The sequence below is a fragment of the Hoplias malabaricus genome, chromosome 9, assembly GCF_029633855.1.
Source record: "Hoplias malabaricus isolate fHopMal1 chromosome 9, fHopMal1.hap1, whole genome shotgun sequence".
Classification (NCBI taxonomy): Eukaryota; Metazoa; Chordata; class Actinopteri; order Characiformes; family Erythrinidae; genus Hoplias; species Hoplias malabaricus.
The window spans coordinates 22,670,928-22,802,767 of NC_089808.1; the positions used below are offsets into that span (position 1 = coordinate 22,670,928).

General features: G+C 40.3%; 8 protein-coding genes across 11 annotated transcripts; 4 read left to right on the top strand and 4 right to left on the bottom strand.

Annotated features, from left to right (window-relative positions):
* Nucleotides 1-1,018: 1,018 nt before the first annotated feature.
* Nucleotides 1,019-5,138, bottom strand: extl2 (exostosin-like glycosyltransferase 2). Its single transcript, XM_066682179.1, has 5 exons — nucleotides 5,019-5,138; nucleotides 3,558-3,985; nucleotides 2,852-2,922; nucleotides 2,587-2,702; nucleotides 1,019-2,390 (listed from the first exon to the last, which is right to left on the bottom strand). The coding sequence occupies exons 1-5, from the start codon at nucleotides 5,021-5,023 to the stop codon at nucleotides 2,012-2,014; spliced, it is 999 nt and encodes a 332-aa protein (XP_066538276.1). The 5' UTR covers nucleotides 5,024-5,138; the 3' UTR covers nucleotides 1,019-2,011.
* Nucleotides 5,139-6,123: 985 nt separating this feature from the next.
* On the top strand, nucleotides 6,124-11,147 carry zgc:110366 (uncharacterized protein LOC550476 homolog). 4 transcript variants are annotated; one of them, XR_010804256.1, is made up of 8 exons: nucleotides 6,134-6,479; nucleotides 7,032-7,280; nucleotides 8,180-8,281; nucleotides 8,631-8,722; nucleotides 8,817-8,999; nucleotides 9,247-9,306; nucleotides 9,426-9,978; nucleotides 10,681-10,728. XR_010804256.1 is itself a non-coding variant. In XM_066682182.1 (8 exons), exons 1-7 carry the CDS (start codon nucleotides 6,419-6,421, stop codon nucleotides 9,973-9,975), a joined length of 843 nt encoding a protein of 280 aa, XP_066538279.1. In that variant the 5' UTR covers nucleotides 6,139-6,418; the 3' UTR covers nucleotides 9,976-9,978; nucleotides 10,681-11,146. The 4 variants fall into 4 exon arrangements, 2 of the variants coding, with proteins under 2 accessions (XP_066538278.1, XP_066538279.1); XM_066682182.1 differs by having other exon boundaries at nucleotides 6,139-6,479; nucleotides 9,880-9,978; nucleotides 10,681-11,146; XR_010804257.1 differs by lacking the exon at nucleotides 8,180-8,281 and having other exon boundaries at nucleotides 6,124-6,479.
* A 67-nt stretch (nucleotides 11,148-11,214) lies between these two features.
* rc3h1b (ring finger and CCCH-type domains 1b) lies at nucleotides 11,215-28,626 on the bottom strand. The gene is made up of 19 exons (XM_066682178.1): nucleotides 28,503-28,626; nucleotides 25,737-26,183; nucleotides 23,968-24,088; nucleotides 23,601-23,840; nucleotides 23,163-23,338; nucleotides 22,865-23,065; nucleotides 22,637-22,769; nucleotides 21,680-21,911; nucleotides 20,697-20,948; nucleotides 20,030-20,229; nucleotides 19,387-19,826; nucleotides 18,727-18,885; nucleotides 18,315-18,470; nucleotides 18,007-18,226; nucleotides 17,640-17,730; nucleotides 17,440-17,536; nucleotides 17,028-17,192; nucleotides 15,814-15,914; nucleotides 11,215-15,680 (listed from the first exon to the last, which is right to left on the bottom strand). The coding sequence occupies exons 2-19, from the start codon at nucleotides 25,965-25,967 to the stop codon at nucleotides 15,518-15,520; spliced, it is 3,378 nt and encodes a 1,125-aa protein (XP_066538275.1). The 5' UTR covers nucleotides 25,968-26,183; nucleotides 28,503-28,626; the 3' UTR covers nucleotides 11,215-15,517.
* Nucleotides 28,627-29,315: 689 nt separating this feature from the next.
* si:ch211-13f8.1 (uncharacterized protein KIAA1614) lies at nucleotides 29,316-45,740 on the top strand. The gene is made up of 11 exons (XM_066680242.1): nucleotides 29,316-29,399; nucleotides 30,893-31,874; nucleotides 33,415-33,487; nucleotides 36,352-36,492; nucleotides 39,463-39,528; nucleotides 40,178-41,397; nucleotides 41,788-41,968; nucleotides 42,096-42,315; nucleotides 42,438-42,559; nucleotides 43,670-43,842; nucleotides 44,538-45,740. The coding sequence occupies exons 1-11, from the start codon at nucleotides 29,316-29,318 to the stop codon at nucleotides 44,729-44,731; spliced, it is 3,456 nt and encodes a 1,151-aa protein (XP_066536339.1). The 3' UTR covers nucleotides 44,732-45,740.
* Nucleotides 45,741-47,349: 1,609 nt separating this feature from the next.
* Nucleotides 47,350-54,821, top strand: colgalt2a (collagen beta(1-O)galactosyltransferase 2a). Its single transcript, XM_066681841.1, has 11 exons — nucleotides 47,350-47,429; nucleotides 48,083-48,200; nucleotides 48,363-48,497; nucleotides 48,635-48,839; nucleotides 49,460-49,579; nucleotides 50,365-50,438; nucleotides 51,935-52,041; nucleotides 52,134-52,266; nucleotides 52,400-52,527; nucleotides 52,982-53,188; nucleotides 54,234-54,821. Exons 1-11 carry the CDS (start codon nucleotides 47,353-47,355, stop codon nucleotides 54,475-54,477), a joined length of 1,548 nt encoding a protein of 515 aa, XP_066537938.1. The 5' UTR covers nucleotides 47,350-47,352; the 3' UTR covers nucleotides 54,478-54,821.
* A 2,054-nt stretch (nucleotides 54,822-56,875) lies between these two features.
* On the bottom strand, nucleotides 56,876-63,287 carry zgc:153115 (uncharacterized protein LOC768186 homolog). The gene is made up of 2 exons (XM_066682112.1): nucleotides 61,973-63,287; nucleotides 56,876-59,622 (listed from the first exon to the last, which is right to left on the bottom strand). Exons 1-2 carry the CDS (start codon nucleotides 62,508-62,510, stop codon nucleotides 59,390-59,392), a joined length of 771 nt encoding a protein of 256 aa, XP_066538209.1. The 5' UTR covers nucleotides 62,511-63,287; the 3' UTR covers nucleotides 56,876-59,389.
* Nucleotides 63,288-66,489: 3,202 nt separating this feature from the next.
* On the top strand, nucleotides 66,490-104,884 carry LOC136706650 (uncharacterized). Its single transcript, XM_066680243.1, has 62 exons — nucleotides 66,490-66,605; nucleotides 66,888-66,938; nucleotides 67,194-67,351; nucleotides 67,511-67,581; nucleotides 68,127-68,292; nucleotides 68,513-68,650; nucleotides 68,743-68,920; nucleotides 70,220-70,359; nucleotides 70,697-70,800; nucleotides 71,213-71,378; nucleotides 71,723-71,908; nucleotides 72,493-72,645; nucleotides 72,758-72,902; nucleotides 73,426-73,584; nucleotides 73,669-73,787; nucleotides 73,895-74,104; nucleotides 74,258-74,413; nucleotides 75,154-75,338; nucleotides 75,850-76,032; nucleotides 76,243-76,334; nucleotides 76,739-76,908; nucleotides 77,437-77,590; nucleotides 77,722-77,801; nucleotides 78,007-78,187; nucleotides 78,906-79,061; nucleotides 79,141-79,274; nucleotides 80,198-80,356; nucleotides 80,686-80,869; nucleotides 81,358-81,569; nucleotides 81,885-82,073; nucleotides 82,535-82,677; nucleotides 82,839-82,998; nucleotides 83,279-83,362; nucleotides 83,436-83,561; nucleotides 83,695-83,811; nucleotides 84,154-84,374; nucleotides 84,611-84,804; nucleotides 85,209-85,436; nucleotides 85,749-85,900; nucleotides 88,131-88,234; nucleotides 89,146-89,227; nucleotides 89,312-89,449; nucleotides 90,292-90,433; nucleotides 92,024-92,169; nucleotides 92,440-92,586; nucleotides 92,658-92,771; nucleotides 93,025-93,156; nucleotides 94,119-94,277; nucleotides 94,516-94,680; nucleotides 95,438-95,600; nucleotides 95,854-96,035; nucleotides 96,637-96,729; nucleotides 97,144-97,348; nucleotides 97,640-97,827; nucleotides 99,409-99,506; nucleotides 100,616-100,800; nucleotides 100,945-101,147; nucleotides 101,229-101,388; nucleotides 102,078-102,187; nucleotides 102,907-103,026; nucleotides 103,664-103,811; nucleotides 104,500-104,884. The coding sequence occupies exons 1-62, from the start codon at nucleotides 66,545-66,547 to the stop codon at nucleotides 104,502-104,504; spliced, it is 9,054 nt and encodes a 3,017-aa protein (XP_066536340.1). The 5' UTR covers nucleotides 66,490-66,544; the 3' UTR covers nucleotides 104,505-104,884.
* A 3,557-nt stretch (nucleotides 104,885-108,441) lies between these two features.
* asip2b (agouti signaling protein, nonagouti homolog (mouse) 2b) lies at nucleotides 108,442-114,226 on the bottom strand. Its single transcript, XM_066681869.1, has 3 exons — nucleotides 113,978-114,226; nucleotides 110,637-110,713; nucleotides 108,442-109,906 (listed from the first exon to the last, which is right to left on the bottom strand). The coding sequence occupies exons 1-3, from the start codon at nucleotides 114,201-114,203 to the stop codon at nucleotides 109,730-109,732; spliced, it is 480 nt and encodes a 159-aa protein (XP_066537966.1). The 5' UTR covers nucleotides 114,204-114,226; the 3' UTR covers nucleotides 108,442-109,729.
* Between the last annotated feature and the right edge of the window lie 17,614 nt (nucleotides 114,227-131,840).

Here is a 131,840-nt window from a genome sequence, read left to right on the forward strand (position 1 = left end):
AGTCCTATCACTTTCATTACAAGGTGCCATAAAGGTGAAAACAGAATAATGGAATAAAGAGTCATTTTCCCACGTTTTGAGGAGCAGAAATGGAAAACTAGAGAACTGGAAAAACAAAGGAAATCACATTCTTTCTTACTATTAATTTTCTATATTTGTTTTTAGCCTCAAACGATCAGGAAATTGAACTGATAAACGTTACACGGACACCCTGCTGTATCACAAAAATATTCTCAATGAATAAACACTACATCGATCCTGAGAACACAGAGAGACACAATAGCCCACAAAAAATTGATTCCTAGGTGTGCTAAATGATGTCCTCTATGTGTAATTACAGGAACAGCTAAAATATTTAATATAGCTATTGGTCTCAATATATATCTCATATATATTGGTCCCAGATGGGTATCAGCAGGTTTTGTCCATTGGTTAAATGTTGGCCACACATATGTATACCCTCCAGATGGGTCCAGGACGATTTAAACTTGAGGCAAACATATTGAGCTGTAAAGTGCTGCAGAGTTAGTAGCAGTTTAGAAAGAAGCCGGAGTTGATTTCACACATCACAAAGGATAATACATTAATAATTTGTAAAAAATAATTTTCCACAGGCTGTTGGTGAATATGTTGAAGCCACATCCAGAACCAACAGGCCTTTAAAACTGAAACTATAGGCTCCATCTGCTGGAACCAAATTAGAAGCACAACCCTCTTATAATCACAACGTAATAAACACAAAGTACTGCAAATATTACTCGCATTACAGATCCCAGTCACTCACACTGAACCAGTCATTCTCACATTCACCGTTATGGACAATTGCACACAGCCAGAGATGACATAACAATGTCATGCAATTAGCCATAATGTGGCGTGCGTTCTTTACATGAGTCGTTTAGGCACAATGAAGTACGATGTAATAAAACCTTTTAATAAATAAAACCATTTAATACCTTTAATATATATTACACATATTTAATATAATGAATATTCATATAGCTTTTAGTAGTGTGTTCTAACTTTTCAATAGTGTGTTCTTGATAAACACTATTTTTTTTTTTTTTCCCCATTGTTTCATCATATCGCCAAGCATATTGTTGTCATGAAAATACCCTAAAATTTAGAGAATTTTTTTAGGGCCATATAGCCCACCATTTCTCCAGACCCACTGCCACCCTAAACTGGATAAGCGCTTACAGACAATGAATGAATGGATCAACACAACACTGAAAACATGGCCAAAACCAAAGTGACAGTCAGAAATGCCATGACTGCTAATTTATTTCATCTTGACAAGATAAAAATAATAAAAATGAATGATTATAGAAAACACTGTCTGTAATACTAAATAAAAAATATTTTAAATCACAAAAGGAATCCTCTGTCTTTAGCAGAGCTACTAGAGCTGTAGGATTAGTTATATTTTCTGGAACTTATTGTCTGAAAAAGTTTGATATAATTGTAGCATGCATTGCACAGTCTGGCACTTCACATTCAGTGTTCAGAATTAACCAAAGATTTTGGTCTTCTTGTTATTAAAACCAGACCTTCATTTAATAAATACAATTGTAATTTAAATCATTATTGCAACATCGACCTGAAAAAGATCACAATTGTTTTCCCCCAAATCGATCAGATCAGCCCTAAAGTCTACATTAATAAAGCATCCAATCTCTAGGTTGAAGAAGCTTTGAAGCAACTCCACTAAGAGCAGAGCAGTCTGTCCAGACTGGACCAGCTAGTGGGTTTACACTCGGTTTACACTCGGTTTACACTCGGTTTACCAGGAAGGAACCAATCCAATTTAATATCTTTAATACGGACTTTCTCAAAGGTACTGAATAGATAGAACAGTTCCACTGCTCCACAGGGGGTTTATACTCCTCAAGCCCTGGGCATGGTGACTATAGGCTCCTGTATCTCTTTGGAGATTATAAAAGCTGTGGGAGCAACTTAAAGAAGCTGAATTCCCTCATTATAAACAGTGGATGTATATTATGTGTGGACATCAGCTCCTGCTCTTGTGGTTGGCGTAGCTGGGGAAGCCGAACTGTGAGATCATGATGTTGGAGTAAAGGAGGGGCATTCTTCCGTAGATCTGCACCAGTCTGTTGAGGCAGTGTGACCGCTGGAGCAGGTGCTGGGCACGGTGCCACATGCCCACGTACCCGCTGCCAGCCTCTTTCTCCAGGTTTCTCAGGTCCACAGGCTTCACAAAGACCCCAGCCGATCGCTCCCTCAGCTCCTTCGCCACCAGGAAGTTCATGGCGATGTCGTCGCAGTTCTGCGTCTCGTCCAGAAGGGCGTACACCTCAGACGGCTGCTTCTGGAACAGTTCCAGGAAGCGGCGGTGGAAAAAGGCGGCACCCACCAACACCATGGAGTACCTGCAGAAACGAGGATATTTTCAACCGATCCTCTATCGTTTACTGTGCCCAAAGTCAGGGGTGATGGTGAGCGAAACCAGAGGGGCAGTGAGAGTCAGATGCCTTGACCCTAGGGAGCTCACTTTCTGTTCTATTCTGATGTGTGAAAAGTGTATTCAGACTAAAACCCTTTTCAGAATCATATTCTGTTTCCTACCTGTCGCCACCCCCCATGTCAGGATCCTGGAGCTCGAAGCTGCCATAGCTGTACACACCTGAGGCTGTGGTCACATGTTTCCTGGGCACAAAACCCACAATCTGTTCAGGGAATTGCTGCAAGGCCAACAGGGGGAAAGAGAGATAAAAATAATAAGAATCTGTCTTGGAATCTACTGCAACAGAAGTTGTGAATACAGACCTTGTTCACGAAGGACATTAGACTCAGTGTATGGAGATATTCAGTGTCCACCACCATGCTTTACCTTCCAAACGGAGAAAGCAAAGCTGATATCAGGGACACTCAGAAGTAGGTCATCATCCAGCATCAGCACAGCTGCACAAAAAAAATCATGTGTCAGACATAAATTATATGGACAAATGTTTGTTGAAACTCATCACACATGATTTCTGAACAAACATAAAAAACACTATTTTTCAACCGAATCGACCCAACGGCTCCACAACAGAGAGACCAGAAAAAAAACAGAGAACAGAACAGGACAACTGGCTAAAATATTGGTGACGTTCATTCTTATGTAAACAAGCACGGCCAGTGAAAACAATGGCTGATATTGAGGCCATCAAAAATAGCTGAGGAAATGTCCATATATTGTACAATAAATCAATAAAATAAATATCGTGATAGGCCTAGTTCCACTGCTTCACCATCTGACTAGAATTAGCTAGCAAGAGCCGTTTGATCATGGCAAAATAGAGAGAGAGAAAAACAAATACACAACAATGCAAACCCCATAGGTTCAGATCTACAGAGACATGGAGAAATGTGCTATGCTCAGATGCAACATCCTTCACCACAAGCATGACATACACCTAAAGAACCGTATGACTCAATGTCCAACATGTTTGACCCCCATGCTGAGGGGTCTGTAAGGCTTCATACTGCCATGCTACGTTTATGAAACACTTATCTAGATATGTTTTTAGAAATCCACCTTCCTCAACACACACCATCAGTCTCTATCTCGGGGAAAGGCTGCAGTCGGTTTCTCATCCGGTTCACGCTCTGTTCCTTGAAAACCACCGGGACAGGGTGAGGGCCAAAGGAGTCCCACAGCTTTATTGGTGGAGGCTCAGCGATGTTGTTCCACACGATAATGACCTGATGGAGGTGAGGAACGGCCTGGTAGTGGTTCAGCAGCTTCAGGAGCAGGTCAGTGCGGTTGAACGTCTGCATGATGAGAGTGAAAGAGTGGTCTCGAGGGGGCTGGAAGGACCTTGAGCCATTGTCTTGGCGACGGAAGACCCCCAGAACACCATCTTCAGGAGAGGGGAGTAAAGATGTCAAAGATGCACCAACCACCACCAGCAGCAACAACGGGATGAGGATGAGGTGAACTCTCCGAGGCCTGAGAGGCCTGCAGCTGTGGAGATGAAGCCTGAGAATATGAGAGATCTTTAATGTATTACTGGGGAAACATATTTAATAATAGACACCCTGTATACTTTAAAGGAACATTAGGTAAGATTTGGTATTTTTGCTCCTGGGCTCCACTTACAGTTGCAGCCTGTACCTGTAATCAGGAGGGGTCAGGGGGTAGTGGTTCCCTACCCTCTTATTAAAAAGTTACATAGTTCAGTTTCTGCAGTGCTGAGCCCAGAATATCAATGACAGAGGCTTTATTTTCCCCATTACAGGTTAGTGAAGCATCACAATTATTTTGAAGCTGTCATTTTAAGGTAAAAATACTACCTATTGTTGCTTTAAGGTGTATTCTGCTCAATTGTACAAACAACTACAATAGTCTTCAATAAAATTAATGAAATGAAAAAAAAAAAAAAGACATTCCGGACTCTCACAGAGCTTAACATCACCATGCTCAATGCCAACTGTTGGCCAGAGAGTCATAAAAGAACCACAAGTAAATGTAACTGAACAAATGACTCGTTACACATGAAAAATCAGTATCCGTTTTGTAATCACTACACAACTCTTGAGTCTTTAATATGCAAATATGAGGGCACCCTTGGTCAAAAGACATGTTGGGAATATATAGAGACGTTACCATAGCATTTCAATGCACAATTCCTGTTTATCTGCTAGGTTTTAAATTCTACATTTAAAAAAGGTGGCATGTCTTTAACACTATCCCAGTGTGTTCAACAGAGCCAACAAACAGTGTGTCTGCACCTAAAGGGGCAGCAGTGAGCAGAACGTATTTAGGCCACTCAAAACATTTATCCAGACACGAAGAGTTTAAACGTCTGCACACAACTGTAGAACCGGGTTTAGAGACACTAAAACTTAATGCATAATATTCATTGTATTTAAAACTAACATTAAGCCATGCTTTCAGAAAAAAAAACAATACACATAGGACGCTGAAAAAGTTTTAAAACCTTATATAAAAATAATACAAGTCTCAAATACTGAAGAATGCGTGCGTTTAAACTCTGTATTTGCTTCCTTACCTCATTTTCACCTTGTAAAAAGTGCCATGATCCAAACACCACTTCTTTAAGGTGGTAGTAAGTTTGGGAAATAGTGCGCATGCGCCTAAACGCGCCACAGCTCAACGGCGAGAGCTACCACTCTGTAATGTGTTTTTAGTTTTTCAGACGCAAGAGGGCGCTCCTGCCACAGTCTACAACTCTATAACTTTACGGAGCTCAGATGGACTGTGTCCAGATTGCGCACGTAATACCACTACTAACTATTATTGAGAATGTAGCCTTTAGTATGTATACCAGAAAATCCACAATGCGTACTTGGAACCAGCCCATTTTTGAGAATAATTATGATGGACACTAACTTTTCATGTCAAAAGTCTTTTCATGTCTTTTCATGTTCGATTGGTGTTGAAAATGATTAACAGGGTGATGCACTCTCATTGCACTTTAACCCCTGCCCACTGTAACTTTCAGCTCCTTGGTGTTTTGGATGTTGTGATGTTTTATTACTGAAATGCTCCCAACTCAGAAAATAAATGACAATATTCCCAACAGGGCAGCACGGTGGTTGTGGGTTCAACTCCCGCTCCAGGTGACTATTCTCCCTGTGTCTGCATTGGTTTGCTCCTGTTTCTTATCACAGTCCAAAAACACACATTGGTAGATGGATTGGCTGCTCAACAGTGTTTATAGGTGTGTATGTGTTGCCCTGTGAAGGACTGGCGCCCCCTCCAGGGAGTGTTCCTGCTTTGCGCCCAGTGATTCTGGGTAGACTCCGGACCCACCGCGACCTGGAACTGGATAAGGGTTACAGACAATGAATGAATATCCTCAACAGGACTTTATGGTAGCAACTCTTTCAGCCATCATAGTGGTCTCCCGCACCTAATCACTTATCAAGGATGACTTACATAAGACACATGAATACAAACAAGACACAAAACTAATATTGTAGTAGAAATATTACAGCTTAAAAGAATAATAGGTATTATCACCTAAACATTACAACTTCAGAAACGGTTTCACTGACCACTGGGAGAACAGGGACTCTGTCCGTAGCTCCTCTGGACTCAGCACTGCAGATATTGTCGCTATGCAACTTCTGGAAGTGAGTAGATCTCGTTGTTCTTGTTGGCAAGACACCAACTGTTGTGTCCTTGTTACTCATCCAGGTACCATCCTTGTTGGTTGAAGGTGAAGTCAACCAAGAACATTTTTGTTACGCCCGACCCAACCCAGTGTTCGTGTGAAAATAGTCCCCTTTATGATAGTGCTCCCTTTAGTTTGGGATTAAAGGTCGATTTGGGACACACCCAAACTTTGGTTTGGTTTGGAGGACAGCTCGACGTGCTCTTTCTTCACTCCGAGTAGGAGGCGAAAAGAAGTCTTTGTAATTAACACAGGACTGGGATTCTGTCTCCATGCAGCAGTGTCCTGTTATTGCGCTCTCTAATGGCCTTAATATTCCAGTTCTGGGGTTAGGTGAGTAACACAGCAGTTACTGTGGGTTATTTAATTGAATATAAAATCTTTTAAAGCGGACTAATATGTGATATACGCATATAATAACCTATGTGTGATGTATATTGTGCTATTACGTCAGTAGAAAGCTTAAATTCTAATTATTTCGATTGTTTAGAGGACGATGCAGTGGCGGTTTTATGAACTTTTCCGTTACACCTTAAATGGGGCAGTAGTTATTACGTTGAGGCACCTAACTCCTGCTGGAACTGCGGCACCATTTAAGGTGGATCCGAAAATTCCAACCAGAAGGCAAGTTCAGCCTTATATTGTGTTTGGTTCTCGGTATTAGTTTGACTTGTGAGAGGGGTTATTCTAAGCAGGGCTTTTCGGTTAACCGGATAAATTAAACCCAAAGTTGAGATTGTCCAGTAGAGATAACCCTCAGCCCCTTTCCTATTATTCATTATCATTCATTATCATTCATAAACACATCCAATTCCTCCTCCAAGACAACAGTAAGCACTTACACCGAAACTACAACTCCTTTTTACCCGTTTCTTTTACTTCCAGGGACGTCACACAATGGTGGATACTCCCATGAGGCCGTGGTGTATGCTCTTCGGGAGTGTGGTGTCAGGCACATTGACACAGCGAAGAGATACGGCTGTGAGGAGGCTTTGTCCAGTTCAATACAGGAAAGCGGACTGCCCCGTGAGGACCTGTGGATCACCACTAAGCTATGGCCGGGGGACTATGGTCACCAGAGAGCCAAGGAGGCCTGTCGGGCATCTGCGTCCAGACTCAAAGTGGAGTATTTAGGTGTGTGTTCGGATTTTCTATTTAATTCAGAATCAGAAATACTTTTTTGATCCCAGAGGGAAATTACAGTTGCAGCCATTTATGTAAAAAAAATAGCACTCTTATAAAATAAAACATTCATTGTCTGTAACCGCTTATCCAATTCAGAGTCGTGGTGGGTCCGGAGCCTACCCGGAATCATTGGGTGCAAAGCAGGAACACACCTTGGAGGGGGTGCCAGTCCTTCACAGGGCGACACACACCTTCACACACACATTCACACCTATGGACACTTTTTTGAGTTGCCAATCTACCTACCTATGTGTGTTTTTGGACCGTAGGAGGAAACCAGATCACCTGGACGAAACCCACGCGGACACGGAGAACACACCAAACTCTTCACAATAATTTAAAACAAAAAAGAGAAATGTTCAATATTTGCAATATGTACACATAGAAATTCTTTCGAATACAGTAAAATGGCTGTGGCTGTGATAGTAAATATGGAATAAAATGTATGAAGCAGTTCATAATATTTCAAAAAATTAAATGCATCATTATTATTAATTCACAGGAACAGTATAATTTGGTATTGAGTATTGCATGGATGAACCATAATGTCACACATTGAGGAAGGAGTTATAGAGTTTGAAGGCCACAAGTAGGAATGACCTCCTATGGCGCTCTGTGGTACATTTCTGTGGACTGAGTCTTGCACTGATTGTGCTCCTGTGTTTCATCACTGTGTCGTAGAGTGGGTGGGAGCCATTTATTTTTCTGTAACCACTTCATCCTAATAAGACTGGTGGTGGCTACAGAGTCTATCTGGAATCACTGGGCTCAAGGCAAGAACACAATTTTGACAGGTCTCACACACACATCCAGGAATTTATAACCTGTTAAGTGCCTTTTCCTCCCAGATCTGTATCTAATGCACTGGCCTGACAGCATGATCCCAGGCCGTTCCAACAGAGAAGTCAGAGCAGAGACGTGGCGAGCACTGGAGGAAATGTATGATGAAGGTGAAACTGTACTCAGACTTCTTTCGAAAGAATAATTACATTCAAGTAGTTTTTCTTCCTTCTGAACAATTATCGTGGGCACTAAACCTTTCTAGAGGTCCACCAACAAGAGTTCAACTCCAGACCTGATCTTACCCACTTGATCCACCTGTGTATCAAATCAGGATTGGATTCTAACTCTGTAGGAGGGTAGACTTCAAGGAGGAACGTTGTTAACCCAAGGTGTAGAGTGTCAGTGAAGTAACTTATTATATTTCAGTTCATTACACCGTGAACCATCTTGCAGGAACTTGATTTAACATGCGTTATTTTGTAAGTGAAACATTCACTGCCCTTTCAAACATTGCAGGATTATGTCGTGCCATTGGTGTGAGCAACTTCCTCATCCCACACCTCGAGGAGCTGAAAGAAGACTGTGGAACTGTACCTCATGTTAATCAGGTGGGATTTTTCCAACATATTACATTTCAATCAAGCTGCCATCCTGTCCACACAGGATTTCCATCAGGAAATCAGCTGCTGTTCCCCTTTTCAGGTAGAGTTCCACCCGTTCCAGCAGCCGTGGGAGCTGGTAGAGTATTGTCGAAGGGAGGGCATAGCTTTTGAAGGCTTCTGCCCTCTTGCCAAGGGCCAAGCCCTTATACATCCCCTCATCCAGGAACTGGCAAAGAAGTACAAGCACAGTGCCGCTCAGATCTGTGTCCGCTGGAGCATTCAGGTACAACAGTAATGGAGGGCATGGGGTCTAGTAAGACTTGCACAGATCAAAGCTATAAATCTAATGAAAGTTGAGTTAACTTTTCTCCTGCTATTTTCTCAGTAGAATTGTCAGTAATGGAAATTAGAGAGGCTCTTATTGAGACATGATCAATAATATCCTTCCAAGCCAATAAGACGACTAGGATCTCTTGGTTCCTGTGGAAATAACCCATAACCCATCACCTCCATCTCATTTGCCTTTACAGAATGGGGTCATCACAATCCCAAAGTCCACCAAGCCACAGAGGATTTTTGAAAACTGCCAAGTAAGTTTTGAACTCCTCCAAAGGATTTGGAGACATCCACTTCTGGAGGATCCAGATTTCAATTCTACTCAAGATTGTCCACTCACGTATTTTACTTTATCTTTAAAATACATTTTCAGAATCATAGTGATGCTGCACTGATCTATAACAGGAAGAATAGAGCCTCTGTTGTTGCTACTCCAGGCTCAGCACAACAGAAAAATGCATTATGCTACTTTTGGAGGAGGGGTAGGAAACAATTGTTGCAACTCTGTCTCTACAACTGTAGGGGGAGCCCAGGAGCAAAAATTTCAAATCTTACCTAATGTTGCTTTAAATGTTATGAGTACTACTCATGGTTCTTACAAATTGGGTTGAAGTCGTCTGTTCTAGTCATTAATATGCAAACATGGCTAAGAGTAACAAAGTTTTTGCTGCTGGTGTTTACAAATTAATTGAACGTAGAGATGACGTTCCTCATGGAATTCAGCCTACAGTGTGTCCACGGTTATTAGAATCCAGGACAGGAGATTTAGAGCTCAGTCGTGCACCATTTTTGGATCTGTTTTCTGAGCCTGCCTCTGCAATGCACAGGTGTTTGGATTCCATCTGGAAGACAAAGATATGGCAGCTCTGAGAGCATTGCATGATGGGAGGCATGTGAGCTGGGACCCAACACGTGTGGAGTGACTGGTGTGTGTACTGTCCTTTGGTTGACTATTAATGGATGACAAAATCAAAATGAACACATTACACATCAGTTTATTAATTGATGTGCAAATTTTTTTTTGTATTGTTTTAGTTTTTTAAATAGGTTAAATGAATAAATAAATGAGCAAAGTTGAGATACAAGGTTTTGTTGAAAGGACAATATGATTTTACTGTCATAGCACAACACTACAACCAATAATTGGAATCCATCTTTGGGGGTGAACACTAGTGATTTGCGGCAGTGAAAACACACTGCTCAATGGTACTTCAGCCTTGATTTTTGAAGGCGGATTAAGCACTGTTCCTTCACTCCACTGGCTGACTTTTTCAAGGAATCGTAATAAGTTTGAGCATGGTGTTGTCCCAAGTCTGCCACTGTATCCTTTAGGCCATGGCTGTCCCCAAACACTGGCTACAATAAGTTCATGAAAAAATAGCATTCTTCCCTGCAAATATTGCTTTCCTTTTAATTTTCAAAGTAATTCTACCAGAGCTCTGTTGGGCTACAATCAAAGCAGTGAACTGCAGATTACACTCACTGAAAAAATGTTTCACCATTTCTGTACCTGTCACAGACTCTGATCTGAAAACATTTAATGACTTGAATTTAATTCTGGTGGATAGAAACCTGTCTAAATACTTGTGATTGCCCTATAGTTAGGAGCTATGTTCTTTCCTCTACAGGTTTTTGACTTCATGTTGTCAGAAGAAGACATGGACAGCATTGGACGACTACACACTAACAAAAAGCTTGTTCACCTTAGTTTTCCTCTGTGGAAAAGATAACTGGAGTTAATATTTAAAATATATACACCATATTTCAGATCATAATCATGGATGTGAATGGGCATTAGGTTTGATAAAATCAAAGACTGTGAACCAGAAATCTCTCATTCTTTACCCAACAACTTTAATTTTCCCCCTCAATTAAAACAGATGTTTCTTTATTAGAAACAACAGTCAGGCTGACTAAAGTTTGTCTGGTGCCTGTCGATCAGTGTTGCTCCATTATTTATCAAGAAGAAGAATCTCATACTTGAGCTATTTAAAACACTGATGTTCAGATTAGTTTTATACGTATTGTTGATTTGTGCACTTTAATGCTGTTAGGGCATAATGTTTGTTAGGGCTGGATAATTCAATACCAACATGTACTGCAATATAAAATGTTTCAATAAAGTTTGATATTTAAACACTTTCATTATTTCAACATACATTATAAATTCACTGCAGGACACTGTCACATCATAAAGTTAGTGTGTGTATTATGATGAATTCCAGAATAAATCCACACTGATACAAGTGTCAATATTTAATCCATCCTTCTCACTTAGAATCACTGTTGTACACAAGTTAAATTTTTCTTTAATATCACAGGGTTGTTTTTTCTTATTCCTCATCTTCCAACCTCCAGTTTCACCTCTCAAACAAACGAAAAAGCAGATTGTATTATACAAAAAATGCAAACCAATTTTCACACAGTGAATTGTTTTACAAAGTCATAAAATGGCGTAATAATGGCTACATCCACATTGGAGTAAGATGGTTCTAAACATTCCTTAATGGAGTATAATCTATATTTATATATAAAACTTTCCTTGTTGAAATCAAGCCTGTACCTTAATTTAAGAGAGTTTACAAGACGACTCGGAAGTAATCATAAAAAAAGCCATTACATTTTTTCTTTCCCAAAAAAGTTAGGAATAAAAAGAAAACAAAATGTATATAGAGACACAGCCATAACAGTGTTAAGGTTCAAAATGAGTTAATTCGCCTTTCATTTAAATGAATGCTACAGGTCCGCTCAAAACAGACACAATCCAGAGAGAAATGAATATCATCCATTAGGAACAGACCCATTCTCAAAGAAAATCACATTTCACTGTGACTTCTCTGCTGGGCAGAAAAGAGAAGAACACATGCACAAAGCTTTTTTTTTCTTTTTAAAGATGTAAATGAGTCTTAGGCCTTTTTTATTTCCTTTTTTTCTTTCTCTTTTTTTTTGTGGATAAGTGGATACATGTGGATGGTCGACATGATTTCATTTGAAGAACGACACAAAAAATTCCAAGCAAGAGTTAACAGTGAGAACACTGATCATAAAGGAAGGTAAAGGGGGGGGAGGAAAAAAAAAAGGGGGGGGCACCCAAAGTGCCAAATCGCTGACAAATATTAAATACATAAAGCACATTCCCATATAATCCAGGGGTTAAAATAAAATATGTATCTTAGCAATGCAGTGGGTGGGGGGGACAAAAAAAAAGACGAGAGCTACATGCAAAAATATGAAAGGGGGAAAAATAATAAATTAAAAAAACCCTAAACGCTGTCATACTGTGGCATGCTATTGGACAGTTTTAACCGCTCTTTAAAGCTGCAATTAACATTGCAAAAAGGTTAACGCTCCTCATGCTGATCATGTCACTTGAACAGCAGCCAAGCCAAACCAAATGCTAATGGCATCTGGAGCGGGCTTAAAAAGTGAGCTCCAGTTTAAATTTGGCAATCATTCATTTGCTAAAGACTTGAGCCTGACTGCACTAAGAAATATACTGTGCACGTCAGGAGCGGCCATGCAGGTTAGAGCCATAAACGCTAGCACATTTTATTTTCTTTTTACAGGAGCCTGAATAAAGCTTAGATTCAATACCGTTACTCCCACCTGACCAAATCCAAGACCCAAGTGTGGTCGTCCAATGCATTCCTGCAGAGGTTATTCTAAAAGAAATCTATCTTACTTCTATGTCCATACGTTTTTAAACACCAGCCAACATTTCTTCCTAAATCAAGCATTGTAATTCAGAGTTTGCCCCCACTTTTGATGCAGGAAAAATCTAATGGGAATACTTTAGAATAGATACTGTGAAGATATGATTACAGCCATTTAAAGTTACTGCGGTCAGGAACTGACGTTGCATGTTTAATGATCACAAATGCAACCCACCCACCGTAAACATACTCCACAGATCAGGGGCATTACATCCCTTTAACTGGCATTAGGCATGACGATCACAGGCTCATGTACAACTGCTCCAAAGTGTATCAATCAACTGGCAATGATTTTGTTTTTTGTGGAGATTGCACAAGCAGGGCACAGTTGTGTCTAAGGGTGCACCTTAAAGTGGCTGACCTGACTCAATGTATAGAGGCGTCTGCAAAATCTGGACAGTGTATAAGCATAAACAAACCAAAAAAAAATAAAAATAAATAAATGGACCCATTCCAGAGGGGTATGAAGCAATGAGCTAACTAATAAGCTTTGTATTTGCAGCCAAATTGACCTATAAAGTTGTTAATAAAACATACTTGGATGGAGATATAGTTTTAGAACCATGTAGATGTAATGGATGTAATTATGCACTATTCACTACAGCAAAGCTGGTGATAAGGTGTAGCTATAAACTTTAGCCAAGATACTGTTTCTAAGGACATTAAATGAACAATCACTCAATGCGTTTCTATCGTGTAACGTGACCACCAGGTCCAAAGGAGTCTGCAAAATCTATATCAAGCGTCCAAATTTCAAAAGGGAAGTAATAATTCCGTATGGAGAACATGGCAACAGCGAGGAAGTGCTTGTCAAGTGTGGCGACTAGAACATCACTATGCCCTCCAAACCTCGCTACAAAGGTCACTCGTCTCTGCTTGTCTACATAAGCTCGAATCCAATCTTGACGATTGCTTCAAAAAGGCTGCATGCTCTTCCCGAGCAAGGTCATTATAAAAAAACAAAAGAAGAAAACAAAAAGAGCATGACTACAAGTCATCACAGTAGAAATCAATTACACCACAACAGCTACAGCACAAAAACAAAAGTCTAAAAGTTTACACGTTAAGAGGTTGCACCCAAAATTGGAGCTTAATATCATAGTCGGTCTCAAGAGACTAGAACAAAATCTCACACGTGAAGAATGTCATCACTATAGGAAGACTTCAGAGCTTGTCCGCTTCTTGATCTTTCCGTTTTTTTGTTTTATTTCCTGGGGCATCCTTCTCTAATTTTTGTTTATTTTGTTTGTTTAAATAGTCAGTGAATATATTATGTGCAAAAACACACATTAGGTCAAAGCGAGGTGATACAGGCATAAGCTGAATAAATGTCTCCATGGAGAGTCGATTCAAAAACAAATCAAGTGAGGTTACAAAGGGTTATTGTACAAGCCTAATCGAGTTTCGATGCCGCTGATTAGGTGATCTTGTTTAATCTAAACAACACCTGTCTGCATGACCTTATTGTAAAGCTCTGGGTGTTTGCTCCAGTGTATCTGAATTTCTTAAACAACCGAGGCCTGCTTTTGTTGAAACGACGACATCTACTAGGGTTTATTTTATTTCTGTGCAGCGACTAACTCGAATAAGCAAACGTGATCGGGGAACCCAAATAAGCAACTTCACAGAAGTTAGGGAGAATTGACGAGAGTTTTCCGAATAGGCTGCGGTCACGTGAAACGGAAGCAGCGCTTTGAGGGAAAAAATAAAAACATTTCATCCTGAACAACAGAACTCCAACCCTGAGGAACACAAGGATCTGAAGGGTCATCCTTTCTCTAATAAAAATGCACACACTCATAGAAAACACGGAAAAAAGTGCTGTTTTTTTTCCTTTAAACATTTGTATGCACTCTATAAAACAGAGTGCGTTATACATGTTACCACTGACCTTGAACAGTTCTATAGCCAAACCATAAATTAAATGAAATCTTACAATTGATTGCTTATCTTTAACCCCAGTGTTCCCACAGGAGCTGGAGCTCAAAGCTTGTTTCACGTTGACCCACTGCCACGGCTGCACTGTACCTTGTGGGGAAACCTGTAGTAAATGGTCCATACAAAATGGATTGATAAAAGTCTCTCCATGCTACTTTGTGCCCAATCAGTCAGATCATATTCAAGGCTGCACAGATTTGGTTTTTTTGGGTTTAAGCGTTTTAACACAGGCCAACTGCATAGGGTTCCTCATGCAACAAGTAGATCACAACGTCTGTCCACAGCAATCGCCCATCCAGAGAAAAAGAGCCTAGATGCTACAGAATCGGCTTTGTTCTCTTTTCCTATGCTCATCTTTTGTTTATCATTATTTTGGTATTTTGTATTTTAATGTTAAAATTTCTATATGTATATTTATGCCATGGGAATAGAGAGTGGCGAAATAAGCGTAATCAGATGCCCTGGTTTCCAGGCAATGAAGTCATTTTTAAAAACGAAAAGTTCATTCACAGAACAAAAAGAAAAGAAATTCATATCACGGCAGATACTGCTCATTTTTCTAGATAAAACAAAGAGAAGTTTGTGTTTGTGCATGCATGTAATAGCATGCAGGTGTTTGTATGCATGTGGTCATGTGAGAGTGTGTGTGTGTGTGTGTGTGTGTGTGTCTCGTGTCTTCTAGCCACAAATTTAAAGAGTCCCTGATCTCAGGTCTCTTCAAATTAAATCACTAGCTCTTTCCAAAGCTGATTGATAGCAGTTACTAATTCCCAGGTACAGGTGTGTGTGTGTGTGTGTGTGTGTTCGCACTCTCTTAAGAGCAAGAATGAACAACACCGTTCTTCTGAAGCTCAGATCCACCTGCTGCTTGGTCTCCAGAGCAAAGACTGAGTGACGATGTTTTATTGGCCAAAGACAGCATCGAGCCCCCCACACTGCTGACCGGTATTATGCTGCTCGATCCATTTGAGACATCACTGGAGAAAGATGAAAGACTCAGAAACATCACAAAATTCATTTCAGTAATAGAATAAGGAGACTATTTAAAAAATATAAACTAATAAATAATAATAATAATAAATAAAAATTGAGTAAGATTACCCCACACACCCCAGAGCTAAGGAGAGTTCCTCCAGTTGGGCTTTATGGTCAGACTGCCCATTTTCAGTGACTTTCAACTTGTACTGGACTTCATGCGCCACTTGGTTCTCCTGTAACACACACCAAATTTCAGGCTTCAAAGCTGGCAAACCTGAACAAATGCTAATTATTCATGGAACAGCCAATCACAGAATCCAAAGGTCAAACCACTATAAATAATGGAGGATTTGTGTTGCAGTTAGGGCTGGATGATAAGGCCAAAATTTATATCATGATATATTTCTAAATTTCAGGCGATACAATATAAATCATATATCGATATATACAACATAAAAGGTTTTGTCAATATTAATATTTTTAAACTAACATTAAAATCGAGTGCAATGAACTGATGGCTGTGCCCTGTAATGAACATCAGTCAGTGACAGTAAATAATAATGTAAATAATGCATACGAGAATATTAAAAATGTGTTTAAAAATCATATTGTTACTGAAACATTTATATTGTGATACATAGCGATATTGAATTATTGTCCAGCTGTAGTTGTTGTATATATTTAATGTTGATTTAAGTCGGTCAGAAAAGAGAAAGAACAAACAACACAAGTTAAAGTGTTTAGCGTAGTTAATTTGTATAACAGTATTTATATAAATGTTGTATAGACTAACATCAGTGTGCAATGCTGTTTGCTGTTCTATTATATGGTATTAAATGTAGTAGCACCCTAACAACAGAAAAATTGAATAAAGAATAAAAGAACAAAGTCTGACTCAGGCCCTGTCCACACAGATTCAGATCATTTTAAAAACTGAGATTTTCCTCCCGCTTTTTATTGAAAATATCCCTGTCAAGAAAAACACAAAAACAATTGCATTATCATGCCAGTGCAGTAGGGGGCCACAGTAATTCTTAAAGAGACACCAATATGCCAGGAAGCATGAGAGAAACACAGGTTTAATCTCAAGTCACTCCACATTCTCCATAGTGAACTATATTCATGAAATTACTGAATGTAGATCATTATATCTATAACACAACACCATGTTTATATGTGGGAATTTGAAATCTAGTGCTATCTGCGTGTATGCATGGTAGTTTGTCAATATCAGGACCCATGTGTATGGGGCCAGTACTCCAGGGCCAAGCTATAGAACCACTGTCTCTATCAATTAGAGAAATAATCAATAGCTGTGATTCTAGAGATAACCCTGACCCACTCACCATAGCGATTTCACGAGTCCTCTTTCCGATCTCACGCTCAACGTGGTGGAGCTCCAGGCTCAGTTGTTCGCTGGACACAGGAGCGGCAGGAGCCCATTTAGCAGCAGTAGGCTGGGCAGCCAGAGCACTGGCTTCTCTCTGCAGCAGCATGGAGTTACTAGCAGCCTGCACACACATTCAGTGTTTATAGAAAACGTTAGAGAAGCTGCAGGCATCGTTATATTATATTATGTCTGTAATTGGATATCGGATTTTTCAAGTAGAAATCTGCCCAAGCCATTACATTAACTGATGTACAATAAATATGCTACCAAATATCACTCTTATACATATGCACATAGTGGAAAAAAAATCTGAGGCACGCTGAAGTGTACTATGCTGTGTGTTTTTGAAGTCAAGGGCACATACACACCTCCATGCCACGGATCTGTGTTTGCTGAGTGATCTGTTGGTTCACATGCTGGAGCTCAATCTTCAGCTGTTCTCTGTCAGTAGTGGATACAGGCAGACTGTTTTGACACACACACACACACACACACACACTGAAAAAACAGGGAAAACAAAAACAACCAGGGCTATATACAGTTGGTAAAAAGCATATGTTTATCCTACCGCTCACTGAAGTGACCTGGAGAGGCCATGCTCTGGTGCTGAGGGTAAGACACATTGCCCCAGGCTCCGTGGTTCCCGTAGGAGTACTCAGCTAGGGAGAGGAAGAAAGACATTTAGGCTCAAATAGCAAAAAAAATTTACTCACTTAAAATTCAGATACTGTCATCACTTAGGAAGTGTAAGCAGTTTTACATAAATAAATGTATCATAAACCATGAATATTATCAGATTACTTTAATACACACTTAATACATAAATGGCACTGGAGTTACTATTTACAATGTAGTGTTTCAGACAAACACTGAAGTGGAGGTGATTCTTAAAATTCTCTTTTAACCCTTAAGAAAAGTGTCACTGCTCCACTGACCTGCCATAGTCATGTGCTTGGAGCCCGAAGCCTGCGAGGAGGCCATGGCCTGCACGGGGCCGGTGGTCTGGTAGCCCGTTTTGGAGGTGCGGGAGATGGCCCCGAACGGGGACACTGTGGGCAGGGGGCCGAATGGGATGATAGGATCGTCGTCTTTGGCTTCTGCAGAACGGCGCTGAGCATCCAGAGGTGGTTCACGAAGACTCTTTCCCTCCATATTCTACCAGAAGCAGAGAAAATGGTTATTATTATTTATGTCAACGGGGAAGACAGAGAAGGTCGATAGAAGGGGGGGGGGGGCGGCTTACCATCATTTCCACAGCTCCAGCTGATATGGCATCTTTAGGTTTTGGGTCTTTAGAGCTGATGTATATAGTTCCAATAGTTTCACAGTTCCATGGGGAGAACTGCCCGGCATAGTCCGGTTCACGACTACCAAAGGCTTTGGAGCCATCCTCCATGTACTGCAGAACAAAAATGTATGGTTAAAACATTACAGTAGGTAAAAATAAGCCCTATGGGAGCTGGAAAAATTAAAAGAGGTTCTAGTTTGCAACTGATTACACTATAATTAATATCCAGCTGAGAGACACCAAAGTTATTCTTTGCTTAATAGTGATTTTTATCCAAATTTCTGTGCCATGAAAAGTGTGTGTATAGATAGAGAGAGAGAGAGAGAGAGAGAGAGTGAGAGTGTGAGTGTGTTAAGCCCAAGCGTACCTCCTGAGGGTAGTCGCTGGGGAATGCGTGAGAGGAAAGGGTAGGCGAGGCAGCAAAGGGTGGAGGAGAGATAACTTTCCTCTCCTCCAGCTGGTTTAGCAACTCCTTACGCCTGCGGTGGAGGTAGTCCAGGCTGGGCTGGGAGCGGCTGTATGGATCCTAGAGCAGAAGGAGCAAACCACAAACAGGACGTTAGAGACGACACATTTCATACCGGCTCAACAACATTTATCTGAAGTGGGTGGGGTACAGAAAGCAATATATATGCAATGTATTCCCAATTGGAGTTTTCATAATCCAAATGAGGCTTGACAGATATTTGAATGTGGTACATGTGGACATTTAACCCTTAGGAGGTACAGAGGCTGAGTAAGCACATTGATTAGTGAAGGTGTGGATTCGATATTTTCGATTCATATCCCAAGTGCCTATGAGAACAGAGGCTTTATGACTTAACTTATAAACAATATGGCATAAATGTTAGAGGTTTGTAAAATGTTTTAATTTAGTCGTAACAGTGTGGGCATGCCTTGTTGAATGGAGCTGTGTTATTAAGTATATTTAAATAAATAAATAAATAAATAAATAAATAAATAAATAAAACATAATTAAAAAACACGCCAATTCTCTTTACCAAATTAAAGAACCCCTGCAACTCACTCTGACGTGGGACCTCATCTGAGTAGGATGAGGTGCCGGAGGGTAATAGCCCTCAGATGGATATCTCTCCCGCGCTGGCTCCGGGTGGTAGAGGGAGGCAGTCGCTCCGGCGGTGGGGGGAGGCAGGGAGGCAGGAGGGACATCCAAGGGCACAGGACTCATTCGGACCAGCTCGTCTCTGGGAGGAGCAAAGGACTGGGGAGGTGGTGGTCGGGCATAGGGGCTGGGCCGGTGGTTGTCGTAGTGAGAGGGAGGAGGATATGGGTGGGGGCTGACAGCTGAGAAAGGCGGGCCAGCATGGGGACCAGGATACTGGCGTTCAGGGCCGTAGCCAGGGTAAGGGTCCTGATATGGGGCCACACCAGACTCCCCTGGGGTCGGAGGGTTACGTATGTAACGTGGTGGGACGTACTGGGGGGTTTGGTAGGGGTAAGGGTTTCCTGGAAAAGAAAAGACAGAAAAGAAAGAATATCAAGAGCTAGTTTGAATGTCATTTTAATAATTAAATAACCGATAAATTATATATAAAATGAGAAATAACCCCCCCCCCCCCCACACACACACACACCACTTCCAATAATACATTAACAACTGACATGTCCCAAGACTTAGCATCTGTTCTGACATGAGTGTGTGTATTCACCAGCAGTATATGCATCATACTGCGATCCTGAGGGTGCTCTAGTGTCAGTATAGAAAAGCTCTTGTTGCTGGGGGTACATGGGAGGTGCTCCGCGTGGAACCCCTGTGATCTGCTTGGGGAGGGACAGGTGCTGCTGCTGGTTCTCAGCTCGGGGGTGGGCTACAGCATGATGAGGCAGGGACAGGCCAGATTTATCCAACCTGTGGAAAAGAGAGTGAAACTGAGACATGAGTCAATGAGGGACAGCCCGAGTTTAACTCGCTCATAAATGACGTTAATGAAAAAACTAGTAAAAAAAAATAAAATATATAATATATATATATATATATATATATATATATATATATATATATATATATATATATATATATATAAAATAAAGCACTAAATGAGGCTTTTGCAAACTTAACACACATTATTTTAGATTTGAGTTTCTTTGCTGTGTTACAACAGAAATAGTGCACAGAAGCTTGATGTGCCTAATAATTACAGCACATTAGCCCTTTCAAAATTAAATAAAACCTATTCAACATAGCCTAGTAGATACATTTACATCCATATTATTATGGGTTATTGCTGCATAAAGTGTAAGCGACCTTCTGAATTGTAGGGCTTTCATAATGAGATGAACAGATGAAGTGTGTAGGGAAGAAGCGAATAGTCTTACGTGTCAGGTGGAGAACCAGGAGCACTCAGGCTGCTGGACTCCATTTTGGACTTGCGTATGAGCTCATAAGGGGATGGTTCTGGTCCGCGGCCCAGAAGTTTCGGCACTGGGGTTCCTGGGCAGGCAGGCACGATGCCGTTGGTGAGAGGTGAGGGCTTACGAGTCACCCCCTCCAAAGGGACCCCTTCATCAGACAGTAAACCAGGAGCACATGGTAGTCTTGGAGCCAGGCGCTTATTTATCTTACGGTATCTGCAGAAAATGCACATGACATTAAATCCCCCAGTGCTTCCCACTACTTCTTTCATTTATTCATAGTCTGTAAGCGCGTATCAAGTTCAGGGTCATGGTGGGTCCGAAGTCCACCCGGAATCATTGGGTGCAAAGCAGGAACACACCCTGGAGGGGGCACCACTCCTTCACAGGGCGACACACACTCACACATTCACTTGATTCGCCAGTCCACCTACCAATGTGTGTTTTTGGACCGTGGGAGAAAACCGGAGCACCCAGAGGACACCCATGCGGACACAAAGAGAACACACCACACTCCTCACAGACAGTCTTGAACTCAGGACCTCGGGTCCCTGGAATGGTCCCTTTGTGACTGCGACACTACCTGCTGTGCCACCGTGCGGCCCCACTACTTTTTATTAATTTCAGTAAGGATTTTTTAATTATTAAAATAAATGAAAGCAGCTATTCAGCAACTTCAGCATCTGTTTAAAGGGGACCCTGTCTAAACCGCCACATTCAGAGTGACCGATTTCAGCACCCGTTCCTTTAAATGATAATGATCCGCTTACTGTTCACCCCGACCCGAACACACAGCATTGAGGAGCAAGGGAGCTAAAGCTCTGGTTTTTAGCAGTTTTCTCCTGGTTGTATTTTTTCCCCTCGATATGTGCCATTTAAACACACATGACTAATTTTGTACATGTACATTTGCATAACAACCCAAAAGTGAGAGTAAACACACTAACTTCTCCAGCTCTTCCTGTGAGTGGGCGAAGGTGCAGCTGGCCCCTCGGGGGCAGCCCCCTTTCTGTTTCATATCACGGCACATGTAGGTCTTGTACTTGCTGTGCTGGGGAGGCTGCTGCTGGTCGGCTCCTTTCTTGCTGTGGTTCTGGATGAAGTCCACCAAGCCGAGCACCACCGTCTTTACTGCCACCAGCCCCTTCTCCAGCTGCTCCCACGTGGGAGGGGGGGCGTCTGTGAATGGAGGATAAACAGAACAAACTCTCTTTAGGGCTCACTACAGTGCATGCCAGCAAGTCTGTTAAAATCTTGTGATTTTTCACAGCCAGTATGGCAGCTTCACCTGGGTGCACAAGCACTACAAGAGAGAGTGATGACGAATAGCGATGGAAAGTTTGACTCTTTTTCCTGAAGCGATTCTTTCAAACCGTTCAGTTAAAAGAATTGGACATCCAGTTCTATGAATTGAATTTGGGTTTTTTTCCCCCCTTATTTGAATAATAATAGTAATTTAAATGCAATATATCACTGTAGTACACTAATATATAGAATCTAACCTTGTTTGTTTTTGGAATTTACATTGATGTTATCAACAATTCCTAAATTACAAGAATGTTTTAATGCAGCACCATAAGCTGCAAAATGAGCCTGAGGCGTAATTATGTACATTTTTGAACTGTGACTCTGGTTGGTTGTGAAAATTCTAAGTTCTGCGTTTTTCCAAAACCATTGATATCAATAATTTGCATGGTTGTTTATCTCATACAGAGTATTTAATTTGCTAGAGATGGGATTCGTCCTCAAACAGACATGTAGCTTCACCAATTCTAAAAGATGGCTAGATGTTTCTGTTGTTTTCATACATAATTTTACAACTGTTTGAGAGTCAATGGGGGACAGTAGACCAGTTCTACCACATTGATTGTTACCTCTCAAAATCCTGCATTTAAAAACAGTACCTGGACTGGGGTCAATGTTGGCCAGCAGCTCTAAGTGAGGTCTAAGCCGGTTCAGATTGGCAGGATCGCCCGTTCTCTGCAGTGCTATCGTCAACTCCTGCACACTCTGAGCAAATGACGCAGGAGTCTGCAACTGAAAATTTCAACAGCACGCATGAGAAAATCTGTATACCACAGATGTAATAAACACAGATATTAAATTGGCAGACCAGAAATACTAGAACAGACCTTGTCTATGATGGACTGCATGTGGGATTTGTGGGACTGGTCTCCATAAAGAAGGGAGGACCACTGGTCTGGGGCAATGCGCAAGCCTCCTTCCATGGCGATCTGGACGATCTGAGAGTCATGCTCCCTCCGTAGAGCCTCATATGTGCGGAACTCTTCTTTCAGTTGCATCAGTGAAGAGTCCTCATCTCGTTTAGTCACCTGCACATAGTTTAAAAATAAACAAAAATGCATTTGCATTTCTAGAGCGATCAATGACCAATCTAAATAGTGACCCACAGATGGAAAGCACACTGACCTTAAAGCAAGAGGCACGGTAAAGTAGCTGAACCACATGTCCTATACTGGTTTTGGAGGCCTGGGGGAACCTGGGCTCCAGGCGCTGTACCACAAAAAGCACCAGAACCTTCCTGGACAGAGCAGATCCATCCTCCAGAGCCAGCAGCACCAGCTTCAGAGCCTCCTCCTGCATGGCTGCAGATAAACAAGAGGCAACATCAGTCAGCAGAAAAGGGGAAAAAGGCAACCCCCTTAGGACAACTCACAGATGTAAACGTGTTCCTTATATAGCTGTGGGAAGGATTGCTTTCATATTTGATTGTTTCCTATGTGCTCACAGACATCTACTGCAAAGGTTGACCATATATAATGAATTTAAATAACTGTAACATCAAAATACAGGCTTATCCTTTCCTAACGTTCATTGTCTTTCAATATACTGAGATCAGGGTCTTACCAGGGCCTAGGAACTGGCAGCCTCTGGCCCTAACAGCAGCCCACAGGTTGGAAGAGAGCTGCTGGGGGTTCTGGTGCTGAAGGATGAGCTCTGTGACCGTTCGTTCTCCCAGAGAGCGAGCCGCCCGCATGGCCCTGACCCGGCCTTCCTCCTCCACCAGCTGACAGTGCACCAGAGTCACCAGCTTCCTCTGCATGGGGCGACTGAGCATGCTCTGTGCTGCGTTACTCAGGCCCACACCTGCACGTAGAAACATAATTAAGGAATATGATTATCAAGTAACACAACAAGCCTGAACACAAAGGTTATTGCTTGAACTTAAAAACGCTTACATATTTCCATGTAGAATTAAGAATAAATCAGTTACCTCTGGCACTGCTGAGGGGTTTGAGGTAAAGGGCCAGCTCCTCCACACACTGCCGAGCCTCATCGTAATGCTTGGTGTCCTCGGGACTTGTAATCAATGCCACAGGCTGCAGTTTGGGCACCTGAGAGAGAGGACATACATGTACAGAATGATCCAATATGACTCTTGCACAGAACTGTGTGATGTGAATCTGACCAAAGCAGATTTTAGCAGGTTCAGTATATGCTAAATATGACAACAAGCTAACTTGAGATCTTAAATGAGATTATAGATGACACAGTGATAAAGGTGACAGGAGTGAGACACATTTTCAGATATTAAAGCAAGGTCTTAATTCCAGATGTGGAATTCTAATATAGTCTAGCTAGTCACCTTTTATGTCGAACACAAACTGGCTGAATAGAAATCTAATCATTATACATGTAATGTGCATATTAACACTAAACATTTGTGTGTTCACAACTCTATTAAAAGTACCAAAGTGATGTTTTAGCTTAAGACGCATTAAGAAAAATACACAGCAGAAATATACATTGCTGTAAATATTAAAAAAACATGCATCTTCCCTGGTCTTTTGTATAGGAAATCAAATGGCTATATTTGTATTGCAGTTGTGTTTCATGGTTCCTATCACCACCAGTAAACTGGTCATTAGCTGAATCTCAATGATCTAGAATATAGAGTATGGAGAGATTCTATTTAAAGCCTTCAATTACACTGCGATATGGGAATAATGATTTATTTCCAGAATTGTTTTTTTTGTGCTCCAAAATTCCTGATTAAACTCACACAGGGCTTGGCAATTAACTAACCAGTTTAATCACGTCAGCAGGGAAAACCCTAGCTGATGAACTGCCTTGGCTCTTTCTTACTCAACAGGAACAACCCTGGCTCAGAAGAATATGGTGAATTTGAACAAGGGATGTTAACTTTGAATACTGTTATTTGTTGAATACTGTTACTGTTATGTGTCTTAAGCTAGAGTCCTGCTTGAGTGATGATTAAACAGGAGCACTGATCATATCCATTGACATTTTACTTTTTTGTGTTTCCTAAGATTGATCTGATCAGTGTGGGAAAAGTAGTATGGAACATCATTGACCCAATGGATATCCCTCAACCCAATCAGATTTAGATAGACTAGACAGATTTTGACAGATTTTAGACAGATTTTGTCAGCAGCTACTCTCAAGAGTCCCACCTCAGAAAATGCCAGTGAGAAAGCTAACTAGCATTTGAAAAGTTCTTTTTGTGTATGTTGTGGACTGGTGAAATTTCGCATGACACATGTTCACCTTGTTTGATTTATTTGTAGCCAACCCCAGCCACGTTAACATTAGCTAATGCTAACAGTGTTTGGAAGATTGGTCATACTCTTATCTACATTCACCACTACAGTTTTCATAGTCACGCCTTAGTGAGCTTCTCTTTACCTCAGTAAACCAAGAATTCACACAAATTCAGAGTCCTACTCCTGCTACAAAATAAAAGCTTTAAAAAAAAAACAAAAAAAAAAAACAAAGCCTGTTGATGTCTGTTTTTTCTGCTTTTGAATCTGTTAAAAGTATTGGTTAGGAGTCAAATCTGTCATAGTGATTTAAAAGCCAAAAAGAAAAAAAAAAATCATAGGGTCATGGAGTGTTTTAATATTTGAAATCAATATCCCAACTGGTAACGCTAGCTTATCCAGTCCCAGATGAGTGAGATAGTTTTGATATTTTCATACAAGCTGGCAAGCAGAAAAATCAGTAATATGTTTTCCAACTAACCTGACCCCCCACCAGCTGCAGCAGGGCTGAATTGACGGGCAGCTGTTCGATGTCCGTGTTGATGGCCGTCTGGTCGAAGGGGCAGGCCTTCCGGTGCAGCTTGTTGAGGCACATCTTGCAAACGGTGTGGCCACACCCCAGACTGATGGGCCGACGCACCGTTTCCTCGAATGTCTGGGTGCATATCGGACACAGTAAGAACTCCGTCCATTGTGGAGCTTGTACAGGCATCGTCGCTAAGTTGGTCTACATGAAACTTGAGCGAGTGTTCCTTAAAAGTGTGAGGGTATGTGTGTGTGACTGCAGGCAAGTCATTAAAAAAAAAAAAAAAAAAAAATACTGAAAAACTGGAAGATTCCACTGGAATCAAAAAATCTTCTGAACACAGGAGTTCTTAAATAATTTCACATGTCCCGGGTGCTCATCACATAGTGTGAAACCTGAAACCTGGAAGGAGAAAACAAGAAGCACAGTTAAACAAGCAGATGATGACCAGCAGCAGCATCATTTCTGTAAAATATCTGTTCAAATCCTGTTTTGGCAAAACCTTCACAGTGAAGTCAAGCACTCTAGAAATGCACAAATATAGGAACTGTGGATCTATACCTATAGTCCACATTTTTAATGCATGAATGTGCCAATGCTGACACGTTTACTTTCATAAAAATGTGATGGATGACGTAGATGGATGTAGGGCTGTTTGTTTTGTTCTCATAAGGACATAAAAAGGTCCATGCCACGTGGTGGAAATTGGCGTGAAAAATTGCTAGTGGAAGTTCATTCTCCACTGCAAGACTAGCACAAGGAGTGTGTCATAAAGGAATAGGAATACTGTCTCATATTTGCATACTCTGACAAAGCTACACATTTCATTACGAAGATATGTCATTTCAACTTAAGAAGAGCTGAACCTGATCATTTCTTTAGAAAGACTTTTATATAGCATTACTCTAAATGTTAGATTTAAACATATAAAGGTTATAATGTAATAAGGTTATAATATTGCAAACGTTCTGCTTTGGTGAAGTCCCCTACATTACAATAGAGGTCTACAATATCAGTTATCATTCAAATCAATATGGGCAAAATAATACATGTCAGATGATGACGTATACTAAACAATTCTCTTTCAAACATTACTAGCCTTACTAGGCTAGAAAACATTTTCTGAGAATTGTGAAATAACAAACTTTGGGAATGTCAAAATAATGACTTGCCAGGGAACAATTCCCTAAAGTGTACACTGAATTTTGAAAATAACTTATTGGCTTGCACCAAGCTACATTTCAAGCAATTACACAGCATTGGATTTAAAATGTTGATATAAAATCATGCTCAGCCCTCTTTACCACCTTACACCAACTATTAAGATGATGAGCACACACCACTACCAAAAAACACACCACTACCAAAAAAAACTACCTGGCAAAACTTAAGACTTAACTCATCTCTATGATTCAAAATAAACTAATTTGCAACTGGAACAAACAAGCCCAGCAAAACTAAAGTCACTTCGTGTGAGGCTGACAAGTCAATAAGTTATTTTCAAAATTCTATTCATGCATTTGTGCTTTATTCCTAATATATTTATGTTTTCCCCCAAATATTTTGCATTATTTTGACATGCAAATAGCTGAATTCATCATTTTAGGATAATACCTTCATTGTTTTCAAAATCAGTGTCATTAGTTTGCTGTAGTAGGTCAAACTTTTGGGAAGCAAGATATTATTTACAGCTGGAAAGTCCAATTTTAGAGTAAATAAGGGCAGATTTGGATAGAAACGTGTATTCCTGGTTTGAAATAAGCCAACATGGGGACAAAGGACTGGCAGTTGTTGCTGCCTAAACAAGAACATCGTTAAAACCAGCTGCAGAAACACTAACAGAAAAGGGCTGTTGAAATACAAATCCCATACGTACATGAGAACATTGTTCCGTTTTTTCTAACATTTGGAAGTGTCTAATCTTGACACTAAATACTGGACAATTCTGTTGTTTAGCAAGCTTATGTGCAAGGCTATATTATCTAATGCTAGGCTGAGATAGCAAGAGCTTATTGACGTTACACCCATATTAACTTCTACATTTCCAAACATTTTATTTGAGTAGAAATACTATTTATAGATATAATATGAGGCATAACTTTTAAGACACAGACTCAGCTAACCATTGATATAATTATACGAACAAGCCATATAAGCCGGTCTGGGAGCTAACATTGTTCGTCGATTTTTAAAAATGCTACAAACAGGTGTAAATAAATAATGCCAACTATGTTTATGCGTTTGTTTTAAATTAAACAGTTACAACTGAAAATTAAAGTCCTTACAAATCCGGCACAAATACATAAGATATCAAAATGCCACTACGAAACTGGAGTTAGCTGCTTCTTCGATTTTTTCTTTCCACCTTAAATGGTTCGGCTGTTACATTCGGCGCCTCAGAAGCCCTAACGTTAATGCAGACATTTAAGGTGGACGGGAAAGATTCGAAGACGAAGCTAACTCCAGCTTCGTCATTTTCTTGTGTTGTTAGTTAGCAGAAAATGAAGCTACAAACAAAGCCTAAAACACATCTAGAAGCCGAGTTTGATACCAACTATTGCATTCAGTTTAAAAAAATGAAGCCAAACTGGAGATTTACTTGCATAATTTTGAAAGTAACGTTAAATTAAAGGAGCTTTTATCGCGTTAGCAGCCCGTCCACACCCAGAGACATTGTACATATAGAGCTACTTGAGACAAAGCTACAATATGAGCACGTACTCATCCTTTAAAAACTGGTGGACCTCTTCATCTTTTCTTTAGAAAACGAAAACGACGCGTTATCTCTTCGGTCGCCATCATCTTCATCACCGTAGTGAAGTGGAGCAGGTTACCGAAGTTGTTGTTCTTCTTCAAGAGTTTCTGTTTCTCTCTCTCTCTCTGTTTCTCTCTCTCTCTCTCTCTCTCTCTCCCCCTCTCTCTCTCTCTCTCTCTCTCTCTCTCTCCACACACACACTTCTTACTACTTGAAATATAAATAGTTGAGTATCTACCATCTATCTATCTATCTATATATATATATATATACTTATTACGCGGTATCAGCTTATTTTCTTGATTATTGACCATTTACTACAATCACTGATTTACTGTCTCCAAATAAACGTTTCTCCAAGTGTTGACTTAATGTACAGAGGTGTCACTGTACTTTCCTGAAATTATGATTTACTTTATTAATATAGTATTTTAATGTAATAACTTTTCTTTTTGTAATAATATTATTAATAAAAGTAATTAAAATATTTAATTCTCTCAAAACATTATTTAATAATAACGTACAAGGATTTCTTATTCACCACCCAAATAATGCCTGATAAAATGACCTATGTGTGTAGGAGAATAGGAAGTGGCTTTGAAATAAGAAGGTACTGATTTTAATGTTATAATGTATACCATAGCTTTGGAATGCGTTTATGTGTATTACACCATCTTATGCAATCAATGCTACAGTTGGCATCAGAGGAATTAAAGTACGCATTTATTTTTCATTTCTGTCTAATCCGTCTGATTTCTGCAGGGATTAACAGACCCATCATGAATATTGAGCAAGCAGCCTGTAGGTTACATGGAGACCCAGCTGCAGGTTCCTACCGACCAGCTGAGTGGAGGAATGCCACAGTAAATATTTGCAAACAAGAAGGCTTGGAAAGAGAAGTGTACATATATGATCATAGGAGCTGCCTAAGAGTGGCCTGCTCACTTGTACTGCCCCTGCTGACCAGTAGCCAAAGTGCCTTAAATGTGACCACACACACACACACACACGCGTCTGACACAGTTCTGGGATATTGGGATACTGAAATTTAGCCTGAATTAATACTCAACTGCAATAATGCCTCAAGTAAAATTAATTTCCCCAAAAATCAACTTCAATAGAAGTACTGAGTAACAATAGAAATGTAAATGTAGTGGCACTGTCCATGCTGTGTCAATCAGAATAAGACCTAAAATGCCACTACATTCTTCTCTTTTTGGTTCTTAGGCCGACGCATTATCTAGTCTACTCAACACGCTTGGAGGAGAACACTCAATGCTCAAGTCCTTTATGTTGGAATTTATGGCAACAGTCACTGATAAAAAAAAATGGGCAGACAATTCATTTATTCATTCATTCTTTTTCTGTGACTGCTTCATCTAGTTCAGTGTCATGGTGGGTCCAGAGCCTACACAACCACTGAGAGCAAGACAGAGACAGGGCTCCAGTCCATCCCAGTTATTATTGCTTATTGTGTACTTTTTTTTGTTAAGTTGTGCAATTGTTTACTCAACATAGTACCATCCAGTCTTTAACATGTCTGATCACACAGCAAAAATCAAATAATCTTTCTATTTTTGACCTGCTCCACCCCTTCATACTGGAAGCCTATCCCTGCATAGAGAGGCGGAACGAAACGTGTGCTTTAAGCCATTTGCTGCAGAAAGTTTAAGCGCAGCAATGAGAGAACACACCACAGAGAAATCAGTGGACCCGATGAGGTAAATTACTTTTCTCATTTAATTTTCAAAAATGCTATGTACATTTGTGCTGAGGTTGTGAGTTTATATATATATCTGCATATTATGTACGCCTTTTTTATGTATGTGTTGGTGTTTCATGTGTACTGTTCACCCCAGAGCCCAGATTTCAGCATCAATTAATGTTTTTGGAATATCTTTGATTATGACGAAAGTGCTGAGACTAAAATTTAGAACTGTGGAAAAGTATATGAAAAACAGACAATATTCAATTTTCTTTATTATCTTTTGGCTAAAAATATATATCTTATGTATACCATCCAGTTTAACCAGAAATTAGTCTTTTTGCATTGTACTGTATATAGATATAGTAGAAAACCTATATATTATTGTTCTCATTCCACTTATATTTCAACTATTCTGACAATTCTTCTGTTTAGAAATCAAATTTCCCATGTCAAAACCTCCATGAATTATCATGATTACTGTTAACAATAACAGTATGAATCCACATTTGTACATACAAGGGCTGATTACAGCAGGCCATGTGTGAGAAGATTCTAGCAAATTTTAATCCACTTCACAGGAATGGAAAGGATCATCTAAAGCTGACCCCATTAATCTTTTTTTCTGGGCCTTTTTATTTTCTTTTGTAGCATCTCCTACTGCTGATGCTAATGGAAGGTGAGAGACCAGGATTACAAGAGTCCACTGGTATAGCGTTACAAACCAGTCTGGAGACCACTTCTACTGCTGTTACACAGGAATTGTTGTCAACAGTGGTCAAGTCTGGCTCCACAAGCCCTTCACATTCATCTTGTTCCCCCAGTAGTTCTCCACCTCTTTCGGGCTCAGCCGTCTCAGCCTTGCAGTCCAAATTCAGGGAAATATCACAGAAGCGATGTAAGGAGAAGGATAAGCCTGATCAGTTGCTTGAAGCTACTTTTGGACAATCTGTGCAGGAGCTAGAAGATGACCAGTCATCTCCAAGCCAAATGCTGTCAACAGACTGGAAGAAGAAGTCCAGCAGCAGTGATGAAGAAGGACCTGAGCCTTGCCTGAAGGACATCAGTGACATACAGAATAAAAAGAGCACAGCATCTGGCCTAGCAAGCCTTCCTCGTGGACTTGGAGAAGGATCTAGTCTGGAAAATATTTCCACAGGTCCTGGAGTTGATACCTCTGTTTTGACTAAACCGACTTCTTCTCCCAGGCACTGGGCACCTCCTAAAGGCTTCTGGAGAGTGGCACGACCTGAGACTCTACTCTTAAATGGAGAAACCCCTCCTTTACCAGTGAGTCCTTCACCAAAGAAAGTACCCTCCTCCAGTGAAGAGGACTTCCACAGGAAACGAAAGCTCAAGCTTGAACGAGTGGCGGCTCGCAAGGAGCTGCAAAGATCGGACAGCTTGGAAAGCACCTTCCGCAGATGCTTCCAAAAAGAAGCCACTCCAGAAGATCCTCTGTGTAACCTCCAAAGGGCAGACAGCTGGGAGTCCCTATGTTCCCGAGGAAGCTCAAGGATGGAGAGAGCTGTGGTAGACGAAAAATACACAGACAAGTGCAAAGCAAAGACCAAGGAGGTGACTGGTATGCAAGCCGAAGGACAATATCAGCCTCCAGAGCTGACTTACAGAGGTGAGAAAAACGTTGTTATACAGTGGTTACTTTGAAATTTAAAGTACTGCTTTGAAAAGGTGTCCAAAGACCAAAACTCAGAGAGGTATTGCATGAAATGAAAATACATATGCTGCTTGAGACAGGTTAAGTGTAATGACACAGGGTAAATTTTACAAACAAAACCAACAGAGGCTTTAGTATGATCATAATGACATGATACTTGTAATAATTTTTGACGTATTTTTGGCCTCACTCACCTGTGGGTCCTGTAGCAGTTGGTCAGAGCCTGGGAGCATTTATGAGCTCTGAGAGCAGATGGGCTGCTTCTCTCCATGATTACAGATGTGGGGGTTGGGAGCAAGCAGAGTATGGTCAGATAATAATGTTTTAATACCACATGAATGAAAGCTGAGGCTGAAATCTGCCGCCTGGCTTCTCAGGACCGTTGTATAACTGCAAAAACAACTCTGCTGCTTTGGCAGGCCACAGTGCAGGAGGATGACAAATTCACTGAAATGATATCACTCCCAATGTACTATATAGGAGGGCCAATTCCACTTTGCTTGAATATAAAAACATTCATTCATTCATTCATTATCTGTAACTGCTTATCCAATTCAGGGTCGCGGTGGGTCCAGAGCCTACCTGGAATCATTGGGCGCAAGGCGGGAATACACCCTGGAGGGGGTGCCAGTCCTTCACAGGGCAACACACACACACACACACACACACACACACACACTGACACTTTTGAGTCGCCAATCCACCTATCAACGTGTGTTTTTGGACTGTGGGAGGAAACCGGAGCACCCGGAGGAAACCCTCGTGGACACGGGAAGAACACACCAACTCCTCACAGACAGTCACCCGGAGCAGGAATCGAACCCACAATGTCCAGGTCCCTGGAGCTGTGTGACTGCGACACTATCCGCCACCCAATATAAAAACAAATATATATAATTAATTTTTTTTTTTTTTGCAGATTAATGGTATTTGCAGATTAGCATGCTAGCAAGCTCTTCTGCCTCAGGCTACTGTTTGCACTAGCATAGTAAATAGCTAACTTGTTGGGCACTTTGACTTGAGTAATGTTAGCAGGAATTTGAAAAACTGTAATGTAAAGAAGATTTTTGTTAATATGAATTATATGGTTCAATGTTGACATTTCCTTCTGTCAAAAAAGCCCATTTTTTTAACTAGATTTCCATGAATGTTATTTAATTCCAGTCAATCTGCAGAGCATATCACAGCCCATTGTATTGTGACCATGTATAGCTAGCTAGCCCCAAATTGTTTAGCTGTTTTGTATTAACAAATAGCCAGCGAAATTCTCACTTGAGGGCCAAAAACAGTTGTGGAATGTGAAATCACCCTGTGGACAAATTCTTTCCAGATTCTGACCAAGCATACTGTAGGTATATAACGTTTTCATATTCTAAAGTAGGAAGTTAGTGACAGTTAGCTGTAGAATAATGCAACTGAAAAATAGACTGCAGGAAATTATGCTGTAAGAAATGACTGTCAAATGATTGGATATCTTTTGTTTTTTCCCCTGAAGGTTTACCTCCAACTTATCAAGACACTGACTGGGACAAAGCAATCATCACCTATGGCCCTGAGCTCACTGTTAGGTGAGAGATTTTATTTCCATCTAAACCCTGCAAAATTATCTAAGGCCCCACCACTAAGTTACTGGACTTCCAAAGTCTATTATTATTATTATGCCAAAGTTTATTACACATTTTTCATTTACAATCTTTAACAGAAACTGTCTGGGCTGGTTCTTTTGGTCCTTTGGGAAATTCTAACTAGCGTTACCAACGATAACTGGATAATTGTTGATCATTTTGTTTCGTCAAGCCTTTTTGTTGTAACTTATTTGCATAAAGTAGAAATCTGGACATGATTTGTTGTTTGAAGCCATGTCACCCTGTTGCTTTCTTGTTGCTACAAATCGCCTGCTCTCATAGGAGCTGACTGGTCATCTGTTGCTTTGTTGGGTAAGGTTTTCTTTACAGCTTCACGTCCTATCAGACCCATACTTTTAAGTTGTTTCTCTTACAGTAGATGGATGGACACAAACACCTGAGGATTATTTCCGATCTGAAGGGAGAGTTGAGCTTGATTTTCTTCTCTCTTGATTGCTGGAGAGGTCTTGCTTGGCTATTAGGAGACCCATTTTGTTTTGGGATTATATCTAATTTCTTCAAAATATCTCCTGAGATATGAAAGACTTATTTGACAGTTTTGGCTGTAAGCTAAAATGCTATGGAATCAGATTTGTGCCAAAAAGAATCGCACAAAAAAATGTATCTCAAACGTAAAACACATATTCACATGTATTGGAATGCACAAATTTAAAACAACAAAAATAATAATAATAATTTAAAATCACAAATGTGTAAAAAAAAAAAAAAGATTTGCATTTGTAAATCAAATGTCATGAATGTGTGAATCAGTACCTTCTCAAACGGCTTAAAATGTGCAAGAGCAAACCTTTTTAAGGTTCCAAATGTGACAGTGGGAGTTGAGTTGAATGAGGTGGAAAAAAATCCACACATTCGCCTTCTCTTCTTTTTTTTGCAGTTACATTTAAGACTGTTTTGATGACCAATAGGAAAGCTTTAGCTGGACCAATCAGATCGCGAGATTTGTTTAACCAGTCAGAACACTGATTTGTTGGCGTCAACCATAGTGCTTTTCCACCAAAAGAACTCTGGTTCTTGAACCGGTTCTGTTCCTGATTCTTGGGACCTTGGTTCTTTTTTGGCTGCGTTTCTACACGTTTAGAGGGGGACGCTGTGGCCAAGTTCAGAGGCGTCCTGTTGAACATTGCAGTAACGTAACCAAGAGCTCAGAGTTTCAAATACAGCGTTATCGCCCAGTGGAGCTTGACAGGGTCATTTACAACGTTTCATATAAATAAATAATAGGACAAAATCAGGAACACGCCCCGTTTTTATGTGTGTCTGGTGCAGTTAGGCGCGATGCCATGCGCGTTGGTCAGAGCCGCGGATCTCGGTTACGTTTCTCCGCTGTCCGTAGAAAAGCAGCAGTTCACTGGAAAGAACCAAGGTTCCAAGAATCAGGAACAGAACCGGTTCAAGAACCGGAGTTCATTTTGTGGAAAAGCGCTATGGCTGACAGCAACAAATCAGTGTTCTGATTTGTTAAACAAACCTCACGATCTGATTGGTCCAGCTAAAGCTTTCCTATTGGTCCATCAATTGGCCGTCAAAACAGGGTCTTAAATCCGCTTTTTGATCCTTTTTTGACTTAGTGCGTGCTCTGAGTTTTGTACGCCTGATCCCTGAGTTTTGCAAGCAGTTTTGACACAAAGCTCTCGCGTGGGCGGGACTTCTCAAGCGTGTTTTCCCATTGGCTAATGGGTTTTTGAGTGACAACTCAGTGCCCAAGGCATTTTGGACTGCGCATGCGTACACGTCGTTGTAATTCTCTTTGTACTTTACTGTTTTAAAACGATGAGCGTTTAATTGTTTATTTGTAAAATATTATTTATGAGTGTTTGAGCTTCTGTCCAGAAACCTATCGTGTGCTAACATAGTGGCTCACCCTTTTCCATAATCGCTTTTAGATGGTTTAAATGCGTAAATGTTCGTATCCGAATACACACGCTTGCTGCACAACGTTCAGGGCACTGAGTTGTCATTCAAACACTCACAAAATGGGAGGGCACCCCTAAGAAAACCCGCCCACGCGAGAGCTTTGTGCCAAAACTGCTGCAAAACTCAGGGATCAGGCGCACAAAACTGAGAGAGCACGTGCAGAAAACTAAGAGAGGGTGCGCAGAACTTAGAGTTCACGCACAAAAGTCATGGAGCAAAAACGTCTGAGCAGGATGGCAAGTTATAAGTTTTACAAATTTTAGATCAATTTTTGTGTGCGATTCTTTTATGGAATTTTGATTCCATAAAATGCAATATGGATCTACAATTTGAAGAACTACTATATTAAGGGTGTTAGTGTACCGATTTGATGATAGTTTAATGCAGCAGTAGCTTGGTGTCTGTTTGATTTCTAAATATTTGTATTCTTTCAGAAATAATCAGAAAGGTCTATGAAGTCTATTTGATCATTTCTTCTTTTCATCTTTATACTTTTGCCAACCAAACACGACCAAATCTTAATTTCATACTGCATACTGTACACACATACACTGTATGTGTCAGTGCCATGTTAGAGATGAACTGTTGACAGAATCCACACATATGACACATTTCCCATCACCTTCAGATTAAGCTCATTCACTGCGTCCAGTACATGGCTCTGGAAGAGATTATATAAAGCTGCTTTATGTGCTGCGCACTGTGGCCGTGGACTTATGTGAGCTGATGATGTGTAAAGCTTTGTACTCAGAGCCATGGCTGAATCCAGGTATAGTTATATGTTCATATAGAGGGCTGCATGTTTGGCTAGAGAGTAATTCTCAAGGTATTGCTAATAACAAATTTCCCTTCTCTCTTGTGACCTGCAGATCTGCGTTGATCCCAGCCGAACTGACCCTCAGCCCCCGACATGAGCAAGCCAAACGACTGCTGGAAAGGGCCCGCTCCAAGGCTCGCTCTCAAAACCCAGAGACTGACCATTCTCCTCGAGCAGTGGAACGAGAAGACCTGTAAGTGACCTCAGACTCTAGTCTATTTTTGCCTTACTTGCCTACGCTATGCTCGTACTGGAAGTGGGCATAATAGTTATAACTTGCCTATAACCCTTTCAGAAAAATAGTTATGCTAATAATTATATGGTAAAATTAATGTCAACATTAATTGTTTACAAATGGCATAAATAGCGCTATATTGCTGGTCACTTACTATAATTGCTAATCTAAAATATATATTTATTACTGGTATAATACATATAAATTAGAAAAAAGAAAAGAATGCCTCAGAGCCTCAGAGTAAAAACAGGACATATCTAACTATTTTTAATCTACTGTGCTATATCACTTACACTAAAAATACAAAAGTATATGGACTATGCTCATCAAGCATTTCTTCTAAAGTCAAGGGTATTAAATCAAGCGAGATTGTCCCTGTTTGATGCAGCCTCTACTCCTCTGCAAAGGTATTAGACTAAATGTGAGATGCTGAATAATTAGTTCTGGATCACAAACACCACTCTAACCCTCCACAACACTTCCAAAAGTATTATATTCAGCTCCATCAGCCCAAAGAAAACAGTCCAGTGCTTGGGTCCTTTATATCCTTCTTGCTAAAGTGGAAATTGAACATGGTCATTTTAAGCTTATGAGCAGCGAGTCCAGAATGTCCCACTCCATTGGTAGTATTTTTTATGAAGATTATACAAGCAGTGTGTTCACAGTTTAACTTTTGGATATACCCTGTTTTTCTAACTGGGTTTGACCTAAAACTATTGAAAATAAATCCAAGTCCCAATCTAAGTGCCTTGTCACCCATTCATTTGTGTTAAGTTGTGGGAGCAATATGATATATTTTCCCACCAAAGTAGCAAATAATATTAAATAAATACATTATTTAGACTTTCCAATTATTCTAGAAACTCACCAGATCAATATCCAAATTGATTTGTAGTCCCTGAATGTAGTCTATGCTCCATAGAGTGGGTCACCTACAGTGGGGCAGCCATGTTCAACATAAGTTTAGTACAGAATCTCTGATACATGTAGGCCACTGGGTTTTTCATTTGAAGAACATTCATCAGATATCATGACAGAATGACTAATAAAGTGCACTCTTACAAATCAGTTTCCTCAACCCTGAGAATGATGAATGATTTAACATTAGCTATGTTGGGATTGGGATATGCTTTTCTGACATATCTTACATCTCTAATTAGTTTGTTAAGTTAATATGTTAAATTGAAAAAAATATATATTTTTGGAAGTATTCAAATATACATTTTAAACTATTTTTGACTAAAGTACGATATTAATTCAATTTATACTTGTACCTATCATGATTTCAATTTGAGAGCAAATAATCATTTGGCCCTTAGGACAGCGACAAGCAACATGGAAGCTTCCCTTTGACCAAACTCTGGTCAAGTTCTTCAAATCCTTATGTAATGATTAAGAACAGTCCCAAAATCAGAAACTGGATTGTGGCAATGGCCTGTGAATATTCCTCTGGCATTCTCATTTCAGTCCGTGTCGCAGGTTATATAATGCCGTTTATGGAGTGTGGTGATTATTTGGGATGTCTGTTTTGTGTTATAAATCCCGCTCTTGTTATGAACACAAAACAGAGCACATACACATGCCAAATTAATCCAAAGCCTTTGCGGTTTTATCTGTGGGCACTGTTAATCCAGTTAACACTGACTAACACACTGATGTCCTGTTTAATAACAGGCCAAATTTTCATATTAAACCAAAGCGAATGGGGAAACTTGTGTAACAGATTTTAGGCTTATAAAACTAGCAGGGAAAACAAGTAATTTCATCCACTTACATTGAATACATAACTGGGTATTATTTGACTCTGTACTCACTTTGATGATGGGAATAATTTTCATGAAATTAATATTTTGATTTATATTTCTCCCTGAGGTCTTTTTTCAAATGGAGAGGAATTAGTGCCAAATTGAAAATCAGCCACTACAGAGAATAATCGTGAAATGCATTGCTCTTCCATAGCAACATGCAGAATACATGCAAACATGAAAAGCAAAACCACTATTGCGCTGTTTTCACATCATTTGAACACTTTACTGAAAAACCAATACTTGAGGGTTTGCATTTTGAAAACAAAATGCTGAACAGGCATCATAGTTTAATACAATTAAAAATATAATGAACAAAAAACTGTATTTCTTTCCACCATGAGGTATTTCAAACATTCATTTCTTCATTCATTCATTTATTCTCTCTAACATCATTATCCAGTATAGGGTCAAGGTGGGTCCGGACCCTACCCGGAATCACTGGGTACAAGGCTGGTGCCTGGACAAGAAAACACAGGGCACCATACACTCACATTCACGCATATGTTCACATCTATGAAGATGTTAAAATAGCCAGTCCACCTACCAACGTGTTTTTAGACTCTTGGAAGAAACCCACGCAGACACAGAGAGCACATCATACCTGTCACAGACAGTGAGTCAGGGTTTGAAAACACAATCCCAGGACCTTTAAGCTGTGTGACTGCAACACTATCTGTTGCACCGCTGTGCCACCCTAACTTCAAACATAAATAACTCAGATTGTTTTTAAATACTGACATGCAGAAAATATGCAGAAAATGAAAGGACACAACGTACATGCAGTGCAGTATTCACTGTCCAACCTGAATCGTTTGAGTATCACGTTTGCTTTTCATTTTCACCCGTTTCCTGCATGTTGTTTTGGAAAAACAATGCATTTAATAATTTTCCGCTGTAGGCTTGGTTGTTCAGTTTGGTACTAGTTCTTCTCCATATTTGTATGATATTTATTGTGGTTTTATATACAAAATCAGTCATAGTTCATTTTTACCATTCTCCAAACTCTCTTTGTCCCCTAGAATCCAACAGGCTGTTTTTCTTACTATGTCTTTAAGACTTGATTTTTGTAAATGAGCTCTTTTCTGATTGGCTGTCTTGTATTGTGCCTCATTCAAAATAGAGAACAGCAGCAGCAGCTCTATGGTTTCATTACTGAAAGAGTCACTCTAAAACTACATCATGCAAGGTAAAAGTCTGTATACGTCATTCTCTGTTACAAACTGCAAATTAAAAATATGGAATACCTTATACAAGCTTCAAAAGCTTATACGCTTAGATACACCTGCAATTCCATAGGGGCACTAACAAAAATTAGCATTATCACAGAGATTTTTAGTTATATTTAAGACCAAAACAAAAAGGCCTAGCTGTAATATTCATGCTTTGTCTCTGATGCTCTGTTAGCAAAAATGCTATACTGGTGGGGTCTTATTTTTTATGTCCTATTGGGTCCATTTTTTGTGTTTTTTATATATTCACATGGCAACCAATTTTATAAACCAACCATGGCAAACAATTTTAGCTAAGTTATTCCAATAAGCATTAGTTGTTATGAAGGCTGCCCTTGGTCAGTTTTGCTGTCATCTGCAGAATGTTGGACTTCTGATGATTTTTGGAATAAATCTTCATAAATGTGTAACACATTTCATGAAATGATTATGTAGGGATTTTATGAACTGTGGCCTTAAATGGTAAATTTGTTAAAATAGTAAAAAGTGAAATGTAGAAATTATTATATTTAATATTTGTGATAATATTTCTCCATTTTCATGCAGATACATGCTAACTTCAGTGCATTATTTGGTGTCATAACTCTCTCTTTCCTCACTTTGCAGGGAATTGATACCTATCCATGATTCACCACCACCACACAGGACCATCACTTTAGCCACTCAAGACCAGTTAGTGCCCCCTCCTGTCCAGCTGCTGGAGGTCCGAGGCAGGAACAGCGAGCGTGGCATACCCTCTCGAAGGCATGGACAGTCTCCAACTCGTGTTCGCTTTGAGGATGAATCAGAGAAGGAAGCAGAGCGACGTTACCTGGATCGAGTCCGTGAGCGTGGGCCTGTGGTGGCTGAGCGATCCCAGCCCAACCAGCAACCAAAAGCCGAACCCATTCTTACCATCTCCCAGGTGAGCAAGGGTTCTGGATCAAGCTGGGGTAGTGTAGGTATTCCAGTAGCCATTCTGACCGACGAGGGAGAAGGTACCTCTCTGGAAACTGTGGTGCTCAAGGAAGACCTCAGGAAATGTGAGGCTTGTGGGAGCATCCTGGCACCTGTCCATGCCAAAGAATCTTCCTCCATGTCTAGTGCCGCAGAGGCACAGGGAAAGTCGTCTCCTCGATGGGTTACTCCTGGTCATTCCAGTCGCCAGATAATTCGTCCAGCCCTCTTAGGAGAAGTTATGTTGACCGGTGGTTGTAACCTGCCTGAGAGTGTTGAGGTTACGGCGGTGGGTGGAGCTGGCGAGAGGGTGTCAGCTTTTGGCAAGCTTCGAAGGAGGAGTCGGAAAGGGGAAAGCCGAGTTGAGACGAGTTACGGTCCTTATGCCCGAGGTCAGGAGCTGTTGGCTCAGCGACGGAATTCCAGAACCCGTTCCAGTATGGAGGAAGTAACTGGCTTTCACTCCAAACAAACAGAAACACCTACACGAGGGGTCACTTTCGCAATCGACAGCTTACCTGGAGGAGATCCTTCTCAGACCCAAACTTCTAGAAATGTCAGAGACTTCCCAGGCCCTCAGCTACCGATCAAGTCTGCTTTGAAGTCCACATGCAAGACCAAGCCAACAGGGCAACGTGTCGTAAAACTTCTGCCTTCAGTCCAGTACCGCTTGATCCATCTGGACAAACAAATAGAGGGTGGTTCCCACCACCAAGACCTTGCACCTGAGGAGCATCTCAGTGTGTCTCTCGGCACATCCTCACAGGCTTCGCAAGCCTCCCCAGGACTGACTCCTTGTATCAGGCCATCTTCTCTCAGGTACTCATCACCTGTGCTAACTCCTGAGCTCCAGGCTCTGGCTATATGGGACCCTGTAGACCCAACTGAGGGTAAGCTTATTTATTAGGAGTAAACTTAGTTCATTTCAGTGTAAACACCTCTGAATACAAATCACTTTTTTACTTAGCTTTGTACTCACTCACATTTAGGCGAGTGGAGAATTTCCACAAGGGGGCAACATAAACACTCAAGGGGTTTGACTCAAGCCTTGCATGAATGGCACTCTGGTTCTTGGACAAGTACAGGAAAGATCCATACCCTGATATTATTATAGTTTGGCAGCACAGATCATATTTCATATTTCTTATGCTCAAGACCTAAAATATTTTCTTGAACTAATTGTTCAAGAATGTAATGTATTATGTTTAAGAACAGTTATTATGCAAGCTGTATTTGTACATACCTGACAGAGCTGTGTTAACCCACTCTTGGTTCATTAGCCCATTTGTCAAGTGACGATGTCTGCAGGGATTCCCCCTGTGCTTCAGCTCATCCCCCAGAATGTCGGCCAGTAGTTCGAGGGATGGGAATGTCGAAGGCAGAGGATCTCAGGTCCGAGCTTCTCAGAGCAGAGCACCGTAAAGCAGAGTTGCAATGGGATGAAAACCTAGCTGGATCACGGTAAGTGTAGTGCCTTCTAAGGTAATGTAGGAAAGATAATGTAACTCCATGGTAGACATGCCATGCAAGCAGCATTTTGGGAAGTTCCTGCAGGTATCAACCCATTAACGGACAGATTTATGTGCAGAAGAGGAGCAGAGCGAGAAGGCAAGCCCAAACTTTCCCTTCGTCGTTTCTTCTCAGCCATGGGTCTGAACAGCATGGGGAAGCTGGTCAAGGGCAATCGGTCTAGCAGCATGGAGCAGCTGTCTTCCCCAGCGCCCAAGCACAACTCTGCTTCTCCCAGCCCCACTCACATAGGCCAGCACCCACTGCAGAGGACCCCCTCTCTACAATCCCTACACACTGTGAGTATGGCTATAATGCAGTAAACATACATTTAGCCTTCATATTCTCATCTCTTTTTTGCTAACAAGACTATGTGGTGTATGTTATATAGTTGACCTGCACTGACTTTTATTTCCACCAGGAGTCTCCTCTTGCTCAGCTGCGCAAAGCTTCTTCTGTTCAGAGCCTGCAGTCACCAAAAAGGAAATTTGAGCGCTCAACTATTCTGGGAGAACTTCCCTTGCCTCTTAGCCTGGGACCTAGGTGCGTGGAACATCATTCATGTTGGAAGCTTAGCTCTGATCCACAAACACCACTCCCAAATGTATTGGATGGTGCTCCAGTTCTTCAGAGAACACTGTTCCACCTGAAAATATACATAATATACAATAATCGCTGCCATGAATGGATAAAAAAATGTGACATTTTAGGCCAAAATTCTGTGGGGCCTTATTGGGAGGCACAGTGTTCTAGGTATAGGTCCTATCACCAGAAGCTTGGTTTGATCCCTGGGAGTTCTAGAGAGCAAAGCTGGCCTCTCCCCCCATGAGTGTGAAAGATCTGGGCAGTTTGCCTTCTCCTCCAACATGTTTTGTTCAATGATGTTGTGCTAGCGGCAGTTTGTAAAGAAGCAGTAGACTGGCCTCACGAGTGTTTGGAGAAGACTCACTTCACCGACAGGTGGAGCTAGAGACTTATAATTAGAAACTTATAATTGGGGAGAAAACCTGGAAATATACAAACAAAAAAACAAACAAAAAATCTTAAGTCATCTGGTTTCTTTCACCACTACTGTGAACATTTTGGAATCTGTTTTTCACACTCCAAATGATCTTGTTGGCACTGTTACGTCTGAGTTATGCCATTTCCTCAGTATAATTTCCCTTTAAGATGGAAGACTGCATATGAACCACTTGCAGACAATAAAAAGCAGATCACATCTAAACATGTGAATTAGTGCTGGGCGATATGAGCACAAATCAGTATCAGGATTAATTGCAGTTTTGTTCCTCAGTGTTTACATTTGACTTTTTTGTTCAGTGTCGTCTTAATTATAGTCAAAATACAATACGTCCAAACCACAGATGCTGTGTTTTTGTTTGGTACGAGTGGCTCAAGTCTCTCGGTCGGCCTCAGCGTTTAGGTTCTCCTCCATGTGGCAAATAGTGGCATGTGACTACAGCTTGGTAGAGTGGTTTTAAAGGGACAGTACACGAACACACAGTGGTGACATAACATAATAAAAATAATCTATGTAATTGATGTAGACAAGATTATGTTGATTAGAAATGCTGAATGTTTATTTCAATTAGTTTTCGATTAATTTCCCAGCCCTAATGTGAAGTATGCATAACTGGGCTTTTGTTTCTGCAGAGAGCTTCAGGTTGAAGGGGGAATGGAGCCGATAGATGGCTCTCGAGGCGTGGGTCCACTGGGGCGGCTTGTCCAGGCTTTTCCTGATGGAACTCTGCTACTGGAGCTCACCAGACCAGTTAATGGACCTTTCGGCTTTGTCATTTCCAGAGGCAAAGGTCGACCAGACTCAGGTAACGGAAGACAGTGGCAATTATTTTGCCCAACATAAATGGTTTGCCCAACCATTAGACATTTCAGATATGATCAAAAATCATTGTAGGTCAATTAAAGGAATACAATCTGTTGGACTCCACCTACAGTTGCTGAGTGTAATTTATTTTTACTGCAATGTCATGAAATCAAGGTGGATTGGATAGAGGGGGTACGTGGTTTCTTACCCTCCTCCATGTTAGCGCAGTTTCTGCAGTGCTGAGCCCTGAGTATCAATAAGAGAGGTTCTGTTCTCCCTATAAAAGTTCAATGGTGAATCATAAAGATGTTGAAGCTGTTATAGGTAAAATACTACCTAGTGATGCTTTATAGACATTAAAAAAAATGTATATCAAAATATTCCAGTCGTTCAGATAGGTTTGTACAAATGTCATAAAGAAACCCTATGTCTTTTAAATTAACTAATGTGCGTTGTACTGTTTCATTGTTATGTTTTGGTGAGATTTATTTCACTTGTTTTTAAGATTTGTTATTTATTTATGTATATATTAAAGAGGAATTACACAGATTTAGCAGAGTTTCTGTGTAATTGAGTTGCTGAGTTATAAACAACTGTGTTCACAATGGTTTAGATGAGTCCAAAACAGTTTGGATGCAGTTTAGGTGTCTGTGCTGATGTAATGGATCAGATGGAATTGTTCGTCTCACTCTGCAGGGATTTATGTGGAGCAGGTTGGAGGAAGTCCCACAGACAATGTGTACACTGGGCTGTTGGGTGTTGGGGATGAGATCCTAGAAGTTAACGGAGAGCCGGTGTCCGGTCTGAACCTGGACCAGGTCACCCGTCTGATGACCCGCGAGAGCACAGCTACAATTCGGATCCTACCGCACCGCTGGGTCCAGCACTAAAGAGATTACTCACAGCACAGGTTTTAATGCCCTTGGTCAAATGAGATGTTTTGTTGATTTTCTGTGTGATATCGTTTACTAGATATTTCTACATTTTACGTTTAATGTATTGGAGGAGAAATAAACACAAGCATAATATATAAAATGTTCCACAACCTTTATACAGCTCTTTTTTTTTTTTGTAATAATAATAATAATAATAATAATAATAATAATATTGGTGCTACAGTGTGGTGTATTCTCCCTGTGTCTGTGGATTTCATCCAGGCTCTCTGCTTTTCTCCCACAGTGCAAACACACATTTGTAGGTGGATTGGCTACACAGGTATGAGTGTGTGAGTGCCCAATGACTCCAGGTAGGGTCCAGACGCACCATGACCCTGAATAGGATCAAATGGTTATTATAGGTGAAAAAATGAATTAAAATTACTTTTATAGCACACTTTCATACTGTAGCTTCACAAGAACTTAAAACAGCAATAAATATCAAACATAATTAATCTAAAATATTTTCATTCATTGTCTATAAGCACTTATCCAGTTCAGGGTCGCAGTGGATTCTTTTTGAGTCGCCAATCTGCCTACCAACTTGAGTTTTTGAATTGTGGGATGAAACAGGAGCACCCAGAGGAAACCCACATGGACACAGGGAGAACACAAATCTAAAATATAAATGAACTAAATGTCAACGTATGAAAATAATATTAGTAATCAATATTATAAATAACAAAGAAAAATTCATAAACACTAAACCATTAATTATATTTAATAAAGGCTGTGTTAGAATGTAAATCTGCACTGAAGAGGGCACAAATATGTAGGAACAACACACGTCATTTGACCAGGGGTGTTCAGGATTTTGCACCCCACTGTACATGATGTAAACACAACTGAGTGCACAATGCATTCAGAGGCTGTGCATATCTCTGCTGTTTTATGTTATACCTCAGCAATGGCATTCTTCCTTAAGTCCAGTATGAAGAAGGCAAATGTGAAGGCTGTAATGGATCATGTAATGTTTACAAGATGTTTCTGAATAAAGTAAAAACACAATGTGAATAAAGTTGTATGCTGCTGCATGTTTGCTTCATATTTCATGATAATAGTTTCAGTGAATTACCAAATATTTAAAAAATAATCATGGGTTTCATGTGCTACTGTATATTTATGTATTTTGGTATTTTATGGGTAACAAGTTAGATTTTAACTTTTTAACAATTTTTACCAGCACACAAGGTCTGTTATGGTGTAGTATTGCTCACGGTATGTGAATATACCATAACAATACATAACTACAATTCATTTCTTTCTCTTAATATTTTTATTAGAATTTCACAACCTTTTATTGTAACTTTATTGTTCTTTTGTAGATAGATAGATATAAAAAGATAAATTGTAATACTATTTTAGGAAGTGTAATGGTCATATGCACAGACAGCTTGTGTTGTGCTTGTGGTCACTACCATGGATCCAGACTGTTCCCTCAGACCTTTCAGCACTTCAGCCCTGCAAACTGACTGACACATTCTTTCTCTCAGTGCTGGGGAGCAGGGTAACACTTCTTTGGCCATGCTGCCTTTGGTTTTGTTTGCAGTGTTAATAACAAGGTTTGGACTTTTGGATTCTCTTGTGGATCTGGAACCAATTCATCCAGAGTCTGCTCTGCTCAAGCCCAAATTGATGATTGCGATTTTGGCTCGAAATTCAGAACACAGTCTTCCTTTTTACCTTGGGTGTATCGAAAGGCTGGACTATCCCAAGAACAGAATCGCTATCTGGTAATAAATGCTTACGTGTTTAATTACTCTGATCAGTCCTAATGTTAGGAGTGTTATGCATTTATTTTTGTGCTTATTTACTTTGAACAATGTTAATTACCTCATTATTTTAAAGGTTGATAGCCTAGTTATAAATAATTTAAATAATTATTTAACAAAAACTCATATTCATTTTGTTTGAAACAATTTATACAGGACTAAATATTCCCTATCAACTCCAAATTCTAGATTTATAGAATATATTTATTATCAAATTATTTACAAATTTTAAATTATCATTCTTCTCATTTTAACTAAAACAGTTTATTCAAGGATTATTTATGGAGCAATAGCTGTGTAACTTGTCTTTCATTATGCAGTTAAGTTAACCAAACATATTCTCTGTTCAAATGAACATAACCATTACAGTATTAATGTCACTGAAATAAAATCATTATTTACACTAGTCGTGTTTATTGGTACGTATTCCCCAATGATAAATTGTGGTTTGGTTTTTTTCTTTCTAAAAAAGGGGCTAACATTAAACAAAGTACTAACATAAAAGGCTTTAGCATTTTTGAAACTCATAAAATTTTGACACAGCTCTGTTTGAGAGGAGTTTCCTAATCTGCACCTGAGTCTGAAATATTCAGCTCTAGAAAAGTACACATTGCTGTGTTGTAAAGAGGGAAAGGGAGGAATCACAGCATAGTGAAAGAATGTGGAGAGAGAGAGAGAGAGATGCATGAAGCTGCATCTTTAAAATGTATACTATGAAACAAATCTGGTCATTTTGATTATGATTAAATTCAGGGCTTTTATTGCAGGGCTGCTACAGATCACAACTTGGACAACACCACTGCCATGCTACGGGAGTGGGTGTCCAGGGTTGAGGGTCTGTACCACTCGGTACGATTCAGGACCTCAGAGGACGAGAGGAGGTATTGTTCCAGCCTGTCTCAGCTCTTGATTCCTTTGGTTTTTCTTTTCTTTTTTTTAAATGGCCATGTGCGGAATGATTAGAGATTCCCTAAAAGTGCTTAATGGGATTTAGGCCTGATGTTATGTTTTCACTTTAATCCTTTTCTTTAAAAAGTCTTGAGCACTTTTGGCAGTATCTTTAGCATCACTAGCATTTAGCATTCAAGATCCCATCCATAAAATTAATCTCTCCTTTCTCATGCTGAACTCATTCAGCACCATATTAACACACTACCTCCACCATGCTTTACAGATAGCATTGTGCTAGCAGTGTGGTGGTCTTAAACAGTGGTGGTCTTAAACCCTAAGGATCCAAATATTTGAGCCATTACATACACAACACCACACTTATGAGAACATCATAACAACATAAGAGTGGATAGATGAATCTATTACAAAAATCATTGGTGGTTAAAAATGTAAACACTAAAATGTATGTAGAGGAGAAGCCTTTTAGGACTTGCAAAACTAACTCTGCACCTTCCTAAATCACAGGGAGGTGCATTGGTCTACTTGTGCTACCATAGATTTAGCCCCCACCCTGGACTCCAAGGAATTCTGGGGGGCTGGATCTGCATTCAAGCAATACTTTTCATTCCCTCTTTCCATGTAGCTTCTATGTGGATGAGCTTGGTCCCAAACACTGGCCTGACTCTAGGTTCATGCATGTGATGAAACTGAGGCAGGCTGCCCTCCGATCAGCCCGAGCCCAGTGGGCCGACTACATCCTGGTGAGACATTGTTTCTTCAAGCTCATTCGGTTCATACTCCCTATGTATTCTGTATCTTTTTTTTTAGGTTAACGTGAAGCTGTTTTATACCAGAAATGAGGTGGATTGGTGTCAATATTCTTGGCTCAGTGTTTTTGTAGCTCATTAATCTGGTCTCTTCAGTTTGCAGACAGTGATATCTTGCTGACAAATCCAAAAGTGCTAACCCAGCTGATGGCGGAGAATCACACCCTGGTGGCCCCCATGCTGGAGTCCAGAACTCTCTATTCCAACTTCTGGTGTGGCATGACCACACAGGTATGAGAAATATGAAGATGCTCTTTGGCCTTTTAGTCACTGATTTTGTACGTAGTAGGAGATGTATATGTTCTCCTCCAACACTTTTAAGCAGCACTGGGTCTAGCACAAACATTAGCATACCCTTCTTTCTTCAGGGATATTATAAAAGAACAGAAGAGTACATTCCCATTCGGAACTGGAAGCGCTATGGGTGCCACGCCGTTCCTATGATTCACTCTACCATGCTGCTGGACCTGCGACGGAGCTCCAGCAAAGCCCTGGCCTTCTACCCTGTCCACTACAACTACCCCTGGGCCCTGGATGACATCATGGTCTTCTCCTTCTCAGCACAACAGTCAGGTGAGCTTGCGGGGTATAAAGCAACCTTGCAGTCGACTGTAGAGCTTAATCCCTTTGAAATGTTGATATGGGGTATTTGTTTAATATCAGAGCACACAGGCTACACTGACTCAGCATAGCATTTGTTTTGTATTTGGTTTGTTATTTACTGTGAAGATCTAAGGATTTTTTTGTATACTTTTTTACATTTACTCTTTATATGCATCACTAACTTTGCATTTTAAATTTGCATCACAATCACTGAATGTTTAAAACGGTTACACTTCAAAAATATAATATTTTAACAAAATGTTTTTTCAGTGATTTTTTGTATCGTCAAGAAAATCATTGTTATGAAAATACCCTAAAATATTGTGATTTTATTTTACGGCCATATCGTCCACACCTATCATCCACCTAATACCACTTCCTGAAGTCACAAATTTTATATTAAAGTTTATATGACAGCCGTCAAAATTCTCACAGCAAGGCTGCAACATGTAAACTTTCCTAGAAGATTAAGTGCTGTTACTAAAGCAAAGTGGTAGAATTTCTCCACTGAAGCCAAGAAGACATGTTGTATAAACAGGTGTCAGCAAACATCCAGACATTTTCATTGACCTTTGGTTGTTGTTCTGCAGGTGTGCAGATGTTTGTGAGTAATAGAGAGCACTTTGGTTACCTGCCTGTTCCTCTGAAGGTGCAGCAGACTCTAAAGGAGGAGGTGGAGAGCTTCACCCACACACTCACAGAGGCCATGAGTGAGTATCTTTCCGCTCTTCGGATTACAGCTAGTAGAGAGGGCTGTATTTACTTAGCACTGAACCTTTAGAACCCTTAGGGAAATCTGGTCAAATGCACTGAAGTGTTGAGACTTAAAGGTAAAGTGTACGTGTAAAATAGTTTGTCTTCAACTCTTGGCTATTTTTAAGTAGTCAAAATCAATCATACTCTATTCTTACCTGGAGAAAATGTGTAGCCTCCCACTTATGACCACTTCACACTTATACATACAATGTTTTATGGGATCCTACTGGATGTTCAACCACTTCATCCTGATCAGGATTGCAGATTACATTGGAGCAATGTAGGAACACACACTGCACAGTCCCTGTCACTCACACCCTCACACCTGTGGACAATTTCATACACTCACCCAGTCAGTCACACACTCACGACCCTGGAGCTCTGGGGCACTACCTGCCCCACTCTGCTGCCCCACTTTTGGATGTGTTCTTAACTAAACATTAAGCTTCTTGTATCATTTAAAACTCTTGAATACTGCCTCACCCTAAAATAGTCCCCACATCAAGTTTATTTAAAAATGGTCAGATATGTGTCCATATTTTTATCTATTCAAAAGCTCCTTTCTGTACACCAACACACACACACACACACACACACTATAACATACTCTTTCCTTCCCCCACTCAGACTGGGGTCCATAAATGCTGCTTCCAGAACAGCCCCATCGCTATTGTTATTGCGGTGAAATAAATAATGTACTGTATATGAATATGGCTAATTAATACTGTATCCTCTCTAGTTGATTTCCCCCTGGAGCCTTCACGTTATCTGTACATCCCCCCAAAAAAGAAAGACAGAATGGGACTTGATGAGGTGTGTATGCTATATCTTTGTGTTCATATTTCAGTAATACCACACAAGAGGGAGTGATGTCACTGAATATCAGTGTGCCCATGATCCGATCTTAGAAGGGTAACCTCAGCCGTGTTGATATTCAGTAACAGCACCTCCTCAAAGTGTGATACTCCTTTCATTAAACAGCTCTAAAGCACTTTTTATTAGGGAACAGTAATAAACCTCAACAAATTATCAGTTTTTTCTTTATTTAGTAATTTATGTGGCTCCACCCACAAAAATTGCAGCTAGACTCCGGCTAAGCAACGTGTGAACATTTTCCTGTGCACTAGCATGCTACTTTTGTAGGTCTACGTTGACACAGGCAGCTGCTTTATGTCATGTATATTTATCTGTATAAAAATTTTAAACCAGCGTGATTCCACAGACTACTGCTCTATTAGAGGCACTCTTTAACACCTACTCTTATTTCATATTGCTTATTGAATGGTAAATAAGACAGATCTTTAAAGAAACGATACGTAAGATTTGCCGATGGGGTACCCTGGCAATTGCAAAGTATAATTCACTTTTACAGCACTGTCCTGAAATCAAGGGGGAGAGGGAGGGTGGGCATTTGTGCTTTCCTGCCGACTCCCCAACTGTTACATAGTGCAGTTTCCTACAGTGCTGAACCTGGAGTAGCAATAACAGAGGCTCTATTCTCCCTAGCATAGGTCAGTGACGTATCAGAAATTATTTTAAAGCTGTAATTTTAAGGTAAACATATTACATATTATTACTTTAAAGCTGAATGATTCATGATACAGTGATGTTAAACTCTGCACCAGCACTCAGGGAATTACTCTTGTCCAGTCAAATGACTTGGTTGGAACTACTATTGCATATTAATAATTTTAACTTTACGTGCTGAAAAAAATATTTTACTCTTTCAAGGCGGCTGGCAAAAAATAAAGTAGCGGAATTAATATAATTTTCATATTCCATGTATTTCACTTCAAATTAGGTTTTTTACCACAGCTTCGTTACAGCAGTGACTTAAATTTCATATTTCTGACTAATTTGATAATTTACATTTCCTGACTAATTATTTTCTAATTAATTAACTATTTGTAACCATTTTTATAACTATATTTTTACATTTACTATCATATTACAATAATTTATGATAATGTATTCGCAATAACAGAATAGCAATGTAAAACCAGCCACTGCATTATTCCCAACTGTAACTTAGACAGTTCAAAACCCTTGGAGGAGAACACTATATTATTTCTGTTACCTCAGCTGGCAGGTTCTTGCATAGACTAGCATTGTGCTGAATAATGGGATAGGACGAGGGACTTGGGTACCTTCTTGGTTGGATGGATGGCTATAGTATGGCACTTAGGAAAAGGCAAATGCTAAGAGCCCGCAAGTGTCACTTTAACCAAACGAATATAATCTCTGCATTACGTTGCTCTACTGGTATTATGAATATTCATATATATTCTGTGTTACTCTCTATTTGTCAGATCTACTTGATAAACCTAAAGCGACGTGAGGACCGTAGAGACAGAATGCTGCGGATGTTGGAGGTCTTGGGTGTTGAAGTCACACTCTCAGATGCTGTGGATGGCAAGTACGATACTGTAACTCAGTGAAATATAAGCACATCTAATAATAGAGTTAGCCTTATTTTTCAGTCTCCCTCTTTCTCTCCCTCTCTCTCAGAGCTCTGAACTCCTCTCAGCTCCAGGCTTTAGGTATTGAGATGTTGCCTGGCTACAAAGACCCCTACTCCAGACGTGTGCTGACCAAAGGAGAGGTCGGCTGCTTCCTCAGCCATTACAACATTTGGACACAGGTGTTTTTCTGCACTTGCTATCCTAGCAATGGAAGGTGCTAGAATTGTACACATAATTACAAGGTTTTCTACTCTAGCATTGTGCTTTCCCTTTCCCCGTTCCTAAGACTGACCTGTGAAGTGTCGCCCTCAGGTGGTGAAACAGCAGCAGCAGCAGGTTCTGGTTCTGGAAGATGACATCCGCTTTGAATTGAACTTTAAAAGCCGCCTGAACAAAATCATGGAGGACGTAAAGCATGCGCAGCTCAGCTGGGACTTGATGTTAGTTCATTTATTCATTTATTCATTTATTCATTTAGGATTAGGGCATAACAGGCATCCATTGGAAAAGACATGACAAAGACTACAAAAGAGGATCAAGTGCTTTGTGTGTTCATTAAAAAATGTTATACTTAATTTATATTTTATAGTTTAAATACTCCTGGGCTGTTCCATAAAGCAAGGTTTATGTGTTGGCTAGATAACTTAAGCCCATAGCTTAAGGCTGTCCCTTTTCCTCTTGTACACGTCTATGCTAATTAGCAAACAGAGGTGAACTAGCTATAGCTGAGGGAAAGTGCATTTCCTATTGAAGTAGCTAACAAAGAGTAAAAACATGCAAAGTGGGAACATATTTGGGAATTTAGCTGAAGAAAGTTTTACAATGATTATGAAATATATTGTTTATTCATATTTTACACCTAATATGTTCACACCCTTTCTCATTCCTTGTCAGATACGTGGGTCGTAAACGTTTGCAGGTGAAGACTCCTGAAGGCTGGGTAAACGGGGTAAAGAACCTGGTAAACCCTGATTACTCCTACTGGACTCTGGGCTACGCTCTCTCACTGCAGGGTGCCAAAAAACTGCTGGACGCTCAGCCTCTGAGCAAAATGCTGCCCGTAGATGAATTCCTGCCTGTTATGTTCAACAAGCACCCACAGTATGTCCTTGTTTGAATTATCAGAGTAAAAGTGAGTTGACTTGTGAGCCTTTTAGCCCTAACAAAAAAAACAAACAAAAAATAAAAAAAACAAAATCAAGTGTCTCAGCTGGCCTCCTGCATGTTTATAAAATGCAAATTTCCTACTATTCTTTTAAAGAAGTGGTTTTTTTTTTTTTTTGGGACCAGGTGTTATTTATAATCAATGGTCAATTACTGAATGCTGAATGTAGAGTAACTTAATTTTACTGATTACTCTGTAATCAATGCAGATGAGCCCATACTGAATACATGGCAGAGACTGAGAATCATTGTGTTTTTGGGATGAGTTGGAGCCAAGGCTTTACTAAAGCTCTACAAGCTGAATGCAATCAAATTCTCAGAGCAATGTTCCAACACGTACAGCACAGACTTCCCAGAGAACTAGAGGCTGTTAGACTCTTAGGTAGTAGTCATAGTCTCAGAAGAAACATTAGATGAACTGGTGGCTACAAACTTTTGAACTTAGGCTTTACTGTAGGAAATGCTTTGAATAAAATGTCTCATATTTCACTGTCCCACCCAGAATAGTGACGGTATGAGGCTCCTGTTTGTTTATAAAAAAATTCCTGTCTGACTCACCTTTAGACAAGTTTGTTTATACACAGTAGACTGTTGTCTCCTTGACTCCCTCTCTGAAACTCCTTCTGCTTCCTGAAGGTCCAAGTAATGCCACACACATTCAGTGATGTTGAGGTTTTGGCTCTGGTGGCAGCTCATCTAATGTTTTGAGAAACACCAACCACTTCTTTGTTGGATTTGTTGATGTGATTCTTTTGTGTCCATTTCCTTTTCTCATTAGCAGCTTTTTGACAGCTCCACATCAAAACCAGACCTCTCTTAAAGCTTTAAGTACTGCTTATCTAATGGTGATACAGTTGTTAAAACAGAACAAGCAGTGTAAGTGGATATCGGGGCAACATTATACGCTTTAAAGTGGATAATGAATAAGGAGGCTGGATGTCAATGGCTTGCCTAACTCTGTGCTCTATTTATGGATTTACAGGGAAGAGTACATGGTTCATTTTCAGCAGAGGAACTTGAAGGCATTCTCGGTGGAGCCCCTCCTCCTCTACCCCACCCACTACACTGGAGAACCTGGCTACATCAGCGACACAGAGACATCCACCATCTGGAATGACGAGAGCAAAGCTACTGATTGGGACCGTCGGCACGCCTATAAGAACCATCACCGTGGTGATGCAGCTCCAACACCCACCTATGAAACTGGCCACAGAGATGAACTCTGATAATCAAACATTAGTTATATTAAGTGATACTGATTTTTATGTTAGTTCTCTTATTGTGAGAAGACAACACACTGGCTCTGAGAGGATGTGGAGTGGTCAAGGCGCCTGTACTCGGGAAAGGAAATGGACACAAAAGAACATTTGAAAAACAAACAAGGTCTAAGAGCTCATCACCTAATCTGTGTGCGATTATTTTGATCAGGAAAATTAGAGCTGAAATTGATGTGTAGAGATTTGATTTCTTTGAAAAACTAAAATCAGCTTGACAAGAATGAAAGCTGAAATCAGTATATTTCAAACACATTCGAAATGGGTATGTCTTTTGCCTTCTCTGATACTGAAATATGAACAAATTAAATAAAATGTAATTATAGAATATGAACGAATGAGGTGTAGAGTACATTAGATTCTCCTATATATTCTAAGGGGCTTTAAGTTTACATTTCTTGTAGCATTCTCTTGAAGATACATAAGAGAAAAAAAGAAAATACAAAAAAAAAAAACCCCAAACAGTCGTAATATTTTTATTTATTATTTAAAAAGCACTGGCAGTATTTGGTGGTCTGAGGCAAACAATGAACCCAAGTTTTAGTTTCTTACCTCAAAATAAGCTATGGAAAAAATAAAAACTTAAATCACACACCAATAATAGCATAATAAATTAAATCAGCAGAATAATAAAATGAATTAAACAAATACGATAGTATGCTTACACATTGGTGCTGCGCATGAAGAATGGAGGTTTTCAGCATTCAGTTAGACACCTGAGGAAATGCATCAAAGCTAGAGTTCCAACCCAATCCTTTTACTACAATATTAAGAGAGGGCTGTATCAAACAGGGACCTGGTGGGTGTTTCCACAGCAGGATTTTGCAGTTTAGCTGGATAACTTACGAGCAAAAATCAAGCCTGTCCTGTAGAACCACCGAGAGACATTCCTACTAGGCAGTTTTGAACTTCTGGTTTATTCAATCTGGCTATGCTGAGCACTACTACTCTGAGACACACCCCTCTGGCCACACTCTTGACAGACATTGTCTTAGTGTGATAACTGGCCTGCACGAGAAGTTTACATTGAGAATATGCATATTAAATTTAGTGTATAAAAGAAATCAAAGTTTTAGTTTGAACAAGGCCAAGACTGAATTGACACCAAGCAAAAAGGCAGCTTTTGAGGTCAACATTCACTCTCCACGTACATTTCACCCTGGTTTGATGTACAGACATAAAAGCCCTTGAATGACACAGCATTTAAAAAAACCACTCGCCACAAAATTAAGAAACCCCCTACACTAGCTGCCCTTGCTAGCATTACAGCTAAGCCATGTCACTCCTGTGGACTTCATCCTAAACTATCTAGAAGGGCACTGTTGTGTACTTTACAGGCCACTAATTTATCAAAGGGGACACTTCACTTAGAAATGCTAACAATGGCTAGTGCCCATTTAAATTCCAGAATGCTAGTTAGCATTTCTCTATGAGGTGACCCCTTTCCATCCAAGTACAAACACACAAAATAAAACATACAAATAAAGAAATCTCAGGAATTGAAAGCTTACACACAAGAAAGGGGGGGGGGTTTACGATACATCCATCTGTTTTCCGTGATGACATTTAGTGGCGAAGTGTCCATGTCTCTCGTTTGGACGTAGGCGGTACATCAAAATGCAAAGTTTGATTCCACAGCAAAAAGGAGGCTTTGTAAAAGTGGGACACGATTGACGCGGCAGTATAGCGACCATGACTCGTCCGGAAAACAGATACATGTCCGTGGCAGTGGGCACACAGTTGCCCCATTGATGGCTTAGCACGTTTGCCAAGAGCAGTACAAGAGATCCAAAGACGAGTCCGAGCAAAAGGTCTGACCCATTACTGAAAAGAACAAGTTAATGAGGCTGAAAAGAAACCCACACGGCTTCTGGATGGGTTATTTGCTTGGTTTACAAGACACCTACTGAGGGAAAAAAAAAATCTTCTGCTACTGTAAACAGAATATATGGTCAATCATTTGATTTTTTGTAGAAGCTACTGCCCTTAAGATAACTGCCAGCAGCTACCTTTATAGCAGAGCTGATATTGCATGATATGAAGTGTGAGTTCAAGTCAGAATGGATATTATCATGTCAGTATTATATAAAATAAACCACCAAAAAAATTATATTTTTTCGCTTGGACACAGAGAGGAAGACACTGGAGAAAAGTAGACCATGCCCAAGTAGGACGGATCTACCAGGAATGGAGGCCTGTTTAGAAGGCAAAGCTTCTGTACCTGGATTTAGCTGACAAATTGAGAGATATATATATATATATATATATATATATATATATATATATATATATATATATATATATATATATATATATATATATATATATATATATATATAAATCAACCATCCTCAAGTCCATTTTTTTTGTCCTCTCTCATACTTGTCCAAGCACTTAGAAATAAGGTACATAACTGAGGCTAAAGCACTGGGTTTATTGTGACAGGTCTTCCAATTTCCACAGTGTTCCTTTTTTTGTAGAAGCACATAATATACAGTGTTGCCCATCACACTAGCAGACAAATACCATCATCATCAACACCTACAAGAAAAGTGCAATATTGCATATGTGTATAATCTTTAGTTGAGGAAGAACAAAATATGCCTCGAGGGCAAATGTCACCTGTAGAAAAATGTACAACGGTAAACAATGGTGCAAACGAAGTTAAGGCTTTTTCTGAGATTCCTGATGTGTTGTATTGTTCGCTGAGTTAAGACGTGAGAGGTCCGCTTGTGGGACAGTTTAGAGAGAGGCGGCTTACCCTTCTCTCTGCTACGCGCACACACACACACACACACACACACACAAACTTGAGATTTGCATACACACAAACAAGCAAGCAGCACTAATCTAGACTTTAGAGCAAATACAGTACTGGGAAAGTCAGACCACTTTTACCAATCCAAAAAGAAAAAAGAAAATAAAATTAAGCACAAGTTTCAGGAAATCTTTCTGAGGGAAGGACAGACATAAAAGTAGCTGCCAAGAAATTGCTGGCATTCTAAAAAAAATAAATAAATAAACAAAACCCAAGAGGCCTGGGTGCATAGTACCCAGACCTCAACATCATTCAATGTGTTTGAGCTGGTGAGAACATACTTCCAAGACTGAACTTGGGAGGTATGGAAAATACATCCCTTTTAGTCCTGGCACTTTAATGTCCTCTTCTGTACATGAAGTCTGCTTTAGAAAAGTGGCCTCTGACTTTTGCAGAGTACTGTATTCATTCTTTATCCCCTAATATATGCTCTATAACTTAACAGGCATCACTTAAGATAATTCATATAATATCTCTACTGTAGAAGCATCAAGTGTGTGTATGTGTATATGAGAGAGACATACACGCTTACACACACAGCCCCAATCCATTTGTAACACTACCAGTCATATCTAAATGTGAAAAAATTTAAAGTATAAATAAAAATGAAACTGCTTTATATGAAAAATCAATATGCAAATGACCTAAAAACAAACACCCAAAACAACAAAAGAACACTTTGAATCAATTCCATTTCTATGGAACTTCAGTGTCAACCCTAGTGGGATTACATATATATATGCATATATAAAAGGCCTGTATAAGTAATTGTACATAAAAACAATAACTTATTCCAATATTAAAGATGGCAAAAAGCACAAAATATGCTTCCCCACAATTTGCAGGTTAATTTTGACCCGAGTAAAGCATTTCACTTTTTTCTTTATGCTAGCAGACCCAAACATATTACAAAGTGAGAGAAAGTACATGACTAGGCTTTTTAAAGCTCAGCTGCTTATTTAAATGTAAACCATGAGAATCTGAAAGCTGACGCCAGTTCAGTGTAATCTTTAAGACTGTTACATGTATTACCCGACAATGAAATCTTACACAACTGAAACTGAGCACCAGTGAATGCCTGCTCATGTCAAACCCGTTTCCAGACGTTTGGGACGTGACAGGCGTAGTGGATAAGTACAGAGATCGTGTGGTGTGCAAGATGTCCGCTTAAGACCCGGAATGATGAAGAAAAGTAGAACAGTGTCCATTCAACAGTGGCCTAACATCATAAATAAATCATAAATAAAAAAAAGGGCAAATTTCAAACATGGCTGGTAAGTGATGAGACTAAGCAAGACGCTGTAGAGAAACAGAAGGACGTGAAGGTGAGGACTGTGCGGCCATTTGCTTCACGGCTTCAATAGAGGAGCTTGTTGTGCTTTCAGTGGAAGGGGCCGCGGCCACTGCTTTTTCCTCTGAACGCAACACAGATTGCAGCCATTGAGGCATCACGCGTTCATCATGCTTGAGTTTCTACAGTCTGCAGACACAAGGAGGAATGTGTTGAGGCAGATGGTCGTTGCTGTTGTTGTTTGAAAGGAAAATCATCATGATTTGGGAGGATTCATAGAAGACAAGGCAAATAGCTTCTTTCAAAGCCTTTCAGTCAATGAGATTGAACACTAAAGTGTCAGATCATACAGGGGTACTACACAAAGCAGTGTTTCTCAAATTAGCCAGCTAACTTAAATATTCCAGCACAAATATTGAAGAACAAGTGTGTTGGAGAAGGACTTAATTTATCTGGCTTACTGATACATCATGAGGTTCATTTGATTTGAGCTCACGATATCTGGCTAAGAAATCCAGCTTTGTGAAAACCCTCCCAGGGTTTACGTAAGCCGCATAACTAACGCCCAAATTGGGCAACACCCTTATCTTTCCTTTTATTGTACAAGTGATCCGAGATATTCTGATTTGACCTCCCAAAAATGGTGTTACTGAAAGACAAAGTGGTCTGAACTGAGGGCCAGTAGGAAAGCCGGAGGAGATGAGAAGTGGACTGATGGCGCCAGATCACCAAGACTCTGAGATGACTGATGGCCCTCAGGCTTGGACGGACCCCGGGCCTGAGCCCTTGCGGCTGATCATGGAAGGGTGGAAGTCAGGGTGACGTCGAGCGTGTTTGATCAGATGGTCACTGCGCATAAAACGCTTGTCGCAGAGTGGACACTGGAAGCGTTTCTCTCCTGTGTGTGTGCGCAAGTGACGAGCCAGTTCATCGGAGCGAGCAAATTTTTTCTCACAGCCAACCCAAGTGCAGGAAAACGGCCTCTCACCTGCAACACAGAAAAGATGAAAATTATTGGCCAAATGCAGTTAATGTAAATAAGCTTATAACACTCCCATTTGTTTGAAATGCATATCTATATTAAATATATTTATTTTTATTTTCTGATTCCACTGGTTCCTATTAGCACCACTGAAAATTATGAATTTTTTGCATTTATCCACTTGGAATGACTGTTTAGCCCTAAAAGACTGATTTATGTAGAAATAGTAGTTTATACTTTTAAATCATACAATTAAAATAATAATCATCACAAAAACCTATGCAGTCAATTTGAGCAGTGTTAAAATTACTGAATTACTTTTTTTTTTTTACAAAATAACTGAGCATATTTTAATAAAATAAACATCAAATTTCTTGTCTAAAATAAGTTTTAAACGGATCTTAAAAGTGCAAGGAGAACATTTTGTTCCAAAGAAGCACCACCCAAAGGCCGAGTCTAAGTTTTATGCAAATTTGACTCCAGTCACAAACTCGGTCCTCCCTCACTCCTCCTGCTCTTTGTTCATTAATGTCTTTGTTCTGGAGCCACGCTTTGGAGTCTTACCCCATTTTTCTGCTCACAACAATTTTATAATGGCTAAAAATGTGCCCATATTTTACAAACAGTGTTTTTATTTCAGCGGGAAGGGAAAGAGTGAGCAAGAAGAACCCATGGCAACGGAGCAGACAAACAGCCGTTACCCCGAAGTTAGCCAACGCTAGCAAACTCTCCCATGCTGTGTTCCAAATCGCATCCTACTCCCTACATAGATCACAAAATAACGACTTATACGACCAAACACCGCAGTGTGTGTCCAGGATAAACATCTCCTGGATTCAGTTATAGCGCTCCATTATACATGTAATACACCATAACGCCAAACATCGCATTTCTGTAAGCTACATCAGGGAGCTACGTGTAGGGAAGAAGGGTGCCATTCAGTGCGCACCCCGCAAAAATGAACCTTTGTTAATTTATCTCAGTAAAAGAAATACGTCCCTACGTATCAATCACTGCAGGTAAAGACGTAGTAAAACATTGAGGAATAAAAATTTATCAGTTAAAATAAGACAACATTTCAACAACAAAGATTAAACAACCACTAACTTATTAGACTATTAACATTACGCTTGATGTATTTAAAATATTAAAATGTTAACGGGTTTAAAATCTTTTCTTCCTATTTAAGGAAATGTAAAAAGACTCACGACTGTCCTGCTGAACAAAAGAACATAAAGTATTAACAAAAATTACAAATACATTAAAACCTGATATTAATGCTTCCTAATTGCGAAAATGGCTGGATGGTCACCATTAGAGACCTTTATATTCTTATTGGACATGGACTACTTTCATAGATCATCTTAAAGTGTGTGTCATTTTGTAATAATGTTACGCCCCATACACCACTGTGCTGTTAAATAAGACTATTTATTCAACGCATTAACATCAACAAAACCTGGCGGTTTTGCTTCCTAATTTGGAAATGACTTAATGGAGACTCTACAGACATCCGCTCCCTATAGGATGGGTTTCCTATGCGAATGCTGGGCCCCTTTGTGTTCTTTGTGTCATCTATCACACTTCATTCAACTTCACAACAAAAAAGCGCCTGTGTGCTGGCTCAGGTGTGTTCGGCTGTATCCCAAATGCCCCTTTACTCCCTACATAGTGCGTAAAGTGGGTAATTAAACTGTCTTCGTACACACATTGCACCAAATGCTAGATATAAGTCTTGAAACTTGTCTTTACCTCAAATTACCTTTCCGCCAGACATATGATGCCATATGTGTTTGTAGGTGGTATTATTCTATGTCCCTATAAGTATAGTGCACTACATAGTCACTAGGAAGCCATTTGAGATAAAGACTACGAGTAAGAAGAACACAAAGTAAAAATACTGACCACAGAAAAATTTTAATTGCTTCTGTGGGTTATTTGTCTTCGAGCCGGGGCTGAATAGAAACAACGAATCTCACGCGTTTTCACTACACATTAGTGACATTTTAATAGTGACTAAACTAAAGTTTGTTGGATTTCTAGCGCCACTAAGAGGAGGGTAACAATCTCCATCCTTTTGTACTTGGAACTAGGGGTAAAGACAAACCCCTACCGTTAAATATATCCATAACGGAGTATGATTACCTGTATATATATATATATATATGTCCTTATATCCATCCTTCAAAGAAAAAGGACAGAACGGACTACTGGACACCAAGAACCGACACCTTTAATGGTTTATATGGGAAGGGTATAATAAGCACACCAAAACACCTAAAACCATCTTAAAAAGTAACTAGGACAGCAGCCATCCTAACTGTGACTTAAAGCCAAATTCATAACCCGTGTTCACCTGTGTGGGTCCTGATGTGCGCCTTCAGGTGCGAGGATTTGCCGTAGACCCGGTCGCAGCCAACGAAGGTGCAAGGGTGGCGCTTGGTGGGCGAACGGGGGGTCGCCGTCGCAAAGCCTGGCCCTCCCCCTCCTCCTCTACCGCACATGTACTGCATATGCATGTGCACCGGCGTGGCAGCGGGGGTGTTGTCCGGGGTACTGGGGTCCGAGAAGGTGCTGTAGCCGCTCTCTCCACCGCACGACAGCGACGACGAGTTACTGCTCTCCGAGTGTGCGGAGGCGGGCCGCGGCTTGCGGCGGAGATCCGCGGCGGCCCCTGGGCCTTGGAGGCCGAGCGCCTCGCCCACTTCGCGATCCTCGCTCGACCCCGCATCCGCTTCGCCTTCCCCTTCCACGAGGCCCGGGGGAATGAGGCCTTGCGAGGCCGCGGGGGGAAGAGCCACCGCAACTGGCTTTGGCCTGTGGAGCACCGGGCCGTTGGAGATAGACATCAGGCACTCAGCCGCCAGATAATCCGAGTACGCCAGCATCGACATGGTGCTATAGAGGGGGGGTTGTGTCTGCCTTCCTTCTGTGCCTTTAAAGCGTCTACAACACGTTGTTTTGTGCCGTTCAACCCTTGATGTATCTTCCCAGTCTTCTTCAGATCTGTTTTAACGTGTTTTCGAAAGTCTTCAGGCAAAATATATCCTATAAATGAATCTTATAAATGAAGATTGTGAGATCGTGCCCTCAGCCTCTCAACGTGGTTATCCTCCTCCCACACCTCCCTCTACTGCGGTTGTTTTTCTCCTCTTTACGTCCTCAAGTTCTAACCTTTAGACCAACCAGCGAGGATCAGATCACACGTTAAACCTTTCGTTTTTTGGTGATGTAGTGATACTTTATATTTCTTTATTTCTAAGCCCTTAACAACTAGTTCACGTTGTTTTCCACCATAGTACTTCTCGTATTCGTCGTGAATAGTCAATAAGCCTGTAAATAAACGTCTCCTGAACAGTTTAAAAAAAAAAGTCTGATTTGAAACGTTTCAAACCAACATAAAACGTTAAAAACGGTCGGTATTGTGCTCCCAGCCCCTCAACGTGGTGTCCTACATTGCCCCTCGTTTCTCCAGTGTCTGCTTCTCTTCTAAAACGATACAAGGGGTAGGTTTACTCCTCGGGTTTATCGTATAATGTTTAAATACGCTCCGGGAGCGGTAAATGAACAAAACGAACCGTAAAAGACGTTAAAAAACACTAACGCGGTGGATATTGTGCTCCGAACCCTTAGCGCGATGTCCCACTTGCTCCTCGGTTCTTCATTGTGTCTGCGTGAAAGCCGGTGAAAACCACGCCCCCACCACTAATTTCCTTTCCTACCCGTTTTTATGAAAACGTCCCGCCCACTCATGCTTCCTACATTCTGATTGGCTGAAAGCTACACTCTGATTGGTCCAAAGTTTATATTCTTTAGTGCATCACCAATCCTAGCGCAGGATGTGCCGGAAAACGGGTGTGTTATAAAAAAAAATGACGCCAACGCCACGCAGCGGATGACGTCAAGGGCGACGTGGGCGTGTACCGAAACGGCAGCATTGTGAAAGTAAATACTTTTTTTTTTAATTATTTATTTATTTCTCAATTTGCCTTATAATGTCCCACGTTACGTCTTGTTTAATATAGAATAGTTGTTTTTTAATATTCTAAATCAATGGAAACATAATAAATAAACGTTTTATTCCTCCATTCAAACTCTTCAGTCAATGTAGCCTCATTGTTCATGTTGCTGTTACTATATCCTTATATACATTATGTATTATACGATCTATAGCTTGTTTAATCTAAACGGAAATGTGTGACACATAATGGAACACTCTAGAGAAGCTGTACACAAGTTCGCCATATTCAACGCCTAGTGTTGGCTAGTGGGGTATGATAGAAAAGCACCTCAAGTTTTCAGGAGCCTTGGAACTACACTCTTTGGAGAGACTGAACTCTGTTTAATAATTCTGATATGAGTTTAGGTCGTGTTTCTGATCCAGTGCTAATTAAAAATGTCAGCCAATTACCTCTATCATGCTTATTTGTATGTTAAGCAATATTTTGGATTCAAAAGGGGCTGTATAAATGAAGATCATCAGTGATATTATAAATATTTTAATATATTTATAACATGTACACTCTCAGAAAAAAGGTATAGTACGGGTACTTTATTGGTAACTAAAGCACCCGTAAACCAGAGCACCTGGAGGAAACCCACGCAGACACAGGGAGAACACACCAAACGCCTCACATACAGTCACCCGGAGGAAACCCACGTGGACACAGGGAGAACACACCACACTCCTCACAGACAGTCACCCGGAGGAAACACACACAGACACAGGGAGAACACATCACACTCCTCACAGACAGTCACCCAGAGGAAACCCACGCAGACACAGGGAGAACACACCAAACGCCTCACATGCAGTCACCCGGAGGAAACACACACAGACACAGGGAGAACACACCACACTCCTCACAGACAGTCACCCGGAGGAAACCCACGCAGACACAGGGAGAACACACCAAACGCCTCACAGAAAGTCACCCGGAGAGGGAATCAAACCCACAACCTCCAGGTCCTTGGAACTGTGTGACTGCGACGCTGCCTGCTGCGCCACCAATATTAGTCCTGGAGATGAAATGGGGTGTATGAAATAAGCACAACTTTAAAATCTACAATTATAATAGATATGTACTTTTATGTTCCCCAATTAAAAGTACTGTATATGTACACTTGAGAGTACAGCCACAATGAGTTTTTCTCACAGTGTATCATATAAATATATAATAATATTGCTATTATTACTGGTATTAGTAATATTAGTACCCTCTACTATATTGTTGATTTTTCCATACCTGAATATCTGACTATTCTATATTAATCTATGTTAAAAATATATCACACACACACACACACAAAAACCCAGACAGGACATATTTTCCATTGCTTTGTTGGGCCCTGAATAACCGCCCATATGTGGTGGGAGCAAGTGAAGGGGGAGGGGTTTTTGGCTGGTGTCCCACTCCCACCCATAAAGTTTAGGGTGGGATCACATGGTCTATGGGTGGCATTGGACAGGACATCCGGCTCTGGCCTCCTCAGGTCTTCTGCATGTTTAATCCCAAACTCATTCCCACACAGTAACTGCCTGCAGTGTTTGGATTGTGGATATTTGTGGCCTGCATGCACCGTTCATTTTCAGTGCTTCCTCATCAATCTCAGAAAAAAAGGGAGAGAAAATGTCCCACTGTCCATAAAAGATGTCACCAACTGCCCTATGCCCCTCCTCCACAGGGCATATCATTCAAGAAGGCAAAGAAATTCAATACTTAGCTAACATTAAAATGACCTCTTTGTGTTTATATCCATTGTCTATGTTCAGCTCCACTGACCACAAAATAGTACTTTGTAGTTCTAGAATTACAGAGGATAGTGCATTTGTTGCTCTGCATACTTTGTTTACCCCCTTCTCCCTGTACTTTATTGGTCAGGACCACTAAGGACAGGTATGATTTGGGTGGTGTATCGTTGTCTGAGCTGCAGAAACACTGTCGTGTTGGTGCTGTGTTAGTGTGTGTTGGGACAAGGGTTCTGTGCAATCGGTGGGCCTTGATTTTTTTCATGCGTTCATATACGTATTTCTATGAATTTCCACGTATCCTTTAGCAAACATGCGTTGACCAGTAATGGACATGCTGAAATTATTTCGAAAAACATACTGAGACCTCCATTAAAACGCTTTCTGTTGAGAACCAGTAGGTGGCGCCTCAGGATTGAGTTTTTCCACAAATATTGTCATTCTGTTCATTTAGACATTATGTTTTTGATGATATCATTCTTACTAAAAAAAGCATACACATATTGTATAATCTCCATAGAAAAGCATGTAATGAAACGGGAATCTCTGAAGCAGTTGCCCATGAGCCCAAGATCACAATCCTCAACCAAGCCCCCTCCGTCCGTCCGTCAACAACATATTTTAAACGTAAATGGACGTCCAAAATCCATCTTAATAAGTCAGTTAAGTGGTGACTAATTAATAACGTCGATGGACGTCCAAAATACGTTTTTAAAAAGTCAGTTATTTCGAGACCAATGGGCGTCCAAAATACATATTTTCAACGTCTGCGTTTGGACATCTTTTCAACTGTCATTTTCAATCTTAAGAAGACGTTGGTTACACGGCAGTCATTACATTTCACCGTTGAATAAACGGCTAAATATTTACTGGGTGACCTCTCATTAAAGTTCAAGTGGTTGAATCCCATCAAATCCTCATAGCAAGGTTCCAACACGGAGTCTAAAACCTTCCCAGGAGAGTAGAGAATGTTACTGGTGTCTGCCTTGAGCTTTGAGCTGTAGTCGACTTGGTGTTTGGATTTCAAGGCCTCCAGCTGAGGAGGACTCTCCTCATTGGTTTCTGACTCTTTAGTGGTTTACATAGGCTCAGCTCAGTCTGGTCACTCACTAACACTCGCTCAGTCCAGGGATGTTCAGAGGATTGCTTTGACACTTCTTCCTGAAGACGACAACGGCCATGAGTCCTCGGCTGCTCCGAGATTATCTCTGCATTATGCTTCTGCTTAGCACCTCCAGCTGTAAGTGTGTGTGTGTGTGTGTGTGTGTGTGTATGAATAGTATACTTAGTGTTATAACCATTTAGCATATGTAGAATATGAGCACTACAAATGGAGTGGAGTAAACTAGACTATTTACAAGATTTACGAGATTTCTTTAAAAAATTAGACACTAAAAAATGAAAAAAAACAAAACAACAACAATATTTTATTTATTGAAACTTACGTTTCTGCTTTTTTTTCCCTTATACTGAAAAATTCATAAATGTTATTTATATTTATTTCATGATTCTTTGCTGCTAGGCAAGTGCCATAAAATGCAGCAGGATGAAATCTGCAAATCCACCTGCTCTGGTGAGAATTTCTTTTTTTTTTTTAAACAAGCATTATAAAACATTAGCACTGTTCAGCAAACACAAACAATATACAGTGTATTTTTAATAATTGTGTGTGTGTATATTTACCTGAAAATGTCTCAGATTCATTTCTTAATAGAAAACAAAACCTAATTATTACATCTTCCTCATAAACAAGTGGCTGATTAAAGTTATTCAGTGAAACAACGATTCCACAGAAACAACAATAAACCTCGTCTTTTTTTGAGTATAGCATCATTAAATGTGCTGAAGGGACAGAGACACACGTACAGATACAGCACCACCATCAGCAGCTCTCTGAAAGGACCCTCACCAGCAGTCAGCCAGCTGGCCTTCGACTGCGTGGTTGACATAGACGTCTTGCCAGAGTGTCCAGACATGGTCATAAAGGTACAGCTGCGTTTTAGAATCTGTCCTGATTTATTTGCTATGTTTTCTGTAGAATATGAATGTATTTTTAAAATGAAAATTCCAGTTTCGCGTAACCTCACACAGTTGCTTATATGTCTTTGTTGAAGTGAAGTATGTTGCTTATCTTTTATGTTGCAGATCAGAAATCCACAGATTAAGCAAAGCTCGTTGAAAAAGGACAATTCTGTGCTACGTTTGAAAAGCATAAGGTAGATGAAGTGACGTGCTTTTCAGACATTCTTTCTTTTCTAATGCTCACCATATTTAATATGATTGAAGTTGCCTGACTGTGTTTTTGAAAACAAGAACCTTTTAAGCATTAAATTTGACTAATTTGACAGCAGAGGCTACATCCTCTATTTCATTTGATGAAACTTGTCGGATTTACATTCAGGGCAGAAAGAGCTGGAAATAAAATTATTTGTAGTGCGAGTGTGGGTTGCTTTTATTAAAAACGAAACCGTGTTATTGATACAAAGACCCACTCCATTGAATGCTCATAGCTCTCTCATGTGGATAACCTTCAGACTGCTAAACACGAGTGAGTGAGTTACAAAAAAACATTTTAGCCACGGTACAAAGGGTACAGCCATGATTTTACAGAGTAACTGCTTGTTAAAATACACTACAGATTAGCACACAATTTTCAGTGTACTTCATTCAAGACAATGTGTTAGTTTGTGTATGCTGACATAGTTCCATCTCTTGTGGGTTGAGAGGTTGTGGGCACATCTGGTGTTTTGCTTTTTGTCAGAGAGGCGCTGGAGAAGACCCCCTTGAGGTTCCAGCTTCAGGGGGGAAAGGTCACGGCTCTGTGTCCGCAGGAAGCCGAGCAGGTGTGGACGCTCAACATCAAGAGAGCCTTACTGAGCATGCTCCAGACATCCCACTCTGGACGAGCCAGGGAAAAAGTGAGAGAGGTGAGAAATGTCTCAACAAGTTTTTCTACTCTCTCTCTCTCTCTCTCTCTCTCTCTCAAACACACACACACACACACACACACACACACACACATACAGGACCTTTGTAGTTGCATTTTGCATGTAATAAAATGTCCCACATTTTCAAAAGGAGACCCACACTCTCTGTTTCTACATCTATGCTCTTACTACACATGATGATTCTCAAACATCTCTGTAGACTGATGTGTATGGGACCTGTATCAGCTCTTATGAGCAGAATGGACCTTCAGTGGTGAAGACACGGCATCTCCAGCAGTGCCTCAGAGACAGAGTCAATGATTTTTGGTGGCAGTCTGTCCCACAGAAAGAAGACATGGTAAGGTGCTCAGTGTAGACCAGCTTAAGCCTTTTGATAAACATCTTTATCTGAGTTTGGCGTCATATGTATTTGTCGTATCCTATTATCAGACAGTAAACGTCAGCCTCAGATGCACTCAGCTCTTCGGCACAGCTGTGATGGACAAAGTGAATTGCACAGAGTCTGTGGTAATAGTGCCTTTGTCTGGGTCTCTGGATGTGGCCCAAACCGTCACCGTGTCCACTCTGACTCTACTGAGAACTCTACAGGGGATAAAAGTACGCTCAGGTAAAGATTTCAGACTAGTATTGGGATTATTTCATACACATCTTTTTCTCCTGTTTGGAACTTCAGCACATTCATAGCTTGGTGAATGTACACATTACCCCATTCCGATTTCACACAGTCCCACAGGGAAGACTTTTATTTTGTTATGAAGTTATGAAGCTAATCTAAATCAAACATGTCTTGGCTGACTTATTTTGTAAGTGCAAATCTGTGGTACCAATGCAGACTGATTTGCAGGATCCATGTACAGGATTTATTTACAACAGGGAACAGGAATCAATAACACAGCTCAGAAAATCAGGGCTAGAGCAAAAGGAACAGAAGCTAAAATTAGCAAAGAATTCAAAGTAGAAAAAAGGATCCAAAAATGTAATCAAAATGACAGATAAAATCAAACTGAGAAAGACAGACCAATCTTAGGGACACACGGACAAAAAGGCCTCTTTTCCACTGCAGGGCTAAATGGTTACCATATCCACATTGCATCATTTCGCACTGGATACTGTTTCTCAGCAGTTAACAAAATATCCTAAATGTTGAACCGGTCAGTGAATCCTTACATAAATAAAGGAACAGTACATAATATTTCTACCTTAAAATTACAGCTTCAAAATAATTGTGTTACTCCGCTGAGCTGTAATAGAGAGAACAGAGCCTTTGTTGTTGCTACTCTGGCCTCATCACTGCAGAAACTGCACTCTGAAACTTTTGGAGGAGGGTAGGAATTGATGTGAAGTACAACAGCCCCCTCTGGTGGAGTAGACCATGAATATAAGTGAGTATGCATCCTTGTGGTGAAAGTCTTAATTATGAGTGAGTGAGTATATGAGTTACAAGCCGGTTCCATGAAGGGTTTTGCACTCAGATATCACCATAGCAACAATATTTCACGAAGAGCAGAGTGAGAGGGCTTTGGAGGGAAGATGATGAGGGAGAACAGGAGAAATGTGGATGGACCTCTGGTGGACAGGTAGGGAGTTGCATGCCACTTCTGCCCTGTGAAAGTTTTTGAATCAGTTTTCAATCGGTTTTTTGAATCGGTTGCCTCTTATATAAAGGTGAAGATTAACTTTTTCTACTGCTTACACGAGAAAGATACCACCACAAACATATATAAATACTCATGAAAGCAACAAAAATTATATATAATATATATATATATAATTAATTTTATATTATATATAAAATATATAAAATTATATATATTATATATAATATATATTATAATATATATATATATATATATATATATATATACTGCCAGAGGCAGGAAATAAGAGACACCTTCATTTTTATTAGGGTTTCATGAGGAAGGTTGCTTGACTGATCTGAGATTTAAGGTGGAAGCTTCACGCTCAATACGAGATGGATCTCAGTCAGTTCAAGAGATCTCCAGCACTGTCCGGAGGCTGTGTGCTCACTCCGCTGACCAGCAACAGGTCAGAATTTCATCACTTTAAATATATCTGATATTCCAACTGTGTCTTGAAATGCATTAAAATTGGTGATTCAGCGATAAAAGATGCATTAGCGTTCTTCATAAATGGTAATATTCTAGAAACACGATTAACGTTAAATGAAGTTAATGGAATCGGGGTTTTTAAACTACATCTTTTAGTCCATGAATTCTGAATCCTACCAAACATTAGAATCACTTTGAATTGTGTTGATGTGAAATTTGATAATGCAATACTTTTCCAGTTGAAATTTATTGTTGAAACTGAAACGTTATCTGAACTGAACTGTTCTGGTTCTCTGTTCATCTCTGTTCTCCAGCAGTCGGACCTCTTCCTGAGTCTCGCTGTCCAGCTGAGAGCGCTGACACTTCAGCAGCTGAAAGACGTCTGGCAGGAGGTCTCTTTTAAGTGCCGTAATGACTGGTCAGTTCTCAACTACTCCACTTATTGACCCTCATTTTTTAATGTTCTAGATTAAACGTGGACATTGACACCCCATGTCATCCCCAAGAAGGTAACAAATGTTAAAGTGTTTTTACTTTCAAATTACAGCTTCAAAATCAGTTTGGCCATATTTCACTGTCCTGTAATTGGGAGAACAGAGGCTCAGCCATTGCTACGCTGGGCTCAGCAAGTCAGAAACCACACTATGTAACTTCTGAAAATGGGTTGTACTAACCACTGAGAATTTCTCAGGTGGAGTGGGGGGAATCCTGATTAGAACAGTCTTGATAGGATTGTTTTCCTCTGGGTGTTTTAATATTTTACTTTTTACCCAAAATATAACAATGAAAGAGAATTACTACAAGCCATGTGCATTTTACTGTAATTACAGGCAGCCTCTAATGGAGGCGCTACCTTCCTGCGGCTCTGAGGCCTGCGTCCACTTCAGCACAAACCTTATCCTCAATAATGAGGCTGATCAGAACCTCATCACTTCCTTCCTCAGCTCCATCACTTTCACTCCTCATCCCACAGCATCCATGATCAGCAACATCAGTGTAAGTTGCATTGATCCTGAAGTTCATATGAATCATAGCATTTGTATATACAAAATTTGGAAGACACTCTTATCGCAAGTGACTTTCAGCATTAATAATCAGGTTTTAGAAGTTGGCACATATGTAGAGTCTTGTCCAAGTACTCATATCGGTTTAGGATGGTACTCTTGCCTGCCAGAGTGTGGAATGTGGAAGAGAGTGATGTTACCCGATATGCTAACCAACATAAAACATTATAAATACAGAATGTGTAGGAAGTGTTTTCAAAGATATTTATTTAATTATCTAGAAGTGGCTACACCATGCCACCTTTGTTTAGCCTTTTCTTGGTATTTTTCCCTCAGGTTCTGTTGAAGCTGCCTCAGGTTCGTTTGAAGACGATGTTAGCGTTGTCCTCACTTGTCCACCATCTCTGTCAAAGAGAACAGACTCCCTGCAGCCAGATTAATGAAATCCAGCAGTTTGTGGATGTTCTGAAGGAGAACCTAGCACTGGGCTGTGGAGAGCAGGGAAGCATCCAAATCACAGAGGTGCAATTCTAGATATTTCAAATTTCAAGTTAAATTCAGTTTCTCAGCCTTGATCCATGTTCACAACCTGTGGAGCTAATTTAGGGACAAATGTTTTGTTCATGTGAAAAAAATGTCTGAAACTGAAGTGGTTCTGTTAAATTAGATGGGGCCAGATTGGCAATGTAATCAGTCGTCTATTGTGGCCCAGTTTGCAAATGACTAACTCGCAAATTGTAAACCATTGAAAAAAATCTCAAAAGTCTAGATATAACCCATTCAATATAATTTTGTAATAGATTCAGATCAGGTTAATATTTTTGGGCTCATACACAGTTACAATTATTTTCCTCCTTTTTGGATCCAGGCCTAGATGATACTCATTATTGAGGAGAAATATAAGGCCTTTTATTTTAAACCTTTTATTTAACTCTTGTATAAATTATTTGATTTTATTTTTGTAGCATATTAGCATTAGAGTGATAGTGATTTTATCTTATGGATTTCACATATTTGTTCACTTTTTATGGTATAGAGAGCTAAATGGAAGTTAGTGCCATAGCAGCAAATGGGCTAAACTTGATGTTCCTTTTCACTTCATACAGCTCCTCTATGTTCTGAAAGCAGTGGAGAACATAGGCCTAGCTGCTGTAGCGCTAATCCCTCAACTGGCCGACTGTATCCAAAACCACTCAGCTCCAGTGGAGCTGCGACTAGCTGCAGTACATGCCTTCAGACGCATCCCATGCCACAGTCAAGTACGTGTAAACACAGGTTATAGTTGTCAATGCTGAATTAATGATAAGTATACATGTTTTTTGAGTAGGGGGTAAGGCCAAATATACAGAATTACTGTTTGTGTTTCTTTAGAGAGAAGTCCTGGTCTTGCTTTATCGGCAGCCTCACGAAGATGTGGAGGTCAGAATCGCTGCATATCTGCAGCTTATGAATTGTCCAGGTCAAGAGGTGTTCAGGATTATAAGGGACACCTTAAAGAATGAGACATCTTCCCAAGGTAAGAGACGTTAGCATCAAAGAAGTAGATGCATGTTTCTTATTTCAGAAGTATCATGAGCCAATAGTTGATTAGCCACCACATGGTCATTGTTAGTTTGATGCTCTTTGATATATCCGTATTTTGCTCCTGCATGATCTGCAGAAGGTGACAAAACTGTGGCATTTAAGTTCACACAAAAGAGGACTACAGTTGTGAATTTCATCATAATTACTTACAGCATGTGAACAGCTAGATTTTAGCCTGTGTTACTACCGATGGGTGGAAAAGTCAAACTGCATTTATAATGAGAAGCATTAATTATTTACAAATGATTTTTGTTATCAATTATAAAAAAATTGGACAACCCTAAATGTTATTAGTTATTAACTGATATTATTTGTTGTAATATAATTTTAATGAGCCTTCAATTAGCTTTTTACATCTTGGAAACATGCATTAGACCACAGTTGATATTTTACTTTTACTAAATTGTTTGATCCAGATCAGAATGGTATAAATTTCTATGTAATTTTTCCAACAGTCGGGTCCTTTGTCTGGAGCCACCTCTTTAACATCCAAAAGAGTGAGGACCCCCTGAAGAAAGACCTAGCAGAAGCATTGCCACATGACATCATCAGTAAAGATTTTGAGACTGAAACTTGGAAGTATTCCTCGTACATGGACTATACAATGGACGCTGGTATATTCTGATTCTTTTTTGTTTCTTTAGATGTAAATGACCATGAATTTTTGTTTTACCTTTAACACTCTACTTCTTTTCAAGGACAAGCCATTGCCAACATTGAAGGAGCCTTGGTTTTCTCACCCAAGTCTTTTCTGCCAAGGTCTGCCATGACCAATGTTACAGTTCACATCATGGGCAGATCATTTAATCTTCTAGAGGTGGCAAAATTATTATTTTCTCTATTTAAAAAAAAAACATGGTGCATTTGTATCCCAAAAGGTGATATTGTGAACTGCTACACACTCATTGGGTTGTTGTGTTCCAGTTTGCATTCAGGATGGAAAATTCAGAGCCTTTTCTCTGGAAAATGTTTGAAGGTGTGTCTCCTACTGAACAATCTGGTGGTCAAAAGGAATCTGCATCACATGGGAAGAAACGGAATAAGAGAAGTGAGGAGAAGTGGACAGATCAGAAGGAAAAAGTGGTCCAGAATGAGGACTGCAAGTCCTCCATCTTAAGTCCCATTAAAGCAAAGGTTATGGTCCAACAGTGTTGCCCGATTTGGAGTGGCTCCACCATTTTAAGTGGATAATAAAAAAAATCTGGCAATCCTAGGGTCCAGTGTATGTTGAATTTTTTCTGGATATTGCTGTACATGGCATAAGCAATGACCATGTTTTTGCTTTAGTTTACAGGACAGAGGGAGAAAGACAGTGATCTCCAATGCTGGATTAATATTAAGATGTTTGGCACTGACCTTACTTTCATGACTTGCAATGAGCTTCTTGGCCAGCTGAGGGAGCTATCACTTAGTGTGGCTGGATTCACTGTGAAGCTGTTGCAGGTGAGAGAGAACTTGTGCAACTGACTGAAAACATTTTATTGTGATAATGCTGGATTAAGCAGTAAATGTTCTCCTCCAAGCGTGTTGAGCTGATGTAAAATTTTAACACTTAGTGTTCTCCTCCAAGTGTGTTGAGCTGATATAACATGTTTAAAAGTTAGTGTTCTGCAAATATTTTTGCATTTACTGATGTAACATGATTAACAGTTGGTTTTCTCCTCCAAGCGTGTTGAGCTGATGTAACATTATTAACACTTAGTGTTCTCCTCCAAGCGTGTTGAGCTGATTTAACATGATTAACATTTTGAAAATAAACAATATGCTATATATCCAGTCACACCCAGACACCTCACTGGTGGCAATCATAGTTGAGACTGGAACACAAAGCTTGAATAATATCCATAGAAAAGCATTTCCATTTGAATGAGATGCTCTGTAATCACTATGCTCAAGGCCAAGTGTGAGATAGAGGGATAAAAAAGCACCTCAGCTTACTTTAGAGTGATGGAGCTCCTTCCAATAAACTAAAAACAGAGTACTCCATGGCTAGATGCAGTCAAATCCTCACACTACTGTTCTAACATCTGTAAAGCCTTCCAAAAAATGCTGAGGCTCTCACTGCAGAAAAAAGGAAAAACACTGGATAAGTTGGTGTTTACTAAATGTTGGGACATATAGGATATGCACGAAAACGTTCGCTGATTTCAGACCATGTATTTATAATCTCCTCTGAATCTTAGGGTCAGGAGGTGAAGGTGAACCACAGATCCATTGTGCTGGCCGAAGAACTGGTGTTACCTTCACTTTCAGGGCTGCCCATTAAACTAGGCATCAACATGTCCACTTTCTACTCTCTTTGGCTGAAGGGTAGTGCCAGCTTTAAAGACTGGTCTCAGTTCTCCTTGGCGGGTTACATCAAACCAAAGTAAGCACTGTTTGAATGCAAATTCTACAGACATGTTGCCGCTTTTTCACTTTCTCAGTGATTGTAAAATACTGGTGAACCATGGCCACACTGATGCTCATTTATCCATGCATTCATTCATAGTCTATAAATGATTTATTCTGATCAGTTTTGTGGTGAGTCTTGAGCCTACCCAGAATCAGTGTACGCAAGACAGGAACACACCTGGGGCATTGGGCACTCACACAGTCACTCACTCTCACTAGATACCATTGAGACATACATAATGTGTCAATTTTTCAATGTCTGCATCGTGATGGCCAGTTTCTTTCACTTGTTTTTCCTTGTCCCTACCACCAGTGCATTTGTTGGCCTCTTTGCCATTTTATAACATGTTTACAAGATAGGGTTCTCCTAATATTTTTAACTGATGTAACATTATTACCACTTAGTATTCTCCTCCAAGTGTGTTGAGCTGATATAACATGTTTACAAGTTTCTTTCACTTGTTTTTACTTGTCCCCACCTCCAGTGCATTTGTTGGCCTCTGGGCCAGAATGGGAGTGGATGGAGCGTTCGGTCGAGTGGGACTGGAGTGGGTCACTCAGGTCAGAACCTCCACTAGCTTGGATGGAGGTTTGTACATGCACAATGGGCAAAGTCTAAAGATGGTCCTCAACACACCTGAAGATGTTATGGACATTGTGTCCTTCAGGTTATTATTTTTATTCATATAGCGCCCCTTCATTATTAAATTTTTTTTGGGTCAGCGAAAAAAATAAATGTTTAACACAAAATTACACAAAATCCTCAACAAACTAAATATGAAATATTTGTTTATAATTATTCATGTATATTTTCACTTCTTATTTTGCCACTTACACATGGACATGACAAACTAAACATAATACAGATATTGACTCAGTTCCAGGGTGTATCGAGTGAGTGGAGAGAGCAGAGAGGAGCTCACAGTCCCAAGGACCCTCAAAGAGAAGACCACCTGCACCCCTAAAACATGTAAAGTGTTAAAGCATTATATACTGTAAATTATAATCTTTTTTTATATCACATCTAATAATCCTCATTATAAGGATTGTCGTGTAAATATTACAAGATTATTCAGACTGTTGACATGCCTTAAATCAGGTTTAATTTCACTGCTAGAAAATTTGACATTTCATGAAATATTGCTGATAATTTTACATTTTTCAAAAAATAAAGTGGATAATTTTGCTTTTTTAAAAGAATGAATGCAATCACTTAAAACAGGTAAACTATTTTATGAATAGACTAAATATTTATAAATAATTGTAATATTCTTATAACAATCTTTTTTAATGGGAATTATTACATGAATTGATTTAAGAAGATAATAAGATGTCATTTCTCGCAGCGTATATTTTCTCTGTTTTCTGCCTCAGGGTCCAAGCTGTTTGGCTGGCAGTTGTGCTCTGATGTGTCATATCCCGTGGCTCTGATGGGGAGAGGTTTCCCTCCAGCCGGGCCAGTGGTGTTCACTCTCAGGTTCCAAAAACTGGACAGGGGCCTTCAGAAGTACCTCCTAGAGGCAGCGTACGCTTTTATTTCTCAGGTCAGCACTGTTCACTCAAATACGCCATGTTTCTATGTCTATTTTGTAAGTGAGAAACTAAATTGTTTAAAAACCTCTAACAATTTTGATGTCACATGTTTGCTTTCAATTGGCAAGAGTACTATATTAAAAATAGTCTATTGGATATTGGGATTTTTGTCCAATTTCAATATAATTTTTCACTAATTTTCGCAAATATTTTTTCTTTCTATTTTCTCCCAATATAAGAGTCACCAATTCCCTCTTTTAGCAATGACTCCCCCAAACACGCACAATGCCATCGACATGAGGCCAACTACAGTTTCTTTTCAAACAACTGCTAACACAGCATCACTTGAGCTCAACACACTCACAGGAGAACACTAACTGCTGAGATCTGCTGTGCCATGCATGTGCTGGCTAGCACTGTGCTTGTGATGAGGGGAAAGGGAGGGCAATTCCCTTTTAAACATGAAATCTTCTATTGTACTTAATTGTAAACACACCCACATTCTTCTGTAACTTCTGGCTATGTTTTGAATTCCTCAGAAACACTCCTGGTTGCCACTGGAGGCCAACCTACTCGTTTTCCTTGGGACGCCTCAGTCCACTGTCCCTCGAGACATAACCCTGGACTTCAGCCTCAGTCCTCGGAAGCTGGTTCTAAAAATGACCCACCCTCTGAAAAGCTTCCTCATTCAAGGTTCTTAATGTGGTTAAAGTGGTCCACACAGTCGTAACTGAATCAGAAATATTGTGCATGTCCCAGACACACTGTCGAATACATGGTGTGCCTGAGTGATGTTCTTCATCATTTGTATTTCTTTTCCACAGGGCAGCTTGAGGACCTGATTGGCCATTGGTTAGGAAAAGCAGAGTTAATAATAGATGATAGATACCATTATTACCTCAAGGTAAAGCTAATTATTATTCCAAACCAAATCCTCTAAATTATATTGTAGACATCTGTCCCCACAACCTCACTGTTGGTTTTTACCCCCCAATACAATGCCACTACACTTGGCATTGAGCCTGGTGACCTTCGCCTCATGTGCAGCTGCTCCAGAGCATTCACTGAATGAAACATATAACATGCTCCTATTTTCTTCTGTGTTTCAGGGACTGATAGAGACTCTGACTCTTCCCTCAGAGAAGAGAACACACTACCAGCTGGATGCCAGAATGACCGAAGATGAACGTCCGGTCGTCCTCGCTGTGAATGTAACCCAGGGCTTAAGCAGGAAGATCAGCATTTCCGCTCGACTGAAAAACGTCTTCAGTAAAGACGCCTCCTTTTCAGGCAAGAGCTTCAGTAGTTTACACGTTTCACACAGTAGTGTTATGTACAATAGCTTGGGCAAAACCTCTAACACTGTTCATTCATTCATTCATTCATTCATTTAATTCATTTTCTGCAACTAGTTACATAGTGTGTTAGAAAAATGTTTGCTTTTCTAGTTGGGTGAAAGCAAGGCCTACTTATTCCCCTTAAAGGCAATGTAGATGATTCTGGAGAACAGCAAAACAAACTCCCACTCCAGTTTGATTTCATACAGAAGCTGCACATCTTTTAAGGTGGAACGGTAGGTTTGAGTAAAAAGCCACCGTGCTGCCAGTAATACATCTGAAACAGTAGAAATATGTCAGTGTTACCAACCTATTGAGCAGGCATAGAGCAACATCCCCATCTCTTTTTAAACTTTTTAACGTTCTGAAGGGTTTGATTAGTGTTTAGTTCAACTATGTTACAAGTTGGGTAGTTTATCCAAGTCCGGGAGTCCTAGAGAGCACAACTGGCCTTATTCTCTCACATCATCTCTCTAACACGGTGCTAGCTAACTTCGGCATCTGTAAGCTAATGTGACAGATCTGGACAAACTTTTCTCTGCTGATGGTACTGTGTTAGTAACAGTTTGAAAAGAAGCTGTGGTGGGAAGGAGGATGGCCAATAAATCAAAAAAGCCTAATATGTGAGTATTCATACTTTTCCTTACAACTTTATGTGCCTTCCTCCACAGTGCAGCTGGAGCGGAGGCAAGATGAAGGCCGGAGGCAGCACTCTGTGGATGCGGGGCTTCTCTTGCCCAATTTACTGACCACCAGGGTCCTGGGTCTGGTGGAACACAATGGACCAGAGTGGAGCTCAGCACTTAGGGTCAGATACAGTGTACCAGGTAAGAAATCCGATCTAACAGCACGGCTAATCCACCTGAATGGAGAGAAGTCTATTAACTTCCCTCTCATTGTCTTCAGATAACTCCCACACCACACACGAGTGTCACATGTCTCAAAACCTGAGAGACGAGGTGGAACTAGAGGAGAACCTCTACAGCTTAAGAGCTGAACATGAGCTCCAATGCTCACACATCACCTTCATTAACCACAAGGTAATGCTATATCAACTTTAACAGAGGTGAGTAGTAACAAGGTAGAGTTACTCGACATCCAAGCTTTACTGGCCCTTATCTTTCTTTGTGGGTAGTATGCCCCCCCCCCCACCTTCCCCATTAACTTAACACAATGCTGGTATGAGAGGGCATAACAAATCAGTTATCTGATGTGGCAGTAATGCTCTCCTCCAAGCCTGTTGAAGTGTAAAGTGGATGGCTATGTGTCTTGGCGGTATATTGTGTTGGCCTAAACTCTACCAGCTTGATGGCATTGTGTGTTAGATTTAGACAGATTATTTTAACTTACAATTTTACACTAACTCAGTAAGGTAAATAGCCTGCGCTAGGCAATTAAAGCTTCATATAGGGACCAGCTCACCCTCTTCCTACCAGCAACCACAACATGTCCTGTAGAACTCCCCCTTTGTCTGTGTTTCGATTAATTAAGCCCATGACACATCCATAAGGCTCAACACTGAGGTCTGGCAGACCCAAACCCTTCCAAGTTTGCTTTTTAGACCTATCATGCTTTTATCTGTAGATCCACAGTGGTCTCCCTGGTGACTAAGGCTGTGGCAAGCCCCACTGGTACAGTTAAGCATGCTCAGTGCCTCAGTTGCTACGTGGACTCTACATTCTGCATCTCAAAATATATACACACACCACACCTGCATTCTGTCTATAACTGTAGATTCCCACTGGCCTCCTTGGTGACTGAGGCTGTTTCTAGCCCCACTGGCACCGTTTATGCATACTCATGCAGACTTTACACACTACATCAACTCCCTGCACAATCAACAACCATAAATATACTGTGAATATTATTTCCCCAAATCAACGACCTTTGATTGAGTTACACATATTCACACCTGTATGGTTTATTGACTGTAACTTAATCTAAATGTAATTCACAATTTCAGATACAGCTCCGACATGAAAGGAGTCCGGCTCATGTCCAGTCTTCCCTTGACCTGAGCTACGGCAAGCACTGGAACCAAGGCAGCAACAAACAAAGAGTCCTTCTGAGCCAGAGTCTCAGGAACCAGTCTGGAGGGAGTCTCACAAGCTATGCCTTAGAGGTGCTGATTGTTTACATCTATCAAATCAAGATCTGGCCTAGTTCTGCCTCAGGTGGTGTTGTAAACTGAGTGACTACAGATGAGATGTACAAATATAATCCAATACACATCTGCATTGTCTCTATTGACAGATTGATCTGGGCTCAATTAGGGATTTTAAACAGATACTTTATTCCATAAAGATCAGCTGGGCAGATCTCTTAAAGATTACATTCCTGAACAATCCTCTGATAAAACCAAACCTGGTTAAATAGAGAATAAATATATGGAGGTTTAAAGGAATGAACACCAATTTATTGCTAAACAATGGTTCTCTCTTCATTCTGCAGTTCAGTCTTCGAATCCCAGAGAAAGGACTGAACTACAGGACTCAGCTCCTTCACTCCCACCAGAAAAGACGGAAATCTGAAAGCAGCACCCACTTGAAGGTCAATTATAATGACCAGATTCCCCTGGTGGCTGGCCTGCACTGGAAAGACATGTCTGCAAAAACGTCATTGCGGAAATGGGAAGGTACAGATCAATCCTATGAAAAGCAGCACACTTCTATGAAATGAGAATATTGGTATACAGAGGACCACATTGGTTGTGCACATATACTGCATATCCAGAGATTTGTAAGCACTCTGTATAAGCCTGAAATTAAATGGGACACACTGGAGAAGCTGCACAAGAACCTTGAGGTCACCTTGCCTAGTGTCAAATGTTGGCAAAATGATTAACACACTTGAGCTTGATGGCCACTAGAACTAGAGTGATGGAGCACCATCTAATACCTTTGGGATGAGCTGGACTGGAGTTTGTGATCCAGAACTAATCATCCAACATCAGTAGCTTGCATCATTAACATTCCTGTGGCTGATAGAAATGTTCCAATTCAGCAGGAAGAGGGACAAACTTTCAGAGGTTTCAGAGGAAGTGTTAAATGAAGGAGTGTTGACATAGTTTTGGCCAAGTAGTTGCATCGTGTTCATATTCTTTTTTTTCTTCTCTTTCTACAGGGTCCTTCAGCATGGACACACCTTGGGTGTACATCAACATAGCTCATAAACTGACCCAACCTCAGCATGGCACCACCCAGTTTACGTCTGAGATAACTACACGCAAGTGGGTCTCCATTCGCAACTTAATTCTGGAGGGTCTCTACAGAGAGAGGAACAGAGACAGGGAGGGCCACTTACACATTTTCACACCTACAGTCACATATCTGAAGGTATGTGGTGTCATCTGATCAAAACTAGCCCAAAGCAAATCACATCCAGTGAATTGTGTCTAATGACAAACATTTTCTGAAGTATTCCCAAGTTCTTGTGGTTATATTTGTTGCAAAAACCTAGCAATTTTTAATGCAGTGCAATGAGAAATGTTCTTAAACTCCTGATGCATTTGATCCATACAAAAAAAAAGTGAGCCTTCACCCATGCTTTGGTCCTCAGAATGGATCTTGTTCTGGATGTTCCTTGTGCCTAAGCAGGATTAACCCAATTATTAGAGGACATTTACTTTTATCTGTGATGTTTTTCTCCAGGTTGGAGGCTGGAGTTTGCTGGGAAAGCGCAAGGTTAATGCTTCATGTTCCATCACCACAGCTTGGATGCCAGCCCTGAGAGGAGAGATCTCACTGAGCAATGGAAAACAACTAAAAACTCTGGACATGAGCAGCAACTATGGCAAAAAGGACCTCAAAATCAGTGCCAGTCTCAACACCCTGGAGAAGGTAGAAGAAAGACCACAATTCTATAATAAAATGAATAAGGAACACTGTCCTTAGATTTATTTACAGATTTGAACATTTTAATCTTAAATATTTGAAATCAGCTTTTAAGACAAATAAACATTTGGAATTTTCTGACACATTTCTAAATTTAATCCACAATTATTTTTATTTGTTATAGGTTAGTCAGTTGAAAGTAAACTTAGTTGTGGGCAAAAAGTCAGACCTGTGCTTAAGTTTTCAGACACTTTATGTTTTGCATTTTTATATGTGAAATAATTTGTGATTATAACTCACTCACTCACACACTCACATTTTACAACATGCTCCACATGTAGTCTTATTCAGTGCTTCCCATCAAAAGCCATGTGTTCTTGTTTTCCATTGTGTGGAACTCATTAAACAAACAAAACCTTGAACATCGTCAAATTGTACATAACTCAAAATGCCATTTGCGGTCCCAGAAGCTGAAAAAGAGTCTGGTGGTGATGAGCTTGACTCTGTCAGAGGCAAACAGTCCTTATCTAGAGCTGGAGATTGGGGGAAGGGTAGAAGAGATAAGGAAGGACAAGGGTTTGTATCAAAAGCGATGGATCCTCCACTTCAGGTCAGTACTGAGAACTTTACAGGTTTCTTTACAGGTCTAGATATGAGTGTGCAGGGTTTTTACTGTGGTTTTACTCAATACTAATATTTAATGGAAACATGATTTTAATTCGGTTGAACACACACAATTTAGAGCTGTTTGCATTTTTTTCTTTTCATCAGGCAACCATTTCAATTCCTCCCTGAGAGTTTACTCCTACAGGAGACATTCACTATTGACCAGAATAAGAAAGTATACACGCTTGAGTCCAAGGCACTTCTTCAGGAAAACAGAAAAGCTCTTCACCTACTGACCCTGGGTTACTCACCCCAGCGCCCTTATGTGAGTTCACACAAAGCATTTGTTTTAGATTATGTCCTGTAGATTGTTGTTACTATAGCAGTTTATGAGGACGTTGTGGTCAAATACTTTCTGCCGGTTGTCCTGGACTGAGCAATAAATTCAATCATTTCTTAGACTGTCTTAATTTAAAATGCACATGGTTTTCATGTACAGTGTACCTGAAACGGATCAAGTGGAGAAGAAGATGAGATGAGATGGCATGAGTAGTCAAGTACTCATATTGTTGAGTAATTAACTAATAGTATGGGTTTGTTTACAGTTTTGTTCCTCCTTGATCCATTCCTTCAATTTGGAGAATGTCCCACAAGACTCTGAGATTTGCTTCAGCGTCCACAGCAATCAGGTAAGTGCAAGAAAGGACCAGACCTGTTGGAAATTCCTAGAATTGTATGGAATGGGCTGATCTGTTTTTGCAGACGGTGCAGTATCTGCAGGGGAAGATGCTGACTGCTAAGAAGGAGAAGGTAGTGGTTCTTGGATACGTCCAACTTCATGGTCAACAGGATGTTACAATCAAAGTCAACCTCTCTCAGTTGATTCAGGTACATCAATGAATATCTATTAATATATACACTGATCAGCCATCACATTACCACTGCTCTGTGGTGGCATCATGACCATTGGAGAACAGGGTGAAAGAAAGCAATTTTGGGTGTGTTTTGTCTTTCATTTCAGCTGAAGCTTCCCTCCATCATAAGCCTGGATCTCAACTTGTTGAGGAAACACAAACAAAGCGTGGAGTTTGAGTACACTGTAAATGGAAAAGTTGCTGTGGATCATAAGGACTACAATGTAAAGCTTAATTAATTATCTTTGTGTTACAAATGCCAATATTTTTGGGATTAGTGATGCATTGAAATGAAAGTCCTTGGTTTAAAAAGGAAACAGAAATTGAAGACAGTGATTTAAATCCCTATTTCTCATTTTCATTTTAGTTAAATACAGATCCCATCATTTTCGGTCTGTTCAGTCTGATGGTCAGTTTTTTCAGTTTTGTCTATTAGTGTATTTACTATTTGTGGCTATCTGTTGACCGTTTTGCTCAAACTGACTTCAGTGTATCACTAAGGACATTGCAAACATGATAAATGTAAGTAAACATGATAAATACATATGAATTAATTCTACTTTTAGGCATATGTAAGAGTAGAGAGATCTCCTTTTGGGAACATCAGCAGTTTTGTACATTTATGGTCCGGTGGTGAGAAGATTGCTTCAGTAGACGTCTCTTTGGCCAACACTGTACAGAGGGACATTCATGCCTTCAACTTTGATGCAAGTTTTCAGCAGCATTTATGTCCATTGGTCACTGCAGATGGACAGATTCGTCTCAGTGTGAATTCGTCCACTGATAGGTAACCTGTTGACATTATGATTTTAGAGATAATTCACAGCTCCAATTCAAATAAAATTAAAGCTCATACTGCACTGAATAGTGATATATGGGCAAAACATTCATTGCAAAACAGTAATCAACACAGTCATGGCAGCCATTTTGAATCCATTTGGGTGTAGTAATATTTGGCATATGAAAACTTGTATATCAGTTTATACCTCGCCTTTCTCTTCTTTCTCCTCTCTCTTCTCTCAGTTTCACAATGCTGTGTTCACTGAGGAGCAGTGAGGAGGTGTTTCAGACTCAGCTGAGTGGAGGTTTACTGCAGTACCCTGGACTCCAGCTGTGGCTTTCAGGAGATCTGACCATCTCACTAACCAGCTACTCCTCCCTCCCTCATTCCTCCAGCCTGGCAGGACTTCTTAATTGGTCAGAAGCTCTCACTGAGGGTAGGCTGCCATGTAAAGCAATACACAAAATACATGACAAATCAAACAGATGCACTTGTTGTAGCTTATACAAAAAGTGGTCTGTTATTGTCTAGCTGGGGAAAAAAACACAGGCTTCCTGAGAAAAAATATTGCCTTGATAGAAGCATTTCTCTCTGAAATCCTAACAGAATATATTAAATTGCCATCTGAGGCCTCAAAGTTACCCATACTCATCAAAGCTTTCTGGCCTTGCCTTACAAAGACAGATTTCTCCATATTTCCTAAATCTATAGTATTGATGTTTTGGCGCAATACAGAGAGAGTTTAACTTTCTATTCCCAGTTCAGTGAGGCCCATGGTACATTCAATATATCCGAGTATTGTTTTGAGTGTTCTGAGTACAGTCCTTGTGCTGTTCTCAGGGCAGTTGATAGTGACAGCGGATAATGCTGAGTATGGCATGAGATTGAGACACAGCCAAGAGGATGCTACCTGTGGAGAGAGGATACACGGATGTGAAAGTGCCTGGATGTGTGTCCTGGCTCAGGAGGACACACTCTGCATAAACATCAGCAGCAGCTTCATGCACAATCAACACAGTGGCCTCCAAGCCCAGCTCCATCACTCCTTCCCCTGGTTGCTATCTGCAGGTAAACTCATATTGCTTTAGACTGAGAGACTAAACATTTATGGATCACAAACACCACTCCAACTCATCCCAGAGTTATTGGACGGAGCTTCATGATTTCAGAGACCACACAGGATACTCGTTGCCCAATGCAGGTCGGCTTTATACTCATCGAGCCGACCCGTGATCTGAATTCACTCATCAGACATATGGACATATAGTATACTTTACATACAACACCCTTCCTCACTAACGTTTACGTGGCTGAATGCAAATCAGATTCTCACAGGAATGTTCCAGCATCTAGTACATATTTCTACTTCTGTTTTGGCAGGTCTCCCTTTCAGCAACAGTGCAGAAGTGTATGTGAACCACAGTGAAAATGGGCATTTGACAGAGGTGGGACTTCACACTGGACTCAAAGAGTTAAAGCTCATGCTGCAGAGAGGAGGGGACAACTCTCCTGAAAACACTGGACACTTCCTTGTCAGTACACCTTTAACCCTTCACCTACATGCATTGAATAATATGTCGTTTTTATTTGGATTTCTTCCAGTTTGAGTTTCCTGACACAGTGCAATAGCAGTCAAAAGTTTAGGTACACATGCAGTCATATCCTAAGGTTTGGACACATGAATTTAAAAATTAATTCATCTTCTATAACTGCTTCATCCCAATCAGGGTCACGGTTGGATTCTGGAGCCTATCTGGAATCACAGGGCACGAGGCAGGCTCACAGTGGACATGTGCCAGTCCATTGCAGGGCTTCACACACTCACCCAGTCACTCCCATACTCGCACCTCTGGACAATTTCACACAGCCAATCCACCTTGCAGCATGTGTATTTAGACTGAGTGAAGAAAGCAGGGCACCTGCAGGAAACCCACATACACACACACACACACACACACACACACACACACAAGAAAAACACACCCAACTCCCCATAGACAGTGACCTGAGGTGTGGAACCAAGGACACTGGGACCCTATAGCTGTGTGGCAAACCCTGCCCTGAAAAATTACGTATTTAATAAACCATACTTACACTAGTACAAAAAACAACTACTTTTAGACCCCACCTTTCCAGACCTGGCTGTGTTCTAAATTGAAATCTGCCACAACAATTCCTTCTTGAAGAATAAGAATAAGTAAACATCATTTCAGTGGTCCGGTGAGGTCGGCCTGGACACTCTCGCCCTCGCTGGGTCGATGGGCTTGTTGTTGGAGGGAAATGCCTTCAATTCCTCGCTCCTCTCCTACGAGGAACACAAACTAATGGGACGAAAGGCTTGTTTTAACAGGTGAACATGATGGGGGGGTTGAACATGGACCACCTGCTGGGTTTCTGCTTCACACAGGCTCTGAATCAGTCACTGCGGGTGTGGGGGGCTTTTCTCTGGTGATGATTGTTTTTGTATAGTAGACTTTACAAAAGTTTGGTATATTTTGGTTATATTTTGTGCTGCTTCTTATGTAACAATAAAATGAATAATGTAGATGTATATAGATGTTAACCGTGCACTTTACTTGTCTGATAGATATATATATATTTTATATATCTTTATATATTTTTTTCTTCTCATATTCTATATTTATATGCATGTTGCACTGTGGAAGGAGTTTCTTTAATCTCATTGTACACATGTATAATTACAACAAAAAAGGCATACATTCATTCATTCATGTTATAAACTTTACAAAGTGTTTTAGTCCTATTTTTTTATATTCACTGTTTTCTAGGGATTCATTAACAGTTATTTTATAATCAATAAATATTTACATTAATTTATTAGTGAATTGATTGACCTTGGCCTCATTTACTGCTAAAATTCTGGGTGGTAATTTAACCTTTTATTATTATATTCACGGGGCGGCATGGTGGTGCAGCAGGTAGTGTCGCAGTCCCACAGCTCCAGGGACCTGGAGGTTGTGGGTTTGATTCCCGCTCCGGGTGACTGTGAGGAGTGTGGTATGTTCTCCCTGTGTCTGTGTGGGTTTCCTCCGGGTGCTCTGGTTTCCTCCCACAATCCAAAAAACACACGTTGGTAGGTGGATTGGTGACTCAAAAAGTGTGTGTATGTGTGAGTGTGTGTGTTGCCCTGTGAAGGACTGGTGCCCCCTCCAGGGTGTATTCCCGCCTTGCGCCCAATGATTCCAGGTAGGCTCTGGACCCACCGCAACCCTGAACTGGATAAGCACTTACAGATAATGGATGGATGAATGGATATTATATTCACTGTTTTCTAGGGATTAATGAGCAGTTATTTAGTAATCAGTAAATATTTATGTTATATTATTGGTGCACTGGGAGGGCCTTTTTAAACTGCTGCTAATGCTACTTCAGTGTACAGCTCAACACGAGAGAACACAAAATATGCAGTTCTGGAGATCTATTAAGAAAACAAATTTTTTGGCTAGTGTTACAACAAGTGATTGGGCAAAGTGTTGTCATACCCACCAAAAGAAAGCTAAAGTACACTCTCTTAGCTTCAAAATCTTTGTGTGCTAATAGCTAGCCAGTGCATTTGCTCAGTGTCTTGAGGATTGACTAGACGTTTAGCACTTAGCAGCTAAACACAAACCCTGTGTTAGGATCATGTTATAGTACCATACTTACACCAGCTTGGTAGTATTTAGTGACTAATTTAAAACTTGTGAATGGAAATGGATGTTAACAAAGCTGTATTCACCCATTTTTTTGTACACTGGGCAGGTGAAGTTATGGGCCAACTTAACAGATTCTGTTCGTACTGGTCAAGAGAAGCCAGAGGCATGGTCCTTATCACTGGAGATCCACGGCCACCATGTTACTTCTAGGTTCAGTGCATACTTATTCACTAATAATGACCTGTTTATGCTGCCACAGACCCATCCCTTCAGACTCAGAGAAACTCAAAAGTGGGACTTGCCCAGCAAGGGGAAACTCCAACCTGGAGGAACTGGGTGGTCTTGGCCACAAATGCAATGCTGACAATTCAGGGGTTCTCTCTGGATTGTTTAAGTTCAGAAACTCAGTGTCGTTTAAGGTGGAAAAAAAACAATTGTTGTTTGTGACTGAAGTTTACCTCTGTAAGTTATTGATCATCGTTTGAATTACCACAGAAACTCATTTGTAAGTTGTTTAGTTTTGTAGCACGCAGTTATCTGACTTTAAAATTTAGAGTCACTTCCACCTTAAGTAATCTTAAAGTAATCTAAGTCAATATTACCCAACCAATGGATCAGAAATAGAGCAACATCCTCATTGTGGTTTGCACTTTGCAGTTGTCTAAACACCTCTAGATGCTGTTTTTCTACTGAAAGCAGAGAAAGAGAAAGTCTGGCGTACTGGACGTAGTTTTTTCAGCCATTTACGGACACGGACGGGCTTCATAAAAATGTTGGACAGTTTTCCAGACTGGAGAGCAGCAAATGATGAGGAAACATCCTCAAATAAGTAAATTAATTTGTGTACTACCTCAGGTGAGTTAGTGGTTGTATCTTGGGACTGCACAGTCAGGTTTCACAGGGCATGGCCAGACTGCCCTGTTCTGGCCAGAGGTTCCCCATTTTGAGTTTCTGAGTTTCTGGAGTTTGTGGGAGTCCAGTGAGCTGGGTTTTTGATCAGATCTGACGTATACCAATGTGACAGTGCAAAGTATTTTTTTTGTGCTTATATACTTGCATACAAACTTGGATGAATCTTCCAGTGCTAATTGGAATTCAAATAATTGTTCTCTTACTCTTAGCACTGGGCTAACGCTGAAGGTTTCCCACAACCTCTCTTCTTTACAATCCTACGTGCCATTTGTATTTCAGTCCAAGTCTCAGGTATGAAAAAAACAAACTTTGCAGCCATTCAGTTTGACTTTGTTGATGTCAGTTCACTCATTTAAAGCATTTGACTCCATACAGATGGACCATTTGTCATCCTCAGTCCAGGCAACTACAGAGTTACTGATGGACAGTAACCTGGCATCTTTTAAAGGGCAGGTGACCCGCACAAAACTTGGATTCAAGCAGATATTAGACCTCTACCACTCCTTACCACAGGTAAGACAATATAATAGTCTTTCCTTTAGTGTTTCCACAGCCTTAGTGATTTTTTTTAAAATGTCATTATAAAGGTTAAAGCAGCTAACAATTAACTGATAAATAACAATAGGCAGCTTAACACACTAGGAGGAGAACACTTTAACATCAGCTTTCAGGTGCCTTAATTGGCTAGTATAGTTTGAGATTTCTGACAAATAAGATTATTATTATTTTTTTATATTATTATGATTATGTTGTCATAATGAACTTGTTAATGCACTTTAACGCACATGGGATTTAAATTGTGTTTGTTTGTTTGTTTATTTATTTTTTTAAACATGAATGAATCAATTTACCAAATCTGGCCACAATTTCCTCCCATAATTCACATTTTTACAGAGCCTAGTGATGTATTACTGGGTTTATTTAGCCATGTAAAAACAGCACAACAAGAGATTCTAATGTAAACATGATCAAAACTCCACCAAGATATTATAATAAAGTAAAAGGTTTCCTCTCACCCGTTTGTAATGCATATCACAATACATCCATTTCTAAAAATACAAGGAAGTACTAGCATTTGAACTTTATTATTGTGATTACATTTTTAATTTATAGACACTATTCATGTAAATATTATTACACTGAGTTGATTTTAGATTGTTTCGATTTTTTTACATGTAAATATCCATTATTATAAAAATTTCAGACTTAATGCAATTAATCCCAATTAATTACAGCAAATTGTGCGATTAATTAGGTTTTTTATTATCTATTGACAGCAGTATATTAAACACGTGTGTTGCCCATATTTTGCTCCACAGTTATACATACATTTTCCCTGTGATTTGTGTGTACAGCTGGAATCAGTTCCCAGCAATATTTTAATAAGGACAATGTATGCTGAACACAATGGTTCACATCTTCTGACACATCTCACACAGTGGATTCATCAAGACGCAGAAATCGCAGGATCACAACAACGGGTATCAGGACTGATAGGTACTGTACATATTACCCCTGTGTGGATTGGGTTACTTTTACCGGGCTTAGGCAGTGATAACTACTTTGCCATTCTAACAGCCACCAGTGGTTTTTAACACCAGAATGCTGGAGCTAATCACACCTACATTAGTATTTATAGTGTGCAACATATATATGTTATGTGCTTTAGGCGGATAAACTTGTGTGTACATCCTGTATGTTACAATTAACCTTTCTGGACTCTGTCAGACCACAGAGCCAGGTTTCAGACATCAGATAAAACAGCATTATGAAAAAGAGCCTTATGTGAAATTGATGTGACCTTAGGGATGGACGATACGGGCAAAATTTATATCACAATATATTTCTAAATTTTGGTTGATACGATATGATTGCGATATCAATATGAACAGCATAAAACCCTCTGAAAAACTTCCAGGAACAAACAAGCAACATGACATCACCATCAAACATAAACCTGTTGACTTTGTCAATATTCATATTTTTTAACTCAATTTTAAATTGCGTGTGCTAGGCTGACGGCAGTGCCCTGTAATGTATGTCAGTCAGTGACAATTGTTGTGAATAATGTGTATTTAAATATTGAAAATGTGTTTAAAAAACCATATCATTGTTATTGAAACTTTTTATATTGGGATATATATTGATATTGAATTATTGTGTAGCCCTATGAGCTCATATTGCAAAGTGTGTGACATTTCTTTGAATTCGTTGCTGGTCTACATTTACAATTAAATTTATGGCATTTTGGCAGAAGGTTTTATCCAGAGCGACTTAGGTTACTGGTAGTACAGGTTTATTTAATGCAGTGTTAGGAGTCTTGCCCATGGCGTAGCACAAGTCTCTAACATGGGAGCCAATGGTGTTACCACTGTACCATACCAACCACAAGCTAAACAAGCTTGGTCTAAGCTTGTTTATGCTGGTTGCCCCTTGTCTGGTGCTGGTTTAGCTGGTCACCCTGGGGTCTCATACTATTTGGCCAAGATACCACCAGTATCCAAAATACAACATTTGCAGTTTTCAACCTAATTGCGAAAGTATTAATGTACTCCACCATACACTATTCCAGACAGGCCAGTATTTAGTCAATATCAGTATTACTCCAGTATGAATAATTTGTCAGACCTTAACTATTAATAGCATTAATATTTTGAAGTATGGGCGGTACGGTGGCACAGCGGGTAGTGTCGCAGTCACACAGCTCCAGGCACCTGGAGGTTGTGGGTTCGATTCCTGCTCCGGGTGACTGTCTGTGAGGAGTTGGTGTGTTCTCCCTGTGTCTGTGTGGGTTTCCTCAGGGTGCTCCGGTTTCCTCCCACAGTCCCAAAAACACACGTTGCAGGTGGATTGGTGACTCAAAAGTGTGCGTAGTTCTGAGTGTGTGAGTGAATGTGAGTGTGTGTATTCCCCTGTGAAGGACTGGCGCCCCCTCCAGGGTGTATTCCCGCCTTGCGCCCAATGATTCCAGGTAGGCTCTGGACCCACCGCGACCCTGAATTGGATAAGCGGCTACAGATAATGAATGACGGAATGAATGAATTTTGAAGTATATTTAAATGTGTTAACTACTCTAACGCCTCCCAGATAAGTCGGGCTCTCAGGTCTTTGGATGGGGGCTAGAGATGCGGTTAGAGAAAGAAGCTCATCACAAACGAGCTAATGTGCTGCTTGACTGGACGGTGAATGGACAACAAGAGCAAAACCAGAGCAGGAAAGGAAACCGGTCAGAGGTAAGTTCTTCTTTTCATTTATTCATTCGTGTTCTGTAAGTGCATCCACACGTACCTGAGCAACACACACTATCACACAACCACCACTTCAGTGCCACTGCTACCCGCCATGAGGTGGTTTTGTAGGGTCCTGAGCATTGAAGAACAGGGTCAAAATGGGGCTAGCAAAGTGCATAGCAATTCTAGAGCTACAAAAATGGATTCTATGGTCAGTGGAGCTGATAGAATGGACAATGTAGAGTGTGTGTGTGTTTGTGTGTGTTTATGCAGATCAGAGCTACAGGATCTTGGACCTCTGAGGGCAAAAAAACTGAAGCCATTCTGGATGTCCAACAACCTTTCACACCCACTCTGTCCCACCTACACCTACACACACTCTCACACAGCCTCCAGCATGGACACGACAGTAACAATCAGGTATACACACGCTAATGCACACACACACACGCATTTCCAGCTACATTTTTCAACTCTTAATTTTTCTCTAGCTCATTTTCTCTTGGGATCATGGAACCCCTGTGAATGTATCTGTGACTGTGAGTAAGCACTGGACCTCTGAGTCCAGCAGGGGGCAGGCCTGCATCTACGTCTCACCCGGACAGGTGCAGTAAATGCAGATGTTTCTTTTTATTGTAGTAGAATGTATGAAGTGTAACAAATGAGAGGGAGAATGCTTGAATGTTCAATTATAAATATACGTCACACAAACAAATGCTTTAAAACTTATTAGTTATTATAAATCCCACTTGTCTATGGATCCATGCTTTTGTTAAGACAGCTTAAACATCTAGACTGACACCTGGATTTGATCGAACCCCTTCATTGTTCAGGACCGCTATGAACTGTGAATTGCAGATGCAGAGGATGCTGTCTCTAGTGGACGCTCGAGGCTGTGTCTCTGTGGCAGAAGAAGGGAAATCTTCCTACACGCAAAGTGCTGAACTCAAGTGGAGTGACAAGAAAATAGCGCAGAGCGTGAAATACCAGGTGATCTTCTAATATATTACAGTGACATGTGTGAGTATGGTGTCAGAACCAAAGGACCCTGTGTCACTTCAGCCTCTAACTTTTAAGAGGTTACTGTCACTGATGGTTGAATTGAAAAAGTATTAGATGCAGGCTACTTCAGGTTAATAAAGAGAATAAGCTTCAAAATGTATTCGAGTTCAGTGTCACGGTGGGTCCAGAGCCTACCCGGAATTACTGGGCGCAAGGTGGGAACACACCCTGGAGGGGACACCAGTCCTTCACAGGGAGAACACACCACACTCCTCACAGACAGTCACCCGGAGGAAACCCACGCAGAAACAGGGAGAACACACCACACTCCTCACAGACAGTCACCCGGAGGAAACCTACGCAGACACAGGGAGAACACACCACACTCCTCACAGACAGTCACTCGGAGGAAACCCATGCAGACACAGAGAGAACACACCACACTCATCACAGACAGTCACCCGGAGGAAACACATGCTGACACAGAGAGAACACACCACACTCCTCACAGACAGTCACCCGGAGCGGGACTCGAACACACAACCTCCATGTCCCTGGAGCTGTGTAATTGCAACACTACCTGCTGTACCACCGTGCCATGCTCTGGTCTCTAGACGAAAACGGTCAACCTGATTTGTTTCTGTGTCAGTTGTGTGCCAAAAACTTTATCGGCACAGAACAAGAACACCAATTTGTCACCTGCCATTGGCTTTTGATATATTTCCGGGTGGCTCACACTATGAAATTAAACTGGTTTCAGCAAACGTTGAGACATTTTTCCTAATGAAAACAAATTAAATTAAGATGTAAATTTCTCTTTATCTGTCTCTCTCTGATTTGATAAGATCTAATTTAATAATATATATATATATATATATATATATTATATACATCAGATACCTCAGTGACCCATCTCAAGCGTTTGTGTGTGTTTGTGCTGTTTTAAACAGAAAGGATCCAGAGGAATCCACAGTGTCCAGATAGAGGCAAGGGTCCAGAATGTCTCCCCAGGCCCCTGCACCTCTCACAGCCTGTTGGCTCAAATACAGACAAACCTCAAGGATTTTCTAGAGCACCACATACTCCTGGGGACGTGTCCCCCTCAGCCAGTGAGTAGACATCATACCTTCACACATAGGGAACCACTGTTGCACCCTTGACCCTCAGTGTGTTAGGCCAGTTTGTGTAATGTTGCTTAAGACTAGGAATGGTCAAACCTAATTAGATATAATCTCTGAGGCAACCTAATAAACTGCACCTGGTTTACAGCAAGATCATGAGTTGAGAACAGCTTATATGCCATGTCTGTCATGGTCAGTGCAATAGTAATTACAGTGTTCCTCCCAGGCTCTGTCATGGTCCGGCAGTCACCGTGTGACCTCGGGGAAGGATGTTCTGTACAGTCGGATGGGCCTTTCAGTGACCGGTCAGCCCCTGCAGCACAGTACTTTCATCCTGGCCCTCAGGAACACCAGCAGCAGCCAGCGCAGCAACTACTCCCTGCTTACTGAGGTCCACACAGTCTGACATCACTTTTTCAGTTATGGTTTTTTCTCTATGGTCCGGCTCTACACGACTCGACACAGTTCGGCTCTCTTAAAACTTGTCGCTTTTCCACTGGCAGGTCTCCACCACAAAATGAGTAGGTGGCGTTGTGAAACCCAGTCTCTAACAGGAATTACTGGCTTTGAGAACCACAACAACGACTGTGGTAAATTTAGGCGCTGTTTACTCATCATGTATTCGCGGGTAGTTGTTGTTTTTTGGACACCTCAAGGTAAAGTAATGAGTTGCCACTGTGAGTCCGATAAAAATAAACATGAAAGCTGCTGTAACTTAAGAGATTTACTTAAGAGAGTTTGTGCTGGATTTGAATGAGCTCTGTATTTCATGGTGATAGACACATCTCTCTGGCCAATCAGCGCTCTGCAGGGTTTACACTTCACCATTTAGTACGTACTCTGCTCGGTTAGATCCCGGAATGAGCTGGGACTGAAAACTTACCCAGTTCCAGGACCAGATTTAGCCATTGGAAAAAAAGAGCCATGCCGAGTCGTGTAGGTTCCTTCCAGTGGAAAAGCACCATTAGCGATCTCCTCCAAGTGTGTTGAGCTGTCCAGTGACACTCTATGTGCAGTAGTTGGCTTCACATTTCTCAAAGGGCAATATATCCTGAATATATCTACATTTTCTGTGCTAGGTACTTCACGTACGACCTTCTGAGGTCCAGTTCAAGCCTTGTGCTTTTTGTGTGTACTGTGTGTTGCAGTGGAAAGTTGGGAACTGGAGCATTGAACTGGGAAGCAGTGGCCACTCCTCAGCCAGGAGCACAGCAGTTCAGTTTCAGGCCAAACTGGACCGCACTGAGCTCTTCTGGATGAATGCTGCGCTCGGCAAACGCTGTTTACACACCGCTGTTGGATACGACGGTGGTCAGTTAGCACAGGAATAAATAGCCCTTGTTATAGTCTTGTGTGTTGTTGATGGACAGTTTCTAAGCCGTATCTGACAGAATGGCATTATTCTTAACTGGTGTAAATTGCTAGTATTGAATAAAGTCTTCTTTGTAATTCTAAAATGTAGCATGTCCAGACCTGGATATTTTTACAGCTGTGGATCTTTTTGAATAATTTGAACACATTTGACAAACACATTAAAAGATCCCTCATTTCACGCCTCTTTAAGACTCAACAGATGACCTCACAATGACAGTCTGCTTGGAGAGCCGCCAATGGCTGACCCTCAAGGCCCAGAGAGGAGGAAGTGGCATTGAGAATGAGACCCTCACTCTCGTCTCCATGGGAATAGCCAATCACAGCTTAATCGTACAAGCCAAGGGCTGTGAGGAATGCTTGTTGGCAACAGAGGTGAGGTGAAAAATGAATAACATGTCTAAATCAATTTTGAAAAATTAATAAATAAATAAAAAACCTTGATCATTTTGATGACTTTCAGAATCATGCTCTGTGGCCTGATAGGCATTATACTCACACAGCTTTCCATAATAAGAATATTATGTCAGCTGTGAAACATGGTGGTGGTAGTGCAGCGATATGGGAATGTCTTTCTGCTTGAGTCTGGGCAAATTTGAATTTGAATTTTACAGAACCATCAATTCTGGTCTCTACAAGAAGATCCTACAGGAGAGTGTCTGGTCATCAGTCCATGATCCGAAGGTCAAGAACAATTGAGTTCTACAGCAAGACAAAGATCTGTAGCACATTAGGATAGAGCGACCTAGTCAGTGTCCTGACTTGAACCCAAATGAGATGCTGTGGCAGGGCCTCATACAGACTTGAAATGAATCCCATTATCACTGAATTTAAGCAATTCTGCAAAGTAGCGTACGTATGTCTGGCCCAAATCTCCAGTTCTCTAATGGCTCAAATTTGGTCTTGAATGTCTGGTTACCATAAATCCGCTACAAATCCAACTTAATGTATCATTTTCCCATTTCTGACTTCACAGGCACGGCTCCAGCAGCTGGGCGCCCACGTAAAGAGGAAACTTCTGGACAGGGTTCAGAAAGTACACCATCTTGTGCAGGAGCTCAGGAGACAGGTCATATAATTAATAATTAAAATTGGAGTTGTGATTGTACAATATTTTCCCTGTGCCTGGATGGGTTTCCTCCTACAGTCTGTAAGTTGGGTTGACAGGTGATGCAAAACTCTCCACAGTGTTTGAGTGACTGGGTGAGTAGGTTGGAGTGTATGAGTGAATGGGTGAGTGTGCGACACCCAGTGATTGACTGGCACCCTGTTCAGGGTGTGCCCCAGCCTTGCAACCAGTGAATCTGGGGAAAGGGCCCAATGTGACCCTCACCATCCCCTTCATTAGAATCACCTTGTACTCCCACTTACTGTCCACTCAGATCAGTGAAACATGTAATTTGGCATGGTATGAGCACATTTTACTTACATATATATGTGTACAAGTGTAAGACTGACCTAGTGCCTTCACCTCGCTGTCCAGGCTGGAGGGAGCGTGGCGCTACAGGAGTTGAGTAACTGGTCACTGCGACTGACCCAAATAGCTGAAAAACTGCTGCTACAGAGGGTGACTGTCCCATGGAGCATCTGGATTAGTGGAACCCTTCGCCACACACTGACACAAAGTCTTCCACAAACACTGGACTTCATACACCACATGTCTCAGCTCATTCAGCAGGAGCTCAGGAGTAAGTACTACCCCTAGATTTAGACACTCATAACCCAAATCCTGTCCTGAGGGCTGAAGTCTATTGTTGGCCATTTCTGTGCTTAAATACCTTCATCTAGGTCTTGTAGGTTTGACTACTTTTTTTTTACACAGTGATAGACACGTGCTATCAGTGACTACACTCAGAAATGTATCATTTTGCTGCAGCCACGAGAAACAAGACACAACCTAAAGAGTGGATCATCTGTAAGAGTATAATTATGTTATAATTATAATTATATAATGTTATAATTAATTAATTGACCCACAGAGCCACTAGCCACTCTGGCTGAAGCTTACCAGGACGTGACCGGAGAGCGTCTTGATGTGGCGTGGCGACAGGGGCTGGAGCTATGGACAAGAGATCTGGAGGAGCTGCTGCCTGTCATTTTGCACAGTCACCAGCTGAGGGCCCCATCCCTGACTGCTTTCCACTTCATCATCGCTACACTGGATCTGGTCAGCTAGAGGCTTTGTCTAGGCCTGTCACAGTTATTTTATACTCACAATTATATTCCACTGCAATTTTTTCATACGCATCTGGAGACACCTTGGTTTTACAGACCTTAGAGAGGAATAGTTTATGCTGTAAATCCCACCTCTTCTCTACAAATGACTGGAATTTGTTCTTGCGTTCATTAAGACACATCAAAATAACAAGTTTTAAAGTTTGACTTAGCACACACAGTAGTGAGAGACTTATTTTTTTTAGTTTTCTTAGTATCTCCTTTAGAGGGCAGCGGTGAGTAATGTTTTTTTTTATTTGAGGTTTTGTAATAACACCTTTAGAAGGCAGCGTTGATGTTTTTCTGTTATCAGTTGGAACTTATAAATGTCAACTCCCATGCAACAATCTGCAAATCCAGTCCCTTCAGTAATAATAATAATGTTTCATTTATATAGTGCCGTTCTCAAAACTAAAATACTTTACAATTGTACTAAAAAACCACAACCCTAAACATGATTTAGAGCAATGGTAACACTAGTGGTACATGACGCAGCAGGAGGTGGTATGCCAAATGACCTCAAAAAATGTACTACTTAATTAAGGAATTTATTCATAACTGAAAATCAAAGTTTTTATGTTTTGTTTACATAATTATGCCCCAATTAAATTAATTTGTGTTGTAGAAAAATACAGTGTGCTAGACTTTCAGTGCAAGAGATACTCTCAGAAGAGCTGGGTCTTCAAGGATTTCTTGAATGCGGAGAGGGTTTCTGTTGCTCTGCTAGTGCTTGGAAGCTCGTTACATCAGCGTGGTACCAGAGATGAGAATAGCCTTGACTGTTATTTCTAGTCTCTCTATAATTTTTAGTAATTAGTTTAAAAAAAATTTAAACATGCACATTTTAATTAAATAAAAAGCAACAATAACATGCAAAAATCCAAGCAAGGTTTTGCCCTAGGCCCCTGGAACAGAGGAAGAACCAGGGGCCACATGTTTCTGTTGTAAAAATTATAGGTGGTACTTGGAGGTTTTGGTTTGATAACGGGACTTGGTCTAAAAAGTTTGAGAACCACTGACTTTTCCAGAAAACGAATGAAGGAATGAATGTTTCACTGAAATCAGCAACACAGAAGTAAGCTGAAGTTCCAAAGCAGGACACCATTAATTGTCTGCTCCATGTGCTCAAACTAAGCCTACCAGTGTGACTACGTAAATATAAAAAACGCAGGGAGGACTGTGTATTTAGCAGAGCTAGCATTACAGTGAGTGACAGAGGACCAACAGATCCTCTCTCTACAAACAACAAACAACTTCTCAAGGAAACTCCTTAAAGGAACATGAACCCATTTCCCTAGCAATCTACACAAAGCTGTTATATCCAGTATTATCAGAGTACATTTTCACAAAGTGGTGGGGACAGTATCAGATTTCAGAAAGTGGTTTTGTTCCCAGCTTTATGGGAATTATGCCTATGCTCAAATGTCATTAATGTGACTGGCTTAGATTGAGCTGAAGTACAGTTATACTTTCCTTTGAGCTGTCCAATTAATTAATACTTTAAATAGCCCTATGGTGCCATGTTCTTCTGCAGGTCAGTCAGCAGACAGTACACTGGGCCGAGGCCAGGCTGGCCACCGGGTTAGTGGGACTCAGGAGGCAGCTGACCCACGTGTACAAGTTCTCCAAAAGGTGAGTGGCAAATCTACGTGAGTGGCAAACTGGGCTTGTATAAGTTCTGGAATAGTCTGACCTGCTAGGTTTGAGTGGAGCAGTTTGTAAAACTGTAGAATCAGAATACCCCAGAATTGATGAAGTTCCTGTAATTTATTCTGGATCACAAACAACACCCCAATTTACCAAACACCTCCATCGCGCCACAGCTATACAGCCCAGGTCTAGGGCCTAAAAACACCCCTCTGGTTTTCAAATTGATCCCTCTTCCTCAAGACGTTCCAAAAGTGCATTTAAAAGAAAATGGACCTAAGGGCTTAGGGCAAGAATTGGGACGGGACCTGCGTTCCAATCTTAAAGCTGGAGTCTGTAACTTTTTAAAATGTTTTAAATGCTCTTTACATTCATTCATTGTCAGCTACCACTCATCCAGTTCAGGAACACACGCCCTGGAGGGGGCGCCAGTCCTTCACTGGGCAATACTCTTTACAATAAAAGTAAAATAAATGCACTGATGACATAAATAAATAACAGTCCAATCATTTAATTTGTACCTAATTAAATGAATGGATGATTTACCTGTCTGTCCAGAGCAGATCTGATCAGTCAGAACTCATAGAGACAAATACATCCCCCTCCGGAAAAAAAATAGAAATAAATGGAAAATTTGATGTGAAAATAGCATTATGTTTGTTTCTTTTTGATGCCTTCTGTTTAATACGCTCTGTTCCAAATAGCACTACATAGTGTACTTTACAGATTGAAATAGACAGGGATGCAAATTGTTTAATTATCGGCAATGCAATACACCTTTTTTATTTTATGACATACATTGTGCACTACATAGAGTGACATTTGTGATTCAGCCCTAGTGTTGGAGGTTTAAAGAGAGACCCAAACACACTGTGCCATGCCTGTGGTTTAGGAGAGTGGCTTTAGAAAGAGGGAGAAAGTAGGGGGAGGGACTTTTCCACTGGTTCCAACAAAATCACCTACTCCAGCTTTAACTCTAATGTCAGTCTGTAAAATGGCAGCATAAAAAAACAGCAAACTGAACGGTATACACACTTCTGACAACACTATGTATTATGAGCCGTGGTCGGGTATTTGTCTGTGTGCCTCCACAGTACTGAGGAAGTGAAGCTGAGGCTTCCTCTTCCTCAAAACCCCTGGCCCAAAGGCTCTCTCTCTGGAGTGGTGGAGACTCTGCTGGAAGAGTTCCTGCTGAAGCCGCTAATGACCATGAATTCAGCCAGCCTCTCGGCCGAGCTCTACAGACTCAAGAGGAGGCTGATGGACAGTCCTTTCAACCGTGAGTCGCTGGACTTCTAACTGATCACTTGGATGTGCTATTGTCCTTCGTACTGTGGTGGAAAATCCTCATCTGGATGCCACAGCAGTAAGAGTGGGAGGTATTATATGGACACTGTTCTTTCTGATCCCCCACTCCATTTAGATCAAGCGTTTGTGGTAGCAGATGCCTTTGCCGTATCTTTTGATGGACACCTGTTGGAACTGCCAGCTTCTTGCGATCTGTTCTTGGCAGAGGACTTCGCCACAAACACCTTCACGGTCAGTTTAAAGTCAATCAAACCAAAACAGCGCTCTCTAGTGGTCCAGCTGAGAAACACCACTGTTACAATCCATCCTAATGCACAGGTACGTGTGCAGGTTATCCACTACTCTCTATATGCTAATAAATAAATTACACTCGTTGGTCACTTATGCCTATGTTATCAGGTGGATGTCGACTGCCGCAACATACACCCTCCCTTCACTAACCGTGAGGTAACTATAATGAAGGAGCTGAATCTCCTTACAGTGTCCAATAGAAGAGGACTATTGGTGTCATGTGACCCCTATCTGCAGTGCAGTGTAACCCTGGATGGTTGGCTTCATGGTAAGATGTTCTTTTTTATGTCTTTTTCTAGCCTTTACATTAGGATCCTTGTATCTAAATTCATTTTATCAGCTGAAGTCTATTTTATCAGCTCCACTGACCACACAGGAACACTTTTTAGTTCTACAATTACATACTATAGGCCATCTGTTTCTCTGCATACTTTCTTAGCTCCCTTTCCCCTTGTTCCTCAGTGCTCAGGATCTCCACAGAGCAGGTGTTATTTGGGTGGTGGGTCATACTCAGCTCTGGATGTCTTTCGGATGGTGGAGTCCGGCAGTGACAATCGAGCAGCACTGCTGTGTCTGATCCACTCACACCAGCGCAACACACATTAACACACCACCACTCAGCACTGCAGAGCTGAGAATGACCTCATCACTCTAATCTTACCTGCCCTGTGGAGGTCCTGTAAGGGTCCTGACCATCAAAGAACAAGGTGAAATGGGGATGAGAATGTATGCAGAGAAACAGTTGGACTACAGTTTGTAATTGTAGAACTGCAACATGCTCCTGTGTGGTCAGCGCATCTGAGAAAAGTAGATAAGGAGTGTAGATACAAGGTAGGTGTTCCTAATCTAGTGAGCGTTCAGTGTATACAGTGAAGAAAATGAAAGACACAGGTGTTGTTTGCCTTTGTTAGCCCATCAAAACCATATTGGCTCATTCTGTTTTCTTGGTACCATCAGGAAGGGTCAGTGGACTTCTTGGAACCAATGACAACGAGGCAGGCAATGAGTATCCTTTGCTGGATGGGTCCCAGGCCCAAAGCTTGGACGAATTTACTCAGGACTGGCAGGTAGGGGCTCCAACAGCACACAGATGTTAAGCACATGAGACTGAAGTGCAGCAAGAACCCAGGTCCAGATGGCATTCCACTTCCGCTATGTGATGTTTACAAGAGGCGATAATAAGCCAGGAATCATGTAACTATTGATGAAGCAGTCGCTCTAAGTCCACTGTTCCGTCTTCTACCTTGTTTATTCTAATTCAACAGAACTGATTAAAGACGTATCATGCAGAGACCCAATTTCTATTTCTTTTTGTTGTTTATTTTTGGTCTTTGAAACAGAAAAACACAAGGAATTTAGTAAAGTTGGATTTCTCAGCATCATGTACCATTTAAGCTATGAGTGGGTGTCTGACAAGAATGTCTTTTAGCTCTGCTCCTTTTGGACAGGTTTATCATTAAACTTAAAGCATCATTAGGCAGTATTTTAACCTTTAAATTACAGCTTCAAAATCACTGTGATATTCCACTAACGTGTAATAGTGAGACTAGAGCATCTGTCGTTGATGCTCTGAGCTTAGCATTGAAGAAATTGCACTATGTAACTTTTGGAGGTGGGTAGGAAAGCAGAGCAGCGTTCCAGTATGGAGTCTAAACTCTTCCCAGCAGAGTACACAATGGTACTGCGACAAAGAGGGACAAGTGGGAATGCCCTTCAGTTCTAGGTAATTATGCATCTAGGCAGTCCTGTGTAAATTTTGCGTGTGTGTGTGTGTGTGTTGCTGTAGGCCAATTCCAGCTGCAGCAGTAACACACCTGAAAGCTGCCTGAAAAAGAGCTCATGGGATCCACCCTGCAAACTCCTCTTCTCCTCCAGCAATTCTCCCCTCAGCTCCTGCTTCAGAGTGGTATCTATCAGCATCTCTTGTTAACTCATCTTACATGTGTATTCTTTAGATCCAGCTTCCAGATCTTGGTAGATCTCCCCCAATAACACAGTGCTACACATTTGGGAGATCATTAGACTTCAACATGCTTGCAGGAGAACACTAACCACTCAGTACTGTAATACTAACTAACAGCTCAACACTTTTGCTGGAGAACACTAACCGCCCACTACTATGATTTTACTAACAACTCAACACTTTTTTTAAAATTGATTTTCAAAAAGTACATGTACAACAAACTCAGAACAAATTGTCATGCCTGTTAAACAAACCTCCAACCCTCCCACAAAAAAAATCTACTACTACTACTACTAATAATTATAATACAATAATAATGATAATAATATTAATACTAGCTAATAGTAATCATAAATGCATATACATATAGATATATACACACACAGCTCAGCTCATTTGAAGGAGGACACTAGCCACACAATTCTGTTGTTAACTCACGTTGGTTAGCATCATGCTTAGTGATGGGCAGAGGAAAGTCCATCCTCCATTGAGAGTGTGAGGCTAAGTCGGTCTGTTTTGGACTTCCAGCCTTGGAAAGCAGTGACATCACTCCTAATGACTGCCTTTCACTTATCCACAGATAGACCCGGACCAGTTCCTTGCACTGTGTGAAAGGAGCCATTGTGACTCTGTAGATGTCTCCAGAACATCTCTGTGCAGACTGGCTTCAGCGTATGTCAATCTCTGCCATAGAAACTACGTACCTCTGGAGTTACCCATACAGTGTGGTCAGTATCTGAAAGCAGTGTCCACTTTATTATAAACCCATACATAGAATTTTCGCTGGTCACTGCTTGAACTCTACTGAACACATACTTCTGCTATACAGGTTTACGATTACATTAACATCACAGTCAACATCATGTCAAGTTTCTTACAACCGAACAACCATTTTTGGTGCCATATAGAACCCTTTTCTAAAAGGTGCTAAATAAAACCATCTATAACATATTCCCTATCAATCTAAAGTGTTCTTCAGAGTGTTCAGGGTTCTATATAAAACCATTTTTTATTAAAGAACCCTCATTTTTAAGTGTGTAGGGGTAGGACATCCCATTTTCTTGCTGAAAAAAGGGGTATGGTGAATTGAAGATTTTTCAAAGAAACACTACAAATGGTAAATCATTGACACAATCGCAGTACAAGCGATCAAATGAACCCAAAAAAATATTAATAATTTCTCTTGTAAAAACTATGGTAACCACTGAAATGTGTAATTTAATATAGTTTAAATGTATTATAGCATTTTTTTTTTCATAACAAGCAAAAAACATAGTCGTATGTTGATATCTTGAGAGTTAGCTAGTAAATTTCCATTTCTACATGTGATATTTTATATCTGTAAACAATGTTTTCCAATGTGAGTAACTGGGCTGTATTTACCAAAATAATTGTGTTTTTCTTTTTCCTTTCCAGCATAAAGGTCCAGTAACATGCTTGCTATAGCTGACCAAGATGTTTCCATTGACCCATTGAGTTATTTTGATTCTTCCTAATTTACAAATATAAGTGGTTCATGGGTTTTTTTTTTTGTTTTGTTTTTTTTGTTATTTTAAGTAAACGCACACAGTACAAAAACAAGTGAACAAGAAAGTGAACTGCCTTCCTCCCTTCTGTATTGTATTGCTTCTGTTGGAGCCAAACTAATATCTTTAGATTTTTACCACATTAGAAAATTGCAGCTGTTTACATTGTGTCAAAATGTCACTATGAATGCTCCAGTGAAAATGTGCCAGGGACAAGACCTATAAGGCACCTATTGACTTGGCTGTATCAGAGATTCTTTCACATCCTGAGATCTAGAAGGTTGGAAATAATAAAAAAAAAAAAGCCATTTGTTTAAATCTGCTGCTTGGTTTTCTTCTTCTGTACAGTTATGTTTGGAGAGGCAAGGTTTTGTTCCAGCTGCAAAAATATACAGTATTTAAGCCTCTTATATAATGCCTGAGGTTAACATAGTTTTCCAAACTGGATGTCCAAAAGATTTCGTACCCGAGAGGGCTGTGCTACATGTAAACGAAGGTGACCTTGCTTTTAACCACCACTAAATCACTTTCAATTCTTTGCCCAGGTCATTTAAAGTTCTCATACATATAAATGAAACCATTTGGCATTCTGTGGCGCTCGCTCAAAGCCAGTCAAAACCCCAGGGCATGAAACCAGTCGAGTGAACAAGAATTATGATGTAGTTTGATGATAAATAATGGCCTTTAGTGTGGTGACATTTGGTCTCATGGAACGAGAAATGTTTTCAGGATTATTATTAAGGTCTGGCATCTTCTCATCCTTAGTTAGTAAACTGAAAAAAACTGGGGAAGTGCAGGTCGAAAAACCACCTCAAACTGGCAGAATGTTTTGAAGAAGTCCGTATTAGAGCCAAGTCCACAATTACCTGTTTGTTTCTGTGGTCTGCCCTCTAGTGGAAGGCTCCAGTTACAAGTATAGCACATAGGCAGTTATGTGAACAGTTATATTCACGATGCAGATGGTTGTCTACATTAACGACCAAACAGCAAGTATATTTCTGCCCTAAAATTAACATTAATTGAGCAGAGATGCTCAATTGGATTGAGATCTGAGGAATTTGGGAGTCAAATCTATACCTTCAGCTCTTTGTGCTGTTCCTCAAACCATTCCTGAACAGTGTTTGTAGTGCGGCATGGAGCACTATCCTGTGGAAGAAGCCCACTGCCATTAAAGTATATTGATGCCTTGAAGGAGTGTACTTAGTCTGCACTAAGGTTTATGGAGGTTGTACTTGATCAAGTAGCACCCACAGGAATGGCAGGACTCAAAGTTTCCAAACAGACCACCACCCAGAGCATCAGTTTGATTCCACTGGCTTGCCTTCTACCCAGAGTGCATTCTGGTGCCATCTCTACCTCAGTTCAATGTTGCAGCACACAAACCTGGCCATGCACATAATAGGAAAAAAACATGATTCAATAGACCAGGCCACCTGCTTGGTCTAGTTCCATTTAGGTGGTGGACAGGGGTCAGCATGGGCATTCTAAACATTCTCCAGGTATGCAGCTCCTTATGAAACAACCTGTCATGCACTGTGTTCTGACCCCTCTCTATCAGAGCCGGTATTGACTTTGTCAGCAGTCTGTGCTACAATAGCTCTCTAGCGGGATTAGTCCAGGCAAGATTGTGCATTTCTGAGCCTTGGGCACCTATGACCCTGTCTCGGGTTTGGACCACGGATAGGTACTAATCAATGCATACCAAGAGGTTCTGGAGAGTGACAGACCTAGTCATTCAACCATTACAATATGGCTTTTTTTCAGAGTAACTCAGATCTGTTCTATGCATTTCAATCATCAGTGTTTTAATTTAATGTTATGTATGAACAGTGAAGTGATTGGACGATTTAAAAAAATTAAATAAACAAACAAAACTTTGGTTTGGTTAGGCCCAAAATGATATCTGTTCATGGGACCCAAAGTCCCTGGTGGCACCCCTGTCTATACCCCATGCTTCCCCCTTTATAGAGACTGCATTCCTTTTTTCCACCATTTCTCAACATGGAATCTTGTTTCTGGGATGGGAAAGACATCTGTGCTTTACTGGAGCTGGTGTTCCTGCTACAAGCCAGACATCACACTCTGTAAAAAGCAAAATCCAGGGCAAGAGAATTAGCACAGTTAAGCTTTGATCAAAGTCCAAAAGCATGTCATGTATAAAACGGCCCCATACTGTGTCCAAATGTGTTCATGGCAAAATTGGGAAGGCCACTGGAGATTATCCTGTTGCCTTCAGAACATGAACATTACTCAATCATTTTCAGCAATAGATTTTATGCTTCTTGTCATATAAGACATTCATTATATTCCTGAAGTTACAGAACATTCGTACATAACGATCCACATGAAAGATGATCTGAGACAGGAATTTTCAGGTGTGGTCAAACACAGAAATGACCTCTTCTGATGAGGTGGATCTTATTACCTTGGTCATACGCAAATCATCTACTTGGTCAATGTGGAATACGGAAAAACTGAATCAAAAACAATTCATCAAGACTGCAAACAATGTTTGGGAGGGGCACATAGCTGTGTTCCCAGAATTCTATGAAATCAATTGTTTGTTAACACACAATTAACCTCCTGTTGCTTTTGAGGTCAAGTGGCATAACAAATTCTATTATTTAATTACCATTATCCATGATTTTTAGGCTTTAACACAGCTTTTTTTGATTTTGAACATCTAAATCTAAGTCTAAAAAAACTGTTACTTCTGTGGTTTTCTACATTAAATCAGACCCAACAGAGAATAATGAGAATCTGCATGGTTCTGTGAATATCATTTTACTTCGCAGCTACTTCTCCCAGAGCTGGGGAACATAAGACCCTGGGAACATAAGGCCCTGGAGAATACACATGTAGAACTGGGGATCATACGACCCTTTGTCATGTTCCCATAATGTGCCATATCAATCTGGGAAATATGGAAGCTTGGGAACATAGGAATGACTCCTAGTTAACTTTACTCACTTCTGCTACTGAACAATCTTTAGTGCCATCATAAATTTGTATCATTATTAACATGACCATCATTTTAGCTTGACTAAATCCCCTATAACCTGTTATTTGAAATTTCAGTCATAAACTTATCACTGGTTTCAAGTCATTTGCTTTGTGGCAAATATATTATACAAAAGCCAAAAAAACAAAACAAAGAAAATTATTTGCAGCACACTGAAAAACTAATGCCTCAATAGAGATAAAACAAATTCAAGTTTCAACATTTAAATTCTACTTTTGTAAAAGCTATATACATATATATGGTCACTTTAGATAAGAGAATGTCTTAAAATGTAAGAAATTTCATTACAAATAAGGCTACATGAGCCTATGTAGCATCATTGTCTGAGTATGTAAGTATGCAGTTTGTATATAGTGCAGATGCTAGCTTCAGTTACTAGCTACTAGCATTGTAGCTCCAGTGCAAGTAGGTTTTATACAAAAAAAAAAAAAACATGACTAAATGTTATATTTTTGCTTAGTCGTTTCTTAAAAATAGCAATATGCTGTTGCCTTTTATTTAATCATGTGATAAGTTTCCATCCACCTTTTTCCCTTACTGCTGCGCTAATGGTTATTTTCAAAACAGGTTTTATTTTGCCTCAGTGCAGGTGTCTATTTGTTATGCCCATGTCCTCAACACCCGCTATCAACCAAGACACGATTCCATATCCACATCACCTACCAAACAACAGCTAGCACACGTCAGCCACTAAAAAAAACTGAGAAATGTCTGCAACAGCTGAGGCTGGGAATCACGTTTTAAAAAATAATCCCAACAAGACATGTTTTAGAAATATTTATTAAGAAATTAAAAGATTAGACAGTATTCATTGCGTCTGGGTTCAGTCAATATGACCTGACAGTGGGAATAAGCATAACAATAACTGGCACTTCATGGCTGTAAGGCATTTCTCAGCCTCCTTCTGTCTTTCGCAATTTTAATAATTTCTGAAGGAATGAAGAAGCCTCCAGTCAGTATAAACACCATGACCTCAATTACTACAACAACTACAAGTCTGAAACATCCTGCCTTTTTCTTTGTTTTTTTGTTTGAGAGGGAAAAAATAATACATGGTAAAAATAGCTAATGATAATACTTTATTATATTATATCATGAGCTATATATTTTTACTATGTAATAAAATCTTGTTTTTCCTAAAGCTTGTAAATCAAACAAAATCATCTGTTTATACTAATCCACACTGTTGTTTTAATTGAATAACAGAATAATTGATTTGAATTGGTCAATTTTAATACAATGTAGTGGATATCACAGACAGCTTGGTTTAAATTCTGAGCTCAAGCAGGAAAACCACAGCCATACTAAAAAATATTCTTGGGCAAGACTCCTACCTCTCCATTTTTAACATGATTAAACTGATAAAAAATTAATTTAGATATGAGCATCTGCCTTATTTCTTATGTTCAAGAAATACTGCTATATACCGAGTACAAATTAGGCTATTTTACCCACATACAGTCACATCTCATTACTGTATTTTTATACTACTGGACAATCAATTCAATACAGCTGAGTCAGTGGTAATATAAAGGAATTCTACAGGAATGTTACTCTGGCTGAGATTATAAAGCACAATACACAACAATTTGGAACATTGTACATTCAAAATGTGACCGACTCCCACATGTTAGCAATCTGTGCAGTTAGTGAGGTGCTGATCTCAGTGATAACTAATACGTCATAACGCATTTGTGTTAGAACATAATTGATTCTGACACTTGCTTTGGAATCAATTAAAATCCCATAGATTAATTCACAACAATCTGTTCATTTTGGCTAAAACAACACTCCTAGGCTGTTTCAAATCTAAAAATGAACAAATCATGCTGTGGTGTTTCATTGTGTGTACAGTTTACATGCAAAAACGTGCAAAAAACCTGTCACACTGACATGTTTTAAACATGGCCAACCACTCATGGGGGACTCACCAAATGGAGCTTAACCATGGTTCATTCAGGATGTCAAATTCACTTTCATAACTTTCAAAAACACTTTTTTTCTTGGTGGTGAAACTGACAGACTGTTCCTTCAAAACAATTCTGATGTTTTCTAGAGAAGATTATGTGTGGTCAATCCTTCAGAGCACAGAAGCGTGTTAGGTTTTCTTGGGGCAGCCCCCCAGTCGCCAACAGTGGCAGATGGTGTTAAATAGTCGACAGTGGCAGGAGGCACAGGGCTCGCAGCAGGGCGTCCGTCCGGAGCAGCTCTCCATCAGCCCAGCGCAGCGCCGCACGGGCACAGGAGCCACAACCACCGGCTCAGCCTTTGGCCTCTACAAAAACAGCAAGGACGACTGATCAGAACGAAGACCCTACCAACATTAAAAGAATAATAATTCATTTCTGCCATCACTGTGTTGGACACAGACGACCAAATTTGGAAGGGCTGGTCCTTCAGACCTTTAAAGGAACACTAGGTAGTTTAAATTACAGCTTCAAAATCATTTTGATGATTCACTAAGCTGTAATACGGAGAATATGTCCTTGCTACTCTATTTTCAGCACTGCAGGAACTGCACTATGTAACATTTGAAGGAGGATATGAAACCACCCCTCTCCCCACTGATATTAGGACAGTGCTGTATAAATGTGAATTACTCTCTGTAACTTTAGTGGGAGCCCAGGAGCAAATGTGCAGAATCTTACCAAGTGTTCCTTTAAGGTACACACCCACTGTGCAGGCTTAGTTCATATAATCCCCACGAATCAGCATTAAACAAAAAGGGATGCACATGCTCAACATCTAGCATAGGCTAGAGGATCATTAAGCCAGAAATGTTGTGGAACAGTGGAGTGCTGTTCTCTGTAGTGATGGAGCTCCATCCAGGACATCTGGGATGTGTTAGAGTTGTGTTTGTGATTCAGAACTAATCATCCAACACCAGTACCTGACCACAAAAATTCTCATGGCTAAGTGCCATCAAATCCTCACAGAAGACATCCATTATCTAGTATAAAGCCTTTCCAGGAAAGTAGAAGCTGTCACAATGTGAAATGACGTACTGATGCATGGAGGTGCTGCGCAGACAGGTAGTGTGTCCTGGCGAAGAGTCGCTTTGGTTTGTCCTGGCTCTGTGTCCCTGTTGGAGAAATAGCAAATATACCTGAATGTGGACTAAATATTGAATTGACATGTATCCAAGCCTATACCTATCTGTCTCTAATGGAGACAAGTAATGAGGGGAAGCCTTGAGTTTACAAGCAACACTGAGGTCTCTGCAAGAAACATTGTTTCAGAGATTTTATTCCCTTAATTCTGGGGTCTTAACATGAATGAAGTCCCCAAAATAATAATTCAACAACTAATCTAGTCTTTCTTTATTGCATCATTATTCACTAATAATATATAAAACAAAGTGTACAGACACTAGACCTGTGCTAAAAACCCTGGATGGATTGTTTTGACTTAAATGCTCTGAAAATAACAGCATTTTAATGGGATTGTTTATTTGAAATGTTTACTTAAAGTAGACATATTCTACCCATTTTCCACAAGTGAACGCAGTTCTGTGGTCTTCATGAAACGTCTGTGACTTGCTTTTGTCAAAATACCTTTGTCAAGGATTCCCTACACCACATGCTCCTTTACGATAAATAATAACGAGCTGCACGCTGTTCACCCTAACCCTGCAGGGAGCAAAGAGCAAAATCTCTGGTTTTTAGCCTTTTTCGCTTAGTTTCCTTTCTTATTTTTTATTTCTCCACTTTTTTTCCACATTTTGTGGGTTGATGGACTCCAGACTCAGAAGTTAATGAGCTAATGCACAGATTTTTATTTTTTCCTGACATAATATTTAAGCCCAAGACCAATTCTGTACTATAGGTGCAGGCATAAGAGACATTCAAGTGGAAACGCCTTCGTTTTGCCTAAAATAGCATCCAGATTTACAGAGAAGCCAGTCCCAGGTTTAAATCATCTCAGTTGAGTTTTGTAACATGCTCTCAAGCGTCCAAGGATTTCAGTACAGTGCCGTAAAATTAATTTATAATAGGAGAGCTCCGGAACAAAAAAAAAAAAAAAAAAAAAAAAAAAAAAAAAAAAACTTACCTAGTTCCTTTAACTGCTATTCTGGCTAGAAAGTATGGATTTGCATGTCTACTTGATTTATCAATTAATGGAGAATATCATGATAATCAATCAACTAGTGAAGCAAATTAGCTCCATCTAATGACTAAACTTAAAAAAAATCTGAACTTGATGCTCCAGCAGAGGGCACTGTGAAACTTGCGCCTTGACAAAGTTTTTTGCCTGTTAATCAGAGAAGAACAGAAATATGGCTAATGCTATTTAGCATCACACAGAGGCATGACAGAGACTATTATTAATTGGAGACTGTTATTAATTGAATAATGTGAAAAATAAATGTTTATATTTGGCTAAAAGGTCTATCCCTAACTGTGGGGTAATGCACACGCTACTAATCATTGCTTTCTGTATACTTATCAGCATTGAAAACTGCTCCAGCAATTTTTTTGAGGTTTGTAAATGAGGTGTGTGGGTGCAGGGAAAAAAACAAAGAAAATCTTCTCTACATGGAAACAAAAACACAACTCCCATTACTTGGGGTTGAGAAAAATCACAGTTTGACTGGATTCTTGTGTCCTGATCCACAGAACACAAGATCCCAGTACACAAGAACAGCTCAGGTCCTCTTCTGGTCAGGGCCCTATGTGGCACTTGAAAGGGAGGTACTGAAGGATATTTGGTTCCCTTGACTGTCTCAAAAAAACCGCACCAAAACGAAATTAGGGATTTTCTCCCACCGCTGCCTCTGCCCGGCCTCTAGAGCACTCAAAAGAAAGGTCTGATTGTGGGTTTTCCTTTTTTTAAAAGATGATAAGTCTCAGGCATCCTTCAGCACTCACAAAGATCTGCAAAGCCCTTTGTGGAGACGAAAATAATTGGAGGAAACTAATGAGAGTGTCCATACAGGCCAGTGTAGAGCTTTCAGAACTCAAGTGGGATTCTGAAGTCTCCTGTTACACAAGTATTTCATACTACATTTATATAATTTTGTTTACGTAATGATTTTATAAAATATGAAATTAAATACATATGAAATTTAACTCTTTTTTTTACCAGCAAATAAAGGCTAATCAGTCACCGTGCTGTCAAGGTTATGTTTGGGCTGTTGTTAAGGGTCGTAGTGTGTTTGTTTCCATTTGGGGCAAGAGCACAAGACAAGACAAGATCAAAAGACTGCCCTTATATCCAACACCCCAACACCCCCCCCCCCCCACACACACACACACACAACAACATACACCCTCCATCCCCCCCAAAAAAACAGACAACCATTTTCAGCGTTATGTTGTTAAAGACCCTAATCAAGTTTGTGTGTTTCATGCATCTAAAACAGCCACTTCATTTTAACTTTCACAATTTCCAACCTGTTTATGGCTGCTATGTAAACAATCTTTATTCCGATTACCATGAATTCTCCCTCATCCTTAAAGCAGTTCAAATTCACACAGTATATCAGTGTGTCCAGGCACAGCTGTAGACTGATATATGTAAATGCCCTGGTATTTGTGACATCACAAACACATGAATTACAACTACGCCGACTTTAACAGCTTCAATAGTCTGAACTGGAGAGTTTTCAAATGTATATATTGTTAGCTGAATTGCTTCAAACAGCAAACTGTACTGATAATAAATACATAATTTTAAAAAGTGAAATATGAGAAAAGATATTAAAGAAAAAAACACAATTTGAAGTCAATTCTGCTGAGGTAAATTTTTTAGTTTTTTACTATCCTGATATTGTACCTACTAAAATAATATGTAAATGCATTTTTTAAATAGATTTTCAAAATCTATAAAAACGAATGAATGAAAACAAAAAATGTTAATAGGCTCCATGGGCTGAGGAGATTAAACTAAATATAGAATTTACTACATTCTTACAAATTATTATTCTCATTTAAATGAATTGCTTTTTTGTATTTACACTTCGCACAGCGTATACAATTTGCCTGGAGTTGAGGTTGTAGATTTACCTCAACATTTTAAGAAACATATACTTCCGGTCAGTCTCAAAATATTAAACTTTATTCATTTATTATCAAATCATTGACTTATTTATATAAATATGTTTTTTTTTACAAAACATTGCTTTTACTCTGTGAAAATGGCCTATATTCTCGAAATATTACAGCAATTTTATTCTCGAAGTATGGACTTAATACTTAAAATATTACTTAATACACGACGTTTTGACTTTATTACTGAAATGTTCTTTTCTCCAGCGATTATAAACGACGTTTTTAACAGCCCCCATAAATGGTAAAATAACAAACCTCAGTAACGTATTATATTAATTCTAATCATTAAACCTCACCTGTTCTGAAGGAGATGTGACGGAGGTGCACGTCGTTTTCGTGTTTTTTCTGCGTTACTGCGGTGGACTGAACCACAGACAAAACAAAGCAGAGAGAAAAACACAGACCCACACTCATCCTGTCCGCCATCACACCTCTCACACACTGCAGGCGAAGGTTAAAGATCAACATACGGCAAACGGTTTGATGCTTCAATCGGACTTGGCCCCAAAAAACAGACAACATGTCAGTCTCGGTCAAACTTTATACCAGCTCTCCACGGAGAGCCGCGCCCACTCTCACCTCCCATTTGTTACAGTCACAAACGTGCGTGTGATGCATTGTGTCCAAATATTTGTGGACAATCCTTATGAAGAATACATTCAGCAAATATAAGGTGGACGTAGATGTAGACTTGTAAATCTCCATGCTCCATCCCAAGTGTACAAAGCCCCCCAGCAGTGGGAAAGTGTGTTCGGAGAGTTGAAGCACAATCTAGTACATTTGGGATGAGCTCGAGTGGTGTTTGTGATCCAGAACCAGTCATACACCATCAGCACTTGACTTCACGTGTGGGCGAATGCCAACAACCACACAGTTATGTTTTCAATATCGAGTCTGCCTTCCTAGAACAACAAAAGCTGTTACTGCTGCAAAAGTGATATTACTATCTTACTACCTTTAAAGAAACACTAGTTAAGATTTGTAATTTTTGCTCCTGGGCTCCCCCTACAGTTGCAGAGGGCAATTCACTTTTTCAGCACTGTCCTATAAGGAGGTAGGAGTGGAGGGTGGTTTCCTACCCTCCTTCAAATGTTACATACTGTTTTTTTTTGTGGTGCTGAACCCCAAGTATCAACAACAGAGGCTCTGTTCTCCCTATTACAGGTCAGTGAGACATCAGAACGATTTTGAAGCTGTAATTGTAAGGTAAAAATACTACTTAGTGTGTCTTTAAGAAGATATACTGGATGAAAAGGTGTCTGCATACATATGGCTATATAGAATTAAAATCACTTCTGCTGGCCATTGGGCCACAGAGGAATTTGTTACCCGCATTTAACCCAATCCATGCACTGAAACACACATACTACTGAAAACTAGGGGGCAGTGAGCATACATGTCCGGAGCGGTGGGCAGCCCTAGCTGTGATGCCGGGGAGCAGTTGGGGGATCTAGGGATCAAACCTTCAGGTTACATGCCCAGTTCCCTAACCACCATGCCACAGCTGCCCCTAATTCAGCACACACAGCATACCTTCACTCAGAAACATGCCCACTGCTAAATGAACAGTTAGAGTGTTGATATAATTTGAATCCAAGGGGAATTTCCACATCTTTTCCAGATTGAAAAAAAAAATGTTATTTATGTCCACTGTTAAATGACCAGTTGCAAGAATGTCAAAATGGGTTCAAGAGACATTTAGAACTTATATATATATTAAGTTCTGTTCAATACATACTTTCTGCTTCTTCCCAGATGCTGACAAATGGACATCTTGTACTTAAAGTTGCTCTAGTGCCATTTCAGTGTCTGTGTTTTTGTAGATCTCCTACCTGGCCACCAGAGGTTGCACACCATGAATCAAGAAGTGTCCTCAAGAAATCAAGAAATGCGCCAAAATAATATGTACTCAAAAATAGGAGCTGTTTTCTTGGCTTTCTTAAACTGAGACTTGGCTTTATATTCTGTTCTCTTTTTTTTCTGAAACAATTCTGTGGTGTTTTAGTCAAGGTGACCTCCAGTGGCCAAGCCAGGGAACCCCAGCAACAAAAACAGCTGCTCCAACCAGGAATGCCATTTTTCCAACAGGTTTTCTCAGGCACTGAGCTCTCACAGTGTCCACAGTTAGTTAAAATACAAATGTTAATTGTGTTCTTCATATTTTGTAGTTAATTTGTACTGGTTGAAAAATGAAATCATCTAGTGTCCCTTTAATGGTCATTTTTCTGGCTTATGACTGCAGAAGCCACAAGCAGGATTTTTTTATAATGTTTAGAAACAGCCCTAGGGTTCTCCAGGGCTGCTGAATTTACAGCATTAACATCTGACCTTAATCAAATGCATCTGTGAGTTAATACAGAGTCTGTAGTATTTTAATGAGCTCTGTTTTCTGTTTTTGATTGTTCTATTTGCTGAAGTGTATATTAGCGTATAGATTGAAAACCAATGTTTGTATGGTGCAAGCTTTCATAAACTCATAAACAGGGTTCACACATATTTATTACACACTATTCCATAAGAATTTTAGTTTACCATACCACATCTAACAAAGCTGAACAATAAGCCTGCTTTTAATAGAATTTAACCTTTACAGTGCTCTACTCAGCTGTCCGCCCCACAGGTTATCCAGTTCATACTCATTTCTGTCATGTTCATCTGCATTAATTCACTTTGACATTCAAATTTCCCCACTGGCCTCAAAGCAGCTTCTACTTCCAAAAATAACCTAGGTTCTTTTCTAAAGCAATTTAAAAAAAAGTCCTCAAATTTGCAGTGCTTGGAAATCCCAATATCCTGACATGAAGGGCCATATGTTTAAGGTCACATTTAATAATGCTGTCAGGCACAAGTGCTGTAATCAGGAATATTTGGATAAACAGAATTCTTGGAAATGCAAAGACCCGCAGGGTGGAGATCTCGATTTTAAAGCACAGGTTCATGTTGTGCAGCGTCTTACATCAGTCTACTGTCATCTGCTGTACTGTCATTAAACGCTGTTAAACTCATAAGCAAATACACCCTACGTCCATATGTTTGTATTCAGTTAATTTAAGGTGCACACCATGTGGATACAGATGTTCAATTTATACAGTCTTCAGAGAATGTCATGAAATGAAATGGGCCACACTCTGGGCACCATCTTCTAGGCCAAGTGTTGATTCGAGGGGTATTATTATGTGGCAGTGGGGGATATAGGGTTAAAGCACCATTCAGGAATTATTAAAGGCAATGTCTAGGATGGGATGGGACGGTTGGGAGGCACGGTGGTGCAGCAGGTAATTTTGCTGTCACACAGCTCCAGGGACCTGGAAAACTTCGGGTGACTGTCTGTGAGGAGACTGTGCCCTCCCTGTGTCCATGTGGGTTTTCTCCAGGTGCTGCGGTTTCCTCCCATGTTGGTAGGTGGATTGGTGATTCAAAAGTGTCTGTATGTGTGAGTGTGAGATTGCCCTGTGAAGGACTGGCGCCCTCTCCAAGTTGTGTTCTCACATTGCGCCCAATGATTCCAGGTAGGCTCCGCCACCGTGAACTGCATAAGCGCTTACAGAAAGTGAATTAATGCAATAATGAATGTTTGTGATTGTGGGGAAACACTTTCACTTGTCTGTAAGCTTTTATTCACTGATTGAATTACCACAAAGACTCGTTTTTAAGTTGACTTAGTTAAGTTTAGTAGCAGTTTTGGTTTGTGTTCACTTTAATGCAGTTTGTACTCTCATGAATTTAGTGACAGTTCCATCTACTGCAAAAGTAAATCAATATTAACCACATATGGAGCAGGAATAGAGCAATTTTCCCTCTGCTCACAGCAGAGAAACAACATCATACAAACCTACGCACATACTCACTCACTCTCTCACGCACAGAGAGCCACACTCATTTACTCACAGGCATACTCACTCACTCACTCACTCACTCACATACTCAGAAATAGGGACTGCTTTATGAGGTGGTGCTGTCACGCTTTTACTTTTTTATAAATGAAGGGATATCATATTAACGTAAAGGCCCTTAAACTGAAATGCTCCCATCATTTCTGCCAGTAGGACATCTACACAGTGTCACCCAGATGTGTGTGAACGGAAAGACAAAACTGTAGCAGGTGTGTAATGATGTGTAATGAATTTATATAATTTGAAAACAATATATTTCTGTCACGTGAAGGCTCCCTCTTCATAACACACCACAGCTGACAGTAGGTATTGCTTATAGACTCTGTCCATTCCTATGTAATGTAATTGGCCTCAGTTTGGAGTAACAGGAGATGGTTTGGAAATCAGAGATGTGGAGAATATGTTTTCTATTCCTGAGAAATGAGTGATGTTTACGCATGCTTTCTTCAGCAGGTATTGTACAGTGAAGGGAAACAAATATTCAGAACATTGTTTTTTGTTATCTAATGACTTCCAGTGCATGCTTTCTTGCAAGAAGTATAAATTAAATTTCCAGTTATTATTATGTACAATGGTTGCTAGTTATTTACTGTTACATCACTGTAAAATTCAAGTGAGGCTATAAGTGAAAGCAGTATTGATGTACTTATGCAGCAAGTTGAGTGATATTGGTTTAGACAGCCAGAAAGTCGTTCAATCTGATCATAAATGTGGACCGTTTGGGAGTGATAAGTGAATTCCAGACTTGGTTTACCAACCCATTGTGGATGACACAGCATGGATCAATCAAGTGTGAGGTCTGGATGGTCATCTAAGTATCAATTCCACTTTCTGCTCACTTTCATGGCTAGAGATGGGTCTAGAAACACTGGCATCCTGTCACACAAACAGGCATAAGCATGTCTCCTTTGTAACTTCATGCAACTTTTTTTTGTTTCCAGGCCACTTCCTTTTCTGACAGCATTTAACTATAGAACCATCAAAGCATGAGGTGCCTGGTGCCTTCTAGTGTTTCAATTAACAGCCCCCCAACCCAAAAAAACAAATCAAAGTGGGACAAAAAAGTGCAAAAGCCTGCATTTTGCGCAACTAAACACATTTTACAACTGACGGCTTCACGCAGCGATGACCAGTGGAAAAAAGCAATTCTGAGCCACAGAGGTTTCCTGAAATGGTCGACCTGAGTTCATGAACCCCAGCAAGGTTTTGGTGTCATGGCTGTTCATCTGTAGTTAACTTAAAACAAGAATGTCTAACACCTAGGGCTGTTTCCCCAGACAGTATCCTCCTTTCAATGGAAAATCACAATTCAAATGCTGTGTAGTTCAGGACGAGGCTGCCCTGTCTCGGAAACCACCACAGCACCCAGTGTCAGCTTTTCAGAGTTTTCAGATCTCTCTTCCATGGTCCATATATGAATACAATGAATTATGAAAAATAATTAAAAATCTCATGTGCACATTATATACAGTAGCAGTCAAAAGTTTGGACTTCTCATTAGTCATTTGTGAAATAGGGCTGTTCACTGTAAAGAACTGTATACCAGCCCCTACCTCTGCACAACAAATGTTATGGTCTCAAACACACAAAGAATGCGTTTCTACAAATTAGCTCTCGACGAGGCCACAGCTGTTCACTGAAAACCATTCCAGGTGATGACCTCATGAAGCTGACTGAGAGAATGGTAAGAGTGTGCAAAGGTGTCATCAAAGCAAAAGGGTGCTACTTTGAAAAATGTAATATTTGAAACATATTCAAGTTTGTTTAACACTTACTACATAATTCCATGTGTTCCTTTTAGTGTCTTCCGTATTTTTACAATTAATTTACAATTTACAATTAAAAATAATAATAATAATAATAATAATAATAATAATAATAATAATAAAAACATTGAATAAAAACATGTGTCCAAACTTTTTACTGGTGCTGTATATTCACGGAAAAAGGCCCAAAACAAAGGAAACCCTCTCTGAGTGGGTGTGTCCAAACATTTGACTGGTACTAAACTTTGGAAAAAAAAAAAGAAAATCCTCAAAAAGGCATACAATAATTCTTACATGATTAATTCAGATTATATTATCCTAAACCCAACTTGCCTCAAAGGCTTTGCTTGGCCCAGACCACTGTTTTGTTAAAACACAATGTCCACTTGTCCAGGGGCTTAATAAGTAGCTATGGACAGAACTTGTGCAACAATTTAAAAAAGGCTCTTTATACAATGATTTAATACAATAACTTGTTTTTTCCAGGGCTGCAGTCATGTTAAAAGGTCAGTGGGTTTCATGAAAGTAAATTGTCTGTAAGTGTTCAAGTCCAAGCAAAAGACAAGTCAGCTGTCCAAAGCAAAGGCAGGTGAAAATGGTTTATTTCTAAACGACCAACTAGCCTTAGAAGGATTATCCAGTCCATGCTAGCTCTCACAATTTGCTTTAAGTTTGAGGGGATCAGTGTGAACAGAACAATGCTGAATCCGATTTGCATGAGTGGGTTTCATGACCTATGATATACTTGGGAGTAAATCCAGTGAAGACGGCTAATTGTACCTGGGAAGTGTTAGCATACCATAATACACACACACACACACACAATCGCTCAAAGTTGGATGGCTAAAATGATAACACCTCAGTGTTTTTTGACTTGTACCTTGACCAAACCAGAAGAGGACCTTTAGATAGGGAACATCCTTAAGCCAAGTCTGTTTGCAGTCATGAAACTAAAGGTAGAAGATAATTCTACTTTGCTTACAACGTACTCTTTGATCAAGAACACACAGCCATGCAGCAACAGGCCATGAATCATGCTAAGAAGCTACTAAATAACCTGGATTGGAGTCATAACAACTTTGATTTCCAGTGGCATTTCTGGCTCTGTAATCGTAAACAATTTGCAGCTCATTTAGGAAATAGCTTTCAGACCAGGACTAAAATGATTGGAAATAATTGTTGCCAGTGGCAAGGCAAAAATCTCTTGTTTCTTGTTATTTCTTCATTCCACTAGAATACATTTTGCACACTGTTGCTTTTATTTATTTTCCGGTGCTATTAAGTTTTTCCTCTGCATTTTTATTTGTATTATTCATTCAATCATTCATTATCTGTAAGCGCTTATCCAGTTCAGGGTCGCGGTGGGTCTGGAGCCTACCTGGAATCATTGGACGCAAGGCGGGAATACACCCTGGAGGGGGCTCCAATCCTTCACAGGGCAACACACACACTCACACATTCACTCACACACTCACACCTACGGACACTTTTGAGTCGCCAATCCTCCTACCAACGTGTGTTTTTGGAGCGTGGGAGGAAACCGGAGCACCCGGATGAAACCCACACAGACACAGGGAGAACACACCACACTTCTCACAGACAGTCACCCGGAGGAAACCCACGTGGACACAGTGAGAACACACCACACTCCTCACAGACAGTCACCTGGAGGAAACCCACACAGACACAGGGAGAAAACACCACACTCCTCACAGACAGTCACGCGGAGGAAACCCACGCAGACACAGGGAGAACACACCACACTCCTCACAGACAGTCACCTGGAGGAAACCCACACAGACATAGGGAGAACACACCACACTCCTCACAGACAGTCACCCAGAGGAAACCCACGCAGACACAGGGAGAACAAACCACACTCCTCACAGACAGTCACCTGGAGGAAACCCACGCAGACACAGGGAGAACACACCACACTCCACACAGACAGTCACCTGGAGGAAACCCACGCAGACACAGGGAGAACACACCACACTCCTCAGACTGTCACCCGGAGGAAACCCACGCAGACACAGGGAGAACACACCACACTCCTCACAGACTGTCACCCAGAGGAAACCCACACAGACACAGGGAGAACACACCACACTCCTCACAGACAGTCACCCAGATGAAACCCACGCAGACACAGGGAGAACACACCACACTCCTCACAGACAGTCACCTGGAGGAAACCCACGCAGACACAGGGAGAACACACCACACTCCACACAGACAGTCACCTGGAGGAAACCCACGCAGACACAGGGAGAACACACCACACTCCTCAGACTGTCACCCGGAGGAAACCCACGCAGACACAGGGAGAACACACCACACTCCTCACAGACTGTCACCCAGAGGAAACCCACACAGACACAGGGAGAACACACCACACTCCTCACAGACTGTCACCCAGAGGAAACCCACACAGACACAGGGAGAACACACCACACTCCTCAGACTGTCACCCGGAGGAAACCCACGCAGACACAGGGAGAACACACCACACTCCTCACAGACAGTCACCCGGAGAAAACCCACACAGACACAGGGAGAACACACCACACTCCTCACAGACAGTCACCCGGAGAAAACCCACGCAGACACAGTGAGAACACACCACACTCCTAACAGACAGTCACCCGGAGGAAACCCACGTGGACACAGTGAGAACACACCACACTCCTCAGACAGTCATCCGGAGGAAACCCACGCAGACACAGGGAGAACACACCACACTCCTCACAGACAGTCACCTGGAGGAAACCCACACAGACACAGGGAGAACACACCACACTCCTCACAGACAGTCACCTGGAGCAGGACTTGATCCCACAACCTCCAGGTCCCTGGAGCTGAGTGACTGCAACATTACTTGCTGCTAAAATTTAATAAACACTACACACTGGTTTTATGCATGAATGGAATTTCACGTGTTACAAAATAACTATGCAAATTTTTGGTTACTCCAGGATGAAATAAAACTAAATACTGAAAAAAACAACACACAATTCAAGAGACAATTCTAGAAAATAAACATTCTGAGGAGAAATTCTGTGCATAAAGTTCCTACTCCAGTAAACTGAAGAACCTTCAGAAGCCTAAAATAAATATGTTATTAGTTGATTTGTCTGTCACTCTCTAATCTTGATATAGATAAATATGATAACTAATGGGAGAATTCAGTTTGCAGTTTGCATAATATGGTCCTCTGTGTATTTCAATATCTTAAGTGTTCTGTTTTCAACCAAAATTTTGCAATGAAATACCACTATGGAATACAACTATATATAGTGCAAAGTTTGTATACAACAAGCTTGTTGCTTTTATGAAATAAAAATGCTAGAAACATATTGTTTTATTTCCCAGACAACATTATCCCGACTTTGAAGGCCTGTAAGGCCCAGAGGGATAAGGTCTAAATAGAAGATGGAGAACGCAATGCTACGCAGTGTTAGTGGATGGGCTTTATAACTCCTGAAGTCACTGATTACAACTGGTGGTTAATTATCATCTCATAACCTTGGCTGAGAAAATCAAATTGGTTTCCAAGTGCAGGAATATGACATCCTTGTAATAAGCGGTTTCATCTACTTCGTTGATATTCGTTGTTGCAGAATATAAATAAAATTGCTTTTTTAAGAAACTTCATTCTGAGATTACATTCAAAAGCAGACCTTGAACAGTAAAAAAAAACAGTTATGTGTGAAAGTCTGGGCACCCCTGGACATGTTTTGTTGATTTCTGAAGTGCAAGTAATGAAACACATTCCTTAGGGAAAACAAACCTCCACATTGTAATCGCTGTTGGTTTGCTGAATTCAGCGTAACTGGACAAAGCCGAACATCTGGCCAGCCCAAAAGTTATGACTCTTTCTTGCTAAAAGTACAGTTCATCGTGAATGCCCACAACTCTGTACTGGTTTGTACTGGTTAATGCTGGTCTGTGCTAGTTAGTACAGTGTAATGCTGTCACTTTTTTGTTTTGTTTGTTTTAACTTCTGTGTAATGAAGGCAATAAAGTAGAAATTGACATCAGATGATGAGCGAGCAGTGACTTGTGAGATAAGTAAAAAACAAATCACCGATAGGTTGAACGTGGGGTAAGAGTTACATTATTTGGTGTGATCTTGGATCTTGTCACAGATGATACTATTGGACTAGTGAATCATAAGCTTATATTGCACATAAATAATACATAAGCAACACCAGACACAGCAAAAAGAGTAGAAAAACAGATTGAAAAACACCCCTGAGACAGCAGAGAATCACCCTGAAGGACCAGGCTAAACTTGCATTGGAGTTCTTTTGGAAGACCCTGCTTTATGTTTTATATTCATGAGAAATATCTTGGATTTGTCAGTGTGTTCCTGAATTTCTGAAAGATGCTCTGGATCTGTTTATGGTTCGCTCCTGTGTTTTGTCAAATTAAAGTGTTTACTGCATATAGTTCATAATTCAAATTGTTGGAATATGATTGTGAGAATCATTAAAACTTTTTGAGATCATGTTTGTTGCATTTGCAGTTTATTGTGCCCATGTTTGGTAAGCTAACCTTTGGCCAATGTTAGCATGTCTATTGTGTGCCCTTGGGATTTGGGTACATTCTGTCAATAAAGTGTACCACTAACAAACTGCGGTCTTCAGGTTCTGTGGTTTTCAGGTTCTCATTCAGTATCTGCCCCTTGAAGGTTCATAAGGCCACATAGATGTGACAGATTTCTAGCCACAGCAATCCTCACTAATTGGGCAGTTACATTTGACACAGCGTTTGTCAATCAATCCGCTAAAGTCCAATGCAGAACCGTAAAAGACAACAGAGAAAAACGACAACTACACACTAAGACTAAAACATTTTGGTCAGGCACTTTCCACTGCTCGCTCTCTTCAGTTGGAATGAAACTCAATCCTCATGGCTGGGGCTCAAAAACACCATGCTCTGTTCTGGCCATACATTACTTTGACCGTCCCACTGCGATCTGAGCCTGCTGTTTGATAGACTGCAGATGGCAGTGCATAGGCTGACTTTTTTGGCATTTTTACACAAGTGAATTTTGTCTCATTGAAGCTAAATTGAGAACATATCAGAGAATTATATGTTCTAGGTGTCTAAAGTGTTTCAGGAAGCCACAGCTGGAACTGGAAATCCGTCTGGAAATAGAAAAGAAATAGTCAATTAGGGAAATTGGCGTAGTTGCAGTTGTAATGTACATAGTTGTATGGAAAAGTTTAGATGTATTCAGTGAAGTGGCATATGGTATTAATTTTTGTTGTTGTTTTTTTTTTTTGTAGTGGATAAGAGTTAACACACCCTCTGCAGGGAGCATGTTAAATGTAGCAAAACATAAAATATAAATCCCCTATTAAAAGCAGTAAGACAATACGCTGTTTGTTGGATAATGCTATCGTTCAGCATGTGACTGCTGGGTGATCAGCTCTAACCAGTAGAGGTGGGCGATATTGGGAATTTTGTAAATGCAGGGCCAGTATCGCCGATATCGATACAGATACAGATACTTTTTAATATCTAAGCTTCATAGATCCAAAGGATGCAAAAGACCTAGGATAGAATTTCACCAAACATTGTATGTGACAAAATACTTTATTATCACAATCAGCATTTTTGTTTAGAAACAACGGAACAGTAACAAAACAAAGTTTGCCTTAACATTAGGAAAAATAAATCTTTTTTGAAGTAGAAAAGGAGAAACCACAATACAAAAATAAAATAATATTTCTCCCCTCACTAGACATCTTTTCTAGTTCTTTCTTTCTTTGTTTCTTTTTACAAATAGAACTGTCCTTAGGAGTACAATAAAATGTAAGGAATTTTCTTCCTTTCAGTGCAATTCTGTTTTTTCTTAAATAAACAGGGTTAAAAAATATCACTCAACACAACTTAACACAAAATCTCCTGAGGTAGAGGGCTGACAAACCACAATACAACAAACTTAACACACCACAACAAATACTGTAATACTGTAAAAGTTTCAAACTTATTCTGTTTTTCAAGTCGAAAAATACAGTAGAACAATACAAAAAGTAGCACTTCAGTGCACTTCGCTTTAATATAACTAAAGCTAGGCAGCATGGTGGCGCAGCAGGTAGTGTCAGTCACACAGCTCCAGGGGCCTGGAGGTTGTGGGTTCTGGTAGGTGGATTGGCGACTCAAAATTGTGTGTGTCCAATAATTCTAGGTAGGCTCTGGACCCACTGTGACCCTGAACTTGATAAGCGGTTACAGATAATGAATGAACTTAAAGCTAATTAAATCTCTTCCTCTGAGACATTTCAATACTCCGGTGGCGTCTCTCTCCGTACTGTGACGTGTCGACTCGAGGAGAGCGCTGAGTGGGCGGGCCAGGATGAACCTCTATTTGATTGGCGCCGCTGAGCCAGGTGACGGTGCAACAACAAAAGACGACAGCGGGAGGGTGCGCTGCTCTGTGCTCACAGCACAGCTCTACTCTTACAGACAGAGAGTACACAAAAAAAAGCTTGAGTATCGATCTTTTTGCTCAATATCTTTACCAGTGTTGGTATCGATATTATCGATATTTGTATTGATCTGCCCACCGCTACTAACCAATATAAACCAGCCCAGGTACAAATAAGCATAAACCAGAACAGACCAACATTAGTGTTTACTGACTAGAACAGGCCAGAAATTAATACTAGCTCAGATCAAAATTAGCCTGTATTAACTAGCATGGACCAGCCATAAACACAAGCACAGACCAGCAATAAACACAATCATGGACCAGCAATAAACACAATCATGGACCAGCAATAAACACAAGCACATACCTGCATTAGCCTGTATTAACTAGCATGGACCAGCCATAAACACAAGCAGGGACCAGCCATAAAACCAATCATGGACCAGCAATAAACACAATCATGGACCTGCAATAAACACAATCATGGACCAACAATTAACACAAGCACATACCTGCATTAGCCTGTATTAACTAGCATGGACCAGCCATAAACACAAGCAGGGACCAGCCATAAAACCAATCATGGACCAGCAATAAACACAAGCACATACCTGCAATAAACACAAGCACGGACCAGCCATAAACACAAGCACGGACCAGCCATAAACACAATCATGGACCAGTAATAAACACAAGCACATACCTGCATTAGCCTGTATTAACTAGCATGGACCAGCCATAAACACAATCATGGACCAGTAATAAACACAAGCACATACCTGCATTAGCCTGTATTAACTAGCATGGACCAGCCATAAACACAAGCAGGGACCAGCCATAAAACCAATCATGGACCAGCAATAAACACAAGCACATACCTGCAATAAACACAAGCATGGACCAGCAATAAACACAAGCACTGACCAGCCATAAACACAAGCACGGACCAGCCATAAACACAAGCACGGACCAGCCATAAACACAATCATGGACCAGTAATAAACACAAGCACATACCTGCATTAGCCTGTATTAACTAGCATGGACCAGCCATAAACACAATCATGGACCAGTAATAAACACAAGCACATACTTGCATTAGCCTGTATTAACTAGCATGGACCAGCCATAAACACAAGCACATACCTGCAATAAACACAAGCATGGACCAGCAATAAACACAAGCACTGACCAGCCATAAACACAAGCACGGACCAGCCATAAACACAAGCACGGACCAGCCATAAACACAATCATGGACCAGTAATAAACACAATCACATACCTGCATTAGCCTGTATTAACTAGCATGGACCAGCCATAAACACAAGCACAGACCAGCAATAAACACAAGCACGGACCAGCAATAAACACAAGCACAGACCAGCAATACCCACAAGCATAGACCACCATTACCCTGTATTAACTAGCACAGACTAGCAATAAACACTAGCACAGACCAGCATTAGCCTGACTGTGAGGTGTTCTCCCTGTGTCCGCATGGGTTTCCTCCGGGTGCTCCACTTTCCTCCCACAGTCCAAAAAAAAAACACATGTTGGTAGGTGAATTGGTGACTCAAAAAGTGTCCGTAGGTGTGAATGTGTGTGTGACGTCAGCTCATGTAAAACGGGAGTGTTGCGTTTATAATTAGTATTTATTTTATAATAGCGCCATTGTCGTATGCTATAAGTTACTGGCTACAGAATCAATTCACTTCTACTACATAATTCATAAGTCAAAACAAATGTGGGCATCTGTCAGCTAACATTACAGAACATATTCTTCTCCAACTGTGTTGAGACCCCTTCCATACAAAAATAATGACGTTCCTTGTGAATAAATGATGAATGCATGTTATTTCGAAACCTTTAAATACAATGTTTGGAACATGCATTAGAGGGTTTGCACACTGCCCTCATTACTCTCAGCAACTGCATGTTGTTCAGTGCTCTTCAAACTTATGTAATTTTATTGTAACTACCCACTTGGTGGTGTTTTTACTATTCTTCTGTTTATACTGTACTATTCTGTGTCTCTCTGAAGGGATAAATGCCCAAGAGTCAAACTGCTCACAGAGTGTTTGAAAGCGTCTGTCTCTGGGTCGGGTCTGTGCCGGAGGGTAGAAAGAAATCTGAAGAAACACAAGCCTGGCATTCAGAAATGTTTGAACACAGTCCCTAGCTGCTTAGAATCAGGGTCATATCAATAAAGCTTTGCATAGCTGCTCTCTGTTATTACATTATTGAAGTTCTGTTCCCTGAGTTGTTGACACATTATGGTTTTCATCAACTCACAGAGAAACAAGCGGGGTTGGAAAACACCAGCAAAAACAACTAAGGTATCAGGAGAAAACATAGCAAACATTTCTGTTTTATACCAGCGCAATTTCCTGAATGTTATTATGAATTCTCTTCAACCTTTATTTACATAAACACTAATATTTTACCTTAAATTACATTTTTAGAATCATTGTGATGTTTCACTGAGCTGTGATAGGGAGAATTGAAAATCTGTCATTCTCAGTGCTAATGATGAAGAACACAAATTAACAATAGCTGCAAAAGCCACCATCTCTCATGGTCCAGATACGGAGGCAAGCACTGGGTTTTTTGAGAGATGTGGCCTTTGTTGCCATCCGAATGATGTCCTATCCTGGGGAATCCATGGTTATTTCAGCAAGACAATGCTCATGCTTCACATGCCAAAATGTGACTATTATTTGACAGTTGCACCTGTCTATCCACTAGTTCCCTCGTTGCTTTTTTGACTTAAGTACAAACAACCATATACAGAACAAAATGAGTAGTAAAGAAACAATATTTATTAAAAATAAATAATATATAAATAAGGGCGGCACGGTGGCGCAGAAGGTAGTGTCGCAGTCACACAGTAAAATATTAGTAAAATATAAGGTAAAATATTAGTGTTTATTTAAATAAAGGTTGAAGAGAATTCATAATAACATTCAGGAAATTGCGCTGGTTCGATTCCCGCTCTGGGTGACTGTCTGTGAGGAGTTGGTGTGTTCTCCCCGTGTCCGCATGGGTTTCCTCCGGGTGCTCCGGTTTCCTGCCACAGTCCAAAAACACACGTTGGTAGGTGGATTGGTGACTCAAAAAGTGTGTGTAGGTATGTGTGTGTGTCTGTGCTGCCCTGTGAAGGACTGGCGCCCCCTCCAGGGTGTATTCCCCCCTTGCACCCAATGATTCCAGGTAGGCTCTGGACCCACCGCAAACCTGAATTGGATAAGTGGTTACAGATAATGAATGAATGAATGAATGAATGAATATATAAATAAATAATCAGGTTAAACATAATTAACTGAGTGATCAGCCCTCTAGCGTCCAAGTCAGTATTTGACTTCTTGACTTTGATTCTGTAAAAGCTGCAGTCCTTAAGGTGGAATAGAAGAAAGAGAAGCAAACATAGCTGTTAATACTCCATCTTGTAAGTTTTGTGGCATCTTAAATGATGCAGTAATTTTGTCCAGGCACCTGTAGCTGCTTCACTGTTTACGGTGTTTAACGAAAACTCTAAATATGCCGGTGTTAGTGTGATTGTGTGAATATAGCAGCAGCGTTTAAGGTGGTACTAAAACTTCAAAGAACTCAACTTAGCACTTGGAAATAACTATGTCCTTTTTAATGTGGAATGAAATAGTAAGGTCCGCGACCCTGAAATGGATAAGCAGAAAAGATGATGATGATGATGATGATGAAATAATAAGCAACATTTAGACTGTACTGCTGTGTTTGGGTAAGTTTAAATGAGTACTAGACAGTATAAAAACATCAGTATATGTAAAGGTTGGTTCATGACACCTTGGCACTGCGAGGTCGTGGAGAGCCAACCTCTAAATATATACCCGTGGCTCTGTAGCTACGTAGACTATTATTCATTAACAATCTTACCTTGAGAAGAACAGACACAGATTTGCCTCCCTGCTGTTCCCGCAGCTCAGTCTCATGGAGTGTTTTTTTCTCCTCTTTTCATTTCCTGTAGGATAGTTTCTCTTCATCTTCTGATGATACACAAACTCTCCATAACTGAGACAAGGGGGCCTTCGCTAATTTGCAGGGTAGTAGTGCGTAGTGAGTGTATGGGGGGGTCTGGCTCTGTCCATGTGTCCATGTGGTACACCATACATAGATAAATTTACTGAACTTGAGGCTACAGCAACCATGGACTTTTAAGTAGCTGCAATCTGGTATCCCATGGAATAAAGTGCGAAATGTCCACTTGCAAAATTATCAGTGATTCAAACCCCAAATGATTGAACAGTGTTATTAAATGGAAAGGTGATGTAACGCAGTGATAAATATGCCCGTCTAAGGGTTTTTTTTTGTTTTTGTTTTTTGCAGTCATCAAATTGTAAATGTGGTTATATTTATAGAACAAAAACATTTCAGTCATAAACATTGAAATCCTTATCCTTTTGTAAATAACTACAGATTCAATAGAATGAACAAATCACAGATTCTTCTATTTATTGCACTAAATTGTAATTAACTTTTCTGGAAATGGGGTTTGTACCTTCCAGGAAAAGTTGGAAGGTTTTCAGCTGCTGAAAATCACTGCTTAGCTTTCACGTGATGCTAGCTTATGTTTGGAAGTGGAAGAGGTATATGATGGACAGTTGTTATGAAGCATATTAAATATTGTAAATATAGAGTAAATCAGTCAGAATTACTAAGCTAAAAATGGTGCAGCATGTAACACCATACACATTCTGTCCTGATCATCTGGTTGGTGGAGCAGTTTTAATTTCATTAATGTCATTACTGAATCTGAAATATTTGGGATCAAACACTATGGAAGAAACTATACAGAGTATGTCCTATATACACCGTAAAACAGCCGTAGGATTTACATAAAAATAACAAAGAAACATTGTTTTGCCATAAAATTAACATATACATTGTGTGACAAACTCAAACCTCTGGATCGAAACTGGTAGCTGACACTTATAGTGAGTCTTGTTAAATGGGTTGTAATTAAATTTTATGGCTGTTCATGTAAAGATTCTTGATTAAATATATTTTTGGGGTCCTCCAATGAAAGCTTAGCCCTCTGTCCATAAACTCTGTGACTAACTATTATTAAATATGTAACAGTTTAAATCGAATAAGATTTGGGAAATAAAAAGTGATATGATTTGCAAAACATTTAACCTTATATTTAATTGAAAATTCTACAAAGAAAACATATCACATGTTAAAATTATTGTTTTGTGAACTGAATTTACACTTTATGAATCTGATGTTATAAAACGTTACAAAACAATTAGGACAGTGATGTGTTTGCCACTGTTGCATCGATGAATTGAGGAGACAGATCGCTGTAGTCCCAAAAAAGAAATGATTTACCATTTTGAGTATTTTCTAGGTCTCCTTTGTCATATTTTACATATTCATCTTAACTTCTGAAAAACTCAGCCTCTCATTTTATTACCTTTTCCTAATAAACCAGATTAGCTTTTTAAACGGTATTGAACATTTTCTCATTTAAAATGTTTGATATGTTGTGTTTGTGCAAGTAATAATTCAATATATATATATATTGCTGTGCAGCAATACTTATTAGCATAAGGATGGCACAGTGGTGCAGCAGGTAGTGTCACAGTCACACAGCTCCAGGGTCCTGGAGGTTGGGGGTTCGAGTCCCGCTCTGTCTGTGAGGAGTGTGGTGTGTTCTCCCTGTGTCTGCGTGGGTTTCCTCCGGGTGACTGTCTGTGAGGAGTGTGGTGTGTGTTCTCCCTGTGTCTGCATGGGTGTTCCTTCTGGGTGCTCCAGTTTCCTCCCACAGTCCAAAAACACACGTTGGTAAGTGGATTGGGGACTCAAAAGTCCGTGAGTGTGTGTGTGTGTAGCCCTGTGAAGGACTGGTGCCCCCTCCAGGGTGTGTTCCTGCCTTGCGCCCAGTGATTCCGGGTATGCTCTGGACCCACCGCGGCCCTGAATTGGATAAGTGCTTACAGACAATGAATTAATTTTTAGCATACTATTAGCATATCAACAAAAATGACTCTTGACCTTCTCTGTGCTCAGAGACCTCTTACA

Bases quoted from the DNA above. Each gene is read 5' to 3' on its own strand.
- extl2 (XM_066682179.1), bottom strand. The intron at 2,923-3,557 runs GTGTGTGTTGAG...TTTTTTGTGCAG, and splicing joins CCCCGAGATAGAGACTGATG to CTGTGCTGATGCTGGATGAT. The intron at 2,703-2,851 runs GTAAAGCATGGT...TTGGCCTTGCAG, and splicing joins TTGCTTTCTCCGTTTGGAAG to CAATTCCCTGAACAGATTGT.
- zgc:110366 (XM_066682181.1), top strand. From the start codon at position 6,419: ATGCAGCAGTGTCCTGTTATTGCGCTCTCTAATGGCCTTAATATTCCA. The intron at 6,480-7,031 runs GTGAGTAACACA...TTTTACTTCCAG, and splicing joins TATTCCAGTTCTGGGGTTAG to GGACGTCACACAATGGTGGA. The intron at 9,307-10,680 runs GTAAGTTTTGAA...TTTCCTCTACAG, and splicing joins GGATTTTTGAAAACTGCCAA to GTTTTTGACTTCATGTTGTC.
- rc3h1b (XM_066682178.1), bottom strand. From the start codon at position 25,967: ATGCCTGTACAAGCTCCACAATGGACGGAGTTCTTACTGTGTCCGATA. The intron at 20,230-20,696 runs GTAAGACTATTC...TCTTTTCCACAG, and splicing joins CCTGGTTCTCCACCTGACAC to GTTGGATAAATCTGGCCTGT. The intron at 15,915-17,027 runs GTGAGTGGGTCA...TGTGTGTTACAG, and splicing joins GGACTCGTGAAATCGCTATG to GAGAACCAAGTGGCGCATGA.
- si:ch211-13f8.1 (XM_066680242.1), top strand. From the start codon at position 29,316: ATGAATATTGAGCAAGCAGCCTGTAGGTTACATGGAGACCCAGCTGCA. The intron at 31,875-33,414 runs GTGAGAAAAACG...TTTCCCCTGAAG, and splicing joins TCCAGAGCTGACTTACAGAG to GTTTACCTCCAACTTATCAA. The intron at 42,560-43,669 runs GTGCGTGGAACA...TTGTTTCTGCAG, and splicing joins CCTCTTAGCCTGGGACCTAG to AGAGCTTCAGGTTGAAGGGG.
- colgalt2a (XM_066681841.1), top strand. From the start codon at position 47,353: ATGCTACGGGAGTGGGTGTCCAGGGTTGAGGGTCTGTACCACTCGGTA. The intron at 49,580-50,364 runs GTGAGTATCTTT...TATCCTCTCTAG, and splicing joins CACACTCACAGAGGCCATGA to TTGATTTCCCCCTGGAGCCT. The intron at 52,267-52,399 runs GTGTTTTTCTGC...TGTCGCCCTCAG, and splicing joins ATTACAACATTTGGACACAG to GTGGTGAAACAGCAGCAGCA.
- zgc:153115 (XM_066682112.1), bottom strand. From the start codon at position 62,510: ATGTCGATGCTGGCGTACTCGGATTATCTGGCGGCTGAGTGCCTGATG. The intron at 59,623-61,972 runs GTGAACACGGGT...TCTGTGTTGCAG, and splicing joins GCACATCAGGACCCACACAG to GTGAGAGGCCGTTTTCCTGC.
- LOC136706650 (XM_066680243.1), top strand. From the start codon at position 66,545: ATGAGTCCTCGGCTGCTCCGAGATTATCTCTGCATTATGCTTCTGCTT. The intron at 97,349-97,639 runs GTAAGTACTACC...ATTGACCCACAG, and splicing joins CATTCAGCAGGAGCTCAGGA to AGCCACTAGCCACTCTGGCT. The intron at 102,188-102,906 runs GTAGGGGCTCCA...GTGTTGCTGTAG, and splicing joins AATTTACTCAGGACTGGCAG to GCCAATTCCAGCTGCAGCAG.
- asip2b (XM_066681869.1), bottom strand. From the start codon at position 114,203: ATGTTGTCTGTTTTTTGGGGCCAAGTCCGATTGAAGCATCAAACCGTT. The intron at 110,714-113,977 runs GTGAGGTTTAAT...TTTCTCCAACAG, and splicing joins TCACATCTCCTTCAGAACAG to GGACACAGAGCCAGGACAAA. The intron at 109,907-110,636 runs GTACGTCATTTC...CTGTTTTTGTAG, and splicing joins CGCAGCACCTCCATGCATCA to AGGCCAAAGGCTGAGCCGGT.